A 144,179-nucleotide genomic window follows, 5' to 3' on the forward strand; every position below is an offset into this window, starting at 1 on the left:
TCCATGCCAAAAAGCAGCCAAAATTGTCTGGTTTTCACTGTGTGTTTACTCCTTTGGCTGGTTTATTGTTGCAGTTTGTATGAATCCTATTCCCTATACTGGTACCGTATAACACAGTAGATTTGCTATTGGTGATTCAGCTGGAAGTTAAGCTTCTACATATATGTCACATGTCACCCTGGCATGATGTGGATTCACACTCAGAGAAAGCTGGATTGTATGTTGCTTTTACAGGGTCATGCGTATACAGTCTATAAAAGGGAGCGCTAATTGTGAAAAACGTCTCTAATAAAGTGGCCATTCAATGTATATGAGCTGCTGAGAATATGACTGAAAATGGAGCTTACTATAGAGATAAAAAGATATTTCTGACTGGTAAGAAATGTGAAAATGCCCATAAACGAACATTTCCCAAAGTAAACCCTGTAATTCCTGTACAGTCCCTGGAGAGTACGGGCAGATGTCAACTATAAATGAACCACGCTAATTCTGTGTGGGGTGAGATGCCTTGAGAACGGGCCGAGGATTCAGTGAAACCAACACACCATTGACAGACTCTGCTGGGATAGATAGTGGATTCTCACTTTTTGATGAACCGACCTCTGTTGCGGATCTCCTTTTTGGGTTATAGGGGGAACTCAATTTTAATAACACATATGGAGATGAAGGTTATTGAACCTGGACACCCATGGTGAATACAGCGCCCCAATACTATGCTTGTATGACAGGTGCTTTTGGGATTTGCAATATGTAATATAGGAAGTGGAAAATAATGTGTGAGGTTCCAGGCCCCATGAGTCAGCCAGATGTGCCTCCATAGTGCTGATGATTTCTGCAGACCCCCGTACATAATAGCATTCGCACGTCTGTCATCTTCAATGAGCAGGGACCTCAGAAATCTGTAGTTTACTTCTTCAGGTAGTGGTCTGGCTATCTATAGTTTACTTCTATAAGTACTCCTAAAAGGGTGCTCAAAAATTTGCAAGATGTCCTAATATTTGCAATACAGTCGTCTCTAACTGGAGGTGAAACTACAACTCCCAGCATTCCATCACAACCACACTGGAACTACGCTACTGTATCACCCCAGGTGGAGACACACAGTTTTCACAAATATAATGGAACTTAAGAAGGAAATGTGAACAACGCCTAACTCGCAACACCTGTTGATGGACTGACATGTTTGCTATAAGGGTATATTCACACATTGTAGATTAGTTGTGGCAATTTCTTCGAGTTTCCAATTACCCTAGCTGGGGCTTTCAGAAATCCACCAGCTCAGAGCCAGATGAATAGAGCTGATTTACGGCCACCTGCGAATATAGCCATAGGCTAGAGCTACACAGCGACTTTATGCATGAGTTCTGTTGCAAGATCAAAGATCGCCATGTTTCCCAGCTACTCGACCAATGTGAGTGAAGGGAGTCGCATTGCACATAAAGACTGAGGACTGCTGCATTTTATTGTGACTGGAAGTCATAGACACATCACCCTCGGGGGGGTTGCATGCGAATCCATTCACTTACATCGATGGAGGAGTCGTAGGACGACAAAATGATCTTTGATGCACTGTATAGCCCCAGTCTAAAAGATACCACCAATGTTCCCTCTAAGGCTGGGTTCACACCTGCACTAGAGTCTTCGTTGGAGACTCCTTTACAGAAACCGCCAGAAATCGTCAGAGAAAAGTCCCACAGGCCAATTTTCTCTCCGCAGGTTTCAGTTTTGAAATGGCAGACCACATTATAGTCTAGAGCAGGGGTGCCCAATACGTCGATCGCGATCTACTGGTAGATCGCAAAGGACGTATGGGTCGATCGCGGGATGCAGGGATCCCCGGTGTCTGCTTGTTCACAGTGCAGGCTGAGAGTCATCTCCAGACATTGGCAGGTGGGGCTGCCGCAGCACCAGCCTGGCAGTGTCCAGAGATAACTCTCAGCCTGCGCTGTGAACAGACAGACATCGGGGATCCCTGGGCAGCCACAGAACGCCGCTCTCTCCTGCTCTCACGATCCGCCCGGCCCCGTGCACACGCCAGCCCCGCCCACAACCCCACCCATAGGCCCGTCCTGACCCCACCCACAGGCTCGCCCCGGCCCCGCCCTAGTAGATCTTTTGCCTTGGTCAGCTAATAAAGTAGCTCACACACTGAACAAGTGTGAGCACCCCTGGTCTAGAGGGTCTGCCGCTGTCCATGTGTAACTGCTGCTGTAGTGGTCTGGCTATCTGAGGTATCAAGTTCCCCAGTGGACCTAAGCTATTGTGAACCTACTGTAAACTGGTCAATCTGGAAAGGAAAGAGTTTAGACTACCTAACAATGAGATCAGCGAGCTGAATTACACATACTCCTGGCTACAGGGTGTTGTATTTTTTAACTGTATTATTTCCAGAGTGCACAGCGCTATACGCTGCTGTATGTTGCTGTAATCTGGGAATGAGATCAGGGATGCCTGAGTGTCCGCTGCTGATGAGCACCAGATAAGTAGCTGCAGATACATTCCTGCCCTGTAAATAAAACCCTCCCTACTACTTTGCTGGCCTCCCTCTGACTGAGAGGCTTGGCTAACTGGAGCTGTATTCATTTGGCTGCCACCCATCCTATAATCCACTGACGTGACGCTGTATACTCCCTCTTTACTTGGAATTTACAGTATAATCTGTTTATTGCCAGCATTCAACATGGCGCACAAAAGTCAGATATGCCTCAAAAGTGACCAAAAATGCGTCTCAACTTGGCGCATTTCTTCTATACTGTGGCACATCTCAGCCCCTGCACCCTGCTCACCTCTTTTTTAATTCAGAAAAGTTTTATTTGGAAAAATTTTTTGTAAAATTACAGCAAGGTAACATCTAATTACAACAACAGTCTTGAATAACAGAATGAATGATCAAGTAGTTTCAGCCAATGAGAAACATGTAACATAACAGTGTTTGACATCCAATCAATACAGATGAGTAACCGTGAAGCTCAGAATTGGATAAGCGCAATCTAATCTACAGGTTGGCAAAATGCTGTTCCAATATCTGCATTGTCAGAGAACCGAGGGTGGTCATAAGAAAGGGGAGAGGGGAGGATTTGGAGAGGGGTACGGGGAGGAGGGGGGGGAGAGGGGGATGAAACAAGAGGATAAAAAGACGTTTAGAAAGAGATGAGTAAGTAAAAAGTCGGAAGAAAGTAAGAATCATATGGCGTAGGGACTTGAAACTATATGGCTCACGTCTGGTCCCGTCGGTCACCTATCGCTTGGCACGATCAAGCCAAGGAGACCATGTCTGAAGGAACTTATCATGTGTTCGGGGTGTCCAACTCAGCAGCTCCTCAAGGCGGGCAATCTGATCAACTTTGTTTTCCCAGTGAGCGACCAAAGGCGGGCTAGTTTGAAGCCAGTGAAGTGGGATCAGCGGCCTAGCTGCTGCCAGTAAGTAGGAGATAAGTGTATGCTTAGAAGGTTTGTATTCTGCGGTGGGTGCTGAGAGAAAGATCATGGCCGGAGTGATGTCAAATTGTGGGTACCCCAAGGATCTGATAGCGTCTCTAATTCCAAGCCAGAAGGGCTGAATAAGTGGACATTCCCACCAGATGTGCTTGTAAGAGCCTACTGATTGGGAACATCTCCAACATAAATCCGATTGGGCCAGTCCACGTTTGTGGAGCCATTCGGGGGTGTGGTACCATCTAGAGAAAAGTTTATAGTGAGATTCTTGGAGTCTAACGCATCTAGATGGGCCATGTGACAAACTGGCTATTGAGTCAACTTCTGCTTCTGAGAACGTGATGTCCTGCTCACCTCTTTTTTATGCAGTGGGTGGAGTGGGTGTTAATGTAGGTGGGCCTGGGAGCGTCCCAATTCCCCAGATTTACTATAACTCATGCCAGAAAACTGCCATGAGTTATACCAGAAATCTACACCAGTCGCTGGCATAGATCTCTGACCAGAGGCAACTACATGCACTAGAATTATTAAGCGACTGGAACCACTTAGTAATTCTAGCAAGTTGGGTGGCTGGTGGGGAATGAAATAAGACTGACATAAGAATCACAAGTCTTAATAAATTCCCCACCATCACTTTACAATCGAATCAATCTGCTGGGCATTGTGGTGCATAAGTATGGCAGCACCTGCACAAACAGAAGTAATACAGACCCACCTATTGTCAGCCTATTGTCAGTGATAGTGATGTATAGGTGAAGGATAACAAGAGCTACAATAAGGTGATAGGAGGTAGATTAAAGCTGGCTGTTAACATAAGATATTTATCTGCACACCTTTGGTGTAGATAAATCTTTCAGATTTCTGTCTGTTTCTGGCCAACAAAAATCTACTGTTTATGGCTGATTTTAGGCAATGGGCCTCAAGTCTAATGCCAATAGCAACCCCTACCCTATCCCAATAATGGTACAGAAGAGTGACCAGTCCATATAGGAGAACTGAGTAGAGTGAACCATTTCTGGCTGTTAGAGCATCCATTCTGCCATGGCTGGCATGTCACTCAGTGTGTCACCATTGCAGCATCCTAGAGTGCTACTGCTTTAAGTGTTTGTCTTTTGTGCCTCTAGGTTGTGTTGGTATGTCCCATCCTCTATGTTCTATGTCATTTTATATATATATATATATATATATATATATATATATATATATATATATACACTGTATATATTGTTTTGCAGCTTTCACTTGTTATTTTTCCCCAAACCTTCCCTTTGGTACAGCCCTGGCCAATCACAGACCACTGGGCAGGGTTGTTGGAGACCTTAGTCTCTTTGGCGACCATTGAGAGCTCAGTCTAGAGTGAGCCAGACTGTGAGCAGTTGAGTTCCTGCCTTGTGCAGAGGTACTTGTCAGCACTGACACTGGGCGTCAATAGCAGTACATACAGCTAGGAAGAGAGATTGTTGTCCTAGGCTCATCCAGAGACAGCCCTCAGAAGGGAGTTCGGTTTTCATGACTTTTGGATTCCGTGCCAGGAGGACCAGTGGAGGACACTGGCAGGAAGTGTTGACTCGTGCCTATACAAACGTAACCAGATCCCTGTCAGGACTCCTTGTACTATTGTCCCCAGTATCCTTAGCTGGGAGTGGTGCAAGAGGAGTTGTAGTTGGAGGAGAAGTCTGCCATAGAGCCTGCATCATCCCTGGACACCCTCTTAAGACCAAGGCTGGGGGAATTGAACACTGAAGTACTACTGCCTTCATTATCGAAAGCTGCTGTTTGTATCTGATTCCAGTTGCTGAATAAAAACTTATCCTGTTCAACTACATATTCTGGCTGCCTGAGTCATGCCTGCTTCACCATCTGGGCCCGTCTGAACACCATCACACTGGCTCAGAGAGGAGAGGTCCCCTCTCCAACTGGAAGCGCCTTGGGGAAAACTACTACCATCACCATCCAGGTAGTGCTGTAGTACCCTCCTCAATGGTGTCCGGCCCAGGAGCAGGGCTGGGGTGTGTGGCTGAGTGTGCTTGGCCTAGCAGGTGGTACATCATCCGCCACTACTATTCCCATCCTCCGGTTTTCTCCGTCTGCGTTGCAGCACCAGTGCTGGCAGTGCCAAGTAGGATGTCAAGGCGAAACAGATATGGTGACAGTGAGGACGTCATGACTAGTCACCACTTCAGGACCGCCCACATGACGAGTGGTGAGTGGCGTATGCTGGTTTATAATTTGTCCTTCTCACTCCATAAAATGAGTTATTTCAGGGCCATGTTTACCCAGGTATTTACAAGTACTATAGCATTACGTCAGTGGTTTATAGCCAGACCTCTGGTGACAGAGAGGAACTTAAAGGGAAATTCGATAAAACTTGACCACCCCATTATGGTGCAATCCAGGATAGAAGGACACCCGTTTGCTTACAATGCAAAGTGGACTTTGCACAGGTTCTTGCCACCCAGTAAAATAGGGTATATGACGAACAAGGGCAAGACCTCTCTTACCAAGGGCTCCATAGTAGACCCAAGATCTTCTTCTATGGTATAAGGGGGTGCAAAAACGTCTAAACATCCCGCTGCCACATAAGAACTCATTATTGTAAATGGCACAATAAAGGTATTGGCCCATTTATAATTGGGCCAGGAGCTTTAACTTACACCCTTGTATGCACCCCCTTGTAGATATATCTGAAATTGAAAGTTACCCAAAGTATAACTTCACCTTTACGTCCTGTGGATTAGCTTACTGCCTCGCACTACCTAGAGCTACCGATAGTCATCTCTATAGTTTATAGAAAGATATTGTCAGTGTTTGCACGGAAGTGTTACACTCGTGGTTACATACAATAGGGCGATTACGTATTATTGTCCGACATCACTCTATAGTCAGGGAGGCAGCCACGGCCATAACCTGTCTGGCAGAGAATAAATGGGCAGGTTATTTGGCCGCTCCCAGTTCACGGCAGGATTTTGTTATATGAAGATAAACAGTGTGGAAGAGACGACCAGTTTCTCAGGAGACGCAACAGAGGGCTGACACCTCGGGACATGAGTAAGTGAAATTATTATACATTTTATGACTGGCTGGGCTGGTTTTAGGATATTACAATCTGGATCCCTTAGGGGGTCCTGAATTTACTGTTGACCCCTTCACTACCCTAGACCTCCAGGGACTATATAAGTAACCTGTTTGCTGTTTTAATTTACCCAAGCACTTACTATTATGTTAAAGCCAAGGTGAACATCCCTCCCAAATCGGCGGCCTGTGCAGCTACGAAAGGGTCCATTGGGTAAGGGGCAAATTGGAGGTAGGAGCTATCAAACATCTATTAGACTGAATCACTGGAGCTAGGGAGTTCACCCGGGCGCCCACAGGATGGTGAGCAAGGGGGCCCTTCGTTGCCCAGGGCCCAGTTTTACATGAAACCAATGCGGAATGAATTTTAACCTTTAACATTGCAAAAGTATGTTACAAGTAATACATAGCAGAGGTCTTCAAGCTGTAACAACTCATCTGTCACTACAACCCTCACCATCCTCTGGAGGTTGGAGATTTCTGTGCTAGATGGTAGGTAGCATTGTGTTTGTTATTTTATTCTGGTTACGTATGTAATTGTCATACTGTGTCACTCCTTATGTCACAACAGCATGCCATTACTCACACTATTATTAATAACTCTTTACGTCACAATTACAACAGACCTGACACCATTCCTGATAGATCTGCTTTAATATTTCATCATATTCCCTATAATATACATCTATTCTAAAGCACTGTGTTGTTCCTCTGTTATTCCTGTTGAAAACTTCTGAACACATTGACAGGTGGGTGTTACTACTGTCTCAGTGGCGTAACTAGGAATGGCGGGGCCCCGTGGCGAACTTTTGACATGGGACCCCTCCCCAACCCCCCATTCCTGCGCGCTCTATTATGCCCCATCGTCGCCCCTGCACACAGTATTATGCCCCATAGTGGCCCCTGCACACAGTATTATGCCCCATAGTGGCCCTTACACACTGTATTATGCCCAATAGTGGCCCCTACAGACTGTATTATGCCCCACTGTGGACACCCATGAACAATTATTATACTCTGGGATCTTTTCAGACCCCAGAGTATAATAATCGGAGACTGAGAGGGGAAACCAAAATAAAAAACACTGTTACTTACCTATCCCTGGCTCTGCTACACTCCTTGGTGGTGTCAGCCATCTTCAATGACGTCCAGGACGTCACATGACCCGGGCTGCAGGGCCTGGTCTTGTGACGTCAGGGACGTTACAGTAGTAGGCCCGAAGCCTGTCTGGAGCCCAGAGAGGTAATTAACAGTGTTTTTTTTATGTTCCCTTACCTCTCCTGGGCCTCTGATCATTATACTCGGGGGTCTGAAATAGTGTTTGTGGGGCCTGCGGCGTCACTTACTGATCCCGGCTCCTGCCAGGATCGGTAAGTAAATTGGGCCCGCTACCAGCTGGCGTTACTCCAGCCGGTAATGGCCTATTAAGAAAAAAAAATGCAATGGTAGTGGCGGTCACCGGGCCCCTAATGTCCGGGGCCCTGTGGCAGCTCCTACCACTGATACCACAGTAGTTACGCCCCTGTACTGTCCACTCAGTTCTTACAGCACTACCAATTGTAGACACACACACCCATTTGACAAGGGGCATTGTATTACATATTCATACATTTCCAGGAAGAATAACAGGAGAATTGCATAATGCAGAGTTTTAAGCAAAGTTGCTGTAGAATTGATAAGGTAATACTGGACTGGTGACTGTGGTCACCGTGAATGTAATCCATGGTAACACTGAGTGCAATAAAGAGATAGCTGAGGCCTCGTGAATCAGCTGACTAGTGGCGGTTCTGGGTATCGAATCTCTAGCGATCACATACGGAGGACCTATCCTAAGAAGAGGCCTTCATTATATACTGAGAACTGAACTGAAGGTCCTGCATCCTCAATGCATTCATAGAGAATGTATGGAAAGTGTGGATAAACGCTGAATTGTTAAAATCAAGGTCAACATATCTGCCAGGAACACCCTGCACCTTCAGGTTCTGTGAGTGCACTCCTTACTTACTTGTATTACAGCAAAGTTCATGCCAGATGCATACCATGTAGTGTTATGCAAGCCTCTGCAATGACTCTTTTATTTTGCGGTTAGTTAACCAGTCTATTACACAATGTGCAGTATTTATATGTGTCCATACACAGCTAGTGTTGTAATACAGCTCTAATGACATGATCCTGTCAGGTAGAAGCAATACTTTAGATTAGGACCCTTTCAATTAGTTTATGGGGTCCAATTACATTCAATACAGGTCTCCTTCCCTTTCTTAAACAATAGCCTAAGGCAGTGGAGTAACTAGGAATGGCGGGGCCCCGTGGCGAACTTTTGACATGGGGCCCCCCCGACACCGAAGATCTCGACCGAGTCCCTCCTACGCATTCCTGCGCGCTCTATTATGTTCCATAGTGGCCCCTGCACACAGTATTATACCCAATAGTGGCCCCTGCACACAGTATTATACCCAATAGTGGCCCCTGCACACAGTATTATGTCCCATAGTGGCCCCTGCACACAGTATTATACCCAATAGTGGCCCCTGCACACAGTATTATACCCAATAGTGGCCCCTGCACACAGTATTATACCCAATAGTGGCCCCTGCACACAGTATTATGTCCCATAGTGGCCCCTGCACACAGTATTATACCCCATAGTGGCCCCTGCACACAGTATTATACCCAATAGTGGCCCCTGCACACAGTATTATACCCAATAGTGGCCCCTGCACACAGTATTATACCCAATAGTGGCCCCTGCACACAGTATTATCCCCCATAGTGGCCCCTGCACACAGTATTATACCCAATAGTGGCCCCTGCACACAGTATTATATCCAATAGTGGCCACTGCACACAGTATTATGTCCCTTAGTGGCCCCTACAGGACTAAATACTGTCACGTCACCCGCTGACCGCTATACCAGGACAAATTGTGGATAAAAAAATCTGGTCATGTGCATTACAATTTAGTAACTCCATGTGCCTCATATTAATAGCAGTTAACCCCATCATCTCCCTCACATTAACCCCTGTAAGCCTCACCATAAGAGTTACTGATATGTGAGAGACATGGAGGTAATAATAAAGTATCTTCATTACTATTACCCCCATATGTCTCACATATCAGTAACTCTTATGGTGAGGCAAACAGGGGTTAATGTGAGGGAGATGATGGGGTTAACTGCTATTAATATGAGGCACATGGAGTTACTAAAACACAAGTAATCCCCCCATATGCCTGACATTAATAAGTAACCCCAGTACGTACCTGTGTAGCTTTAGTTTCATTTTCCTTCTTCCTTTCTTACTCCAGTGCAGGACGGCAGGGATAAGCCCCGCCTCCTCCTCTCATTGGTGGGCAGAGGACAGGCAGAGAAAGGGAGGGGGGAGAGAGGGGGAGCATCCTGAAGCGCTGACAGGAGCCAGACCTGCAGCTCCTGTGTCTCAGCCGTTGGAGCAGCTTCGGGGCCCCCTGTTGGTGGAAAGTATTCCACCAACAGGGGGCCCCGATCATTATACTCGGGGGTCCGAAAAGACCTCCGAGAATAATGATAGCAGCGGTAGCAGCTGTCACCGGGCCCCTAATGTCCCGGGCCCTGTGGCAGCTGCTACCGCTGCTATGGTGGTAGTTACGCCACTGGCCTAAGGCAGTGATGGTGCACCTTTCAGAGACCGAGTGCCCAAACTGCAACCCAAAACCCACTAATTTATCACAAAGTGCCAACATGGCAATTTAAAATTAATATTGTATGGATCCACAATTGTAGGACGTTATGGACCCACAAAATACGGTCGTGTGAATGGGGCTTTACAGAGATTTTAATGATACAAACAACTTTGTACTGCATTTGGTATAATTTTTAACAATTATTGTTCACTATCTACATTGTACAGATCTGTTTTATAGTGACCGTGCAATGTTATTATGACCTGTAATAATATCACGTCTGTTATAAAACAGATACTGTGTGATATAAATAGTGAAAGTGCCCCGACACAGTCCAATCTGTTCCACAATGGACCCAATACAGTACAATATGCTCCACAGTGGCCCACACACAGTATAATCTGTTCCACAGATGGGTGCCCACAGTGGAAATTCAACTAGTGGAAAAAAAAGCTAGCAGAACCCATTGAAATCAATAGGAGGCGTTTTATTCAGCGCTGAAAATTCAGCGCCAAATAAAGCTCCATTTTCCTTCGTGTGAATGGACCGAGGCTTCTTAGGTTGTGTTCACATGGGGTTTTTTGGTTCGGATTTTGATGCAGAATCCGGCTCAAAAAACTGCCTCCCATTGACGTCAATGGGAGCCGCTGTCTTTTCTTGCCGCGGATTCCATGGCTGAATCAGCCGCAGACGTCCGTGCCGTGATTCTCTCCCGACTAGGCCCATTCATTTGGGCCTAATCCGGAGCAGAATGCCACAACTGTCAGAATGCCACGACAGTCGAGCTAGCCGAGGGAAGCGTTTTTTTGGACCGGATTCTGAGGTGGCAAAATCTGGTCCAAAAAAGCCCCGTGTGAAACCCAGCCTAAAGGAGACTGGTGATCACCTGGTCAAGACCAAGATGGTGGCTGATGTGCAGAAATATGCTTGGGGGTCTGAAAATCACTAGTGATCCTGCAGATTAGACATATTTGCACACATTTCTCTCTCCCACCGTTCGAGCATATTTACACATGAATTCTAGCATAATTTGGTGAAAACTTGTGCACATTTGACACCTCATTTATTAATTGTTTTACACATGTTCTTCTGCTTAGAGAACATGTGAGGGTGGCTTAATTGGAAAAGGGGTTGGGTCTATAATAAAAAAAAATGCCAGGTTTAAAGGGGTTGTCCAGAACCAAATAGATTTTTCATTCTGATGATATATCCACAGGAGAGGTCATCTGTATGTGATCCTTTACCTTGCACAGCTGTTCCAGAAGCTTCAGTGTCAGAAGATGCTGGTGAGAGGAGAGCACATGCAGCACCTCTTGTATACAAGTAATGCAGACTGTGCAGCTGCCTCATCCAATTCATGCTCATGGTTCTGGGGAAGTGCTGCACTGATCCTATTACTTGAATAGAGGTGGTGCTGCACATATTTTCCATTCACTAGCAGCTACTGGCCCCAGAAGACTATTGAAACAGCTGGTTTGTGTGAGGTCCCGGTCTCAAACCCCAACAGATCACCTATTCTGTGGGTAGCTCATCCATATAAAAAAAAATCAATTTGGGCCTGACAACCCTTTTAATATGTGACACTGTGCGCCAAATAAATGTGACAAAAGTGTAAGCCAACTATAATATAAGTGGTGCAAAGTTAGCGGAGAGAGTCTGAATATAAACCAGATTTATCCATCAGCATTAGACATTTTGATAATCTGTCTAGTCTAGATCTGCACAGTAAATCTGCCTTACTCACTTTTAGTTCTTCTTGGGCCTCTGGGCTAGGAATTTTTAAAGTGTGAGATGAAGGGTTTGGCCGTGACTCACAGTAGGATACTGCTTTTATGTGGTATGTCCGCATGCACTTTCCCATTTGTCTCCTCGCCCTCCTGCAAACCCTGTGCCTTCTCCTTCAGGAGGGTCATCTTGATATCAGTTGCAGAAAACGGACCATAGATAGTAGTACAGTGTCCATATTAGGACATCCTCAGATATCAGAGTCAAACATCAGATTAATGCTAGTTTACAGCTCTGATACCTGACTTCTGACATCTGATTTGTCTGACACCTGACTCTGACACCTGATACCTGACTCTGACTACTGACACCTGACTCTGATACCTGATGTTTGACTCTGATATCTGAGAATGTCGTAATATGGACACTGCCAGTGGCGAACCTACCCCTTTCGCCGACCGAGGCGAACGACAGAAAGGAGGAGGGGGCAGAGCGGAGGGGGTGGGGCGGAGTGTAGCAAAGGGGGCGGGGATTATCGGCGTTCGCAGGCAGAGAGCAGGCACGGAGAGGACCTGCTCTCTGCCTGAGCGTGAGGGGAGGCCGCTGGAGCAGCGCTGCTTCAGCGGCCTCCCCAATCCACCGCTCAGTGCTAAGCCAGTCCAGGACAGCTTGTCCTGGACTGGCTTAGGTAAGCAAAAATGCCGCCCTCCCTGGGGCCCTGAAATAGCGCCTCTTGAAGCAGTCGCTTCAGGTCGCCTCATGGGAGGTGCGGCGCTGGACACTGTATAGTAGACCCCAATGCAATATCTTTACTGGGGTTTTCACGTGACAGGTAGAATTCATAATACTGGTGTCTTCTTATGTGGCATAGGGACCCCCTTGGCCACCAGGGTCATTTACTAATGCTACAGTGTTGTGCTAAAGTTTTAGGCAGGTGTAGAAAAATGCTTCAAAGTAAGAAAGCTTTCAGAAATAGAAGGGTTAATAGTTTGGTATAATGGATGAAGAAAAGACAAATGTAAATCCTATCAATATTCGGTGTGACTTTTGCCTTCCATCAAAGGTCTCGGTACTTGCAGACAGTTTTTGGCAGCATGGAGGCTGTTCCCACCACCATCTTGGAGCCCAAATCTTTTGTGGATGTAGGCTTCCTCTAATCCTAGTTCTGTCTCTTCAAGTCATCCCAGACAGACTGGCTGATGCTGAGATCAAAGATGTATCTTTGGGGACTCATCAACCCTTCCAGGACTCCTCCTCCAAAGGGGAAAGGTCACAGCAAATGTTGATGGGAGTTACATTTTTCTTTTCTACATTCACTTCATTTTCTTAATTAACAAAAATAAACCATTAACCCTTCTATATATGAAATCATTCTTACGTTGCGGCATTTTTCAAAACCTGTCTGAAACGTTTGCACACAGCTGTACCTCTGCTCCTCCTATAGCTAGGCCTCTGCAGGGGTTCTTCTTCTAGTAGCCAGGGCTTGTCAAAAGCTGCCCATACAATTTATATAGGCTTGTTTGAGCTCCAACTATTCCTCCCAATAAACCCATATACATAGATGCTAGACATTGCTGAACTTGCATTTGTTCGTAATGGGGAGAGGGGATTATTCCTCTGGTAGCAATGTATCTCCCATACCAATACAAGGATTGGACATATTGATATCCAATTACCCGATCCTTCTTTCCCCTAACATTCACTATCTATTGCAGCGGTTTATTTCCATATATTTGCACCAATATTTCTTCTAGATTGCCTTGAGTTTAGTCATATTGGAAAAAATATGTGTGCATCTAGAGATGGCTGGAGTGATAAGAATTTCATGGGAATGTCAGGGCAAAGATAAGGCGATAATGCTTGGAATCTGCAGATTATGGGAGCCGTCAGAGGTTTTGCAGCTCCAAGGGGCAATCTGATAAATTTGCGAGGGGAAATCACTGCTCGGCATTTCAGAAACTGAATATGGTCTCGTTCCTGTACCTTCCCTCTGAATTCACTGAAAACCCCTAAAACTTCCTGTGCCCCCCCTTATAAGCGCTGGAGTCATTGTATCCTTGTAAATCGCCCACAACACGCTATTAATGAGGTAACATAATAAACACAAGCTCTTAATGGAGACATTAATACATAGGAAAAAAGAGAATGCCAGAATCCAGGGAGGGGGAGATCCACAATGAACCTCTGGAACGGCTCTTAACATCCTATATAGACAAGAGACCCCTTGTTTCATGGATGGAGGGGGCTCTATTTAGAAACAAAGGGACATATGTATTACTCAGAACAGCCAAACTATAAAGGGTCACTCAGGAAAAACACAAAATGTGACTCCTATTTAATCTCCTATAGGGCCATTAAGTTACAATAGTGCAGGAGCTTTATAAGAGGAGCGGCTGATATCAATTACATATATGGATATAAACGTCTAAGGAGGGTCCGAGTCCTGAAGATATGAGACATAAGGTAGTAATTATGGGTCCATATTCAGCCTGAAATGACTGATAAGAGGATGCAACAGGGTGCATTAAAAGCAAATACATATGGTGCCTTGACATGGGCTCACAAATCTACTTCGTGTGCCTCTCATTGGGAACAATATCATAAACTCCTCTTACGTTGGAAATATACCCCACTGAGACTCTAAAAAATTTACCCAACTTCTTCACCCTATTGCTGGAGAGGTTGTAGCCAAATTGGCTCCCTTTTACATATGTTTTGGAGCTGTCCACGCATTGCTCCATTCTGGCACTCCACCATCAATGCACTCAGCGGCTACACACACTGCAACATCATGTCTTCTGCCTCTTTGGCTCTCCTTTTACTTGGTATCCATATCATCTCCCCTCCATCTCGTACAATCACCTGCCATTTCCTCCATGCAGCCCGGCCACTAATTGTTCGCCGCTGGAAATCCTCTCATATCCCGAACCTTGCTGAACTTTTATCTCTACTAAGTGTGTGTAAGGACATATGATTGCTTGTCAGAAAGGCAAGCTCAAAGACTTTTATTTCCTTTAGTCTTCCTCGCTGCCACGTAATCCACTTCCTAGTTCCTAACGAAATGGTTCTGCATCCTTGGGCTTACGCCATTCATCCACTCTTATTATCTGTGTCCCCCCACTCACTTTTCCCAACACTTGTGTCACATTCCTCTGTAGGTTGGCCCCTTCCCTTTTTTTTCCTCCTCTCTTTTCATTTTGTTGTTCTTACTGTGTTATATATGCTATGTCATAGTGGCGTTCAACGGAACGCTTTTACTGCTTTTATAGATGTGTCAGATTTATTGTACGGTTTTCTTTTTTACTGTATATGTTTTTACCATACTTGTTTGTATGCTTTCTTTAGTGAAAATTCAATAAAAATCTATTTAATATATATATATATATATATATATATATATATATATATATATATGTATATATACAGTCCTATGAAAAAGTTTGGGCACCCCTATTAATCTTAATCATTTTTAGTTGTAAATATTTTGGTGTTTGCAACAGTCTTTTCAGTTTGATATATCTAATAACTGATGGACACAGTAATATTTCAGGATTGAAATGAGGTTTATTGTACTAACAGAAAATGTGCAATGTGCATTAAACCAAAATTTCACTGGTGCAAAAGTATGGGCACCTCAACAGAAAAGTGACATTAATATTTAGTAGATCCTCCTTTTGCCTCTAGTCGCTTCCTGTAGCTTTTCATCAGTTCCTGGATCCTGGATGAAGGGATTTTGGACCATTCCTCTTTACAAAACAATTCAAGTTCAGTTAAGTTTGATGGTCGCCGAGCATGGACAGCCCGCTTCAAATCATCCCACAGATGTTCAATGATATTCAGGTCTGGGGACTGGGATGGCCATTCCAGAACATTGTAATTGTTCCTCTGCATGAATGCCTGAGGATTTGGAGCGGTGTTTTGGATCATTGTCTTGCTGAAATATCCATCCCCGACGTAACTTCAACTTCGTCACTGATTCTTGAACATTATTCTCAAGAATCTGCTGATATTGAGTGGAATCCATGCGACCCTAACCTTTAACAAGATTCCCGGTGTAGGCATTGGCCACACAGCCCCAAAGCATGATGGAACCTCCACCAAATTTTACAGTGGGTAGCAAGTGTTTTTCTTGGAATGCTGTTTTTTTTTGGACGCCATGCATAACGCCTTTTTGTATGACCAAACAACTCAATCTTTGTTTCATCAGTTCACAGGACCTTCTTCCAAAATGAAGTTGGCTTGTCCAAATGTGCTTTTGCATACCTCAGGCGACTCTGTTTGTGGCGTGCTTGCAGAAACGGCTTCTTTCTCATCACTCTCCCATACAGCTTCTCCTTGTGCAAAGTGCGCTGTATTGTTGACCGATGCACAGTGACACCATCTGCAGCAAGATGATGCTGCAGCTCTTTGGAGGTGGTCTGTGGATTGTCCTTGACTCTTCTCACCATTCTTCTTCTCTGCCTTTCTGATGTTTTTCTTGGCCTGCCACTTCTGGGCTTAACAAGAACTGTCCCTGTGGTCTTCCATTTCCTTACTATGTTCCTCACAGTGGAAACTGACAGGTTAAATCTCTGAGACAACTTTTTGTATCCTTCCCCTGAACAACTATGTTGAACAATCTTTGTTTTCAGATCATTTGAGAGTTGTTTTGAGTAGCCCATGATGCCACTCTTCAGAGGAGATTCAAATAGGAGAACAACTTGCAATTGGCCACCTTAAATACCCTTTCTCATTATTGGATACACCTGGCTATGAAGTTTAAAGCTCAGTGAGGTTACAAAACCAATTTTGTGCTTCAGTAAGTCAGTAAAAAGTAGTTAGGAGTATTCAAATCAATAAAATGATAAGGGTACCAAAATCTTTGCACCGGTCAAATTTTGGTTTAATGCATATTGCACATTTTCTGTTAGTACAATAAACCTCATTTCAATCTAGAAATATTACTGTGTCCATCAGTTATTAGATATATCAAACTGAAATGGCTGCTGCAAACACCAAAATATTTAGAACTAAAAATGATTAAGATTAATAGGGGTGCCCAAACTTTTTCATAGGACTGTAGATAGATAGATAGATAGATAGATAGATAGATAGATAGATAGATAGATATGAAATAGTGGAGACTGTCAGCATGTCCTCCTCCTTATTCACTGTAGTAGTAATTCCATTGGACAGGACTCTATGTCTATGGGGGAAGTCTCACCAATGTGAGATGGCGCCTCCTGCCCCTCCTTTCTTATATACATACGCAAATGTGTCCATGTGTCTATAGGTCCCCATGCATTAAAGCTTTTGGGCCCCAATTTACTGTCATCTTCTAATGTTGTAGAGAGACCCTCAGGCCCCCTGCACCATCTGTAACTATGCCCCTAGGCTAGACATGGGTTGGCATAACTTTTTTTTTACTGTGTAATAAAGCATAGTCTACTGTCATTTCATTCATTTACAATGGGAGTCAGTGACCTGTATACTGTATGTAGGCAGTTATTACTCCAAATATATATAACTAATGCAGTAAGATATATGTTCAAGTAAGAATATTGCAGTTCTATTTCCTAGGAGATGTTGGATGGTGGGCCCCCTGAATTTTATGTGGTGAACACACCAACACCGATCCCACTCTTTAGACTTATATATTACCCAACTTCAGGGTTTACCATGGTGCGTGGAAGCACTTGGAGCTTTGGTGATAGCAGAGCCAATACTTGTGCCTTTCTTGCAGCATCTGTTTGTGAGAGATAAAGCAAGCATAGGGCCTCTCGCCTTCTTGCAGCCTGCATTTTTTTTAAAAAAGGGTGGTAAGAAAGGGGTTAAATATTTCTTATCTGAGTAAAATCCCACATGGTGGCTGCGCACAGCACAAGGTATGGCTAAACTCTCACAGTGCAGCGACTGAGGAGAGTGGGAGGGGAAGAGGAGAACTTAAATAGAGCTTTAGAGAAGTGGCCCCTCACTTGTCTCAGCCTCCTCAGCATCTCAGGAAGGAGCTTACTTGGGGCTGCTCCAAGTCCAGGTATGTTGTAATGAGATCCACAAATACTCCTTGTTTGCTTACTGAGCACCTGAGCTAGGATTTCGTTCTGCTATTACAGCTTATTTTCTCAGGAATGCAATGGAGGAAAATTAATTTGGCTTCAATATTATCTGCTCCCTCCAGAATAGTATTGTAGTGGGGGTCCCGTCTTATAGGACTGGAAAAGCCATAATTTAAGGTGAATTCTACTACTTTCTCATATGGCATCAGTATCCTATAATATATCGTTACTCACAAAGGTCGCTGTACCAAAGAGCTTGCAATCTAATTTTCTTGCCTCAGTCACACCAACTGTTGTATTCTACCTTAAATTCAACATGTCATTGTGCAAGGTTAGAAAACCCACAAAAAGAACATAAAAATACCATAGAGAACATAAAAATACCATAGAGAACATAAAAATACCATATAGAGCATACAAATACCATATAGAACATACAAATACTACATAGAAGTAGAACATACAAATATCATATAGATTTCAGAATGGTTGGATTAGAACATTACTATATATGTCTCTTCTCCTCATAGCTGTACAGACTTTCTCTTGCTACACAGAATCCAGATACCACAGAGCCTATTTCTGACTGTGCCCAGTAATTCTGGGGTCCCAAAGGAACTGCCTCCCCCTCCCGATCCTACTAATTGAAAGCTTTTTAGTTTTATTGATTTTCTGATACATCTGGCTTTATGTGATACAGTGTTATATGTTGTGCTAGTAAATATTGTCACAATGAGATTTACAGGTGTTTGGATTCCCACAGTCTGTAACAATGTAATATGATATTGAGACTCCAGTCCTGTGTATACCAGCTGTATATATAGCATTATATACAGGAGATACCCAAGTTATATCAGCATGGGCCATATCATTATATACAAGAAGATGTATAACATATACCAGCTGTACATATAGAATTCTTTACAGGAGATACCCAGGTTATACCAGGATGGTCCATATCACTATATACAAGAAGATGTATAACTTATACCAGCTGTACATATATAATTATATACAAGAGATACCGAGGTTATACCTGCATGGTCCATATCACTATATAAGGAAGTGTTAAAGTTAAAGTAATACTCTATAAGAGGTAGTCATGGTAGATATTATATTAGCATTTAAAAAGGCAGAACTCCTCTAATAATAGATGACATGGAGGGTTATAATTAATTTAATAAACAATTAATGATGTATAATTGAGAAGGTTGAACCAGATGGATCTGAGTCCTTTCCACCCTAAGTGATTATTATGTGTATGTTGGGATAGTATCACTTATTGGATGGGAACTGGATACTTTAGCAGCTACATAGTCACAACTCCCATCCTCCTGGGCAAACAACACAGCCTAGGACAGAAGTCACACTCTTACCTTAAATATGCAGCTGTCACTTCATCATGTAATATGGACATCCCACATAAAAAGCGGTTACACACAGAAACTCGCGGACCCCATAGACTATAATTTTTCAAGTTCAGTCAGGGATGGAGTCCCTGAACAGTCACACAACGCAAGTGTAACCACAGCCTAATGTAACTAATATATTATAAGATATTATAATTCATACGGTGTGCCTCTCTTATTGTTCCTGCCAATTGTGTGACTACTGTATATTGGTAGTGGCGTAACCAAAGTCTTATGGGCCAGATCCCATTGTCAGATACCAAAGTCTTATGGGCCCTGGTGTAATCTTTTGTCTGGTCTCCCTACCTCATCCCTGCAGCAAATTCTGGATAGTGATGAAGGAGTTTAATGAACCTTAGTGTGGTTAGGGGAATCTGTGGATCTCCTTGGTTTATGGACCAGATAGAAGCTGCAATCTCAATACTGATGCTAGTGCTTATGGGTTCCCTAAGGTTGCTGGGCCCCAGTGCGACTGCACCCTCCACGCTCCTCTAGATTGGCAATTTTGTTTATTAAAGAGGTGCCTGAAACTGTCAGCACTGATTGGACGATGTCAGTCTGCATAGGGGCAAGCCTCCAACTGGAGACACTCAGCTTACAATTTATTACTAGGAGGAATAACAGAGGAACAGCAGAACACTTCAGTTCTAACATAATGCTTCAGAATTATTATTTCATAGATAATATCAGTATTTACTAAAAAACAGACATATCAGGATTGCTGATGAGTCTTTTAGAGAACCATGAACTGTAATGGCTGTCATATCTATATTTGCAATGATTTAGGACCTATCCTTAGGATAGGTCTTCAATTGAAGGTTGCTGGGAGTCTGAGGTCCAGGCACCACACTGATCAGATGTTTGAAGAGACCACAGCCTCAGCTACTTATTAAGTACAGCACCGTACATTATATAGTGGTTGTGCTTGGTATTGCAGCTCAGCCTACTCCCTTCTGAGCCCCAAACAGTTCTTGTGACCATTGAACATGACATCACATGGCCTGTGAAGCAGAATGCTGCTACAACCAGCTAATCCATTGGGGTCCTGAGTGTCGGAACCACTTACAGGTCATCAATTACTAAGGCTGGATTGACACTAGCGCTTGGTCTCAGTTGGGGATTCCGTTCCCCATTCCGCTTGAAAAATGTAAGCAGGACATTTCGCTCTGCATTTTTTGGTTGGAAACCCGGTGAACCCAATTATAGTCTATGGGGTCTGTGGGTAATTGCTTTTTAAGCGGATTGGGTTTTCATTTTTTGGGTCCCCAAGCGGACGCAAAGAACAGAAACCCAAGTGCAGGTGTGAACCTACCGTAAGTCCCAGAAAACCCTGTTCATACAAACCTATGTATCTCCCCCTAACAGGTATTATAGTCTTGACACCTGCTTGCAAAAACTCCTTAATTCTTTTATCTCCACTTGCAAATAATCTCTGCCCTGGGTGGACATACTACTCTGATATTTACATGGCTGGTTTCTGAATTGCTCCGTTAATCTCATTTCCTTATGTAAAGTCTTCACAATCTGCTGTGAATCAGGAAACCAAATGGCGAAAGGATAATTTTAGGGGTTTTTTTCAGTCTCAGCAAATAAAATGCATTTATTGTATTATGAAGAGTCCATATTCAGCTAATGCCTCCTCCCCCATCTGAGGATAGCCCAGGAGGGCGATCACACATAATAGGGCACAGGCATCAGCTCAGCACTTCTGCTCCTTCCTTTTAGTGATTGGTGCGGGGTCTCTGTGCCTGGACCTCCCCAGTCAGAAGTGTCGAAAGTTTTATTAAAAGGCACAAATGGTATTTCTGTTTACCTGGCCTTACACAAATGAAGCTAGTCTTTCTTACTGGCTTTAATGGCCTAACTTATGTGATTCCCCCCATTTGGGATCCTCTCCTTTTAGCTGGTCTTGTTCTGGAGGACCCAGAACATCTGTGCATCATATGTACAGGTCATTCATTGATTTTTATAGGAAGTGTGTAATACTTTATTTACCCTGTGGCGGCGCTGCGGGGATACTGAACAATTGTTTATGGGCTGCCTCGTGGATTTCAGCTAAACTTTGGGGATTTGTCATGAACTCATAGACTAGATGTGCTAAGACTCACCTTGATGAATGGATCCCATATGAAGACATAAAGTAAGGTTTTGGGGCCATATTTCAGCTTCTTATAATAAACATCTGGAGTTTAATGGATACGTATAATACACAGCCCAGCTGCTGAATATCTCCAGGTCTATGACTTCACAGACAATGCAAGGACTGGGACAAATCAGAGAAATGTAGAAATTGTAAAGGGAATCCCTATACTACAGTAAGTATAACAGGGTGCACTCACATCTGCAATGTTTCAGCTGTTCTTCTGGTCTGACTTATAACCAGAAGAATAGATTAAACAGTAAAGACGGACAACAATGGGTCCTGGATTTACTATAATGGGGTCTGGTGGTGTCTGTTGTTTTTTTCTAGACATTGCGGGACATAGAAGGCCTGCTTGTAGGATTCTGCACTAGATGGACCTGTATAAGTATGACTAATATTATAGCCATTGTAACAATATCTCATCTCCTACCTTTATCTCATGCAGGATGGGTACAGAATCTAAGCAGAAGGTTCTCTTGGTGCTGCTGATCGTGTCAATCATATCGGTAATCATCGCCCTTATTTTGTCCCTGGTGAGAAGTGGTGAGGTCCCCATCCCACCTGGAACCAAGGTAATCAAGAGTTAATGCCATTAACCCTTACAAACCATTGAATCAACAGTAACACCAAAATAAGTTGATAGTGTTTTTGCGGGTAGTGTTAAAGGGGATGCTTAAGATTAGAAACATAAAAGGTATGAATATGTAAGAAGAATGCCGCTCTGAAGGTCAATAAAGGCTGTAAAACAGGTTCAGTACACATAAGTAATATCTAAATGTGGAAACACCCTTTAAACATCTGCATACTACATGGTCTATAGTCAGTCAATGCATATGATAGAATTGAAGGTGAGTCAGGACAGTCATTATATGAAGGACCATAACATGGGGGCACAGTCTCAATAACCCTGAGTATTCCCATAACTTGTATAGCAAACTGAATTTTTTTTTGCCTAACTTCTTTATGTAATAAAGTTTAGAAGTGTTCCTTTATCTACATCTGAATGGTCAGCAATGAACTCTGCAAGGACCCATCTATACGTCCCTGCAGAGTTAACAGCTACGGTTATCAATGATCGCCAGATATCGAATGGGATCTGCCAAGTACTGGGAGCTGCAGGACCCGCTGAGTCCTAGAGGACTACTACCCTCACATCCATGTCCTAGCCCTGCTTCTGGGGACACAACACTATGTGCCACTAACACAGAGAAAGAAAACTATTTTATTCCAGGGCCCCATGGGACAGAAACGACGAGGGAACGATCACAGTATTTTACAGTCAGGGCAAAGTGGATGGCATTCTATCGAATCCAATGTCCATATTGTGGTAAAAACCACAGTGCAGACACGCCGCAATTTCTAAAACCAGCACAGCTTTGGAAATCGCAGCATGTCAATTATAACTATGGAAACACCGGCAGTTTCCCCAGCACTTTTTTTGCTGTAGGACACCCCATGAGGCCTTAGCCTTAGACTGAGCCCCACTTTGCTAAAAAGCAGCTTTTTTCATTGCATATTTTGTCGCGGATTTTTGAGCCAAAGCTCGGAGTGGATTGAGCAGAAGGGAGAAGTATCCGAACTCCCTATATATTTCCCATTCCTTTTGTAGCTATTCTCGGCTTTGGCTCATAAAACCGCAGCAAAATCTGCAATAAAAAAACAGGTGTTTCGGCCTCAGCCTTAAAAAAAGCTGTGTGGGGCCTCAGCCTTAAAAGTTTTTAGTAGTACACTGTGTTATTCCAAAAAAAAGTGTAAAAAATGTGAAAAACAATCACATTCTCCTCAGCTTTATTACATTTATCTGGGTATTAAAAACAAACCAAATAATCCCTGCGAAAATAAAAATTATATAAAAATAAAGCCCTGCGTATCGCCAACCAAAAGCAAAAATGTTTGGAATAATCCAAATGAAACATGGTTATAGCCTTCATAACAGCCTGCTCATGAAGGGCTTAATTTTGGTTCTGTTTCAGTTTCCGCCTGTATACCCATACGTAGGGAGATGTCACCCAGCTCCCACCTTCTTACATGCCCGCATGATGATGGATTATTGCCGTGGGAACTGGGCAAGTGCTCACAAAATGGTGTTTTTTTTTTCGAGGGCATAGAACATTGAGCTAATATTTAGAAAGTTTTATGAGCTTGTTCCACAGAATGGCGATGTACTTTTTGCTTCCTGTTTATTTAGGTTTTATAGCCTTTGTTACTATGATTTACGTTAGATCCACTTCCCACCAAGAACATATAAGCTACAGTTAAAGGGGTAGTCTGTGACTTTAACGTCATTGCCCTATCCTGGCAGAGGTTACATCAGATCTAGTGTAACATACTCAGTGTTATATTGGTTTTTGTCACTTCTTTATAATTTAGCATACCTGCTGGTTGTTTCCAGAGGAAAGGAGTATTACTGGCCAGGGCTACACGTTATTGTGTAATCATGCTGGATGACCACTGCCTGCCCTAAAGCCTTATTCACATGACAATGCTGATAGCCTCTGTTCCATTCTGGTTTTTCCTTTTTAATGGCTAAGTGTTATTAGTTTTGCTTTCATTTTTAATAAGCCTTTAAAAAAACGGATACATTTCATTGGTCTTTCCTTTTTGAACCAACCCGATAATCTGTGGGGGCAACCTGGAGAGTGACATGAAAATTAGGGGACAACTTGGAAAGGGGCGTTATGGGGCCACTAGGAAGACATTAGCCACTAAGGATGTTATATTATGTGGGGACCATCGAGGGGCCATTGGAATTTGTGCAGGTCAGGTCTTTCTAGGTGGTGGTGATGGGAGGGAAAACTTATGAAACCCTTGCACAGGGCCCACCATTGTGTAAAAACGGCCCTGGGTTGATATGCCAGGTTCTGGTGACATTATATAATACAGTATGTGGCATTATAGAATCCCAGCTGAATACTATAATAGTGACTTTGGTGTCAATGGTCTGGTGGAGATGATGATAAATACATTGCTTGTGTGGTTTTTCAGTATGGGATGGTGTTTGATGCCGGGTCATCCCACACATCGCTTTTCATCTACCAGTGGCCAACAGACAAAGAGAATGACACCGGGGTTGTGAGCCAGACTCACGTGTGCGATGTGGACGGTATGTATGATGGATCTGAATTTGTATAAATTTTGCATATTTGTCTATGATAGTACCCTATAGATAAACCTATAGGGTATTATAGTATAAGAGGTATGTCTGCTCGGTAAGAAATGTCAAGGGGTTTTCTGAAATTTTTCTTGCTGTCAGTGAATAAGAACATTATTGTTCACTACATAGCTAGTCCTACTTTCAGATGGGGATCCAACACATTATATCCAGCTCAATATATCACCAGTAGCAAAAATATCACTGGCAGTTTGCTGCAGTGAATCAGTCTGTAGTCCAAAGCATTGCCAAAAAACATCTTACTGCATGATAACTATTTTACACCAGTGCTGAAACCCCATACCTGAAGGACATTTAAGTCATATCTCCAGGAAATTTCTATGGTCTGGCAGTTGTCAGGAACCCAGCCATGACTTCCTTATTGTGGACAGGTTGTCAGGCAGGGACACTACATGTATGAGAAGATAATCCGGACTCAAAAAGGAATCATGGCTGGGTTTCTGACAAAGTCCAGACCATAGAGAGTCCTTGCATTCACTAAAAAAGTTATAGAAAGTCTTTAAAACAAAATTTTTACTTGTTTATATTTGCAAAAAATGTAAACTTTTAATTGTCTACAAATATACATATAGTTATATTTATGGGAGACCCCTGTAAGAAGAAGCGATTGCACTGAATCCTGAGAAGTAGTCGCTGTGTCCTCCCTGTCCTGTGATAATCTTCGTCACGTCTGTACACAAAGCTCTACTCTTGATAGAAAGCAATCTTTTCTCTGCTTTTTTAGCCCATGCGTCACTGACTAAATTCCGAAATCTGTCTCCTGTCCATCTGCTCTTTGTGAGTGGTTGGGGTGTATTTATTCCCATAACTCTCCAAACCTTCTACCCTTATTCTGCCTTACAGTTTTCCATACACATCTGGATTTTCTAGGGACAATGCTCGGCAGTCTAGTAATACAATGAATAGACTTCCGCCCAAGAGAAACTACATTGACTGGTGTAATAAACTCCATATGACAGCTCCATATTCAACCCTCAACCTGCCTCATGTCTGTTCTTCATATGTCTCTAATTTCTTTGTGTAAAGGGATTGCCTTGTATAGATAAACACTTTAAAATGCCCTATTATTAAAGGAGAAGTTTTTCTTGTGTAATGGCGGCCATTCTTAGGACACTGACTACAAAGTTTCTAATCACTGCTTTATAGCAGCACCTGTCCAACTGGATCCTAGACTACCTGACAAACCGCCCTCAGTATGTGAGAGCCCAGGACTGTGTGTCTGACACTGTGATCTGTAGTACGGGGGCACCTCAAGGTACAGTTCTTGCCCCATTCCTCTTCACACTGTACACTGCTGACTTCAGGCACAACTCATCCAGCTGTTACTTACAGAAGTACTCCGATGACTCTGCTATAGTCGGCCTTATCACTGATGGCGATGATAGGGAATACAGAGACTTAAACCGGGATTTTGTTGAATGGTGCCAGCAGAACCAGCTCAGGATTAATGCTGGGAAGACCAAGGAGATGGTGGTGGACTTTAGTAAACGGAGAGGTGCTCCGACCCCGGTGGAGATCCAAGGAACATGTATTGAGATAGTCAGGACCTATAAGTACCTGGGCGTGCTCCTCAATAATAAACTAGACTGGGCTGATCACCTGGAGGCGCTGCACAGAAAGGGCCACAGCAGACTCTACCTGCTCAGGAGGCTGAGGGCCTTCGGAGTCCAGGGGACACTTCTTAGGTCCTTCTTCAACTCTGTGGTTGCCTCAGCCATCTTTTTCGGTGTGGCCTGCTGGGGAAGCAGTATATCAACCAGGGACAGAAATAGACTTGACAGGCTGATCAGGAGGGCCAGCTCTGTCCTGGGGAGCCCCTTGGACCCAGTACAGGTGGTGGGTGACAGAAGGATACTGTCTGTGGTGACCTCCATGCGGGGGAACAAATCCCACCCCATGTATGGGACCCTGATGGGACTTGGCAGCACTGTAAGCGACCGTCTGCTTCACCCCAAGTGTGAGAAGGAGCGCTATCGCAGGTCCTTCCTTCCAACCGCGACCAGGCTGTATAATCTACATCAGACCAAACGAAGAGCTCTCCGCACAGAGAACTAATGATTATGAGGATGATCATGAGGTCTTCCTCTTTCTCTTCTGTTTTTCCTTAGCTGCCATGGACTCCTAGTATATCTTCTCTTCTCAGCTTATCTGTGTCTACGTCTGTAACATATTACTCTGTATTATCCTGTATCTGTATTACTATGCTGCTGTAACACGCTGAAATTTCCCCAAGGTGGGACTATTAAAGGATTATCTTTATAAATCTTAAAACATACATGTCCTATTTCTGTCCCTTGTCCCAGATCCCTGAATAGACTCAGGGTTCAGTGGAAATGGGTCCAGACAGATGCAAAGGGGCTGTGAAAAAATGGACCGCTTTGTCTGTTTTTATGGTTATTTTTATCTACGGTCCTCTGAATATAGCCTTGATAGCTGACGGATATGGCTGATGGCTATTGAACTCAATGGCTGGTCCTGAGTAATATCAATTTTATATTATAGTTCCTTCAGCTGATCAAGTGGGGTCCTAACTGTGAGACCCCTATACCCAATCTCTCACAAAGACCCTAAGGCTATGTTCACACATCCAGTTCAGGATTCTGCAGAATCTATTATCTGACTTAGATACAAGGTGACACATGGTAAATCATACTAAATTCCAGTTGTATCACTTTACAGGTCCTGGTATCTCCAGTTATGCCAATGACCCTCCTGGCGCTGGTAAATCTCTGGTTCACTGCCTGGATGAAGCCATGTCTATTATACCTGCCGAGGCGCAGAAGGCCACCCCCGCTTATCTGGGAGCCACAGCTGGGATGAGACTACTTGAGTAAGGGAGACTTACTGTACATTATATTGCATGCCCCCCTGAACTCCGCTCCTGGGGTTAATACCATGCCAACCATACATGTGAGTGCATTTCTGTGGTTGCCACTTTCAGTTCCACTTACGGTATTGAAGGGAAATGATTCATTTTCAAATATAACTTTGCAAAGGATCATGGACCTGAATTTCGACACCATAAAAGTGCATTTTCTGCATATTATGTGGGTGGAATAGCACTTCACTATGTTTCTATAGTAAGTAGGAGCAGAAGTTCCTCCTTCATACCGACCTTTAAGATCTTCCCCGTGCTTTTTAATTAAATTGAGGAAATAAAAATACCCATTTGGACGGAGGCCACGAGCGAGGCTGGCCCGAGTCCCTGTACACCTCTCTGAGGCCAGGGATAGACGGCAAGTCTGTGGGAATACAAGTTACACTGCGGTGCCAGATTACAGGAAATCCTAAACACTTTTAACCCCTTTGTAACTCATTTACCACATTTTAGGTTGCCAAGCACAACACGCGGGTGTAATAAGTCTGTGGTTTATGTGATTTTCTACCTGAGGACATTCGATTAAACAATGTGGCGCTTGTTCTGACCTTTAGGCTAGATTTCATTGTGTCCGGGTCTTTTTGCCTTTACTTAGTCATATCAAATTTTATATGTTGGTTAATACCTTGTAACTATATACTCGCTGGGAACAATAGAGCTATTTACCTTAGATGAATTCAGCCACGTCTAGACCAAAGCAAAAAGAGCCAATACAGATGTCTGTTGCATAGGTGACCGTACATATTAGACTAAAGTTGATGTAAAATGGGTGATTTCAGACATTGCCTGGAAAGAAGGATCCCCCACCCAGCCTCCATAGTACCTGCTATGGCTTCTACATCTAGTCTCCCATGCTGTCTATTGCCTGCAGTTATACATAGGCAGACAAGAGACTATGGTGCAACCACCCCGTACAGTGCTGTACTTACTATGTAGGCAGATCACATAGCTGCTATGGGGCTCCTAGTCGCTAATCTTCTGCTTTGCCACAGAGATTCACTGCATTTACAGTATAAGGAGAATTTAACAGCTTCCACTGGGCTAAATGGTAAATGTATTCATTTCTATGCACTGAGCTCCCCCTAGTGGTGGCCAAAGGCAGCAAGTTTTGCCAGAGCGCTATAGAAAATATCAGATATGCTTGGGTCTGACACCTGGGACCCCCATAGATCACCTGTACTGAAACAGTGCAGCTTATAGTAATGTTTACTGTGGGCTGTTTCTCACTCGCTGTACAAACTATAGTGGTGAGTGTAGGTACTGCACATAGACTACAATAAGATAGCGCTGCAGCACCTGTTTAATGTATTTATACCAGATTTAAACACTATAAGAATATGGGGGTTGATTTGTACATGACATGTCAAAAGTAGCGGTGTGTGCACATAAAATTGCAGCTTTTTCCCCTTTTACGCCTTGCTTGCCACTTTTCTTTAAAGTGGGGTTCACAGCCCAACAAATTTATTGTTCAAGATCTTTGCAAGCCCTATTTTTGGCACTTTCACTCCAGGACATCTGTGTATTAAGACTGACTTTCTATGCATCAGTCTTACCAAATTCTCCCATGATGTTTGGAATGAGCGTCATATTGATAAAGCGCCTGGGTGATCCTGAGGGTGAATTATCTGTTATTAAAAAAATTCCTTGACTTTCTAAAAACATTTGGGGATCTCTTATTACATTATGCTATGGTGCCCAGTGGTATGTCATGTCTGATCTCCCACTAAATGGTATATGTGTGTATGTGTGTGTGTGTGTGTGTGTGTGTATATGTATGTATGTATGTATGTATGTATGTGTGTATACATATATACATACACACTGCAGGGCACAAGGGATATTTTCTTTTCTCCTCTCTTCTGTTTTCGTTCCAAATTATGATTTCATGAACTGACTGAAAATTAGACTAATACTAATGTATATGTATAAAACTGTGCTAGAAATATCAGTAGGCACTGAAAACTTATGCAGAGGTGTAACTTGTAGATCTTGGGCCCCAGTGCAAAATCCTTAATGGAGACCCTAGCCACCTTATGCCATTTAGAATAGCGGTATATTTTATCTGGCAGAGGGATCATTGGGGCCCCCTTAGACGAGATGCTAGAATAGAGTAGGTAAAATCAGGTGCTGCCTGTTATGCTGTGGATCCAGTAGATGGCGCTACCTCCTGTGACTGTTAATATGACGCACCCCACTTGCTGTATCCATGTCAAACCAGGCGGGTTAGGATTGTATATAGCAGAGGCATAGTTTGCCTATACTTTGCAACACCAGATAATGCCAAGGCTCTATGTGTGTTAACTGTGATTGGAAGAGCACATAGCTATCACTCCCAGATTCAGCGCCACCTACTGGATCTATGACACCTGATTTAAACTGGCCCCTCATGGTCCAGGCCCCACTAGCAATTGCTACTGCTGCACCCACTATAACAATGTCCTTGAACATACTTAGGAAAGACATGTCTAGGAGAAGGGGCAACAACTTTCACAAGTATATTAAAAACAAGGCTAGGAACATTATTCCAGGAGAAGGAAGTCCAGCCTATCACTCCATAGCAAGGCCCTTCTTACTTTGGATGGTGTTGTAAGCATTACTGTCTATTGGTGTATGTTATACAAATAACCTTACCATATACTAAGGCGCCTAGATAACAATGCTATATATGACTACTGACTGAAATTCTGTATATTATTCTGTATTGCTCCTAACTAGCAGTGCCGCACAATACCAAAGGAAATAATGCTATTTGGTTCCCAAAGAATACCGGCATATAGTAGTCAGATAAAAGCTATATACATTGCCATTCAGACATGTTAGTAACTGGGCTAGGACAACTTCAAATTTTAAAAGGATGTGCAAATAGTAAACCTGCAATAATAAGGAAGGTAAATTGTGGGGTGGAGTCCCCCTTTAAATATCATATGCCTGCATTATTAATATCACAAAATAGAAAAGAAAACTAACCATGGTTAGAACATCCTGCCCATATATTTACTATACTGGCAATGACATTTGTATTGTGTCTAAAGTCTAGAGAACAGGACTGCATCAAACCAGGTGCTTGCTGAGGTATCCAGGACCATAAGCCAGTACCCTATCGATTTCCGTGGGGCTTTGATCATCAGCGGACAAGAAGAGGGCTCCTATGGCTGGATCACTATTAATTACCTCTTGGAATCCTTCATGAAAGTAAGCTTCATTTATTGCACTAAATGTGGGGCTTTGACAACTCTACTGGATTTTGACTAAATGTCCCCACAGATTATAGCTAGAAAATGCCAAGTGGAGTTGAATGTTTTAGCGACCCCTTATACTGGTGCTGGTAGATTCCAAAGCATAAATGACCTAACAAGTTGTCAAATAAGACCCACTCCTGCAAAGGGTTAAGACCGAGCTGCAAAACCCTTTGTTTGGGAGCCTTCACACGGAGTTTACGCTCCGCTCATTCTGAACGTAAACTCGTTCAGAGTGAGCGGCGTAAAAACAGATCCCATTGACTTGAATGGGTGCCGGCATACGTGCGCTACCCATTGAAATCAATGGGAGGCTTTTTTACCTACTGCTTTTAATGTGATACGCCATTGGTATGAGATTGCAGAGAGCAGATCCTGCCGAACTCATGAAAATGGCATCTAGTCTTCCAAATCATTTTTTTTTTATTGTAGTTTTTATTGAAAATTTTATGAGGTATACAACAACCAACCGGGGATAATTAACCAAGTAGAAGGAGGAGTAGGAAGGGGACAGCTGAATGCCCAAGTAACGGAGAGAGTGCTCCCATCACTGAAAGTCAAAGACCCAAGCAGCTGTAGTGTAGAGCTAGGGATGTTTAGGGGTTTCTAAATGATTTTTATATGGTCATTATCCTTTTTTGTGTGTTTTTTCCTATTAACATATTAAAATAAATGCTGAACATTATTTATTGCAGTATTCATTCAGTGGGCATTGGATAAGACCCTTCTCTTCTAAAATATATGGTGCTCTCGATCTTGGCGGTGCCTCCACGCAGATCAGCTTTATCCCTAAAGTGAATATTGAAGACCCAAAAGAAAAAGCCGAATTCAAGCTCTATGGCTTCCCCTACACCATCTACACCCACAGCTTCTTGTGCTATGGGCAGAACCAGGCTCTGAAACAAATGCTGGTACAGGCCACAAAGGTCAGCAACAGAAAACAGTATTCACAAATAAGGATGGATAGATAGGTAGATAGATAGAAAGATACCATATTTTTAGGCCGCACTTTTTTTTCCCCAAAATTTGGGAGGAAAATTAGGGTGCATCTTATAGTCCGAATGTGGACTGGGGGCAAAGGAGCGGAATTGCAGCATTGCCATGCTCCTGCTGCCGCTGGCTTGCTGCAGCGGCAAAAGCATGGCGATGCTGCAGGGCCCGGCACCTGTGCCGCCGGATAAAACCCTCCCTGGCATCCGCCGTTCTATGATAGTGGATGCTGGGTCTGTAAGGATAATGGCGTCCGCGCTTCTGCAGAGCGGTTGCCATAACAATCAGGTCTCCGCTGTAACTGTTACAGCGGAAACACCGGAGCTAATGCCTGCAATCTCAGATCGCAGGCATCAAAGTCCCCCCCCTTCCCAAAGTTTAAAATTAGCCCCGGGGCCGATCCCCACACCTTTAAAGTTGCAGGCCGGCTCCTGCGCGGTGAGGTCGCAGGAGCCGACCTGTTTCTATGACAGCCGGGAGCCAACTGAAGGCTCCCAGGCCTGTCATAGCAATAGTAATATACAGGATCTCCCATAGACGGCAATACACTTGTATCCCTGTATCTGAAAATGCCCGGTCTACTAATATTTTTCCTGTATGGTGAACTTCAAAATCAAAAGTGCCAAACCGCCGGGTTTTTTTCACCGTTTTGCCTCTGATTTAAATAAAAGGTGATCTAAGCAATAGACATTTCCCAAAATGGTAGAACTAAAAAGTTCATCTGGCCTCGAAAAAAAATGCTCTATGCATCCCCGTACAGCTGCAGGGTCACCTGTTAATGTGGCCTTGCAGCCGTTGCAAAACAACAACTCCCATATATTAAATATTTTACCATTTTTTGCTTCGACATTTTTTTTTCCCTATTTTCTTCCTCTAAAACCTAGGTGCATCTTATAGTCCGAAAAATACGGTAGATAGATGTTAGATATGAGATAGATAGATAGATAGATAGATAGATAGATAGATAGATAAAAATATAAAATTGTAAAACTTAGATTTTATTTTTTTGTCTAGGGAAAGGACCTGACCAGTCCTGTTAGCATCCCTTGCTATCCTAAAGGCTACCAGGAGACGATGACCCTGAAGTCTCTCTATGACAGTCCTTGCACAGTGAAGTTGGCTCCATCGACCCCACTAACACAAACATTCAGCGTAATTGGTTCCGGCAATGCTAACCAGTGCTATGAAACTCTTAAAAACATCTTTAATACCACTTCCTGTTTGGGTAAACCGTCCTGCTCCTTTGATGGGGTCTATCAGCCGCCTGTTGTTGGAAACTTTTTTGTAAGTAACCCTACAATGGATTGCAGCTGGGTATATACAGTATATTAGAGATGAGCGAACGGCGTTCGATCGAATTGGTATTCGATCGAATATCAGGCTGTTCGAGGTATTCGATTCCAATCAAATACCACGCGACAAACGCACTAAAAATTCCACAGCAGTCTCCATTGTGGTCCGATTTCAGATGTAGCAGAGTTCAGCCGTGCGCTGAACTCGACTACATCTGAGATGTAGCAGAGCTGGCCGTGCGCTGAACTCGACTACATCTGAGATGTAGCAGAGCTGACTGTGCGCTCTGCCAGCTCTGCTACATCTCAAATGTAGTCGAGTTCAGCGCACAGCCAGCTCTGCTACATCTCAGATGTAGTAGAGTTCAGCGCACAGCTGAACTCTGCTACATCTGAAATCGGACCACAATGGAGACTGCTGTGGACTGATCTTAGACTCCGCTTCCTCCGGCAGAACTAGCGTTGATTGGCCGAATACTGTACACTGTATGGCATTCGGCCAATCAACGCTGGTCAATGCATTCCTATGGGAAAAAGTCACCTCCCGCATAATTAGTGGCATAATACAGTGACTTGGGCATGTTAGATGCCCCCAGACATGCTTCCCCTGCTGTCCAAGTTGCATTCCAGAGGTGTTGTCATCATTTTCTGAGGTGTCATAGTGGACTTGGTGACTCTCCTGAGTCGAATAGTGGTTTCCCCTAAAATGAAGCTTTTTTTCCCCATAGACTATACTGGGATTCGATATTCGTTTGAATAGTCGAATATTGAGGGGCTATTCGAAACGAATATCGAATATTTCACTGTTTGCTCATCTCTAATATTTATATATATATATATATATATATATATATATATATATATATATACCTACCTGTCCTGTGAGATGATGTGATCTAATGGGAATATCTCTGTATTTCCTCTCACCCAGGCTTTCTCAGCTTTCTTCTACACATTTGATTTTCTCAACCTAACGTCAGGACAGAATTTGTCTACGGTTAAAAGTACAGTGGAGACCTACTGTGCCCAAGACTGGACAGAGGTAACCATTGTCAGAGACCCTTCATCTCAGCTGTTGGACCCCCCACCACATATTACACGTGTTAATTCTGACACTATTTTTTGTACACAGCTTCAGTCAGTTTTCCCGAAAGAAAGAAAAGACCGTCTTAGAGATTATTGTGCTAGTGCCAACTATATCCTCTCTCTGCTGCTCTACGCCTACAAATTCAATGACGAATCCTGGAACTCTATCAGCTTTATGAAACAGGTGACCTCAACATACCACCCATCTGCTTGTGCACTACAAAGCTCTTTTTTGACCACTCCACTATTTAAGTCAAATGTGACTGTGAGTGGGGGCCTCAGAGTAGTGTTTCTTTGTAGCACTAGGGTCCTGGGTTCAAATCCCACCAAGGGCAACTTCTGAATCGAGTTTGTCTCCACATGTTTGCGTGGGTTTCTAGCACTCCACATAAGCCTCCTATGATAGTGTTTGTGCCATGAATTGTGTTTTCTGGGCTTTTAAGTTAGGTCATCAATTGCAGATCAGTGGAAGAATCCACATGAATCCACTGTTTGATATTCATTGCTCACATGGCCTGATCACAACTCAGTCCCATTCAAGTGAATAGGCTGAACTATCATACCAAACATAGCCACTATACAAATGTATGGAGCTGTGCTTGGATTTCTAACAAAAGGCAATAGCGTTCATCTGAATCCTATAGTCTCTTGAAACAGCTGATCGGCAGGGGTCCTAGGTATAAGACCCACACCAATTTTCAAATTATCTAATCTAAAGATAACTCATCAGTTAAAGGTGTTATGTCACTGGAATAGAGTGGGCAGTCCTTTCCCCTGCTGCGCATTCATGCTGACCACAGATAGGCTGAATGTGGGTGTGACTGGTTGTGGATGGTGTTCCTATTGACTTCATACATTTAGCTATTCCGGTTCATCAACAGTTATGACCACATTCAGCCTGGTTGCTGTCAGGCTGAATGCACAGCAAGGGGGGGATCTATTACAATAAGTCATTCATATAAGATAGTTGGGGGCGGTTATTCTCTGAGTATTGTATGGAGCCAGATGCAAATGGCTCCGTGCACTGTGCAGTGACCAGGCCTGCATTGAGCCATTTACTTCTGGTTCTACCCATTATGCGGAACAGTATTTGATGCTCTCCACCGTTTCCAGTATTCACGGGTAGACTTGGGACCGATTAACCACGGACACTGGAGTGTAGATCAATTAAGTAATTAAATTAATCAATTAATTATTTAGGTAATTAATTTAATTTAATTAATTTAATTAATTGATATATGGTGTCCGGAAAGTAAGTATACAAAATGAAAGGGTGGACTTTAGTTATATGAAGCGGTTTTTATTAATGAACATGTGACTGGAAATGCACCGTTGTGGTGCTGCAGGTAGACCGAGATGTCGTTTTTCTATTCTTCACTGCGCCATGTGAAAAGAGAAATGCGCTCTAATTGGAAATCATTTTAATCACTGTAACTTATTCACAAGAATTGCTCGAAGTGTTGGTCGCCTGCCTCGATGCAAGCAGTGCAACGCCAGGAGATGCATTGACACACCTGTTCAGACTCCTGGTATGGCCCTCACTGCGATGAACGCAGCCTGGATGCGGTTCACGAGCGCTTCGCGAGTTAGCACAGGCGTTGCATACACAACGGACTTGACATGTCCCCATAAGAAAAATCAAGTGGGGTCAAATCTGACGAGCGAGGGGCCACAGCACAGGTCTGACGCATCTGATCCACTGATTTGGCCATCGGTTGTTGATGTGTTCTCGGACAATGCAGCCAAAATGGGGAGGTGCTCCATCCTGCTTGAGCCACATCCTTGACCTCATGCTCCAAGGCATGTCTTTGAGCAACACTGGCAAATCATCCTGCAGAAATGCCAGGTAGTTGTTGGCATTGAGTCTCGGTGTGAGGAAAAAGGGTCCTAAGATGTTGTGTCCCAGAATTCCAGCCCAGATATTTGCAGAGAACTGATCCTGGTTCTGGTGAATAAAGTGGGGTTTAGGGTTCACGTACTCCAAGATGTGGCTGTTGTGGTTGTTGAAGAATCCGTCCCTGGTAAAACAGGTTTCATCCATCCACATGACAATCCCTGCAAAGACGGGATCCTGCACATTCTGCTGGAGGTATCACCTATAGAAATTGACGCAAAGCCTGGTAGTGAGTTGGCTTCAGACCCTGAACCTTTCAGAAGCGGAATGGGTACAGGCCCTTGTCATACAATACCTCCCACACAACAGACTTGTTTGTCTTAAATCATAAACCGTGTGCTTGTGTAAAGATTGACTGCCGGTGTCAATTGTGAAAACAAGTCACTTGCTAACTTTTACTTTCCCATGTTGCATTGCCAAAAGCACGCATGATGGTGCTTGGGTTCTCTCCAAACCTCTGCAGGACATCCTCCTCAAACTCCGGAGACCGCACAGAGTGAGGACGGCCCATGCGATCAGATGCTTAAAACGCTCCGCGCTCCCAAAGCTGGCGGTCAGTAGTGACGAATGTACGTAGATTCAGCAGACGACGATTAGGGAACCTCTCTGTGTAAATTCTCCTTGCTGCGTTATCGTTTCCATCTGCGGCACCGTAGGCCAGATGCATGTCTGCTCGCTCCATCCATGTGAATCGATGCATGGCTTATGTCAACAAAATGCATGAAAGCGAATACGCTTACACTCACTGAGTCGGTCTACCTGCAGCGCCGCCAAGTTGCATTTCCGGTCACATGTTCATTAATAAAAAAAACAAAAACGCTTCATATACGGCAAAGTCCACCTTTTTATTTTGTGTACTTACTTTCCGGATACCCTGTATATATATATATATATATATATATATATATATATATATATATACTGTATAGACACCAACAGATTGAGAAAGTCTTATCCCAGGAAAAGATCTACTATACTTATTACATGATTGGCTATGCAGCTATTCACTAATGCAGTGTTATTACAAATTGTATTTCTAGTACTTGCTAGTGTCCCTCATGTCTAACTTTCTCTTTTTATAGGCTGCAAACACAGACATTGGCTGGACATTGGGCTACATGCTGAACCTGACCAACATGATCCCATCAGAGGCCCCATCCACCATGAGAGCACATCCCTACGGGGTCTGGGTGGCCGCGGTTTTCTTTATTGTCTTCAGTCTTGCCCTTGGATTGTTTATGCTGTTTTTTTACATTCAATAGCTGAAATCTTCCATACAATTACTGGAATATGAAGGATGAACCGAAATAAATAAAACCGTAAACCTCACGGACTAATGGATATTCGGCTACAGGTTGTAAGACTGACATGGCCATTATATGACTGATATCGGAAGAAACCTGGGTGTAGATGAATGTCCTTAGTCTAGATAAACCAAAATTGATGGCAAAACCTCATTTTTCCTTACTATGGACTAGGGCATGGGATCCATACATTACAATATATCTGTCATGCTCAGTACAGATACAAGGCAGACACCAAACCTTCCTCTTCTCCCTTTGGAGCCTTTTAAGCAACATGGAAAATATCTTACTTCATATGAGCTAAGATGAAGCTTTCCTCCGAGCTTGGGTGAACCAAGGAGTTCTCAGTCAGTGTCAGGACTTCTGGCTCTCATGGAGTCATTCCTGGATCATTAGATGACATGAATTGATGTCTTTCCAAGGACAAAGGCTCCAGATTTCTGGATCATCATCTTCGTGTGTAAGCAAACTGGAAATAAACAAGAAACAGAGATGGACAAGGAAGTCAATGTACTCAGGAGTCAATGAAACAAAGCGATACTACTAGGAATGATTATTGTAGGGTTACACACAGATGAGAGGGGCCTCTGAATCCTTGTGATGGAGGGACTATCCCCATATCTGTGCTCTGTTGTCAGAGGTCATGGTGATGCCCGTCCCTCCTATTCCATGAAGTAGAGAAACACCAGGTCCCTCCTCCTGTGTTGACTACCTGTATGGATTTCTGCACAAGGGAGTGGGACATGAAAGAAGGGAATGTGATAAATCTGAACTGGACATGTCCTCTTGATTCCCTGTGTTAATGGAGCTGTGGTCACACTATTGCTGTATTCCAAGTCTGTGAGACTGCTGAAGATATCTGAGCACTGTACTGAGCTATCTCCATCAGTCCCATAGACAGTAACCGGTGCACATCACTGACCACTGCTCCATTCAAACAGGGAACTTGCCCCCCTATCAGTGCGGTCTCAAAAGCCAGACCTCCCCCCAATATCACCAGTTAACTCTATGTCTACGTACTGTAGCTCTGTACACCTGTCAGTCCAACACGTCAGTAAGAGTTGTCCAAAAAGTTTCATTAAATTACTTTGTAATAACTTTTAGGGATTTGTTACAAATTATACTCTTAACAACTCCCTTGCCTCTGTTTTCTTCCGTGCCTCAGTTTGCGCTATACATCACTAGATTGCTTGTTAGTTACTTTTATGTTTTTAGCTAGTTTTATCAATTGAAACATTTTAAGGAAAGCGTTACTTGAATGTGCACAATGACTTATCCTATCACGTGAAAGCAGATGTTTACAATGAACTCTTTTATGTTTGCACATGAATAAATAACTATTCACTGTTTTCTACTTATATGGCTGCCTCTGAGATTCTTACATATGAGATGGGTGGGAAAAAAGATTCCAGGATCATGTCATCCAGAGCAAATATCATTACTTTACGTAAGTTTATAGAATAGAAAAAATATCGTAACAATTTTATATATCTGATGACATCTATGTGTCATGTGATGTGAGCTCGGTGATCCCTTCACTGTTTTCATCACATGCTGTCAGTTTTATAGCTGCGTGTGTTGTAATACCAGCCTCGCCCCATAGAAGTGAATGGCACAGCAGCTATTAAACAGAGGGTGTCTGATGTAAATGGTGAAAGGACAAGTGTTGCGACCCCTTTAGCTGATCAGTGGAGGTATGAGGACAGCATAACTCCTTTAATGGACAGAAATGTGTTTATAGACTAAAACAGCTTCTATGAAGAGATGACCCTATAGTCCCTCTCCCAGAGACCAAGATCAGGGCAGCTGTATACGCAGCATTATGTGTATATACTTTCGCCTATCATGCATTAGCTAGGCCTCTTCCAGCAGGATGTGATCTGCCATTTAATAATAATTGACAGATTCTGTCTGGATAAGGAAGTAATCTGTAGTTTTCTGATGATGTTTTCCCTTTAAGGGACACTAAACCTGAAGACAAACTTGTACCTCTGAAGATATATGACATCTTGGTGACAGGGAATTTGTTGTCACATCCCATTGAACATCACTACAGTTATCTGCTACCCAGCTGATATCAGGGAGCAAAAGAAAGTGAATGCATATAAGGTTTTGTGTTTCTTTAGATATGACAATGACATAAAATGTTCTTTTTTGCCTACTAAGTTGCCTTTTGCATGCTTGGGTTGTGAAGTATTGTCTTGGCACCTGCAGAACATATCTGGCTCTTGTTCCAGTCCTTCACTTACATTACAGCATTGATATCCTGGTGAAGTCACTTTATTGGCAGCTGCTAGATCAGAGGTCGAATGTTGTAAGATCACATCATCTGCAATGTGTTGTACAATCTGTTTTGTTTTACAACACTTGTAAACATTTAACACAAGTGCAGGTCCTTCGAGTCCACGGATATTCCTGGGAATGAGGTGGAACCCGGTTTTATGGGAACAGAATAGGAATTCCTGCAAATATTTACTGTAAGATGGATTTCTGCCATATACGACATAGAGATTCCCTGACCCACAAGCCCAAGGGTAAGTTATAAGGCATTGCTGCCTGTTAAGTTGCAAATATCTGCAGCGGGTAACTGGGCACCAACATTTTAATCCATAGTAATTAAATCAGGACAATCCCTTTAAGAATATGAATATTGACTAGGTCATGTGAGCCTTTATCTTAAAGGGATTCTCCCATGAACATAACCACATGTAAACTTGTAGACAACTAAAAGTTAAACATTTTTGCAAATATACATAATTAAAAACGAGATTTCCTCTCTCCATCTTAACGTATAACAGCCTGTTGTTTTGGTTGCCAATGGATATGACCATAAATATAGGAAGTATATGTGGTCTTGTCAGAAACCCAGCCAGTACCGTATTTTTCGCACTATAAGACACACTGGGCTATAAGACGCACCTAGGTTTTAGAGGAGGAAAATAGGGAAAAAAAAATTTGAAGCAAAAAATGGTAAAATATTTAATATATGGGAGTTGTAGTTTTGCAACAGCTGCAAGACCACATTGACAGGTGACCCTGCAGCTGTACGGGGACACAGGAGTGTTTTTTTTTGCGGGGCCAGATGTACTTTTTAGTTATACCATTTTGGGGAATATCTATTGCTTAGATCACCTTGTATTGAAAAAAAAAACGGTGGTTTATGATATATGATTTTCTACTTTTATATATATATTCTAGGGACAGGAGGTGATTTAGAACTTTTATTTATTTCATATTTTTATTATATATTTTTAAAGCTTTTTTTTTTTTTTTACTATTTTATTCCCCCCCCGGGGGCTTGAACCTGCGGTCACTTGATTGCAAGTCCCATAGACGGCAATACAAGTGTATTGCCATCTATGGAACATTCTGTCTATTAGTATTACGGCTGGTCATAGACCCAGCCGCAATACTAATATAGCAGTGACAGGCCCGGGAGCCTCATTAGGCTCCCGGCTGTCACCCAAACAGGTCGGCTCCTGCGATATCGCCGCGCAGGAGCCGACCTGCAACTTCACAGGTATGGGGCCGGTGGGGACCGGGGCCGGGGGAGAAGGGGCCACCGATACTGACCCGGCATCCGCTGTACTAGAGAGGCGGATGCCGGTGAGGGATAGACGCCGGCACAGGTGCCGGGGCCTGAGACATGGCTGCGCTCCTCTGCCCTGCATGAAGCCAGCGGCGGGGGGACGGAGGAGCAGAATAGCATCACTCCTCCCGCTGCTGGCTTCATGCAGGGCAGAGGAGCGCAGCGATGTCTCAGGCCCCGGCACCTGCATCTATCCCTTACCGGCATCCGCCTCTCTATTACGGCGGGTGCCAGGCGAAATTCGGACATTCGGACTATAAGACGCACCCTTCTTTTCCCCCAAAATTTTGGGGAAAAAAAGTGCGTCTTATAGTCCGAAAAATACAGTAATTCCTTATTCCTTACACAGAAATGTATTGGGACAATGCATACACGAGAAGACGACCCAACCACAATCAGGAAACCAATCATTACTGGGCTTCCGAACTTAGAAATTTCCTGCATTTCTGGTTGTAATCATTCATGGTTGACAAAAGACTGTTGCCAAAATAGAGAAAATCTTTAAAACTCTGCAAAATTTTTATAGGTGCAAAAAAGTTTAACATTTAATTGAATGCAAACTTACATATGGTTATTTCCCCTTTAAGTTGGGGCCCTATGTAAAATAAAGGCCACAGTGTTTCATAGTCTCTGCAAAGATGATGGGATTCTAGCAAATCCACACATTGCAGAGAAATATGCACAACAGAAATGCTGCGATTTTCCAAACCTGTTGCGTTTTTGGAAATCCCAGCTGGTTAATTATACGTACGGAAACGCCGGTGGTTTCCCTATAGGTATAACTGAAGCAGAAAGTCCACAGAGGAGACCTCTGCAGACTTTCTATGAAAAGCGCTGCCGGAATAAACTTGTTCACTGCGGCCTCCTTCATGTGTCCTTAGCCTCAAGCATTGCAGATTTTAGGCTGCTGTGGAAACGAAAATGAAGCATGTTAATTTCAGCTGTGAATCGGAAGCGTTCTCTCTTTATAATAAATAGGGGAAGGAAAAACTCAATGTATAACTCTGCTGAAAAAAATGCAATGCAGCTTTTTTTAGCTGTGTTTCACTACACGGGACTTTAGCCCTAAAGAGGAACTTTCATGTCCTCTACAATATGACATATTATATACTGCTGCAAAGCTGACAATTTGCAGTTCACTTGTACTGGGTGTGTGGGGCAGGGGGTGGGCGCCGCGTTCCTCATCACCCAGTGATGATGCAAAAGAAACTAATGGCACCAATATATCTCTGGTACCAGGGCACTCACCTGCAAAACTTAATCGAATTGTCTGCATTGCCGTATATAGTATGTCACATGGTAGAGGATATGAAAGGTCCTCTTTACGATAAATTCACTTTGCATGAGATGGTCCAAATTTGTCTATCAGGATAGTTACTATTAAAGAATAGTGTAGACACTCTTGTGTATTCCTGTTGTATTTAATGTGCTATTTATGGGTTGTCAGCTATCTTAGTTCCTTTTTCCCATCTGATATGGCTCCCCTAATGCAGTCCACATTTCCCAGGATTCCCTGATTTTACAAACCCTGGAGGATATTTTAAAATGTTGATCTGGTCTACCAATTTAACTACTGTATATCATTTTGATTTTAAATAAATCTGTAGTAATGATAAATGCTCAGTAGGTGGCACTGTAGTCCCAGCATGTTTGCAGTGTAATATTATTGAATTGCAAAAATAAGGCATAAACATCTGAATCCAGGGGGAGCATTGGTGCGACCTGCGTTGCTGCAGTAGGCCAGTAGGCCCTCACACCTTATCCATGTCTTTCTACTGTCCATTTGATTGCAGATAAAATGCGTGAATGTGAATTTCACGGCTCACATTTGGATTGTGTGAGAGATGTAAGTAGGACGGCTGTATGTGAGATACAGCAAAACAAGAAGCCCATAACTGTTCTTGTACAGGGGTCCACCCTGTTCTGAGGTCACAAATTCCCTCTAGTTTCGAAGCATTTGGAGAGTGATTACATTAACATGTAGAACCTGCCATATAAAACGGGCACCACTAAATAAAGGGATGTAAAACTTTTTTCTTACGCCAGTCTTAATTCATTCCTGGTCAGGTAAAACACGTCCCAGAATTACTAAGACTCCGGCCTCTTCATAATTGTTGTACATGCAGGTATGTCTGAAAAAAATCTACGTCAGTCAGGAACCTGTCAGAGATTCCTTGTATAACTCACACCAGTTTCTAGTTTTCCAGTAAATCTAATGGCTCCAGAGATGCGCCATTCTGTGCCACATTGAGCTGGATTTTTGCCCTCTTTCTAGGTGCAGCCCAGACAGTAAAACTGAGCAAATGTACCACACAAGAGGGGAAAAAAGGTAATGTGTATATGAAGACCGCACTAAAATTACAAAAATATACGTAGAAACTTTATTAGTACAAAGGAAGATCATTAACAAAATCCCCTGAAGAAAAATAATACTTGTCCTAGTAATTAGGCACAAATAAACTGATGCAACACAATACCCATATCAATGGAAAAGTATACAGCAGGACATAAAAACTGTGACATCAGCGGTGAGAGAATTACCAATAAAAGAACCAGCCATGATGGTGTCCAAACCACCCATCCATCTTGCAGGCGGTTTCCCTATAGGTATAATGGAAGCAGAAAGTCCACAGAGAAATACTCTGCTTCCTGTGAAAAGTGCTGCGGGAAGCACTGCGTTTCTGCTGTGTTTTTACCTGCAGCGCTTTTTGGCTGCGGCCCGCTACCAAGGGCCTTAGCCTTAAAATTAATTTTAAAAAAAATGATCTGAATGGAGGCTAAATTATATCAATGTCATATACAGGATGAAAGTTGAACACATATTGCCATACAAAGAGGTTTTGTCAGGTGTCTACACCCTGCCATAGACATGCTTGAATCAATACAGGATCATTGGAGATTCCCGAACTCCTACATGATTAACAAGGAAGTTGAACTTGAAACAAACGAGCATGTGAATTCCATGGAAGTGATGGAGGATTGGTGGCTGCTAGATATCTTTATGCTTTATATATATATATATATATATATATATATATATATATATATATATACACAGTGGCGTAACTAGGAATGGCGGGGCCCCGTGGCAAACTTTTGACATGGGGCCCCCCCGACACCGAAGATCTCGACCGAGTCCCTCCTACGCATTCCTGCGCGCTCTATTATGTTCCATAGTGGCCCCTGCACACAGTATTATACCCAATAGTGGCCCCTGCACACAGTATTATGTCCCATAGTGGCCCCTGCACACAGTATTATACCCAATAGTGGCCCCTGCACACAGTATTATGTCCCATAGTGGCCCCTGCACACAGTATTATACCCAATAGTGGCCCCTGCACACAGTATTAAGTCCCATAGTGGCCCCTACAGGACTAAATACTGTCACGTCACCCGCTGACCACTATACCAGGACAAATTGTGGATAAAAAATCTGGTCATGTGCATTACAATTTAGTAACTCCATGTGCCTCATATTAATAGCAGTTAACCCTATCATCTCCCTCACATTAACCCCTGTGTGCCTCACCATAAGAGTTACTGATATGTGAGAGACATGGAGGTAATAATAAAGTATCTTCATTACTATTACCCCCATATGTCTCACATATCAGTAACTTATGGTGAGGCAAACAGGGGTTAATGTGAGGGAGATGATGGGGTTAACTGCTATTAATATGAGGCACATGGAGTTACTAAAACACAAGTAATCCCCCCATATGCCTGACATTAATAAGTAACCCCAGTACGTACCTGTGTAGCTTTAGTTTCATTTTCCTTCTTCCTTTCTTCCTCCAGTGCAGGACGGCAGGGATAAGCCCCGCCTCCTCCTCTCATTGGTGGGCAGAGGACAGGCAGAGAAAGGGAGGGGGGAGAGAGGGGGAGCGTCCTGAAGCGCTGACAGGAGCCAGACCTGCATGCAGCTCCTGTGTCTCAGCCGTTGCTGCAGCTTCGGGGCCCCCTGTTGGTGGAAAGTATTCCACCAACAGGGGGCCCCGATCATTATACTCGGGGGTCCGAAAAGACCTCCGAGAATAATGATAGCAGCGGTAGCAGCTGTCACCGGGCCCCTAATGTCCCGGGCCCTGTGGCAGCTGCTACCGCTGCTATGGTGGTAGTTACGCCACTGTATATATATATATATATATATATATATATATATATATATATATATATATATATATATATATATATATATATATGCAACATATTCGATTTGCTGCACCCTTAACATGAGCCGTTGAATTTATAAGGATCCGGCCACCCCATAACATACTGCTGGTGGATCCCTTGGCAAATGTCCATCATACAGAGATGACATTTCATATGTAAAGAGGATGGACCCATTTATTAATAACCTCCTCAGATGAGTCAGCCTGGAGACGAACATAAAGTTTCTGCAGTGAAATGTAATAGGAGACGTAGTAAATTTGTTTGCACCATAATAAGGTTGTGACAATTCTGCCATTGTCTGTGCTCTGTGTACACCAGGAGAGCTAGAAATTAAGTTACTTAACCCCTTAGCAGAGAGGATGCCTAGTTTACAATAACATAAGAATACCATGGTGATGAAGGCCTGGCAGACTACATATAAGGGCTAGTTCACACGGGGACATGGAGGCTGATTTTGACAGCTGATTTCGCTTCAAAATCAGCCCCTTTACAATGGAGCCCTATGTGAACAGCTAGCTTTTTTTTTCTGCTAGCTTTTTTTATTGCTAGCTTTTTTTGCTAGCAGAAAAGGAAGCAACATGACCTTTCTTCAGGCGTTTTCAGCCTGAAGAAATCAATGGGAGTCTATGGGGCGCTGAAAAAAAAAGCCTCACTGATTTTCGTCACTTTTTTTGCTGCTGTTTTGGCAAAAAAAAGCGACTGAAACAGTGAGGATTTTTTATGTCATATTTTATGAAGTCACATCCCAGAGGAGTGGTCCTGGGTCTTGGCTTCTTCCTGCAGCCATTTTGTGAAAAAGAACATCAGATTCCATGCCATTTTTTTTTATTTTTTGATATTAAAAAGCAGTCAGCTCTGAAAGACAGCTGTCAGCTCTGCTCTGTCCGAGTTGTGAGCTAAAATGGCGCCTAGAGGCAAAAAGGGGTGGGTTTTGGCCATGCCCAGTGGGCTGGCTAGTTAAAAAATGGGCTGGTTAAAAAAAAAGCTTCAAAAAATAAGTAACTGAAACAGCGTCAAAAACAGCGTCCAATGCAAAAAACAGCATAAACAAAAAGCGACACTGAATTTTCAGTGCCAAAATAAGCTAGGCTTTGCACCAATACAGATTTATATCTCCCTTCCTACCATCCTAGATACCCCCAACACACTTCAGCCCCCTCCAGTGGCGTAACTACCGCCATAGCAGCAGGGGCAGCTGCCACAGAGCCCGGGACATTAGGGTCCCGGGTCTCCGATTATTGTACTCTGGGGTCTGAAAAGACCCCAGAGTATAATAATTGTTTTTGGGTGTCCACAGTGGGACATAATACTGTGTGCAGGGGCCACTATGGGGGATAATACTGTGTGTAGGGGCCACTATGGGGGATAATACTGTGTGTAGGGGCCACTATGGGGGATAATACTGTGTGCAGGGGCCACTGAGGAACATAATACTGTGTGTAGGGGCCACTATGGGGGATAATACTGTGTGCAGGGGCCACTGAGGAACATAATACTGTGTGTAGGGGCCACTATGGGGGATAACACTGTGTGTAGGGGCCACTATGGGGGATAACACTGTGTGAAGGGGCCACTATGGGGCATAATAGAACACGCAGGAATGCGTAGGAGGGGGTCGGTCATTCCTAGTTACGCCACTGGCCCCCTCTTATCACTTTCTTCCTACCTTAATACATTTATTACCAGTACATTGCTTTCCTCAGACTTCCGGATGACCATGCATATCACATTAATGTCAGATGGACCCACTGATTTCTGCAGGACTGGCCAACCATTTAATGTGTTTTGGGGTGTCCTGACTTTCCCACAACACCTGCCATCAGAAAGATTGGACTGCTGTTTTTCAGAAGAGATACCACTCCAGCAATGTCTGGCAGCAGCTTATTCCCAGCTTTTCATTCAGAATATATACGTGTACAGTCGGTAATATAGATTATCCACATTAATAGTGAACAAGGGAGGGTAAACCATGGACCTATCAGACATAGGAGCTGCTAGATGGCAACAACAACTAAGGATACCATTTTCCCTGAGACCTAGGGTGTGATTAGTGATAACTATGAATATACACAGAAAACTGAAGGCACCTTCATTACTTTACAGGGACATCATAAAACCTGAATATGACATTATTATAGTTACTTTCTTCATATGCTGTGATGTCACAGTGTACACACAGAGATCTTTTTGTGCACGCATTATTCCTGTGCTATGATATCATAGTGGTCATTATCCCTGTACTGTGACATCACTGTGTGTATTATCCCTGTACTGTGACATCACTGTGTGTATTATCCCTGTACTGTGACATCACTGTGTGGATTATCCCTGTACTGTGACATCACTGTGTGGATTATCCCTGTACTGTGACATCACTGTGTGTATTATCCCTGTACTGTGACATGACTGTGTGTATTATCCCTGTACTGTGACATCACTGTGTGTATTATCCCTGTACTGTGACATCACTGTGTGTATTATCCCTGTACTGTGACATCACTGTGTGTATTATCCCTGTACTGTGACATCACTGTGTGTATTATCCCTGTACTGTGACATCACTGTGTGTATTATCCCTGTACTGTGACATCACTGTGTGTATTATCTCTGTACTGTGACATCACTGTGTGTATTATCCCTGTACTGTGACATCACTGTGTGTATTATCTCTGTACTGTGACATCACTGTGTGTATTATCCTGTACTGTGACATCACTGTGTGTATTATCTCAGTACTGTGACATCACTGTGTGTATTATCCCTGTACTGTGACATCGCTGTGTGTATTATCCCTGTACTGTGACATCACTGTGTGTATTATCCCTGTACTGTGACATCGCTGTGTGTATTATCCCTGTACTGTGACATCGCTGTGTGTATTATCCCTGTACTGTGACATGACTGTGTGTATTATCCCTGTACTGTGACATCGCTGTGTGTATTATCCCTGTACTGTGACATCGCTGTGTGTATTATCCCTGTACTGTGACATGACTGTGTGTATTATCCCTGTACTGTGACATCGCTGTGTGTATTATCCCTGTACTGTGACATCACTGTGTGTATTATCTCTGTACTGTGACATCACTGTGTGTATTATCTCTGTACTGTGACATCACTGTGTGTATTATCTCTGTACTGTGACATCACTGTGTGTATTATCTCTGTACTGTGACATCACTGTGTGTATTATCTCAGTACTGTGACATCACTGTGTGTATTATCTCTGTACTGTGACATCACTGTGTGTATTATCCCTGTACTGTGACATCACTGTGTGTATTATCCCTGTACTGTGACATCACTGTGTGTATTATCCTGTACTGTGACATCACTGTGTGTATTATCCCTGTACTGTGACATCACTGTGTGTATTATCTCTGTACTGTGACATCACTGTGTGTATTATCTCTGTACTGTGACATCACTGTGTGTATTATCTCTGTACTGTGACATCACTGTGTGTATTATCCTGTACTGTGACATGACTGTGTGTATTATCCCTGTACTGTGACATCACTGTGTGTATTATCCCTGTACTGTGACATCACTGTGTGTATTATCCCTGTACTGTGACATCCCTGTGTGTATTATCTCTGTACTGTGACATCACTGTGTGTATTATCCCTGTACTGTGACATCACTGTGTGTATTATCCCTGTACTGTGACATCACTGTGTGTATTATCCCTGTACTGTGACATCACTGTGTGTATTATCTCTGTACTGTGACATCACTGTGTGTATTATCCCTGTACTGTGACATCACTGTGTGTATTATCCCTGTACTGTGACATCACTGTGTGTATTATCTCTGTACTGTGACATCACTGTGTGCATTATACCTGTACTGTGACATTGGTGTGTCTATTATCCCTGTACTGTGACATCACTGTGTGCATTATACCTGTACTGTGACATTACTATGTGTGTTAACCCTGTGGTTAAAGAAGACCACAAATTAATTATAAACTTCAAGATTTGAACTTATTGCTTAAGTTGGTGCCCCATTACAAATTTTGCTATGGTACCCTTTGATATTGTTCTACAGAAGGTTAAAGTCTGATCACGTATTGGACATCTTCTAATCAAGAAAGGGGTACATGATGGTTGTAGTATTGGAAGAGGATGATACCACAGGGTTATGTATTGGAGGGGTCACCAGTGGAGTACCACAAGGACCTCTTCTTTTTAATATTTTCTTCAATGCGACCTGCTCAGTAATACGGTATATACCAATATAAGCTACTGCTGAGCCACTGTACCTAATCCTATTATATGTGATTCTGCATGCCAAACCGCTGTCCCTAATCCTATTATATTCATCATTGCCAAGGGCCTTCGTTGGACCGCCCCTTGTATTATAACAGCCACTGAAGCCACACCATGCCTGAGGAAGGGCAAATTAGTCTGAAAAGTTGCTTCATAACCGTTGTTTCGTGCAGGCTGTGGCTCCGTTTTTCTGCGAATCTCAGTATTATCTCCATAATAAATTGATTAGCAAGTACTGTACTGTACAAAAAAAAAAAAAAAACTTGTGCTGCTCTCCTATTCTTCTAAAAGCCAATGTCTATTTGGGGATCCAGCCAATCCCCAAAGGAAATTGTACCCATGATGCTGCCTGCCCATTGAATAGATTCCTGAATTTTCAGAGACACTCCTGGCAAATTTAGTCCTGCCCTGGGCCCCAAAAAATATGCATGTGTGATACTGTTTGCTGTGCTGCTGTATCTTATTGTGATACTGTATGCTAAATTAATGTGGCCAAGCCTATCATGTGCGATACTATATGCTGAATGAATGTGGCTAAGCCTATCATGTGTGATACCGTCTGCTGAATGAATGTGGCTAAGCCTATCATGTGTGATACTGTCTGCTGAATGAATGTAGCTAAGCCTATCATGTGTAATACTGTCTGCTGAGCTGATGGCATGTAAGACTATTGTGAGTGATACTGTCTGCTGAACTAGTATATAGGTAAGCTCATCATGTTTGATCCCATGCAGCCGAGCCAGTGTATCTAAGCTTATTATATGTGATACTGACTGCTCTTTTTGCTCCTTCTGCCTTTTTCGTGCTCTGAGACTGAAGCGTCATTCTGTAATTTAAATCCCTATCTTATGGCATTTGGCGGCATGTAGAATGAGATTGTAATTGTGTCTAACAGCTTCTTTTGGCAAGTCAATGTTTTGGATCCTGGTGCCAGGTGAAAAAAAAAAAATTGGCAGCGATCCTACAGCAGGTGATTGGATTGCTACTTGGAGGGAGGGGTGGTGAACCTGCCGCATCACACATACAATGACACCATACACATTGCACCTTGACCCAAGAGAAGAGAAGAGGTGGGGAGATCTCTCCGGACTGTAGCTGACACTAACAAGGACAGGTATGTTCCCTTCTCTTTCTTTTTTGCCAAGTTCTTCTGGCTTTTCCAATCGCAACTCTACGCATTTAAGTTTCCTGAATAGTTGTGGTTGTCACTGTCAGATGATATTGGTTTGTTTACTGTCATGTTCCCTTTTAAGAATGCATTTGGTAATGAGGACCCCTCTAATGTCACTCCAGCCCAGTTCTTGGCACTGCAAGATCCCAAAGTTGCCCACTGTAAACCCTGGACTGCAAGAGCAGCTCCACCATGACTGCCATGTACAGTTTTCCCTTTTCTGTTGTGCTTGTTACATTGTTTAGTCATGTATAGTCATACTGTATCTTTTTCAGTGTTTGCTTACATACAATGTATCCCAACTCAGCACCCTGCATGCTATAGATATTAAACCCACATCTGTTGTTTTGCAGGTCAATGCAGTGCAGAAACCGTAAGGGTTTGGCAGTGGGATGTCTGATATGCATCTCCATTGTGTCTGGGATCATCGCTCTTATACTAAGTGTAGTGGGTACCAGAGATATATATCAGCCACATCCGAACAAGGTAAAAAAAACGGCATGGCGAGTTATTTTCTTTCTAAAATGAGAAAAGTCCCCTATATAAAAAGAAATTATTAATTGCCAACTAGGCGACAACCCCAAAGGGGATGTTACCCAGCGCTTCCAGAACAATAGTTGTCTTATGGTACTGGGGAAAGGATTAGTCATTGGTTTGTCAGGCATTGATCCCTAAACTGCAGTAGGTGTAATGCTGGCCATACTAGTTGTCACCCTGCTTTCCTAGGAAGACAACGCTCACATCTGCGTCAGAGTCTGTCCATGAAAGAATCTGCCTGAAATCGCAAATGAAAAAGTCAGGCAGGTGTGATTTTTTTTTTCCATCCAGTATTGCTTGGGAAAGCCTAACAAATACCCAATGGGCCCCTCTATAGTCATCATTAAACAATGCAGATGTGAATGCCCCCTAAGACAAACCTGCACCAAATAATATGGATTGGGGGGGGGGGGGGAGCAGATTTTATTAATATTTTTAGAAAGAAAGAAAACTCATCTATTTACTTAATTTTAATGTGGATTTTTTTCTTCCCCACTGAGGATATTTTGAATTATATATATATTTTTTTTAACTTTCAAACTGCAGATACAATCTACAACAATTCTGTCCTGTGTTAATATTGGGCTTATATTTCAAGAATACTCCAAAACTCCTGACAAATCAGGCTAGGGCTTATTTTCGGGGTAGGTCTTTCAGAGAAACACAGTAGCACCAAACATGCTACCCTGACAGGTCTACTTCTGATACTTAGCTTGGCTGAGCAGAGCATGTATAAAAGATACTGCCGGAGATTAAAAAGGTACCCGGGAATAAAAGTAGCAGCTGGAATCCAATAGCTGAATCTTATGTCCCACATTGACTCAGGAAGATAGTTGGGAGGACCTCCATACATGTGGATTGGTTGCTTAAGAAATTGGTGTCCAGTTTTCAATGTATAAACTGGTGGAGTAGATCTGGTATCTATAATGATTGTCTAGTCATCCTGTACACTCAGCTTTTTTTTTATTATTTCCAAAGTAGCCCTCCAAAGTACCAATGGTGGGCCCAGATTCTTACACAATACCATGACCCTAATACAAATGGGTCCCAACATTCTTTCAGGCGATTCATCATCACATGTACATTCTTAGTGATGTGTTGTAGGTCTGCAATCATAGTTAATGATATAACATAAGGTGACAAGTTATGTATAGATGAGGTTGGGCATTTCATCTGATGGTAACCGAGATATTCCCATCCAAACAGTGGAAGCATTATATGATGCCTACTGAAATCAATAGGCCAGATCTTCTGGAGAGATTTATTAAACTGTAAAGAAAGATTGTCTTGTACAAAGGTCCCATGATGCGGAAAAGCTGGGGGGGGGGAGGGAGGGGGGGTGTTCCGTTGCAGAATTTGCCCTGTTTTATTGATCAAAAGCCTTAACAGAAGGGAAAAGTATAAGTGTTTCCCATTCCTTTTTAAGGCTGGGACCCCACGGGCCGGAAATGCTGTGATTTGCCCATGGCTGGAAAAATCGCATCGTTTTACTGTACTTGCAAAGTGGATGGAATTCATGCGAATCCCATCCCCACTTTGCAGAAAAAAATCGCAGCATGTCAATTATACCTACGGAAACGCTGGCGGCTTCCCTGTAGATATACACTCACCGGCCACTTTATTAGGTACACCTGTCCAACTGCTCGTTAACACTTAATTTCTAATCAGCCAATCACATGGCGGCAACTCAGTGCATTTAGGCATGTAGACATGGTCAAGACAATCTCCTGCAGTTCAAACCGAGCATCAGTATGGGGAAGAAAGGTGATTTGAGTGCCTTTGAACGTGGCATGGTTGTTGGTGCCAGAAGGGCTGGTCTGAGTATTTCAGAAACTGCTGATCTACTGGGATTTTCACGCACAACCATCTCTAGGGTTTACAGAGAATGGTCCGAAAAAGAAAAAACATCCAGTGAGTGGCAGTTCTGTGGGCGAAAATGCGTTGTTGATGCCAGAGGTCAGAGGAGAATGGCCAGACTGGTTTGAGCTGATAGAAAGGTAACAGTGACTCAAATAGCCACCCGTTACAACCATGGTAGCCAGAAGAGCATCTCTGAACGCACAGTACGTCGAACTTTGAGGCAGATGGGCTACAGCAGCAGAAGACCACACCGGGTGCCACTCCTTTCAGCTAAGAACAGGAAACTGAGGCTACAATTTGCACAAGCTCATCGAAATTGGACAATTGAAGATTGGAAAAACGTTGCCTGGTCTGATGAGTCTCGATTTCTGCTGCGACATTCGGATGGTAGGGTCAGAATTTGGCGTCAACAACATGAAAGCATGGATCCATCCTGCCTTGTATCAACAGTTCAGGCTGGTGGTGGTGGTGTCATGGTGTGGGGAATATTTTCTTGGCACTCTTTGGGCCCCTTGGTACCAATTGAGCATCATTGCAACGCCAAAGCCTACCTGAGTATTGTTGCTGACCATGTCCATCCCTTTATGACCACAATGTACCCAACATCTGATGGCTACTTTCAGCAGGATAATGCGCCATGTCATAAAGCTGGAATCATCTCAGACTGGTTTCTTGAACATGACAATGAGTTCACTGTACTCCAATGGCCTCCACAGTCACCAGATCTCAATCCAATAGAGCATCTTTGGGATGTGGTGGAACGGGAGATTCGCATCATGGATGTGCAGCCGACAAATCTGCGGCAACTGTGTGATGCCATCATGTCAATATGGACCAAAATCTCTGAGGAATGCTTCCAGCACCTTGTTGAATCTATGCCATGAAGAATTGAGGCAGTTCTGAAGGCAAAAGGGGGTCCAACCCGTTACTAGCATGGTGTACCTAATAAAGTGGCCGGTGAGTGTAATTGTAACAGAAAGTCCGCGGAGGAAAACTCTGAACTTTTTGTTCAAAGTGCTGCAGGAAGAACCGCGATGCGTTCACCCCCAGTGATCAGGAGAACAGGGAACTTATATCTCCCCCTTCTGAATGGTGCAGTGGTCAGGCAGTCAGGCATCTCTACATTCACTTTGATGGGAACACATGAGACAGCGGAGCGTTGTACTACAACTATCTCCAGTGGTCCCTGCACTACAGCGCAGGTTTCATTTCTTCAAGCGGTCTTGTAAAATGAGAGCTGTGCTGTGATTGGTTGCTATGGACAAAAAAAACTGGTTTTCTTTTAGACAGTTTTATTATATTTGAAAGTGAATGTCTCTATTTATTCTTAATTATATCTCATCTTAATTAATAAAGGCTGCAGCTTAAACACTTCTTCATTGGATTCTGGTCACACGCCCTCGCTGCTTGTTTGCACATATTATATAGAACAGGATACAAGCATTTACAAGGCTTTACACGCCCTGTGGTATCATATACTCTTCATAGTAATGTACAATATAAACAAAGACTAAGTGACTAGCACTACATATTGTCTCAATCATTTGCTACCTGGTGTTCTCATAGGCCATGTGCACTTCTGTGTCATATGCTCCGTCATAGAAAACGCCACAGAATCAGTTAAAAGTCCTGCATTCAGGTCTTTTTCATCTGGCAGAATGATGGACAATAAAACAAGAGCCGAACATACGCTATTATAGACAATGGGATCTTTTGGGCTCCCTTGGTGTCCATCTTTTTAAAGATCTTTCGCTTTTGATATAGGAGCAGAACAATGGAATCAAACACCAATGTGAAAAGAGTCTTAGGTCGTGCCCAGCCACAGTTTGGCTACTTAGTGTTTTACAGTCCCTGGCAAATCCCAGCTACACATTGCAGAAAAATATGTGTTGTCGCAACATGTCAATTATATCTGAGGAAACGCCGGTTGGTTTCCCTATTGGTTGAAGTAGAAAGAAAAGTATCCTTGTACATAGGAGGAAGTTTTATGGTAGTTGGTGATCTAAGTCTGGTGGTGCTAAAACAGAAGCCGCAACAAAATAGTTCTTCAGTCGCACAAATGCCCGTTCAGCCTCAGGAGCCCAATTGGTCTGATTGCCACCTTACTTCATGAGAAAGGTGCCAATGGTAGACTATGGTAGAGAAATTTGTAAAAAATTTTCAATGATAATTGGAAAACCCCAAGAAACATTGAAGGGCCTTAAGGTTGGAGGGGTGCTCCCAGTTATTAATAACCGTGACCTTGAGTGAATCCATACAAAAAGAGTCAGGAGTAATGACTTAACCAAGGGAGGTGACTCTTTGGACTCCGAACAGACATTTGGACAGTTTGGAAAAGAGACAGTTTTGACGCCAAAGTAGCAAGACACTCCTAACATGTTCAATGTATGGGGCCCACTCAGGAGAGAAAACCAGAATGTCGCCCAGTTACACAACCACATAACGGCCAAGCAAATCTCTAAAAATATAATTGACAAAGTCTTGAAAAACTGCAGGTGCATTACACAACCCGAAAGACATTACCAAATATTCAAAGTGACCTTCTGGGGTGTTAAAGGCAGTCTTCCATTCGTCACCTTCTTTTAATCCGAATCAGATTGTAGGCCTGGCGGAGATCAATTTTAGAAAACCAGTGGACACCCACTTTCTGATTAAAAAGATCAGGGATAAGAGGAAGAGGGGACTGATTGTTGAGTTTTATTTCATTCCTGATAGCCATGGCTGAAATCGACCACCTTACTGGCCAGGAGGAATGTCAATCAAAATCTACTTAGTTAACTCCAAAATGACCAAAGGAACTGGAGCACTGGCTAGACTGACACACAGCACAGTATATAGAACTACATCATTATATAGCATTGTCTCTACTGTACCATTTCTTAGGTGGTCTCACCCACTCCTACACTCTCCAGTGTTTGTCTATCTCTGTATGACAACGCGTTTCTTTTTGTTTTACAGTACGGCTTGGTGTTCGACGCCGGTTCATCTCATACTTCCCTCTATGTATATCAGTGGCCAGCACACAAAGAGAATGACACAGGGGTTGTATCTCAGATCGGAGTGTGCGAGGTTCAAGGTACATATAGTCCTCTATTTTTAGATAAATCGCTACTTTCCCTTACATAATACCAGGAACAGATTTAACCCTCTATTTAACCATATGCACATGGCTGTTTTTAGGACTCCCATTTAAGTACATAATGGTCTCTATTGACTTCAGATGTTACAGAAAAAAGCATGGCACCCTCTGTCAAATGTAAATATCAATGCTGTGAGCTGCAGCGTGACCCCATTTATGCCTTGTTCACATTAATGTTGCAATGTTCGTTGTTCTGGTTCAAAAGAGGACCAGAACAACGGACATGTAGACTGCTAAAGCTAAGTTTTATACCTGTGCTTGGTCTCCGTTTGGGGTTTCCTTCCCCAAATAGTCTTAAAAAATAAGCAATAGGTAAAAAAGCCTCCCGTTGATTTCAATGGGGAGCGCGCGTATGCCGGCACCCATTCAAGTCAATGGGATCTGCTTTTTACGCTGCTCACTCTGAACGAGTTTTACGTTCAGAATGAGTGAGTGAAAACTCTGTGTGCAGGTTCCCTAATAATAAATTACTTCATGAGATGCTGGTTCCTAAACATATTTCTGGACATATATACAGGATAGGGAGGCTTTTAGAGCCCACAGAGCTGCAGTGATGATTGAGCCAAGTTCAGACTATTAATCAATAATGTTTAAAGGTCTCAGAAAGTCAAATATTGACAGGGCAATTGAAGCCTGAAAAGCAGCCAAAGCCATTGCATGTGCTGGGCGGCCTCTGTTCTAGTCAGGGAATTCCTGTAATGGTTTGTTCTTAAAGGAGCTCTCCATGATTAAAGCAGACACTCAGTGTGTTCTAATACCTATGTATAATGCTTACCTGGTACTGTGTAGACCATTACAGCGTATCTATATGTGACTCTTACCCAGCTGCATTGTCTATTGAGAGTCAAAGGGTCAATGCACATGGAGTATTTGGACGCGGAATCAGTGCGTAAAAAAAACCTCCCATTGACTTCAATGGGTTCCTTCTTCTGCTCTCAGAAAAAGGAACCCATTGAAATCAATGGGAGGCTATTTTTCAACGCGGATTCCAAATCAGAATCTGGCCCCAAATAATCCATGTGCATTGACCCTAAAGTAGTCTAAAATCCTCTTCCTGCCTCATCACACATTTAAACGGCAGATCTGTCCCCCATGCTTTACACTGCAGCTATAAGCTCACTATAAGTGAGTGCATGAAAATCTGATTACAATGAATAGCTGCTGTTTTCTTATTACTGTAGACAATCTCTTTATTACATATTTAAATCATATTATATTATATTTTTGCATCCTCAGGTTCAGGGCTTTCTTCTTATGCTGATGATCCCGCCAAGGCTGGGGAGGTTCTAAAACCCTGCATGGATGAGGTTCTCAAAATGATCCCTTCCAACCAGCACAGAGAGACCAGAACACTAGTGGGAGCTACAGCCGGGATGAGACTACTCAAGTAAAGTATTGAGATCTATATGAAGAATACTAATATATATATATATATATACATACACATATATATATATATATATATGTGTGTGTGTGTGTGTGTGTGTGTGTGTGTGTGTGTGTGTGTGAGCTCAGAATTACGTTCCTGAATATACTGTAATAAAGTGATGTGTCACTTTAAGTGGATTATAATACATGAATTGTTATAATAAATGGGATATGCAATTCTATCCTTATCAGAATCAACCCCTGATATCATTTACCAAACACCGTCATAAAATACTTTATGGATTATGAGTAATTAGCAAATAGCGGTGAAAGCGTCCTTATCAATGTCAACAGTGGGTGTCACAGGCTCAGGTATGTTCCAGCCAGGAATAGCATTTCTACAATATATACAGAATTGCCTGTAATATAACACAGGTCACTGTTATGGTCATAGACGATCACTTCCTGGACGTGACTTCACTGTGTCCCAAGTATAGAGCCGGGGACTGCAGAAAAGTCTTCTGATTGTCAGAATTTCTCTTTAAAGGGAGTCTGTCACCAGAATGTATAGCATATCACCCCAGCCCGCAGATAGATAGGTTAGTGTAACCCGAATCATATGGTGTTTCCCTCCATTGAATCGCCACCTCTGAGCTTCTGCTGCTTACCTCTTTAGAGCAATGGCAACACCCTTGTTGTTCCAAAGAACTCATTTGCACTTTGACAAAAACAACATCTTGATAACAGAGGCAGTGATTTACAAGGTGAAAAAACGGTTTGATTCAGGTGATCCTAAAGTATCTAACTGTGGGGCTGGGTTGATAGATTAGGATCACTAGAATCCAGCATATCAACTGTGTCTTGCAGATAGATAAGTTAGGATCATCACAACCCAGCATATCTATCTGCGTAACTTGGTTGATTTGTTGGGTTCTGGTGATCCTGGCCTATCCATCTGCAGGAATCGGTTGATAAGTTGGTTTCTGCTGACACACTCCCTTTAAGGCTAAGGCCCCATGTTGCAAATTGTAACTATAAAACTCTACAAACGATATTGCTCCACCTCTTTGACTGGTGCTACCGCAGGGACGATAAGCAGTGAGCCTCTATTGAGGCCGATCTGCTCTTGACTCCCCTCTCCTCGCTGCCATGGATTCCGGCTCATTTCCATTTGGGATCCACCGGGCATTCTCTCCTCTCCTTGCATTTTTTTAAAACCTGGGATTTGTTGTGCTCCAGTGGGAGGGTGGCCAGAGTTCCTGGTCCCTCTCTGGTAATTCCATGTTCTCCCCAGACTGCTCTGTGGACAGGTTCCTTTGTTGGCGCAGGGGCGACGATGTCTGGCTTCATCAGGTCACCGGGGAGCCACTTCTCCCTCCACTAGCTTAATTGCATCCAGACCTTCACTTATTTTGGCTGGTGTATGGCCAACTCACGTCCTTCTTGCGGAAATTCTCTTTCCCACCCCTTCTCTCCTCATCCTTTCTCATGCTGACTCTCCCCGCTGACTCCATTCTTTTTAGCATTCTACTTCGAAACGCCACACCTGCGCGCCTGGGAGTCCGACTTCGGCAGTGTTTTTTTCAGCAGTGTGAGATGAGATAAAATATGATCTCATTCACTTTGCTGAGGCTGTAAAATGCTGCATTTTATCTGATGTTTCCTCTAAGGCCTAAAGCAGTACATTTCTGCCATTTACTCTAAGATTATGTACGTGTCACGTTTCCACAAATTTGCAGTTGATACATTGCAGATCTGCCAGTGCACTAGTTGCCTTGCATTAGTAACTTACAGCAGAAGCTACTTGAATTAGTAATAATTTTGATGCATATTTAAAACCAGGGCAGAAAAACTGCAAAGTAAAAAAGCAATTCAGGCTAAGGCCCCACACGGCTAAAATTTGTTTTTTTCCTGCAGTGTTTTGCACAGAAAGTTTGTAGACTTTCTGCTTCAATTACATCTATAAGGAAACTGCCAGTGTTTCTATAGATATAATTAAAATGCTGCAATTTCCAAAACGCAACAGTCTTGGAAATCGTCGCATGTCCATGTATTCTCCTGCAAAGTGGGGATGGGATTTGCTAGAATCGGTGCAGTGCTCAGATTTTATGACTTTACATTCTTCTTATGTTACCAGACATCCCCTTTAAGGTGTGAATCAACTCATAAAAACAGAGAGTAGCAGCAGAGTGGTTGTAACCACTTTATCATGATACATTTGTGACATTGTTGCAGTTTATCTACCCCCTGATGATATCACTAATGGGTTAATCAATGGGTCACTTCTGATCCCTACAGTTCTTAACAGTATACTGACAGGGTTTTTATTACAGCGATTGTATTTGACCGCAGATAAGCATTTTTTTTTTCAAGATTTGTAAGCAAAATGAATTATCTTGTACCAAAAGACGTCTCAGAAATCAATTTCTCAAGTGTTTTTATTTAGCATAACGAACAAAGGTCAAATCAATAATGAAAAATTGTGGTCACAGGCATAAAAGTAGAGAAGGAATTATTGGTCAGGTAGTGTCCCTTTAAGAGCTATCAGGGGCGACCATATTGGTTGTGAAATCAGTTTTTCCTTGTAATTGTTGCATGGCCTGATGCATTGTATTACTCTTATTATGTTTATAGCTTGCAGAATGAAACAAAGACGCAACAAATCTTTGATGAAGTTTCCAAAACTCTCCGCCAGTACCCAGTGAACTTCCTAGGGGCTCGAATATTAGATGGAAGAGAGGAAGGTTCGCTAGCCTGGGTCACCGTCAACTACCTTCTGGGAACCTTCATACGGGTCAGTAATAAAATCTATTTTGTCACATCCCCTCATTTCTGGAGACATGCACTGACTTAGTTGTCTTTTCATTTGGTCCAGTACTCCTTTACAAAGAGGTGGATCCACCCCAGACATACTGAGACGTATGGTGCCATGGATCTAGGAGGTGCCTCCACCCAAATGACCTTCCAACCTTTAGGGAATATTGAGGACAAAAGCACAGAGATGATTTTCAGACTGTATGGCTACAACTACACCATCTATACTCACAGCTACCTCTGCTATGGTCAAGACCAGGCGCTGAAGAGGCTGCTGGTGCATCTCTTCAAGGTAACATTTATATAACTTATACAGCTGAAGATTTGTTCCAATGTATTGTCTTAATTTACTTTGGGCATACAGTCCAACTGTTTACCCTTTTAACACCAGATAGCATTTAGGACCCAAAATGATAATGTACTCATTATCATTAAAGGGGTTTCCCAGACTTGGGAGAGGTCACCAGTATGTGATCAGGAGGGGTCCAATACCCAGGACCCCTGCCTCAGCTGTTTTAAGAGGCAACAGTACTCACAAGTGTTGCAGCCTCTTCACTGTGCTGGTGATGTCACATTCATCACGTTGTACAGCAGCAGATCAGTCCTCTTCAAGTAAATGGGGCCGAACAAGCACAGTCCCTACGACATGTACTGCACTTGGTATTCAGCAAGAAGCTGCTCACACGAATTTCAACCACCTGACACTAGGAGAGGTCATCAAATAATAAATCCACGCCAAACCGTGCAACACGCCACAAAACAACACAACACCCCGCACCACTTTTTCCTTTTCCCTCTCTTCTTCCTCTTCTCTCTCTTTCTTTTCCCTTCTTCCTGTCCTCCCAAATATATATAAAAAAACGACTAAACAATTTGTTGAATGTAATATATACATGAAGTGCTTATCATAAACATGTTTTGTATCCCATATGATATTCCTACTCTGTACTGGATGCAATGTATGTGCTTCTTGTTCAATAAACTGTGACAAAAAAAAAAAAAAAAAAAAAACACAACACAGCATATGACAATTTAACTACGTTTTATGAGGATTATAGACCTTTGATCCGGAAATCCTCATTATACTGCAATCTGGAATAATAATAACTACATAACCTGCCTTTCCCTGTTACCTCTAGGAAGTGAGTTAGGTATATTAAATGTGTCTAAGGATAATATATGTGTCTCCAGTATCATCTCTACTACGTGCGCAGTGCAGTCCTGCACCATTATGTCACTAAGCCTTGAAGTGATACGGTATACCTCCTGCGTGATATAAGGAGTCTCAGAAGATGTCTTTACTGGTGGCATATGACCACCATGAATGCTAGAAGTAGTACTATACCCCTTTAGGTCCCAGCACTGTGTGCAGCAAAGTGGTCACATCACCTGCTGAAGCCTGGGCAGCCCAACACTTCTTCTTCAGCCATTTCCACCATCTTTCTGTGCAGCCTCCTGCTTTGGCTGTACAGTAGGTCAATGCTCTAAAATAAAGTTCTATTTTGTGGCCATGCCTCCCTGAATACTACTCCAGGTACTCGTAGTCCTACTCCTGGATATTTACTGCTTAGTCCTTTGGATACTACATCTGGTGTTTTTAGTATTACTCTGATCCTGACTCCTGGCTACTTCCAGACTATCCTTTTGCCAAGACCTTTGGATACCATTCCAAAATTTTTAGGATGACCCTGTGCCTACTAAGTGCCATTTATACAATGTCTACCAATAAGTATTTGGACACCCATGCAAATGAAGATATCTGCGGTTGTGTGTCGTTAAATAGGAAACAGCATTGGCGTTAGTCGCATGCAAGATGCCACGAAGTGAAGAGTTGTCTGATTTTGAGAAATGGGTAATTCTCGGGTACCACAGAAATGGTCGATCCTTAAAGGACAAAGAAAGCGAACTGAATTACCCAAAATCAACAGTGGCCTATGTGATTACGAAGTAGAAGGTGAACGGTGATTGTCGGAATGTGCCCCGAGTTGGCAGATGCCTGAAACTAAGAGATAGAGAGCGACAAGGGCCAGCCAGAGAAACCGCACCTAACCGATGGCTCACATACACCAGGAGTTTCAACAGGCATCCGGGGGTATTGTGTCGTTCAATACCATCTGTAAGGAAGCATCGGCTGGGTTCTACCAACTATTGAATATGAATAACTGTTATTTTTCTATTATACCGCAGGTGTCCAAATACTTATTGGTAGACAGAGTATACTGGTGACATCTTATGTAGTAGAGGGGTTCTTGGGCCGCTCAAGCATGATTGCTATATTTAATCCCTCTATAACTATGTCTGGTAATTTTTATGTACTATCCTAATAATAGTATAATATATATATATATATATATATATATATATATATATATATATATATATACACTATGTATCCTCTATGTTCTCTTTAGAAACACGGATCAGGTAACGTCCAGCATCCATGTTATCCAAAAGGTTACACCGCCAATGTCTCTCTGTCTACAGTCTACAATAGTCCCTGCATCACGACAGCCCCGGAAAACATAGAAGCCACTGTCACTGTGGAGGGCACCGGAGACTCTTACAAGTGCCAGCGCTTGGTCAGAGAGATCTTCAACTTCTCGGCCTGCACCAACCCATCCTGTTCCTTTAATGGCGTCTACCAGCCGCCGGTGTATGGACAGTTCTATGTGAGTACTGCAGAACCTGTAGTGTCCTGGTAATTATGAAATCATCCTTACAGTAGTGGTGATAATGCTGCCATACCCTCACCTATCATTGTAGGCCTTCTCTGCCTTTTACTACACATTCAACTTCCTCAATCTGACCTGTGGACAATCCTTCAGCGAGGTCAATAGCACAGTCTGGCAGTACTGCTCTCGGGAATGGACCGAGGTACGGAAACTTCCGGGAACAATATTGGGTGGTGAATGTCAATGAAGGGTATGACATGGGATCAGTTATCTAAATGACAACATACTTGCTATTACAGATTGCAGATATTGTCATATATACTAGGCAGACATTGTCACATATGGTAGACTTAGATACACAGGTTCTGCCAACAGTATAACAGCATTCAATTTTCTGCTAATTCAGTAGACAATATCATGAATAATAGGATTATATACAGAGCTCAGAAAACAGTATCACACATGATAGAATTAAAGATTGGCTCAGCAGACAGTATCACACATAAACTTACATACAATGCTCAGCCAACAGTATTATACGTGATAGGTTTAGATACACGAGCTGTATAGCACTGTGCCCCCTCTCCTATTAACTAACTCACTTTTCTCCTATATTAAGCTCAGCACCAGTTTCCCATCAGAGAACAGGCGCCGCCTGCTGGAATACTGCAGCTCTGCCATGTATATCCTGACGCTGCTTCTGGATGGCTACAAGTTCGACAATGAATCATGGAATAACATACATTTTGCTAAGCAGGTGTGTACTGTGTGTATATACAATACAGAGAGATGACTAAATCTGTGCCTAGATAAGATGTGTGTAGTTTCTTCTCTGTGCATCTACAGGTTTACACGCCATCATTGATCCAGCCTGGAATCTGCTTTAGGGCTAGTTCACACGGGGACAATGAGGCGGATTTTGACTGCGGATTTCGCCTCAAAATCCGCCTCCATACAATGGTGGTCTAGGGAGACCGCTAGCGTTCGTTTTTCCGCTAGCGTTTTTTTGCCACTAACGGAAAAAGGAAGCGACATGACCTTTCTTGAGGCGGAATCCACCTGAGGAAAGCAATAGAAGTGAATGGGAGGCGGAAACCGCGATGAGTTTTTTTTGCAAAAAAAGGTGTCGTTTTTTTTGCGTGTTTTTTTTGCAAAAAATGCGCCCAAAAACCGCAACGCATTTTTTTACAATCCATACACTTTAGGGGAGGGGAAAACAGTCTGGCGTTTTCTGAAGTGGTTTTTAACAAAAACCGCTCCAGAAAACGCTCTAAAAAAACGTGTCAATGTCCAAAAAATGCTTCCTAATTAGGAAGCTTTTTTTTTTCCAGACCAAATTAAGCCACACGTGAACTAGCCCTAAGATGACTGTAAACCTGGTTGACACAGTGCACAACACTTGGGGTGTGTTTACACTTTGAAGTTTTCAGATGCAATGCAACTTGCTCATCGGTGGGGGGTCCACCGATCATGATAATTGTCGTGTTTTTTACCCCAGTTTTGAAAGGAGTGGCTGGCCAGACACTTGCACTACTTCACTCATTTTTTTTTTTTTTTCTTTAATGTAGATTTTTTCCCTATCAGTATGTCTTTGGAATATGGGATGGAAATCTATGCAAACACAGGGAGAACATACAAACTCCTTGCAGATGGTTTTTTTTTGCCCTTGGCAGGATTTGAACACCAGGACCCCAGTGCTGCAAGGCTGAAGTGCTAACCACTGAGCCACGGTGTGGCCCCCTCTACTTCACTCATTTGAATGGGGCTGCTGTAGGTTGCAAAACACTGTACTTGCTATTTCCAGCAGCTACATTGAAATTAATGGAGCCCAAGCAGCAAAACACCCGAATTCTCATTATCAGTGGAGGTCCAAGTTTGTAAACCACCTTTACACCTGCCACGTGTCCTAGTGTGAAGCAGCGACTAACATTTCTCTCCTCCTTTTAGGCCGGCAATGCTGATGTAGGGTGGACTCTGGGATACATGCTAAACCTGACCAATATGATTCCTTCAGAGGAGTCTTCTCTATTATTGGCCCATGAATACAACATCTGGGTGGCTGCGATATTCTTCATCGTGCTGAGTGTGCTGGCGGGCATGGTGGCTGCTCCACTCCATTGCTACTGCCGGAATGCATGTGCAGAACAGGCCTGGTGGACATGAGACCGTGGCCAATGTGACTATTACTTATCCCAGTGACTGTGTATTCAATATATAATTTATATGGCCTCATACACTCACAGCGATGACTCCTTATGTTAGCTCCATTGTTATACATGAGAAATATACTGTGTATAGCCTTATACAGTGCAATAGGGTATAACAGTACAAGGCAGATATGCTGTGATCTGAACTGAAACCAGGACTCCAAAACTATAACATATACTGTAGCATTCACAAATGGAGGAACTGTATATACGTTATGTATGTGTATATATATAATAACTATAAGCCCCCGCCAAGGGTATACCAAGCAAAGCACTTATCATATGAGGGGTATATAATTTATAACTGGTTTTCTGCAATAAAAATAGATGATAATTACTAGAAATTGTTATTCCAATTGGTAATGTCTTATCATTTATACAACACCACTTGCAGTGCCTCACCACATTATCTTTTCATTGACATACATGCAACACAGTTGTTCGCAAAAGTTATTTTTGCAACTGAATAACTTACATATAAGGGAGACATTTAAGGATATGGCTCAATTTGTTACAGAAAGACACCATATTAGTGAAACACATGTTGCATTGCACTCCAAAGAACCCTATCAGTAAGCTAAAGTGGAGATGAAAAAAAAACAAACAGTGAATAAGCAGGAGACCCACCATGACTATGCTTGATCTCTGCACAGCTCAACAGTGGGGATAAGAATAGTAAATATCACCCCCTAGTGGCTATTCAAGGTTATGTGAAAAATCATGACCCCAGGTAGACTGCAGGAAGATTAAAATGCCCAAGGGTAGTCATACGTAAGTGATATACACCACACTGGAGACAACAATTCATGGACATTCATGTTTAGTAGTTATAGGTAGAGATGAGCGAATAGTGAAATATTCGACATGCGATACTCGATTCAAATAGTCCCTCAATATTCGACTATTCGATCAAATGCCATTATAGTCTATGGAGAAGAACTGTTTGTTTAAGGGGAAACCAATATTCGACTTAGGGCTAGTTCACACGTGGGCAAAGGGGAGGTTTTTGACAGCGGAATTCGCTTCAAACACCTCTCCTTTAACATGGTGGTCTATGTAGACCACTAGCTTTTTTTTTCCTCCTAGCGTTTTCCGCCTGAAGAAGCGACATGACCTTTCTTCAGGCGGAAAACGCCTGAAGAATTGCATAGAAGTGAATGGGAGGCGAAAACCACGCGGTAAAAAACCGCGCGGTTTTTTGCACACAAAACCGCGCGGTTTTTTGCAAAAAACCGCGCGGTTTTCGCCTGCAGTTTCTATAGCACATATAGGAAAAAAAAACCCTAGCGAAAACCGCTAGCGAAAACCGCGTCAAAAACCCAGTCAAAAACCGCGTGGAATGCAAAAAACAGCGTCAAAAAAACTCCTCGAGGTTTTTTACCTCGCACAAATAAGCTAGGCGGTTTTCACGTGTGAACTGACCCTAAGGAAAGTCACCAAGTCCACAATGAAACCTCATGAAATTATGCCAACACCTCTGGAATGCAACTGGGACAGCAGAGGAAGCATGTCTGGGGGCATCTAACACGCCAAAGTCCCAGTATTACCCCACTATCACAGTCTATCAACTAGACACTCCAAACTCAATATGGAAAGTGGAAAAATACTTGGAAAACTTCTTTCCTCTACATTAGTATGGACAGAAATACAAATTTTAAGCTAAAGAAACATTAGCATACACCCCTTTAAATCACGTTGCCCATGACCACCACAGATGGCATAGGCAAGGGCGAAATCAAACAGCACCCACCCTTAAAGGGGCATTCCCATAACTCTTGCTCTGCAGCCTTCAGGCTCTGTGCTCTCTTCACTTCCTGAATTTCTCTGCACATTGGTGGGCATAAGCCCAGTGTCCATAGAAATGCAGTGTCAACAATAAAAATCCACATAAATAGAGATGAGCGAACACTAAAATGTTCGAGGTTCGAAATTCGATTCGAACAGCCGCTCAATGTTCGTGTGTTCGAACGGGTTTCGAACCCCATTATAGTCTATGGGGAACAGATACTCGTTAAGGGGGAAACCCAAATCCGTGTCTGGAGGGTCACCAAGTCCACTATGACACCCCAGGAAATGATGCCAACACCTCTGGAATGACACTGGGACAGCAGGGGAAGCATGTCTGGGGGCATCTAACACACCAAAGACCCTCTATTACCCCAACATCACAGCCTAACAACTACACACTTTACACACTCAATACCACCTCTCTGACAGTAGGAAAACACCTTGAAACATGTGTATTTGGCACTTGCAGTGAGGAGAGCTTGTCACCAGCAGTGAATTTGGCCCTTGTAGTAAGTTGAGGTTGGCACCAACATTTGTTTTGAAAATCAGGGTGGATTGAGCCTCTAACCAGCAGAGTTTGGGCAAATTCATGGTGGAGGGAGCCTCTAAACACCCCAGTTTGGGCAAATTCATGGTGGAGGGAGCCTCTAAAAACCCCAGTTTGGACCAATTCATGGTGGAGGGAGCCTCTAACCAGCCCAGTTTGGGCAAATTCATGGTGGAGGGAGCCTCTAAAAAACCCAGTTTGGACCAATTCATGGTGGAGGGAGCCTCTAACCAGCCCAGTTTGGGCAAATTCATGGTGGAGGGAGCCTCTAACCAGCCCAGTTTGGACCAATTAATGGTGGAGGGAGCCTCTAACCAGCCCAGTTTGGACCAATTAATGGTGGAGGGAGCCTCTAACCAGCCCAGTTTGGACCAATTCATGGTGGAGGGAGCCTCTAAACAGCCCAGTTTGGGCAAATTCATGGTGGAGGGAGCCTCTAAAAAACCCAGTTTGGACCAATTCATGGTGGAGGGAGCCTCTAACCAGCCCAGTTTGGACCAATTAATGGTGGAGGGAGCCTCTAACCAGCCCAGTTTGGACCAATTCATGGTGGAGGGAGCCTCTAAACAGCCAAGTTTTGGGAAATTCATGGTGGAGGGAGCCTCTAACCAGCCCAGTTTGGACCAATTCATGGTGGAGGGAGCCTCTAAACAGCCAAGTTTTGGGAAATTCATGGTGGAGGGAGCCTCTAACCAGCCCAGTTTGGACCAATTCATGGTGGAGGGAGCCTCTAAAAAACCCAGTTTGGACCAATTCATGGTGGAGGGAGCCTCTAAACAGCCCAGTTTGGACCAATTAATGGTGGAGGGAGCCTCTAAACAGCCCAGTTTGGACCAATTAATGGTGGAGGGAGCCTCTAACCAGCTCAGTTTGGACCAATTAATGGTGGAGGGAGCCTCTAACCAGCCCAGTTTGGACCAATTAATGGTGGAGGGAGCCTCTAACCACCCCAGTTTGGACCAATTAATGGTGGAGGGAGCCTCTAACCAGCCCAGTTTGGACCAATTCATGGTGGAGGGAGCCTCTAAAAAACCCAGTTTGGACCAATTCATGGTGGAGGGAGCCTCTAAACAGCCCAGTTTGGGCAAATTCATGGTGGAGGGAGCCTCTAAACAGCCCAGTTTGGGCAAATTCATGGTGGAGGGAGCCTCTAACCAGCCCAGTTTGGACCAATTAATGGTGGAGGGAGCCTCTAACCAGCCCAGTTTGGACCAATTCATGGTGGAGGGAGCCTCTAAACAGCCAAGTTTGGACCAATTCATGGTGGAGGGAGCCTCTAAACAGCCCAGTTTGGGCAAATTCATGGTGGAGGGAGCCTCTAAACAGCCCAGTTTGGGCAAATTCATGGTGGAGGGAGCCTCTAACCAGCCCAGTTTGGACCAATTAATGGTGGAGGGAGCCTCTAACCAGCCCAGTTTGGACCAATTCATGGTGGAGGGAGCCTCTAAACAGCCAAGTTTGGACCAATTCATGGTGGAGGGAGCCTCTAAAAAACCCAGTTTGGACCAATTCATGGTGGAGGGAGCCTCTAACCAGCCCAGTTTGGACCAATTAATGGTGGAGGGAGCCTCTAACCAGCCCAGTTTGGACCAATTAATGGTGGAGGGAGCCTCTAACCAGCCCAGTTTGGACCAATTCATGGTGGAGGGAGCCTCTAAACAGCCCAGTTTGGGCAAATTCATGGTGGAGGGAGCCTCTAACCAGCCCAGTTTGGACCAATTCATGGTGGAGGGAGCCTCTAAAAAACCCAGTTTGGACCAATTCATGGTGGAGGGAGCCTCTAAACAGCCCAGTTTGGGCAAATTCATGGTGGAGGGAGCCTCTAAACAGCCCAGTTTGGGCAAATTCATGGTGGAGGGAGCCTCTAACCAGCAGAGTTGGTGGAAATCAGGGTGGAGGGAGCCTCTAACCAGCAGAGTTGGGGGAAATCAGGGTGGAGGGAGCCTAGTATTAGCAGAATTGTGCAACGCTTATGGTGGATGAGTATGAGGATGCGGAGGAATTGGAGAGGTTGAGTACAGACATGGAGTTTCATGTTGGGGTGCTTTACACAGGTGGGCACAAAAATGACGGCTCTACCCAGTGGTGGTTCATTTTTATCAAAGTGAGCCGGTCGGCACTCTCAGCTGACAGACGGGTGCGCTTGTCAGTGATGATGCCACCGGCTGCACTGAACACCCTCTCAGATAGGACGCTGGCGGCAGGACAGGACAGCACCTCCAAGGCATATAGGGCAAGTTCAAGCCACAGGTCCAACTTCGACACCCAATACGTGTAGGGCGCAGAGGGGTTGGAGAGGACAGGGCTGTGGTCGGAAAGGTATTCCCGCAACATGCGCCTATACTTCTCACGCCTGGTGACACTAGGACCCTCCGTGGCGGCACTTTGGCGAGGGGGTGCCATCAAGGTGTCCCAGACCTTAGACAGTGTGCCCCTCGTTTGTGTGGACCGGTGAGAACTTGGTTGCCTACTGGAGGAACTGCCCTCCCTGCCGCCAACGTCACATGCTGGAAACATCTCCATCATATTCTGCACCAATTGCCTGTGGCAAGCATTGATGCGATTGGCCCTCCCCTCTACCGGAATAAAAGACGAGATGTTGTTTTTATACCGGGGGTCAAGGATAGCAAAGATCCAGTACTGGTTGTCCTCCATGATTTTGACAATACGCTTGTCGGTTGTAAAGCACCCCAACATGAACTCAGCCATGTCTGCCACAGTGTTAGTTGGCATGACTCCTCTGGCCCCACCGGAAAGTTCAATCTCCATTTCCTCCTCATCCTCCATGTCTACCCATCCGCGCTGCAACAATGGGACGATTCGAAGTTGCCCGGAAGCCTCCTGTATCACCATCACATCATCGGACAACTCTTCTTCCTCCTCCTCCTCCTCCTCCTCCTCCATTAAACGCAGTGAAGCGGACAGATGTGTGGACCTACTCTCCAGCTGTGACGGATCGGATGCTATCCCTAACTCCTCTGTGTGATCTGAGTTATCCCTGATGTCAATCAGGGATTCTCTCAGAACACACAAGAGCGGGATTGTAAGGCTCACCATCGCATCCTCAGAGCTCACCCTCCTTGTGGACTCCTCAAAGACCCGTAGGATGTCACAAAGGTCTCTCATCCATGGCCACTCATGGATGTGAAACTGAGGCAGCTGACTTTGTGGCACCCTAGGGTTTTGTAGCTGGTATTCCATCAAAGGTCTCTGCTGCTCAACCACTCTATTCAACATCTGAAACGTTGAGTTCCAGCGTGTGGGGACGTCGCACAAAAGCCGGTGTTGTGGCACATGCAGGCGTTGCTGGAGAGATTTTAAGCTAGCAGCGGCTACTGTCGACTTGCGAAAGTGGGCGCACATGCGCCGCACTTTCACCAGTAGCTCTGGAACATTGGGGTAGCTCTTTAGGAAACGTTGCACCACTAGGTTGAAGACGTGGGCCAGGCATGGAACATGTTGGAGTCCGGCAAGCTCCAGAGCTGCTACCAGGTTCCGGCCGTTATCACAAACGACCATGCCTGGGCCCAGGTGCAGCGGCTCAAACCATATTGCCGTCTCATCGAGGAGGGCATCCCTCACCTCGGAGGCAGTGTGCTGTCTGTCCCCCAAGCTGATCAGCTTCAGCACAGCCTGCTGACGTCTACCAACGCCAGTGCTGCAACGTTTCCAACTCGTAGCTGGGGTCAATCTAACAGCGGAGGAGGAGGCGGTGGCGGAGGAGGAGGCGGTGGCGGAGGAGGAGGCGGTAGAGGAGGAGGGGGGTGTTCTTCTCGTGTCCCTGCCAGGAATGTTAGGCGGGGAGACGAGGTACACCGGGCCAGTTTGGGAAGCAGTCCCAGCCTCAACTACATTCACCCAGTGTGCCGTCAGTGAAATGTAGCGTCCCTGTCCGCATGCACTTGTCCACGCGTCGGTGGTCAAGTGGACCTTTGCGCAAAGCGCGGAACTAAGGGCCCGCCTGATGTTGAGTGACACGTGCTGGTGCAAGGCGGGGACGGCACACCGGGAGAAGTAGTGACGGCTAGGGACGGCATAGCGAGGTGCCGCAGTTGCCATCAGGTCCAGGAAGGCGGGAGTTTCAACAAGCCGGAACGCCAACATCTCCTGGGCCAGCAGTTTAGCGATGTTGGCGTTCAAGGCTTGCGCGTGTGGGTGGTTAGCAGTGTATTTCTGCCGCCGCTCCAATGTCTGAGAGATGGTGGGTTGTTGTAAAGAAACGCCTGATGGTGCCTTTGATGGTGCAGGAGAAGGAGATAAGACAGGACCAGGGGAGGATGAGGTAGAAGTCAACAAAGTGGCGGAGGCAGATGAAGTGGTGTCCTGGCTCGTCCTCTGGAGTGCATCGCCAGCACAGTCAGCAGTGGCAGTGGCAGAGGCAGTGGCAGAGGCAGTGGCAGTGGCGTGAACGGCAGGCGGCCTTTGTCCTGCCGTTGCTGCCTGCCACTGATTCCAGTGCTTGGATTCCAAATGACGGCGCATTGAAGTGGTGGACAGGTTGCTCTTCTCAGAGCCCCTAATCAATTTCGAGAGGCAAATTGTGCAGACACTCTATATCTGTCCTCGGCGCATTCCTTGAAAAAACTCCACACCTTCGAGAAACGTGCCCTCGAGGTGGGAGTTTTTCGGGGCTGGGTACGAACTGGAACATCTTGGGAGATTCCGGGTGTGGCCTGGCTTCGCCTAAGCTGCTGACCTCTGCCTCTGCCTCTAGCTACCCTTTTTGGTGCTGCACCTGCCTCAACATCCACACTACTTTCCCCGCTTGACATCCCCCCTGTCCAGGTCGGGTCAGTGTCCTCATCATCCACCACTTCCTCTTCCAACTCCTGTCTCATCTCCTCCTCCCGCACAATGCGCCGGTCAACTGGATGCCCTGACGGCAACTGCGTCACATCATCGTCGATGAGGGTGGGTTGCTGGTCATCCACCACCAAATCGAACGGAGATGGAGGAGACTCTAGTGTTTGAGCATCTGGACACAGATGCTCCTCTGTTAGGTTCGTGGAATCGTGACGTGGAGAGGCAGGTTGAGGGACAATGAAAGGAGCGGAGAACAGCTCTGGGGAGCAGGGACAGTTTGGGTTATTGTTCTGTAAAGCTTCGGAATTTTGGGAGGAAGGAAGACAAGACTGTTGGGTAATAGGAGGAGAGGAGGCAGAGTCTGACTGGCTGCTGGACAATGTGCTGTAAGCGTTCTCTGACAGCCATTGCAAGACCTGTTCCTGGTTCTCGGGCCTACTAAGGTTTGTACCCTGCAGTTTAGTTAATGTGGCAAGCAACCCTGGCACTGTGGAGTGGCGCAATGCTTGCTGCCCCACAGGAGTAGGCACGGGACGCCCTGTGGCTTCACTGCTACCTTGCTCCCCAGAACCATTCCCCCGACCTCGCCCACGGCCTCGTCCACGTCCCTTTCCGGGAGCCTTGCGTATTTTGAATTCCTAGTTAGAAATTGGCACTGTATACCAGTAGTAAAAATTGTGGGTGCACGTAACCCCAATATATTCTTTGAATTCCCAGTCAGACACTGGCACTATATGGCAGTAGCAAGAAATGAGGGTATTTGTATTCCCAATATATTCTTTGAATTCCCAGTCAGACAATGGCACTGTATACCAGTAGTAAAAATTGTGGGTGCACGTAACCCCAATATATTCTTTGAATTACCAGTCAGAAACTGGCACTATATGGCAGTAGCAAGAAATGAGGGTATTTGTATTCCCAATATACTCTTTGAATTCCCAGTCAGACAATGGCACTGTATACCAGTAGTAAAAATTGTGGGTGCACGTAACCCCAATATATTCTTTGAATTACCAGTCAGAAACTGGCACTATATGGCAGTAGCAAGAAATGAGGGTATTTGTATTCCCAATATACTCTTTGAATTCCCAGTCAGACAATGGCACTGTATACCAGTAGTAAAAATTGTGGGTGCACGTAACCCCAATATATTCTTTGAATTACCAGTCAGAAACTGGCACTATATGGCAGTAGCAAGAAATGAGGGTATTTGTATTCCCAATATACTCTTTGAATTCCCAGTCAGACAATGGCACTGTATACCAGTAGTAAAAATTGTGGGTGCACGTAACCCCAATATATTCTTTGAATTACCAGTCAGAAACTGGCACTATATGGCAGTAGCAAGAAATGAGGGTATTTGTATTCCCAATATACTCTTTGAATTCCCAGTCAGACAATGGCACTGTATACCAGTAGTAAAAATTGTGGGTGCACGTAACCCCAATATATTCTTTGAATTACCAGTCAGACACTGGCACTATATGGCAGTAGCAAGAAATGAGGGTATTTGTATTCCCAATATACTCTTTGAATTCCCAGTCAGACAATGGCACTGTATACCAGTAGTAAAAATTGTGGGTGCACGTAACCCCAATATATTCTTTGAATTACCAGTCAGAAACTGGCACTATATGGCAGTAGCAAGAAATGAGGGTATTTGTATTCCCAATATACTCTTTGAATTCCCAGTCAGACAATGGCACTGTATACCAGTAGTAAAAATTGTGGGTGCACGTAACCCCAATATATTCTTTGAATTCCCAGTCAGACAATGGCACTGTATACCAGTAGTAAAAATTGTGGGTGCACGTAACCCCAATATATTCTTTGAATTCCCAGTCAGAAACTGGCACTATATGGCAGCAGCAAGAAATGAGGGTATTTGTATTCCCAATATACTCTTTGAATTCCCAGTCAGACAATGGCACTGTATACCAGTAGTAAAAATTGTGGGTGCACGTAACCCCAATATATTCTTTGAATTCCCAGTCAGAAACTGGCACTATATGGCAGTAGCAAGAAATGAGGGTATTTGTATTCCCAATATACTCTTTGAATTCCCAGTCAGACAATGGCACTGTATACCAGTAGTAAAAATTGTGGGTGCACGTAACCCCAATATATTCTTTGAATTACCAGTCAGAAACTGGCACTATATGGCAGTAGCAAGAAATGAGGGTATTTATAACCCCAATATATTCTTTGAATTCCCAGTCAGACAATGGCACTGTATACCAGTAGTAAAAATTGTGGGTGCACGTAACCCCAATATATTCTTTGAATTACCAGTCAGAAACTGGCACTATATGGCAGTAGCAAGAAATGAGGGTATTTGTATTCCCAATATACTCTTTGAATTCCCAGTCAGACAATGGCACTGTATACCAGTAGTAAAAATTGTGGGTGCACGTAACCCCAATATATTCTTTGAATTACCAGTCAGACACTGGCACTATATGGCAGTAGCAAGAAATGAGGGTATTTGTATTCCCAATATACTCTTTGAATTCCCAGTCAGACAATGGCACTGTATACCAGTAGTAAAAATTGTGGGTGCACGTAACCCCAATATATTCTTTGAATTCCCAGTCAGACAATGGCACTGTATACCAGTAGTAAAAATTGTGGGTGCACGTAACCCCAATATATTCTTTGAATTCCCAGTCAGAAACTGGCACTATATGGCAGTAGCAAGAAATGAGGGTATTTGTATTCCCAATATACTCTTTGAATTCCCAGTCAGACAATGGCACTGTATACCAGTAGTAAAAATTGTGGGTGCACGTAACCCCAATATATTCTTTGAATTACCAGTCAGAAACTGGCACTATATGGCAGTAGCAAGAAATGAGGGTATTTGTATTCCCAATATACTCTTTGAATTCCCAGTCAGACAATGGCACTGTATACCAGTAGTAAAAATTGTGGGTGCACGTAACCCCAATATATTCTTTGAATTACCAGTCAGAAACTGGCACTATATGGCAGTAGCAAGAAATGAGGGTATTTATAACCCCAATATATTCTTTGAATTCCCAGTCAGACAATGGCACTGTATACCAGTAGTAAAAATTGTGGGTGCACGTAACCCCAATATATTCTTTGAATTACCAGTCAGAAACTGGCACTATATGGCAGTAGCAAGAAATGAGGGTATTTATAACCCCAATATATTCTTTGAATTCCCAGTCAGACAATGGCACTGTATACCAGTAGTAAAAATTGTGGGTGCACGTAACCCCAATATATTCTTTGAATTACCAGTCAGAAACTGGCACTATATGGCAGTAGCAAGAAATGAGGGTATTTATAACCCCAATATATTCTTTGAATTCCCAGTCAGACAATGGCACTGTATACCAGTAGTAAAAATTGTGGGTGCACGTAACCCCAATATATTCTTTGAATTACCAGTCAGAAACTGGCACTATATGGCAGTAGCAAGAAATGAGGGTATTTGTATTCCCAATATACTCTTTGAATTCCCAGTCAGACAATGGCACTGTATACCAGTAGTAAAAATTGTGGGTGCACGTAACCCCAATATATTCTTTGAATTCCCAGTCAGAAACTGGCACTATATGGCAGTAGCAAGAAATGAGGGTATTTATAACCCCAATATATTCTTTGAATTACCAGTCAGAAACTGGCACTATATGGCAGTAGCAAGAAATGAGGGTATTTGTATTCCCAATATACTCTTTGAATTCCCAGTCAGACAATGGCACTGTATACCAGTAGTAAAAATTGTGGGTGCACGTAACCCCAATATATTCTTTGAATTACCAGTCAGACACTGGCACTATATGGCAGTAGCAAGAAATGAGGGTATTTGTATTCCCAATATACTCTTTGAATTCCCAGTCAGACAATGGCACTGTATACCAGTAGTAAAAATTGTGGGTGCACGTAACCCCAATATATTCTTTGAATTACCAGTCAGAAACTGGCACTATATGGCAGTAGCAAGAAATGAGGGTATTTGTATTCCCAATATACTCTTTGAATTCCCAGTCAGACAATGGCACTGTATACCAGTAGTAAAAATTGTGGGTGCACGTAACCCCAATATATTCTTTGAATTCCCAGTCAGACAATGGCACTGTATACCAGTAGTAAAAATTGTGGGTGCACGTAACCCCAATATATTCTTTGAATTCCCAGTCAGAAACTGGCACTATATGGCAGTAGCAAGAAATGAGGGTATTTGTATTCCCAATATACTCTTTGAATTCCCAGTCAGACAATGGCACTGTATACCAGTAGTAAAAATTGTGGGTGCACGTAACCCCAATATATTCTTTGAATTCCCAGTCAGAAACTGGCACTATATGGCAGTAGCAAGAAATGAGGGTATTTGTATTCCCAATATACTCTTTGAATTCCCAGTCAGACAATGGCACTGTATACCAGTAGTAAAAATTGTGGGTGCACGTAACCCCAATATATTCTTTGAATTACCAGTCAGAAACTGGCACTATATGGCAGTAGCAAGAAATGAGGGTATTTATAACCCCAATATATTCTTTGAATTCCCAGTCAGACAATGGCACTGTATACCAGTAGTAAAAATTGTGGGTGCACGTAACCCCAATATATTCTTTGAATTACCAGTCAGAAACTGGCACTATATGGCAGTAGCAAGAAATGAGGGTATTTGTATTCCCAATATACTCTTTGAATTCCCAGTCAGACAATGGCACTGTATACCAGTAGTAAAAATTGTGGGTGCACGTAACCCCAATATATTCTTTGAATTACCAGTCAGACACTGGCACTATATGGCAGTAGCAAGAAATGAGGGTATTTGTATTCCCAATATACTCTTTGAATTCCCAGTCAGACAATGGCACTGTATACCAGTAGTAAAAATTGTGGGTGCACGTAACCCCAATATATTCTTTGAATTCCCAGTCAGACAATGGCACTGTATACCAGTAGTAAAAATTGTGGGTGCACGTAACCCCAATATATTCTTTGAATTCCCAGTCAGAAACTGGCACTATATGGCAGTAGCAAGAAATGAGGGTATTTGTATTCCCAATATACTCTTTGAATTCCCAGTCAGACAATGGCACTGTATACCAGTAGTAAAAATTGTGGGTGCACGTAACCCCAATATATTCTTTGAATTACCAGTCAGAAACTGGCACTATATGGCAGTAGCAAGAAATGAGGGTATTTGTATTCCCAATATACTCTTTGAATTCCCAGTCAGACAATGGCACTGTATACCAGTAGTAAAAATTGTGGGTGCACGTAACCCCAATATATTCTTTGAATTACCAGTCAGAAACTGGCACTATATGGCAGTAGCAAGAAATGAGGGTATTTATAACCCCAATATATTCTTTGAATTCCCAGTCAGACAATGGCACTGTATACCAGTAGTAAAAATTGTGGGTGCACGTAACCCCAATATATTCTTTGAATTACCAGTCAGAAACTGGCACTATATGGCAGTAGCAAGAAATGAGGGTATTTATAACCCCAATATATTCTTTGAATTCCCAGTCAGACAATGGCACTGTATACCAGTAGTAAAAATTGTGGGTGCACGTAACCCCAATATATTCTTTGAATTACCAGTCAGACACTGGCACTATATGGCAGTAGCAAGAAATGAGGGTATTTGTATTCCCAATATACTCTTTGAATTCCCAGTCAGACAATGGCACTGTATACCAGTAGTAAAAATTGTGGGTGCACGTAACCCCAATATATTCTTTGAATTCCCAGTCAGACAATGGCACTGTATACCAGTAGTAAAAATTGTGGGTGCACGTAACCCCAATATATTCTTTGAATTCCCAGTCAGAAACTGGCACTATATGGCAGTAGCAAGAAATGAGGGTATTTGTATTCCCAATATACTCTTTGAATTCCCAGTCAGACAATGGCACTGTATACCAGTAGTAAAAATTGTGGGTGCACGTAACCCCAATATATTCTTTGAATTCCCAGTCAGAAACTGGCACTATATGGCAGTAGCAAGAAATGAGGGTATTTGTATTCCCAATATACTCTTTGAATTCCCAGTCAGACAATGGCACTGTATACCAGTAGTAAAAATTGTGGGTGCACGTAACCCCAATATATTCTTTGAATTACCAGTCAGAAACTGGCACTATATGGCAGTAGCAAGAAATGAGGGTATTTATAACCCCAATATACTCTTTGAATTCCCAGTCAGACAATGGCACTGTATACCAGTAGTAAAAATTGTGGGTGCACGTAACCCCAATATATTCTTTGAATTACCAGTCAGACAATGGCACTGTATACCAGTAGTAAAAATTGTGGGTGCACGTAACCCCAATATATTCTTTGAATTCCCAGTCAGAAACTGGCACTATATGGCAGTAGCAAGAAATGAGGGTATTTGTATTCCCAATATACTCTTTGAATTCCCAGTCAGACAATGGCACTGTATACCAGTAGTAAAAATTGTGGGTGCACGTAACCCCAATATATTCTTTGAATTCCCAGTCAGAAACTGGCACTATATGGCAGTAGCAAGAAATGAGGGTATTTGTATTCCCAATATACTCTTTGAATTCCCAGTCAGACAATGGCACTGTATACCAGTAGTAAAAATTGTGGGTGCACGTAACCCCAATATATTCTTTGAATTACCAGTCAGAAACTGGCACTATATGGCAGTAGCAAGAAATGAGGGTATTTATAACCCCAATATATTCTTTGAATTCCCAGTCAGACAATGGCACTGTATACCAGTAGTAAAAATTGTGGGTGCACGTAACCCCAATATATTCTTTGAATTACCAGTCAGAAACTGGCACTATATGGCAGTAGCAAGAAATGAGGGTATTTATAACCCCAATATATTCTTTGAATTCCCAGTCAGACAATGGCACTGTATACCAGTAGTAAAAATTGTGGGTGCACGTAACCCCAATATATTCTTTGAATTACCAGTCAGAAACTGGCACTATATGGCAGTAGCAAGAAATGAGGGTATTTATAACCCCAATATATTCTTTGAATTCCCAGTCAGACAATGGCACTGTATACCAGTAGTAAAAATTGTGGGTGCACGTAACCCCAATATATTCTTTGAATTCCCAGTCAGACACTGGCACTATATGGCAGTAGCAAGAAATGAGGGTATTTGTATTCCCAATATATTCTTTGAATTCCCAGTCAGACAATGGCACTGTATACCAGTAGTAAAAATTGTGGGTGCACGTAACCCCAATATATTCTTTGAATTCCCAGTCAGACACTGGCACTATATGGCAGTAGCAAGAAATGAGGGTATTTGTATTCCCAATATATTCTTTGAATTCCCAGTCAGACAATGGCACTGTATACCAGTAGTAAAAATTGTGGGTGTATATAGCCCCAATTCTATTGCTAGGGGACTTGCAGGGTATTTCTGGGGTGAAGGTGGGGGGGCACACCGTTGGAACGGGTATCGGGGTATATATCGGGTATACGGGAATACACTGACAGTGTATTCCATTCAGGATCCTGGGAAAGCTGGGTTGCGGCGATTGAGCCCGTCAGTGCCACGTTACACTGACAAGCTTCTCCCTGGAATTTAGCTCTTATAAGAGCTGTTGGTTGTCTTCTCCTTCCTATCCTAGCCTGTCCCTGCCTACCCAGAATCTAAGCCCTAGCTAGCTGGACGGAAACCTCCGTCCTCGGTGAATTGCAAGCTCAGAATGACGCGAAGCTGGGCGTCGCTGTTCTTTTAAATTAGAGGTCACATGTTTTCGGCAGCCAATGGGTTTTGCCTACTTTTTTCAACGTCACCGGTGTCGTAGTTCCTGTCCCACCTACCCTGCGCTGTTATTGGAGCAAAAAAGGCGCCAGGGAAGGTGGGAGGGGAATCGAGTAATGGCGCACTTTACCACGCGGTGTTCGATTCGATTCGAACATGCCGAACAGCCTAATATCCGATCGAACATGAGTTCGATAGAACACTGTTCGCTCATCTCTACACATAAACTAGCAGTATAGCCTGTGAGGCAGGGTTAAGGGAGGAAGAGGTGGCAGGAGAGTAGAGTTGGACATGGAGGCCGCAGGGAGAATGGTCTTGGAGCCCTTGGCAGAGTCCATCTGGAAAGCTGCTGCTGCAGAGGACAGCAGTGGTGGCTCAGGAGTAAATGAGCCTGCAGTCGGAGGAGACACTGGTGGAAGCTGCTCAGGAGCATTGCAGCCGCCATCTTGTAGAGGCAGGGGCGATGAGCATGGTACCAGGCGAGGCTGTGGCACCAATCCCGAGTCTGTTGGCAGCAGTAGGAGCGGGGAAGGCCCAGGCAGCGCTGATGCAGGAGGCAGAGAGGTCCGGGGAGCGCCGGGCAAGGCAGTGACAACAGCGGAGTTGCGTGCTGGCACCATGTTGGATCTGGCCAGCAGCACAGGAGGAGAGGCTGCAGACAGCAAAAAACGGGCTATCTGTGGGTCGCCCAGGGAGGAGGAGGTAGCTTTTCTACCCAGGCAGCGAACCATCATGGAAGGGAGGAGCGAGAGAGCAGCGGAACCTCCAAATATCGGCTGAAACTACTCGCGGTCTGGGAGCTGAGGAAAGATGCGTCTTCAAGCGGCCATTGCTAGGATACGGCCCCATAATGAACTATTTCATAATTCTATTCTATCTATCTACTAATATTATAAATCTGTATATCTACTAAATGTAAAAGTTTGTATGTTTGTTACTCTTTCACGCAAAAACGGCTAAATGGATTTGGATGAAATTTGGCCCATAGATAGTTTGTAACCTCGATTAACACATAGGCTTCTTTTCATGCCGGTAAATGACATGGCTTCATGTTCACATAAAACTGCTCTTGGCAGCAGCATTATTTCAGTTAATTGGAGATTGCTAAAAAAGCCAGGTCTGTTATCTCTTTATGTAAAAGCACCACTAACCCGGAGTCCATTGAGTACATGCATTTGCATATTATCTGATCTGCTCCAGGTAGTGCTGAGACAGTAGATGGAAAAACACCTTTAACCCCTTCCTGACATCTGCCGTGCTATTCTATAAACACCACCTCTTCATCAGATCTGAAAGAGACACATGATAGTCGCTTTCATGACTATCATCTGTCCCTTTCAGATCTGATGAAGAGGTGGTGTTTATAGAACATCTATACCTCGAAACGCGATATATTTTATTAATAAATCTCCATTTGATGACATTCCTGTGTACTGAACTTTATGTCCACCGAGTGAGCGTGCAGCCTGGTTTCAAGTTTTGGATATTTGTTCCCTAAAACCATAACCGGAAAAAGAAAATCAAATTTTTCGCAAAATTCTAAAACAATGACGATGCTCTCCGCTCACTCAATGACCTAACACTTACATCCTCTATTATCAGAACCTCCCATGCTCGTATACAAGACTTCTCCCGAGCTGCACCACTTCTCTGGAATGCTCTACCCCGGACAATCAGATTAACTCCCAACTTCTACAGTTTCAAACGCAAACTAAAGACGCATCTTTTCAGACAAGCCTATCACAATTCCTAATGCACAAAATTGTCTGAACACTGTATAAGCAATGCCGCCCCTGCTACCTCTTGTGTCACCCTCTCTACCTCATAGATTGTAAGCTCTTTTGAGCAGGGCCCTCAGTCCCATTGTGTGAAATGACGTTCTTTGTTATGTATGTCTGTATCTGAACCCTATAAATTGTACAGCGCTGCGGAATATGTTGGCGCTATATAAATAAAATGTATTATTATATTAATGTATTAATGGATCATTGACACCAACAACACACTCGTTATATGGCATCCCAGTGAGCTGCTGACATTCCTGAACAATCACAGGCACGGTGCGAGGAACAAGTTCAGCATCAGAACAGCTTGACAGCTGCCAAAACGATGGAGCAGGCGGATCATTAACGCCAACAACACGCTCATTATATGGCGTCCCAACCAGCTGCTGAGATCCCGGAACAACCACAGGCACGACGTGAGGAACAAGTTCATCAGCAGGACAGCTTGAGAGCTGCCAAAACGCCAGAGCAGGTAAACTATCGACAGCAGCAATTTGTTAAATATAGGCGGATCATCGACGTCAACAACATGCAGATGAAATCGCGGGCAGCGGCTAGTACTGAATATACTATTACCGGGAAAAACAATAAAAACACAACTATAGTCATCCGCCCATATGTTTAGCTCTGTTCCCTGTATGTTAGGAAGAGGGAGATATGCTGAAGTACAATGGTCTGGCAGCAGCCTATCCAGAAGGGTAATACAGCATGATGAAATCAAACATGGTAAACATTTGGTTCCTCTGACATCTGCAGGACATTGTTTAGTGTGTCCAGCTCAAGCCACTCCATTTATCAGACCCCCAATCACCTGGGGCTAATAAATGAATGAAAACTGCCTTGGAAAGCCAAACTCCAGTACCACAGTTTCATGGTGGCCCTCCTCCCCCTCCAGCTGTACCAGGAGGCCAAGTACCATAGTCCTCTCCTGCCCCTGGTGGTCGTGGAGCTCTGCTGGACCAGATCAGACGGGATCCAACTGAGAAAGGGAAGTTGTCAACAGGTCACAATCCTATCCTATCCTATTATTATTATTATTAATATTATAAATGTGAAAGTTTGTGGGTTTGTGAGTTTGGATGTTCGGATGTTTGTTCCTCAATCACGCAAAACCCGCTCGACCGATTTGGCTGAATTTTTCCACAAACATAGTCACTACACCCGATTGCGCAATAGGCTACTTTTCGTCACAATAGCGCACATACGTTTGTGCCAGGACCCCCACAAAACCCAAACTCACGCCACCATCTCTGCAATCTCACACACTTTGGACCATAGCAAGTCCCAAAATTCATATTGCCCTCTGCAGCCTCGCCCCTAACCCCACACAATCTCATATACATATACTTTACCACTTTGCCCCTCACCTTAACGATACTCCAGGAGGCTCTCTTTAACGCTCCGGAGCAGCCATGTTTGCCGACCCCCACCGCTCTGACAATCCGCGACACCGCCCACCCATGTCAATACCCCTAGGCCGTCTAATAAATGCAAAAAAAAAAGTTTAAAAAAAGTAAAAAAATATATAAAAACAAATAAAAAGGATTAAAAATTCAAATCACCCCCTTTTCCCTAGAACACATATAAAAGTAGTTAAAAACTGTGAAACATATACATGTTAGGTATCCCCGCGTCCGAAATCGCCAGCTCTACAAAGCTATACAAATATTTTTCCTGTTCGGTAAACGCCGTAGCGGGAAAAATGGTCAAAAGTGCCAAACCGCCGTTTTTTCACTGTTTTGATTCTGATAAAAATTTGAATTAAAAGTGATCAAAGCAATAACATTTCCCGAAAATGGTAGAACTACAAATTACACCCGGTCCCTCAAAAAAAGACGCCCTATACATCCCCGTACACGCACGTATAAAAAAGTTACGGCTGTCGGAATATGGTGACTTTTCAAAAAAAAATTTTTTAACACAGTTTTGGATTTTTTTAAAGGGGTCAAAATGTCAATAAAACCATATAAATTTGGTATCCCCGGAGTCGTAACGAAACACAGAATACAGGGGACAGGTCATTTTGGTTGCACAGTGAATGCCGTAAAACCAAAGCCCGTAAGAATGTCGCAGAAATGCATTTTTTCTTCAAATCCACCCCATTCTGAATTTTTTCCCTGCTTCCCAGTACATTATATAGACTAAATAATGGAAGCATCATGAAGAAAAATTTGTCCCGCAAAAATTAAAACCTCATATGGCTCTGGGAGCGGAGAAATAAAAAAATTATGGGGTTTAAAAAGAGAGGAGTCAAGAATGAAAAACGAAAATCAAACAATGCCATCGGCGGGAAAGGGTTAACTTCAAATCCCTCTGTCTTAGGGCTAGTTCACACGGGGACATGGACGCTGATTTTGACAGCGGATTTCGCGGCCAAATCAGCGTCCATACAATGTATCCCTATGTGAACTGCTCGCTTTTTTTTTTCTGCTAGCGAGCTAGCAGAAAAAGAAGCGACATGACCTATCTTTCGGGCGGAAGCCGCTCGCGATGAGCCGCGGCTTCCGCCCAGCCGCAGCGCCCTCCATGTCGGCTCATTCATTTGAGCCGACAGCGGAGGTGAATGCCGCGACCACGATGGTCGCAGCGGGAGCAGTTCACATAGTGTGGACATTGTATGGACGCTGATTTGGCCGCAAAATCTGCTGTCAAAATCAGCGTCCATGTCCCCGTGTGAACTAGCCCTTAAAGTCACTATGTAAAGTTTCTCACAACACCGTATAGCAGCTCTAATACATAGTAACTTCAACACAACAGTCTCACGTATTCTCTGAATTACAGCAAAAACAAGATACAAAGTTACATTTCATATCCCATACCTTATACACAGTACGAAAACCTTACCCACGCCTGTATATACCCACTTCTACAATCACCGCAGACGAAGTCGCGGGTACCAGCTAGTAAAATATAACCTCAACATGATCAGAAATAAGTCTATAACATTCTATACATAGAAATCTACAATTTCTCGTGTGACCTAACATGAGACATGATCATAACACAATTCTACTACAATCTATAAGATAGAACACTACAACCCCCAACATGACCCAGTTCTTCATGCTTAATGATGACTATCTATTCCAGAACTGTTCTATTAACGCTAATAAAGCCTTAACCAGTATTCCTAGCTCATAAGATGAGAGTTTATCACTGGGATACATCATATATTTCTAATCACTGAGGATCTGACCTCTCTGAGAATGAAGTATACCTTTTCTAGTGGTGCTCTCAGCCACCTGAGGTGCAGAAGAGGTACGGCGCCCCTCCATTCAAAAACATAGGGACGGGGCAAGTCACTGCACAGATGGGTGGTCAGTGACATCACTGCACAGGGAAAATGATCATTGTCAGGATCAGTGGAGGTCTTAGAAGTCAGACCCCACTGATTCATAAAGCTCTGGCATATTCTAGTAACGTGTTATCAGTGTATGAGATGAAAATTCTGATTTTAATGATCTTGCCTTGTTTTTAGGTGACAGAACAGGCTGAAGTACCTGCTTCCCCTCAGTCTGGTGCCTGCTCCGAGCGGTTAGTGGGAGCTCTCATGGATGTCATGCAAAACAGAAGCAAAGTGATTCATTCCTCAGGTAACCCTCACCATCCTGACAACCATACTGCATGCTTTTATGCATCTAGGGTATATATCTCTCATATTTGGTAGGGATGGAGACGGAGCATTAATGTTTGATAGCACGCTCATCATCCCCACAATTACCAGTAATACTCACAGCGCTTTTTGTATCAGTAGATGAGGATGAAGATGATGACGGTGAGGATGAGGATGATGATGATGACAAGTGGGATGACTGAGCTGACATCGCTCCACAGGATCCTCTCCCGTTCTCCATAGCCAGCTCTTTATTTTCCAGAAATGTTTGTTGTCTGCTACATTCAATCTCTGGATTTTATTTTTCTTATCCTAAAAAAATAAGACAGAAATAATTGATGAGGCAGACATGATTGTCATTGTCACACCATACACATTGATGTCTTCACAGCCACAAAACAATAAAAATATGGATTATCCTTGTCATATTCCTGCTGGTTACTGAATGAGATTAATATGATCTTCTCATAGATGGCGCCAGAAATCTAAGCACAATATTGCTGTGCAGTGGAATACAGTCTATTGCTCCCTGTTATCAGTCATTTCAGGGAGCGGCTGACAGTGGAGTTCTGGAGATTGTGTGTCATTCACTTCAATAGAGATGAGCTTCAATCCCAGACACAACCTGTGGACAGGTGTGGTGCTATTTCTGGACAAAAAAAAAAAACAACAAAACAAAAAAAAAACATTTTGGCTGTGATGAATAAAAACCTCACTAGTATCTGTGATCAAAGAAAATCAAAGGCTGTACATTCTGGGAATATATATATAGGGGGTGACATATATAATGGTGTATTACATGAGGACTTGCTGCAAATAATAACTAAGACACTGTATCTAAAAGTCAGGACATTGTATATATTATAATACTAATGCCCCCATTCAGTAATAATGCTCCTCTTGCGCTCCCATTCAGTAAGGCCCAGTTCACATCTGCGTTCAGTATTCCATTTGGGGAGTCCACATGGGGACCCCCGAACGGAATACTGAATGTATTGACATGCGGTGAGCAATGAAAACACACAGACCCCATAGACTATAATGGGATCCGTGTGTTTTCCGCGTGCTGTCCGCACGAGTCACGAGGAGAGGAAAGTAGTACATGAAGTACTTTTCTCTCTACATGACTCGTGCGGAGACTGCACGGAAAACACACGGACCCCATTACAGTCTATGGGGTCCGTGTACCGCTTGTCAATGCGTTCGGTATTCCGTTCAGGGGTCCCCATGCGGACACCCCGAACGGAATACCGAACACAGATGTGAACCAGGCCTAACATGACTACTTTTGCGTCTGAAATAATTCCCTCATTGATATTTTACTCAGTAATGTCCCATCAAGTGCCCCAGTCTCTATTAATGCCCCCCAAGTGTCCCTCCTTTCACATAATGCTTCTCACGTCACTTCTGTATACTCCCTATGTTTCCACGCTCAGTCTTCTTCCTCGGTGTCCGACATAGGCACCAGGATACAGTGAGGTCATGAATAAATGGTGGGGTAGGATTTCTAGGTTCTGACGCCAGCCATCAATCCCTGACTGCTTATGGAAATGGTGTAAGGATCAAAGACAAAAATAAAATATTCTGATGATCTTGGGCAGGAAGACCAGACTTGTCAGACCCTGCTCCATGGGGGGCACTGAGGGCAGTTCTGCGTAACATATATGGGGGGCAGCATAGGGAGCCAGGGATTTAACTTGACAAGATGGCAGATTTTATGACCGACGAATACAGTGCATAGCCTGTAAACATGGGGCGTGAGCTGCGCGATCTGAACATTTGGATTAGGGACAGCCCCCAGATCTATCCAATCCGCCCCTGCACATTAGCCATTGTGTATAACGCTAGTGCAGATATACAGTACTGGGGCTCTCTCTAGCCAATTAGTTTGCAGCTTTCGTTATTGCAGTACAGGAAAAAGTAGTGATCTGATTGGTTGCTATGGCCAGCTATGACATGTACTGTCTCTAGACACGAGTCCCGCCCTCCATTCTATATTAACCGTTAGACTCCATATTACATACCGTGTTTCCCCGAAAATAGGACGCACCCCAAAAGTAAGGCATGGCAGACATTTTGCTGCCCTGCCTAATATAAGGCGCTCCCCCGAAAATAAGACGTAGTGAATAGAAATGAATGGAAGTAGCCGGCAAGCGGGGGGTTAATCGGCGTGCCAGGCGCTTCCATTCATTTCTATGGGAGCGTGTGTGGGCACCGACCGGCGGCTTTAGCGCTGGATGTCTGCTGACACCAGCAGACACCAGGCGGCTATGGCGGCCGCCCGACTCCCGGGTGACCGGCATAGTTAAACACCCGGCATCCTGCCGGGTGTTTAACTATGCCGGCCACCCGGGAGTCGGGCGGCCGCCATAGCCACCTAGTGTCTGCTGTCCTGCCGGGTGTTTAACTATGCCGGCCACCTGGGAGTCGGGCGGACGCCATAGCCTCCTGGTGTCTGCTGGTGTCAGCAGACATCCAGCGCTAATGCCTCCGGTCGGTGCCCACACCGACCGTGGGCATTAACCCTTCTGGCGCCGGTGATCGCTGGCACCTGGAGCATGCTCCAGGGCCGACGTCACGTTGGCATGACAACCTTGTAAAGGCTCCCCGGCCTGTCTGCAGTGCTTTTCCCCCTACGCCCAACAGCAGCACAACTGGGGATAATCCTGCCCCTATGAGCTGTTAGGACAGGTGGAATATTTAATTACCTAACAGCAATCAACCCCTATAAGAGGTCAGAGGACCAACTCCCCTTTGTGTTTTTTTCTGTCCTGTGGGACAGGACAGGTGGATGGGGGAGAGGTGCTCTGGCCTCTTACAGGGGTCCCCTCTCCCCCCCCTAAGTTTTTTACCTTGCTGCGTGGTCCGGATGAGTCTCTCCCCCTGCTCCGGTCCGGGTCCCCGCTGGAGCGTGTGCGGCGGCATCGCGGACGTCGGATACTGCAGGTGCCGGCAGGTAGGAACTTTCGTCGGCCGGCAGGGCCTGGGAACTAGTTTTTTGGTTCCCAGGTTCCGCCCGAGCCAGGGACCATTTCCGGGGAAACCACGCATGCGCAGACCGTGCGGCCAGAGTTACATGCCGCGGCTGTCGGATGACAGTGAAGATCAGCAGGTAAGCCACTGCTGGTGAATAACTTTAAGTCTAATAGGAGGAAGTGGCTCGGACCCAGGTGGTGGGGGCGTGGCTCCGCCCACTGTCCCTCCCCCAGCCGGCCTATTTAAACCCCCCTCCACCACAAGATGGTACCTGTCGCTCCGGTTACAGGTACTTCTGAAGCATTGCTGCCTCAGGATTCAAAGCTCAAGAGCTGGAACTGCTAGTTCGTGCTATCAAGGTTGGTGGAGGGGAGAGTGGGCTGGGGCTGTAACTGTGGTCCGGATTTTTTATATAGTGCTCCTTGGGTTCTTGTCTCTTTCCTTCCTCCCTTTAGTATGTCCTCCTCATCATCCTCGACCCTCCCTCGGAGGAAGACCACGGCGAAGAGGAGACATTTGTCTTGTGCCCAATGTAAAATCCCCCTCCCTGATGCCTGTGAATACAGGTACTGCCAGGGATGCAGAGTGCCTCCCTCTGAGGCTACCCCGATCAGAGAGATGGTCTCCTGGGTTAAGGACTTCGTTTCCCAGTCCATGAGAAAGGTGGACAAGACCATTTCCCACCTCGCCAAGAGGCCCCGGCTGGAGGCTTCGGAGCCCTCCCTCCCGCCTCTTGAGAGGCTTCACATCGGGGAGGTTGAGTCCTCTGAGGAGGACCCTGTGGAGGTGGAGAAGGAGGTGTTTCCCCTCGACAAGATGGGCAGACTTTTCAGAGTCCTCAGATCATGTGATCGGGAGGCAGGGGAAGGGCCAAGCAGGAGGGCTAAGTCCTTTAAGGCTAATACTGACCTGGTCCAGGTAATGGAGGGCGAGTGGAAGCGACCCGAGAAAGCATTTACACCTTCCGCTAGATTCAGGGCACTCTTCCCTATGTCAGAGTCCCAGCAGGGTGTCTGGGGACCACCGCCTAAAGTTGACGTGGCAGTTGCCAAACTATCCCGCCGGACAGTCCTGCCAGCCGAGGACGGCTCAAGCCTGCAGGACCCGTTGGACCGCCGCGTAGAGGGGTCCCTGAGGCGGGCATACTCTGTCGCCTCGTCACAGGCCTCCGTGGCCATATCGGCTAATGAGGTGGTCTCTGCCCTACAGGCCGAACTATCTTCCCTTGCTAGGGACATAGACACGGGGGTCCACCGGGACGACCTCCTATCGGCTATGACCGATATTAATTTACTGGTGGACCACTTGGCTGAATCCTCCAGGTCGCAACTAAAACTCGCCTCCAAATCTATGGCCCTCACCACTGTGGCCAGGCGACCGTTGTGGGTTAAACCATGGAGGGTGGACAACGCCTCCAGACTAGGGCTTTGTACCCTGCCCTTTGAGCCAGGTAGGCTTTTTGGTAAAGCCCTGGACAAAATCATGGAGGATCTGGCGGACACTAAAACCAAAAATCTGCCGCAGCCGCCTGAAAGGAGAAGAACTGCCTTTCGGGGCCGAGGATCCTCCACCAGAGGCTTCAGGGGGCGTGGACGCTCCACTCCCCAGGGCAGAGGTAGAGGACGCGGCACTTTCCGCGATCGTAAGAAGGATCCCTGACCCATCAGTGGTCTGCCATCCTGGGAGAAATCGGGCCCGTCCATCTAGGGCCCCGACGCAAAGGTCCCAGGGTCATTTGCTACATCAAGGCTCCACCGGCCGAGAGAACATCTTGCACTTTTTAGGGCCCCAAACAACTTCATCTTTGAATACCCGTCCAGAAGGATCTCTCTCTAGACTTCTTGGTTTCCAGAATCCTGGGCGAAGGACTCAGGTTCATCTTCGACCTAGACCGCTCCCGCCACGGGATGCGGTTTCCTTAAGGGACCTTCAGGCCAGGTATACTCGCAGGTTCTCTCATAGCTCGGCCCAGGACCTTAGATCAAAGGGACGAACACCCAGATGGAAAACCTTGTCCTCAAATTTCCACCCTCCCAGACGGCAGAACTTCAGCCCCCCCTATTTCCAGGGGAGTAGTATCCACGGGTCTTCCCCCAGCCCCCTAGTAAGGCTGGGGAGCCCTTTAATGGGACAGAGGGCTTCTCTAAGCCAGGATCAAGGAAGACCCGTTAGGATTTTTTACGATTCCATCAAATCTAATCCAGTTCCGAGGATTCACCAGGGACTCTACTACCTGGAGGCACCTTCTCTATGTCAAGAAGCTGCGAGTCCGGAATCGCTGTCCCTAGGGACTAAAAAAGCCTATCCAGTGAACCATCAGTGCCCGGCCATGATTGGCCCGGCAGACCCATCTTCGCGATGGAAGGTCCTCGGTCAGGTTTACCTAGACCCTGTTGACCACAGATGCCTCCCTGTCCAGGGGAGCTCATCTGGGGGAGACCCTGGTACAGAGCACCTGGCGTTACCTGAAGAGAACGCGCTTACCCAGCTGGCGAGAGATTACCAGAGCTCAAGTGAAGCTTCTGACGTGGACTGTACAGTTTCGGGCGTAAAGGACCAGGACGGACAGCCTGATCATAGCCAATTACGGTCATTCCAGACGGAAGATGAGAGCCCTCTCCACGTTACCAGATGCCAGGATCCTCATCTATTCGGATCTATGAATCTCCCAGCGGCCAGCGGTTCAGATTCCAGGTTACAGTCTGCGGGACTGACTCACCAGAATGTGGATGACCTTAGCCAGGTCATCCCCCGACCAGGGTGCCCTCCACTTTCCTACCAAAGGATGAGGTCTCCCCGAGGTGGATCTGATGGCCACCTCAAACAGCGCCGCAATAGAGGAACGTTGCTCCCCAGTTCGGGAAGACAATCCTCCGGCGCTGTATGCCCTGTCAATACCGGGGAGGTTCAGACGGAAGTGCGTCTACCCTCATCAACTGAGGATTCGGAAGGTATTGACAAAACGCAGGCAGAACCAGAGCTTGGCAAGGAGCTCGCCATTCTGGTTAGAAAGGGCATGGTTCACCGTCTTCACTCTCATGAGACGGAGGAACACCTGGAGGTTTCCACCAGTGTAAACTCTGGTAATCCGGAACAGTCGGCCCTATCAAGGCCTGAACAGATGCAACCTCACTGCCTGGAGGGTAGCCAGCCTTTAGCTGGCAAAAGAGGATTATCCCAGGGAGTGCTAAGAACTTTGGCGCACTCAAGAGCGGAGTCAACTAACCAGAGCTACCGGAGGGTCGCCCGAATCTTTCAGAACTGGTGTTCGAGTAACCAGCGCGACCCTGATAGGAATGCAGTCTTGGAGTTCCTACAAGACGGCCTGGAGAAGGGGCTAGCACCTGCTACCTTGAAAGTCCAAGTCTCAGCTCTGTCCGCTCTCCTGGAGACCCGGCTAGCACTAGATCCTCTGATTAAACAATTTCTAAGAGGGGCTAGTAGACTTCGTCCTCAGGTGCAGTCTCCGGTCCCAAACTGGGACCTAGCCGCAGTTCTGCAGGGGCTCTGTGCGCCCCCCTTCGAGCCCCTAGCTGAAGTGGATTTGAAGTACCTAGCATACAAGATAACTTTCCTGTTGGCAATAACCTCCGCCAAGAGGGTCGGTGAACTACAAGCCCTAGCGGCTTCTGAGCCATTTATAACCTTCTTTCCAGACAGAGTGCAACTAAGGTTCGTCCCAGGATTCTTGCCAAAGGTACCCACACCTCAGAACATTAACCAGGCAATCGTCTTACCAGCATTTTTCCCCTCTCCCACCTCTGAGTGGGAAGAAAGAATGCACAAGTTGGACTTGGTGAGAGCGTTGCAGATCTATCTTGAGCGGACTGCGTCCTTTCGGAAGTCGGAGAATTTGCTGATCAATGTGTTTGGCCACACCAAGGGGACCAAAGCATCCAAACCAACTCTATCAAGATGGATTAGAGAAGCCATTATCTGCTCCCTACGTGCTCAGGACCTCCCGGTACCAGACCTTATCCGTGCCCATGCCACCCGAGCAGTGGCGACATCATGGGCCGAGAGACGTTTTCTTTCCTTGGAACAGATATGTGCAGCGGCTTCTTGGAGTTCTCAGCTAACTTTCGCCAAACATTATAGACTTGAGTGGCGAACAAGGGAGTCCACAGCATTTGGACATTCAGTATTGGCATCAGCTTGCCAGGATCACCCGCCCTAGGGTAAAGCGATACTTGCTAAATCCCCAGTTGTGCTGCTGTTGGGCGTAGGGGGAACGAAAGATTGTGAATGACAATCTGTTTTCCCTTAGCCCAAACAGCAGCACAAGGCTCCCTCCCTATGCTGTATTTGTACTATTTGTTTGTACTATGTCATATTACTCCTGTTAAATAGATGTCTAAAACCTTTTACTTGCTACTAACACAAAGGGGAGTTGGTCCTCTGACCTCTTATAGGGGTTGATTGCTGTTAGGTAATTAAATATTCCACCTGTCCTAACAGCTCATAGGGGCAGGATTATCCCCAGTTGTGCTGCTGTTTGGGCTAAGGGAAAACAGATTGTCATTCACAATCTTTCGTTCTTTTGCAGCCTGCAAAAGAAATGACAATTTTTTTGCAATGCAATGCAATTGCAAAGGTCTGATCACTAATGCAATGCATTGCATTAGTGATCAGACCTTTGCAAATGCAATGCATAAAATCGTCATTTCTTTTGAAGGCAGGTTGCCTGTCTGTAATGTATTACAGGGGGTTAATAAATGCAAAAAAAGAAGAAAAAACATATATATATATATATATATATATATATATATATATATATATATATATATATATGTATTAAAAATTCAAATCAACCCATTTCTCTAGAACACATATAAAAGTATGTAAATACTGTGAAACACATACCGTACATGTTAGGTATCCCTGTGTCCAAAATCGCCTGCTCTACAAATCTATAAAAATATTTTTTATACTGTACAGTATTCAATAAATGTTAATTTTTATATTTAGCAATATATGTGAATTCTTCTTTGAAAAAAATAAGACACTCCCTGAAAATAAGACATGACGCATCTTTGGGAGCAAAAATTAATATAAGACACCATCTTATTTTCGGGGAAACAGGGTAATTTCCAGCTACCGTCTGTTGTAACCTGCACCTGTATGATGTAAGGAGGAAAACATGGAGCACAAAGCCTGACAACATGAAGGTGAGCTCGGATCTGACACTGGAGTTTCCTTCAGGGTGGCCAAGTACAAAAGGGGAGGGGCTAAAAGTGGGAGGAGACAAGGTGACTAGCAGTGTACCTGCTAAATATCATCACCAAGGCTTGTTGGGTACCCATCATCCGGGGGACAGGACCAGCACTCCCCCCCCCCCCCTTCCCAATATCTATGCCCCCTCCAAAGTATGCCCAATTCTGGTTATTTTACCAATATTCTGAAGCCAACAGGACAGTCATAGGGCTGATTAGACAATATATAGAACTGAGTGGTCAGTGTTGCACTGGTTGTCATGGTAGCGGCAGCCATATTGATAGAGGGGATCAGTGTACACCTTAGGGCGGGTTCACACCTGCGCCCGGTCTCTGCTTTTGGGTTTCCGTATTCTGCTGAAAGAAACTGGACAGGAGACAGAAACCCGGCGGTCAGTATTCAAACCCATTCACTTGAATGGGTTTGCAAAGTGACCGCCCGTGAGCGTCGTATGTCCCTCCGCGGCGAAACCATTTTTTTTTAACTGGACACAAAGTCCTGCATGTGCGACTATGTGGGCGGTTAAAAAAAAAAAATGGTTTCGCCGCAGAGAGACATAAGACGCTCACGGGCGGTCACTTTGCAAACCCATTCAAGTGAATTTCAGTGGAATGGGCCCTAACCTATCTATCTGTGGGGCCCAGCTGATATAGTGGGTTCTGGGACACAATCCTTTTAAATGTAGGAGAAATGAGAGGTCACCACTCAGGATAGGCCTGGTAATGTTATGTGTGCATTTCTTTGTGCTGTACAATGAAGTACTTGCTGGGCTTTGTAGTCCGCCTGCGCTAATAATGAGGCCGGAGACTTTATGGTGATGTTTTTCCTTTCTGTTTCATTGACAGATCATGAAGTGAGAATGGAGCAATAGCACGATCCATGAGAAGAAAGCTGCACGTACCAAGGAGATCCACACCTCACCAGAGACCTGCAAACATAGCGCTAATCCTGATAGAGAAGAACTCTACCTCCACACAGCTGCAGCCCTGATCATCCGCCGTGCACCAGACTTGGCCACTAAAGACCTACCTGCAAACATGGCGCTGATCCTGATAAAGAACAACTCTACTTCCGCACAGCTGCAGCCCTGATCGTCCACCCTGCACCAGATTTGGCCTCCGACCACAGGAAGAACTCACATGTCTCCTGGTGTTTAGCTCTACGGTATCAGCTGGCATTAGATTCTGTACATTATTGCTACATGTGCACCTGACTTGTCTGACAACACTTCTAAGCAACCTCATTCCCCATACGTCCAACACAGCAGCACAACAGATGGGGTATTCCTGCCCCTGCGTGCAATCAGGACAGGTGGAACTTTTACTCAATCAAAGAACCTCCCCTATAAGAGGTCACCAGACCTCCCCCTCCTCGTGTTTTTTTCTGTCCTGCGGACAGGGACAGGTGGTGAGGAGGCCTGTGGCCTCCTCCGGGATCGGAAGAAGGTGGCTGTTAGCTCCTTCTTCTTTCCCTTTCTTTCCTTCTCTTTCTTTCCTTCTGAGAGAAAGATTTAGGTTTTGTCTTACCTGCTTTGCAGGGTGTCTGATGGTTCAGCTGTGCACAGCTCATTCACTGCCCAATAAGGTAAGCTGAGTCCTAGCTTTCCTCTGTGTTTACTGAAAACTAAAAGCACTGATACTTTTTGCTATGGGCACTCTATTATGTCTATGGTATGTCTATTGCAATGGCCTGTATGTACCTGTCTGTGTTAGTCAGGCATGGAATTTGTGTGGGAGCCTTGCTTCCCTTCATGCTTAGTGCATAGTGTGAGCACTCATTTCTATTGCAATGGCCTGTCTGTGTTACAGTCTGGCATGGAATTTGTGTGGAGCCTTGCTTCCCTTCATGCTTAGTGCATAGTGTAGCACTTATGTCTATTGCAGTAGCCTGTATGTACCTGTCTGTGTTACAGTCTGGCATGGAATTTGTGTGGAAGCCTTGCTTCCCTTCATGCTTAGTGCATAGTGTGAGCACTCATTTCTATTGCAATGGCCTGTCTGTGTTACAGTCAGGCATGGAATTTGTGTGGAGCCTTTGCTCCCTTCATGCTTAGTGCATAGTGTGAGCACTTATGTCTATTACTGTGGCCTGTAGGTGCCTGGCTGTGTTACAGTTCACAGGCATGGAATTTGTGTGTCAGCTTCTGCTCCCTTTATGCTTAGTGCATAGTTGTGCATGTCTATTGCGATGCCCTGTGCGATTGTTATGGCTTTACCGCACCTATCTGGCCGGGTCTTCCCGCTGCCCTAAAGCGCAGCTAATGGGAACTGCAGCCTATGAGATGGCAGTGAGTTATCCAGCAACTCCCACAGCTCTGGTGAGGTAAGCTAAGGTGCACCAAGACTACTTTTGTGAGTGAACAAGTCCCTTTAAAAAAAAAAAAAAAAAAAAAGGGGGAGTTTTTTTCGTGTTGCTGTCTGTAAGGAAACAGACTTTTATGTTAAGTGCACCGGGTCTAGAGTTCTATACTGTTCGTACTCTACCCGAAGGCTAGATCTGCCTTCTCCATCTGTGCCATCTGCCTGTGGGCTGCCTGACTAACGCCTACTGTGTCGGCGTCACTACAAATTTGATCATTGGGGTCGTCCCCCAAGAGTCGATATGGCTGTCTCTAAATTATCGAGGCGCACGTTAGTGCCATCAGAAGATGGCTCAAATCTCCAGGAGGCGATATACAGGCGTGCAGAGGGTTCCCTGCACCGAATTTATACTGCAGCATCTGCGCAGGCCTCCGTGGGAGTTCAACAGGAGAAGTCGTTCAGTTCCTGCGAGGTAATAGATCTACTCTGTGTAGAGATATCTATACAGGTGTTCCCTGTGATGATCTTCTGGCGTTCCTATCCTCCACCTCCGTAGCAGTGGATTATTTGGCAGAAGCAGGTTTGTATCAAGTGAAGATTGCGGCGAAGGCTATCTCATTAGCCACGGCCGCAAAACGCCCCCTGTGGATGAAGCCCTGGAGGGCAGATAGTACTTCCAAATACAACTTGTGCGCACTTCCGTTTGAGCCGGGCAGGCTCTTTTGGAAAGAGCTGGATACCATTATGGAGGTATAAATTGACACACCATCTGAGAGCCTGAGAAGGAGAAAACTACCTTCTGACGTCTACTCCCCCCTCCCCTTGTATCCGCTTTGCCAGTGGAAGGTCGACTTTCCCACTTCTCGGCGGCATGGAGCCGTCACATTCAGGACCCATGGGGCCTCCAGCTCGTGTATTCGAGCTACAAAATAAAGTTCACATCTCACCCACCCGACAAATTTGTGTAAACCCGCGTTTTGTGTTCAAAAGCAGATCCTTCTGGAGAACGCTGTTCAGGGATACCTGGACAAAGGCGCTCTAGAGCCAGTGCCTGGCAGAGCAATCGACCGGATTTTACTCTCCAGTGTTTTTGGGACCCAAAACATCGGGAGTCAGAGAATGGTGGTCGATTTAAGATTTCTCAACCAATACGTCCTCAAGACCCGTTTCCGGAAGGGAACTATCAGGTCAGTGACACCTTTTCTGCACCGAGGAGACAGGTTTGTCACCCTAGATTTAAGGGACGCATATTTACACGTCCCGATATTTCCGCCACACAGAAGGTTCTTGAGGATCGGGGTTGTGCTGAACGGTACTCTGTGTCATCTGCAGTTCACAGCTCTTCCGTTCGGAATATCCTCGCCCCCCCCACACCTTTACAAAGGTCGTGGCCCCGGTCGTTGCAGCTCTTCGGCTCCAAGGTATATTCATCATACCGTACCTAGACGATTGGCTGTTAAAGGCCCACTCAACAGAGGTTCTCGCGGCCCACCTAAGGATCACTATCGCCTTCCTAGAAGAGTTAGGCGGGCTGATCAATGGTCAAAACTCGGCAGTCGTCCCCACCACCAGAATCCAGTTCTTGGGTTCATTGTGGACTCTCAGAGGATGGAGATATCTCTCCCTCACAGTCAGAAGGAGTAGATTTGTCGGGCGTTGCAACATCTGGCGGATACGCGGGAGGTTCGGGTAAGAACCTCAATGAAGGTCCTAGGTTTAATGTCAGCAGCTGCAGATGCAGTTCCATGGGCACTAGAGCATATGCGTCCACTACAGAGCGAGATCCTCAAGGTTTGGAGCCGCAGCCCCTCAGGGCTGAAGAAGCCTATCCAGTTGTCCATCAGTACCCGTCGATCACTGCAATGGTGGTCCCTATTGAAGGACGGGATGTCCACGGTCCAGCCCGACTGGACCCTGTTGACAACAGATGCCTCCTTCCATGGCTGGGGAGCGCATCAGGGGGAGACCCTGGCACAAGGGACATGGAGCCGACTGGAGACTGCTCAGTCATCGAATTGGCGCGAGTCTGCGCAGTGTATTGAACCCTGCTATACTTCACCCAGGATCTACGCGGCAAGGCGGTCAGAGTCAGGACGGACAACGTCACGGTGGTCCTCTACCTGAACAAGCAGGGAGGGATGAGGTCCCCTCCCTCTTCAAGCTAACAGATCAGATTTTCTTTTTTCCTGGGCTGAGGAAAATCTAAGCCACCTCAGTGCGGTGCACATAAGGGGACATCTGAATGTGCTGGCAGACCAGCTCAGCAGGGGAGAAGCAGTGTCGGGCAAGTGGTCCCTCAACCAGGAGGTCTTTCGTCAGTTGACTCGGATGAGGGGTCTCCCCGAGGTGGATCTGATGGCCACCCAGTACAATGCCAAGGTGGAGAGGGTCTGTTCCCTCTACCAGGAGGACAACCCCTTGGCAGTAGATGCCCTATCAATACCTTGGAGGTTCAGGCTGGCATACATCTTCCCTCCACTTCCCATGGTTTCGAAGGTATTGGCCAAGATCAGTCAAGACCAGATATGGGTGATTGCCATCATACCGTTCTGGCCAAAAAGGGCATGATTTACCCACCTCATACAGATGAGTCGAGGGAATTACTGGAGGCTTCCACTTCTTCACAACCTGGTAACCCGAAACAAGTGGCTATGCCAGGACCTGAAGAGGTTCAACCTGACAGCCTGGAGGTTGACCGCACCCTATACGGACATGGGGGATTGTCACAGGCCATGCGGACAACACTGGCCTGCTCAAGGGCAGATTCTATGAATAGAAGCTACATGAGGATTGCCAGAATTTACCAGCAATGGTGCACAGAGAATCAACGTGCAATACCAGTTATGGAGACGGTATTGGAGTTTTGGTAAAGCGGGCTGGAGAAAGCCCTCACCCCGGTGACATTAAAAGTGCATGTAGCTGCCCTTTCAGCCGTATTAGGGATAAGATTGTCTCAAGATTCGTTGGTAAGTTAATCCTTAAGAGGGGCCGGTGGCTCCAACCCGCAATCCAAGTCCTAATCCCCCAATGGGATTTAGCTATGGTACTGCAGGGGCTCTGTGGGCCCCCCTTTGAACCACTACAAGACATAGGACTAAAGTTCCTCTTCTGCAAAGTGGAATTCCTCTTAGCCGTCACAGCAGCTAAGCGTACTGGAGAACTGCAGGCTTTAGCAGCCTCTGAGCCGTATTTACTATTCTTCCAGACAGGGTACAATTAAGATATCTCCCGGGATTTATTCCAAAAAGTCCCGTCGACCCAGAAAACCTTTCTGGTAAGTCTTTTCAGAAAATACAAGGGGTGTAGAGCCTTGAAGGCAACATTGGCGAGATGGATCAAGGAGGCCATCTCTCAAGCATTCAGTACTCAGGGCCTACTTCCGCCTGAGTTTTAAGGGCACATTCTAGTTGTGCAGTTGCCACGACATGTGGGGAGAGATATTCCATCTCCCTGGACCAGATTTGTGCGGCAGCGACCTGGAGTTCTCACTTAACTTTTGTGAGACATGATAGGTTGGACGATTTTAGCGCAGAGGCGGCTGCCTTCGGTCGCTCGGTATTGACATCAGTTTGTCAGGAAGTCCCACCCTAGGGGGGGTTTCTTGCTACCTCCCCATCTGTTGTGCTGCTGTGTTGGACGTATGGGGAATGGAGGATTATGTATATAATCTGTTTTCCCATAGTCCAAACAGCAGCACAAAGCTCCCTCCCTGTATGTTTGGCTTGTTAATTTTCTGAAGGGTTTGGAAATCTCTACTTTAGAACTAACACGAGGAGGGGGAGGTCTGGTGACCTCTTATAGGGGAGGTTCTTTGATTGAGTAAAAGTTCCACCTGTCCTGATTGCACGCAGGGGCAGGAATACCCCATCTGTTGTGCTGCTGTTTGGACTATGGGAAAACAGATTATCTACATAATCCTCCATTGTTGGTGGAAAATGTTGTCATGGGTTTAAAGGGAACCTGTCCCCTGTATTATGCATTGTATGCGCCCAACCCCGGTTAGAGAGCTCTTAAAGGGAATGTGTCATCACAAGAATTCTTTTATTCTTTCATCTAAATTCATCTTTACTATTTATGTAGATTGAGGATTTTTTGGTATTTTATTTAATCTTTTACATTTCAGGAACTAAACATATAATATCATTTTTTCCTGTTTCCCACTAGACGAAGCCTCATGTCTGTTTTTGTGTTATATGGGATGTCTCAGAGGCCATGTGTATTGGACACTGATGAGCAGTACATAGGATAGGACATCAATATCTGATCGAGGGGTCTGACACAGAGACCCCGCACCAATCAGCTGACTCGGCTGCCCCTGGACACAGGGAGCTGTATACATGGTATACAGGTTGGAGCAGCTCTACCTCTATTCAAGTGAATGTGTGAATGCAGAGCTGCAGTTCAGTCCAGCGCCACCACTAAAGTGCATCGTTCAGTACCAGTAATCCCAGGGAACTGCAGCTCTGCTCCCACTCACTTTTACAGGAGCCGGGCTGCTACTGGCCACATACCATGTATACAACTGCATCAGCTGATCAGAGTGGGGTCCCAGTGTCAGTTTCCTCACCTATACTGATGACCTTTCCTGTAGCTAAGCTGTGTATGTGTTGTGCGGACAGTTAAGTTGTGTTTGCAGACAACAGAAGCACACACAGCTCAATCTGCTAGACCAGGTTTAGGCAACCATTTTTGTTCGGCATGCCAATTAAAATTAAAAAATCAAAGATGTGGTCCTCGGAGTGCCGAGCAATAATTGGTGGGACTATAAAGGATTATCTTATCTTATCTTAAGGCTGATGACCCGTATACTAAAGTTATATAGTACAAACCGTAACACAGAGGTGCTGAATCTAGTCCCCAGCCACCAGTACCTTCACTTTTCTGTAAGTGAAACTTAGATTAATTTCAGCTACATTTAATTCCTTGCAGTGTGGTAACAGGAATTAATGGGTGTTACACTTACACCAAAGTGTCAGCTCTGTTGCCTGGGGACTAGATTTGGCTATAGCTGCACCTGGGTACACGGTGTGTCACCACCTGAAAAGAGACACCCTAAGACTAAGGCCTTACGGGCTGGAAACGCAGCGCTAAAGCGCTGCAGGAACAACCGTGGCATGAATGCATCACGGTTCTTCCCGCAGAGATTTCAACAGAAAGTTCACAGAGTTTTCCTCCACCGACTTTCTGTTACAATTATATCTACGGGGAAGCCGCCAGCGTTTCCATAGATATAACTGACATGATGCGATTTTCAAAACATGACGGTTTTGGAAATCTTATCGTGTCCGCGCCACGATTTTTTCCACAAAGTGGGGATGGGATTCGCATGAATCCCATCCACTTTGCAAGTGCTGTAAAATGCTGCGATTTTTCGCGGCGTTTCCAGCCTGTGGGGCCCCAAGTTGTGGAAACGCAGCTTCTTTTGCTGCAGATTTTATTGTGATTTTTTGAGCCAAAACCAGGAGTGGATTCAGCAGAAGAGAGAAGTATAAGAACGTCTTGTATATTTCCCATTCCCTGTGTAGCCATTTTTGGCTTTGGTTCAAAAAACCGTAGCAAAATCTGCAACAAAAGAAGCTGCGTTTCCACAATGTGGGGACATTGTAGAAACGCAGCTTTTTTGTTGCAGATTCTGCTGCGTTCTTTACAACCAATGCAAGGAGTGAACTGGGCAGAAGGGAGACATATAAGAAGGTTTCTAAATATTTCCCATTCCTTTTGTAGCCATTTTTGACTTTGGCTAAAAGAATTGCAGCAAAATCTGCAAGAAAACGCTCCCCTTAGGGGAGCAGCACATGCCCAGTGACATACTGTCCCCATACTGTAATTGATACGGGCAGAACGTCACTGGGAGGCAGGGACTCCTAGTATCATAGAAGACTATACGGCTAGAAGTCGATCACGTTCAAGCCAGTAAATCAGGCTGACATCTGGACCAGATTTCACATGTGAAACACGGTCATATGCTGCTCCCCTTACATCTTCGGCACGGCACGGAAAAACGGCACGGATGTGGTTTTCACTGACTTATACATTAAAAATGAATTGACAGGGCTACAAATGGAAACACGTAAAGGACCTGCTCCATAATTTGCAGCTTTTCATTTTTGGCCCAGACACACGGCCGCAAAAACAACAGCTGTGTGTACGGGACCATTTAAATATAATAGTCCACAATATTATACCCAATTGTAGATAAAAGGTACGGTCATGTGCATTACAGCTTAGTAACTCCATGTGCCTCATATTAATTGCAGTTAACCCCATCATGTCCCTCACATTAACCCCTGTGTGCCTCACATCAGAGTTACTGATATGTGAGAGACATGGAAGTAATAATTAAGTAACTTCATTAATAGTCGCTCCATAAATCTCACATATTAGTAACTCTTATATGGGGCACACTGGTTAATATGAGAGACATGATGGGGTTAACTGCTATTAATGTGAGGCACATGGAGTTACTAAAACTAAATTAATAACCCCAAATATCTGACATTAATAGGCATACCCCAGCATCTACCTGGTATTTTCTTTTTTTACTTTCACTTTTGCTCGCAGCTCCCCTCTCCTCCTTCTATTGTGTGCAGGATACAGACGGAAGCCGGCAGGGTCCATGTGCTGTATAATGTTAGCTCCGCCTCCTGGGCTCTCCTCTCCTCTCATTGGTGGACAGAGGGCAGCAAGAGAAGGGGGAGTGTCCTGAGAGCAGTGAAGGGACGCTGCCTCACAACTCCTGCAGGTCTTGTCGTTCCAGCGAGATATACCATGCATGCCAGGGGAAGCCGACCCCTGTGCTAGACACATGATGTCAGCAGCATGCCTAAACCAACTAGAAATCGTGTGTACTGTGTAGTAGTCCATTGACACTGCACACGTGGTGCTTCCCTTTAGTGGCCGACAATGGAAAATATTAACACAAAAATGCCCAAACTCCTAAAAGTAATAATATGCGCTTCATTTTATTGTTATTTTGGTGACACATCCTCTTTAATACCTCCTTAGTAATGCTATTACCCACTTTTATTTATTATACAAATGCTCCATTTCGTCTTTGGGGCGGGGCTGCAGCATCACAGTTTTAATCCCGTCCAGTATTGTATGACTGACATGGCACAGAAGGTCTCACTTCAGAGGCGCAGCATCCGAAATCTCCCACTAGTACACCTGACTTCACTGCGTATGGGCAAGAATTCGGATGTTGCGCCTTCTCTGCCATGTCACAATGAGTGTGGTTCAAGCTCTGACTGGAGATGGTGCATCTATTCATGAGGACGGGACAGGTGATTTTTTTTTTTTTTTTTTTATAGTAATAACACTCTTCCCTGACCTCAGTATATTATAATTTAGGGACTGAGGCCTTGTTCACATCTGTGTTCGGTATTCCGTTCAGGGAGTTTGCTTGGGGACCCCCAAACGAAATACCGACCATAATGGGATCTGTGTGTTTTCCGCGTGGTGTCCGCACGAATCATGCAGAGAGGAAAGTACTGCAAGCAACACTTTTCTCTCCGCATGATTCGTGCGGACACCGCATGGAAAACGCACAGACCCCATTATAGTCTATGGGGTCCATGTGGTTTCTCTGCTAACCGCTTTTTAATGTGCTCAGTATTTCGTTTGGGGGATGGGGATCCCCAAGTGGACTTCCCGAACGGAATACCGATCGTAGATGTAAAACAGGCCTCAGGAGTCCAGAGAATATAATAAATAACTTCTCAGGGAACATTTCATTTAGACCAGAGTTATTTATTTGGCCCAAAACAAACTTTTTACTTAAGTTGAGAAACTCTACAGACCAAATCGTATGATATTCGCTCATGTCTAGCTCTGACGCCATGACTGTTTGATGCTGTGGACTCGCCCCAATGGGGTATTTACCATATTCAATACAAGTAATTTTTTGGCTAATCCTTTACTACTTGACTTAGACAATGACATAATTAGGAAGTTACAAAAGAGCAGTCTAGCCCAGTGGTGGGATTTATTACAGAGAATACAGGGGACAGGTTCCCATTAAAAGGAGCTCTATCAGCTTTCACGTTCTGTGCCCCCGGTGAAGAGCTATCGGTGCTCTTATGACAGTCTGTCAGGAACGCCCCTCCTCACAGTAGTGTCTATTGCGCTGTACTGTGAGAGGGGAAGCTTTCCTTAACGCCCGGCAATGACGCTGAGCGGGTGAGGACGAATACTAGTCTATGGACGAATACTATCAGGAGTAGGGGAGGCGCTCCTCTCAATCAGCGTCATCGCTGGGCGGTAAGGAACGCTACCCCTCACAGTACAGTGCAATAGATGCTACTGTGAGGAGGGACGTTCCTGACAGACTGTCAGAAACGCCCTTCTGACAGTGAAGAGCTATGGCCATCGGCTCTCTAGTGGAGTATTACACCGCATTTGCCTGAGTACGTGAAAGGTCTGTTTTAAGTGATGTGGGGATTACTAATCCCAATAGATGTGTGCAATCATGTAGCTTTCATCTACAGTTCTAAGGACGATTTCCATTAATGTTACTGCAGGAAGTTTATAATGCCCAAGGCTAGTCGTATGAAAGTGATATAATGCCACTGAAACCATACTGGACACAACAATTCATGGACATTCATGTTTAGTAGCTATAGGATTCTCTAACATTCTTTTTTTTACAGTATATCTTAAAAATTACAAAATAGTTTTTGAAAATACAGGATGAGGACAACCGTCTGAGGCTTTGGCTCGACTACCCCTTTCTTTGAGTGACCCCTCAATGTTTTGGAAATGGGTGGAGGACACTGTCTTCATGAGAATGGGTCCCCTGAGGTGCTTCATATGCAGTTTGGACTCTTCCACGACTTGAAAGTCTAGAGGAATGGTGATTTCCCTGACCCTAGACCTGGTGAGGACTCTGTGCTTTAGCATCTCATGGGCGAACTGTATTTAGGAGTTTAGATTGTAAGCCCTAATGAGGATAGGAATTGATGGGACTCATGGCAATGTACAATGCTGCAGAATGGGCTGTATGTGCTAGCACTTTACAGCAATTTGCATTTAAGTCCAAAATTTTTAACTTGAGTTAACCCTGCCAAAAAAAAATTTAGATTGTTTAAAATTTAATTTTTTTTTCTGATTTAAGGAAATATTAAAAATTAAAAAATACAGGATGAGGACAACCATCTGAGGCTTCGGCTCGACTACCCCTTTCTTTGAGTGCCCCCTCAAAGTTTTGGAAATGGGTGGAGGACATTTGTCTTCATTAGAATGGGTCCCCTGAGGTGCTTCATAAGCAGTTTGGACTCTTCCACGACTTGAAGGTCTAGAGGAATGGTGATTTCCTTGACCCTAGACCCGGTGAGGACTCTGTGCTTTAGCATCTCATGGGCGAACTGTATTTAGGAGTTTAGATTGTGAGCCCTAATGAGGATAGGAATTGATGTGACTGATGGCAATGTACAATGCTACAGAATGGGCTATATGTGCTAGCACTTTACAGCAATTGATGTGACGGATAACAATTTACAGTGCTGCAGAATATGTTTGGCGAAATAAATGTTTTTTTTCTGTGTGTGAGTGAACAAGGTTTGGACCTTGATTGTTATAGACTTGCAATGTAAATGTGATGTATTCTCAAATAAAACTCAGTTTAAATCACAATTTCTTGTATCTGAGCCAAATGTGGTTTGAAGTAACAATACACTCATTTTATACTTATATGATTTAATACGACTTAGATGCATTGATCACTAATGAATGTAACATCTGAGGAGTTAAACTGCTGGGAATTAGAGTTACCGATCCCCTGGCAGTCACAGCAGGAACCTGGCTATATGTACCAACCAAGTACACTGACATTGCTCACATGATCTGTGTGACATCATAGAGCACTACCTGACACTGGCTCATGATGGAAATATCCATCATGTAGCATTAAGGCGTCAATGAGTCATACAATTGATCAATTTTGTGACATAATACTTGGAAATAGCCTTTTCTACAAATCTCCAACATTTCATGTGAAGGCTTCTAAACTAGAGGTACAAATAATGGGATACCTCTGGTCAGGAGGCAATTCTGCCAAAATAGCAGGGATTGTATAATGAACTGTTTCTTTTTTTAATATAAATTCTTTATTTATATAAAAAAATAACAATAAAACTTAACAAAATAAAACATCATACAATGACGCAGGAGGGCCCAAGGAGCTATAAAGGAACCGCATGCGAAGCAGTACAGAGTGGGAAACACAAAAACAGGGCAGCTCAAATACAATTAACCCCTTAACGACCGGCCCATAGGGAATCTACGTCGGCACTTGCAGGTCCTTCCTGACTGCCCTATAGGAAAACTATGTCGGGCAGTCAGGGAAGGATTCCCTGTAAGTGCCGACATAATTGGATGGGATTTTAGCTGTATCTAACAGCTAAGACCCCATTCCATAACCCCCCATCGGAGGGGTCTCCGATCGGGGGGTTTTAACCCCTTCAGTTCCGTGATCAAACATGATCACGGAACTGAAGCGGTTCCGTGACGGTGCCGGCTGAATCGGCACCCCCCGCGGCGAGATCGAGGGGTGCCGATGTCTCTAACATGGAGCCTGGGGTCTGGCCAGTGACCCCAAGCTCCAAGAGACCCCCAATACCTGGTTGATCCTGCCCGGGGAAGAGGAAGTCAGACGCAGGCAGCCCCTGCGTCTGACTTCCTCCAGACGCTGCAAGACACTGACAGCTGTGTCCTGCAGCGTCTAATAGAGAATTAGTGATGCTTTTATCAAAGCATCACTAATTCAAGTGTCCTAAAGGGACACATGAAAAAGTAAGAGAAAAAAAGTGAAAAATAAATAAAGTGTCTGATAAAAATGAATAAACTTATAAAGCCCCAAAATTCCCTTTTTTCTATAGAAAATGAATTATATTAAAAAAAACCCTAAAAGTTAATAAAAACAATACATATTTGGTATCGTCGCGTCCGTAACAATCTGAACAATAAAACTGCAACAATATTTAATGTATACGGTGAACGTCGGAAAAAAAAAAAACGGAAAAAACCCGCCGGAAATAGTGATTTTTCGCCATCTCACCTTACAAAATATGCTATAAAAAGTGATAAAAAAGTCATAATCACCGCACAACAGTACCAATAAAAAGCGCACATTGTCCCGCAAAAAATAAGCCCTCAACCAACACTGTCAACCAAAAAATAAAAATGTTACGCCTCTCAGAAGATGGCGATACAAAAAACATTGATTTATGTCCCTAAATGTGTTTTTATTCTACAGAATTAGTATCGCATTAAAAAATAACATAAATGAGGTATCGCCGTAACCGTACCGACCCGCAGAATAAAGGACACATGTTACTTATACTGTAGGAGCTACTAGGACATAGTAGGGAATTTGGTGTTTGCAATGTTCTCCGCACCGCTTACATATTCCCTCTTCGCCATCCGCTGTGCAGTCACGTCTGGGATACTAATACTCACTACACCCCCTGAGAAATTCTTTGAGGGGTGCAGTTTTCAAAAGGGGTGACTCCTTTGGGGAATCCAATTTTCTGGTACCTTACAGGCTCTACAAACATGACATGGCAGCCAGATACCAAACATCTGAATCTGTACTCCAAAAGCCGCATCGCACTCCTTCCCTTCTGCGCCCTGCTGTGCGCCCAAACTGCAGATTATGCCCCATGTATGACACTGGTGTACCCAGGATAACGTACATAATGTCATATGTGGGTATAAACTGATATTAGGGCACAGCCGGACACAGAAGGGAAGAACGGTTATTGGGTTTTTGGAGCACAGACGGTTTGGTTTTTGGATGCCATGACACTTTTGCAGAGCTGAAGCGCCAGTAAAGTGGAATCCCCTGATATGTGACCTTATTTTGGAAACTACACCCCTGAAGGATTTATCCAGGGGTACAGACAGCATTTTTAACCCCCAAATGTTGCTATAACTTATTATCCATAAATGAATACGAAGCTGATTGTGAGAGGTGAAAATGACCATTTTTCCAGGAATCTGTCATTTCAGTGCGTAATATGTTGTGCCCGCCTTGTATCAGAGATGAACGCTCTAAAAGCTGTTGTGCCCGGGATACCCGCTTACCAGTGTTTGGAGTGTCTCTGCTGACATAAGTCGGGCACAACATATCAGGCACTGAAATGGCAAATCTCTGGAAAACTTCATTTTTAACTTCTCATTATCAGCCGCAATTTCATTTCTGGAAACCAAATAAATGCAACCCTCAAGGGTTAAAAACGCTCGCTACACCACTTGATAAATCCCATCAGTGGGGTAGTGTCCAAAATGGCGTGACATGTCTGCGGATTCCACTTTATTGGCAATTCAGGGGCTTTGCAAAAGTGACGTCCAGAAACCAAACTGTGCTCCAAAAACCAAAATAGCGCTCCTTCCCTTCTGTGCCCGGCTGTGTCCAAACAGCCTTTCTACCCACATATGGCATTAAGTCCGTTATCCGGGGTACACCAGTGTCATACATGTGGCCATACACCGCCATTTGGGTACACAGCAGGGCGCAGATGTGAAGGAGCGCTATGTGCTTTTGGAGTGCAGATTTAGATTGTTGGTGTTTGGACACCATGTCATATTTGCTGAGACCCTAAAATTTCCCCTACAAAATGGGGTCACTTCTTGGCGAATTCCAGTTTACTGGCACCTCCAGGGCTCTGCAAAAACAACATGGCGCCCCAAAAGTCCCTCTAACTCTGTACCCCAATAGCTAAAAAGCGCAGTGCTCCTTCCCTTCTGCGCCCTGCTGTGTGCCCAAGCAGCAGTTTACACCCACATATATAATTTTCTGCCCCTCGGGATGGCCCCTTAATAGTTTTAGGAGTGTAGGTTTCTGACAACACAAAGTGGGTGCAACGTATTGGGCACCGAGATGGCAGATTTCTTTAAAAATTTCAATTTTCATTTTGTACATTAATTTTTGGGAAGCATTTTTAGGCTCAAAACGATAGTACCCCTTGATACATTCCTTGATGGGTGTAGTTTTTAAAATGGGGTCACATCTGAGGACTTTCCATTGTATTGGTACTTTAGGGGTTCAGCTAATGCGACATGGCACCTGAAAACTATTCCAGCCACATCTGCCCTCCAAAAGCCAAATAGTGCTCTTCCCATTCTAAGCCCCACCATGTCCCCATACAGCAGATTATGGCCACATATGGGGTATTGCCGTGTTCAGGAGAAATTGTGTAACAAACTGTGGGGGGCTTTTTCTCTTTTAACCCCTTGTGAAAATGAAAACTTTGGGGATAAAGGGACATTTTAGTAATTTTTAACCTACATATCCCAAGGTTAGTAAAATCTGTGAAACGGCTATAGGGTCAAAGCTCACTATACCCCTCAATGAATACCTTAAGGGGTCTAGTTTATAAAATGAGGTCATTTATGGGGGTTTTCAATTGTTTTGGTAACTCAAATCTTGTTTGAATGTGCAATGGGCCTGAAATATCTGCAAGCAAAATTTGTGTCTTGAAATCCAGTTGGTGCTCCCATCTTTTTGGGCCCTACCGTGCATCCGTACATAGGATTAAGGCCACAAAGTGTACATTTTTGAACACGGGAGAAATGGGGCCATCTATTTTGGGGTGTTTTTCTTCATTTTCATGTGTTATGTGCAAAAAAACTGCCTTTAAAATGACTCTTGTGTAAAAAAATATTAGAATTTTTTGTTTGACGCAAATTCTTTTAAAACCTATGGGGTCAAAATACTCACTATACCCCTCAATGAATACCTCAAGGGGTCTAGTTTATAAAATGGGGTCATTTATGGGGGTTTTCAATTATTTTGGTAGCTCAAATCTTGTTTAAATGTGCAATGGGCCTGAAACATTTAGAAGCAAAAATTGTGTCTTGAAATCCAGTTGGTGCTCCCTTCTTTTTGAGCCCTACCGTGCATCCGTACATAGGATTAAGGCCACAAAGTGTACGTTTTTGAACACAGGAGAAATGGTCATCTATTTTGGGGTGTTTCTTCATTTTCATGTGTTATGTGCAAAAAAACTGCCTATAAAATGACACTTGTGTAAAAAATATGATTTTTTTTTTTTTTGTTTGACGCACATTTTCTCAAAACTTATGGGGTCAAAGTACTCACTATACCCCTCAATGAATACCCTAAGGGGTCTAGTTTATAAAATGGGGTCATTTATGGGGGGTTTTCAATTGCTTTGGTAACTCAAATCTTGTTTGAATGTGCAATGGGCCTAAAATATCTGCAAGCAAAATTTGTGCTTTGAAATCCATTTGGCCCTCCTTACCTCTTAGGCCCTAGTATATGTGCGTATATAGGACTAAGGCCACAAAATGGACATATTTTAACACGGGAGAAGTGGGGTGATATATTTTGGGGTGTGTTTCTTCTTTTTGATGTGTTGTGTGCAAAAAAACTGGCTTTAAAATGACATATATTTGAAGAAAATGAAAATGTCATTTTTTTCATCATTTGTAATAATTCTTGCAAAACAATATTTATTTGATCAAAATACTCACTAAACCCCTCAAAGAATACCTGAAGGGGTCTAGTTTTCCAAATTGGGTCATTTAATGGGAGGTTCTGTTAAATATTATATATTTACAATATTCTCTAGCAGACATGGGGTTAACACTCTACTGACATATCTGTTGTATTTTGGGTACATGGGTGCGGTTAGAGTACACCATTTTAGAAATCTCCTTACATAGCTACAAGATGGAAGGTAACCCCCACTCTCATGAACATAAATGAGTGACACACATGTTGTCGTCGTCATCCATGAGGGGAATCCATGGGGAATCTATGGCAGGTCTGTCTGCCATCCCTCTCTGTCATCCTGGACAAGATGTCGTGAATATCCCAGATGACAAGCATGAACCAAGCTGTAACTACAAGATATCCAGATGATGTAACTTCTCTGAAGATGTAAGCTATTGACAATTGACTGATATTTGTGTTATTTGGACATTTTCCCTGTTCCTGTGTTTTCCTTCAAGATATTAATAAACCTCTACACTGATTTATAACAAGCTGACTTCTTCCTATCGTGGATAAGGCCTACAACACGTGACATAAGTCTATCCCACAATTTCAAGGCCAGGTACGGATATTTAACAGTGGACACAAGTCTCACCGGCAAATACAAGATATTTAACAGGTTCCGTCATTATTCCACCAATTCCTGTCTGCAAACAGAGCTTGGTACAGGAAAAAATGACAAACTCAAAATTTCCAAAATTTGCTTATAAACTTGATAAACTTGTAAATGGTCTAAGTTACTCAAATATGCTAAAATTATTTCAAATATGCTTGAAACACAAAAGGAACATTTGGAAGTATATAACTACTAACTTTTTTGCCCTGTATTATTGTGTATATGTGAGATATCGCAGCTAAAAATGGAAACATTGAAAAATTTTCAAAATTTTCGGCATTTGCGAGTTTTTAAATAAATTTACGCAAGTTATATCAGTCTAATTTTACCTTCTCAGTAAAGTACAACATCTCACGAAAAAACAATATCAGAATCGCTTGGATGCGCTATACTGTTACAGAATTATTCACTGATAAAGTCACACAGGGCAAATTTCCAAAATTTGGCTTGGTCATTAAGGTCCAAAATAGGCTGGTCACTAAGGGGTTAAAGGGGTATTCCCATGTACATAATCATATCTATATATGTAGTGTCAGGGTCTGGGGTTGCTAGGTGGGGTGGCATAGACACACAAGTCCAGTTTTTTTAGTCCAAAACAAAAGTAGAGTTTATTTTCACTCAAAAATGTAGTGCAGCAACAAAAAGAAGCAATACAAAAAATAAATACCTGCCCGGCTAGGCTCTAACTAAACACAGAATAGGTTACCTCACCTAGAATAAAAGAAATCCAAAAGCCAGTAGAATCATTCAGGGCACAGCTCCAAAAATATTACCTCTGTCAGCTCTCCAGCCAAGCTCTGCCACAGTCTGCTGCTGGAGCAACTTCTTAAGCCTCCTTGACGAGGAGACTCTCTGCAGCTGAGTCGCTGCCAGAACCTCCTCAAAGTGTAGACTGGAGGGGGGTGGAATGACAGATCCCACTACCAACCTACCTGGCATTCCTAAAAATCCAGCCCAATACTGAGCATTTACCTAAATGCTCAGCAGATAAGAGTTGTCTGCTAAGAACAAACATTTCTGAAGTTTTATCATCTCACCCAGCATATATAAGTAATTAAAAATTCTGCAAAGTTTTAAAGATTTTCTCTAAGTTTCTTAGTGGTGACAGTCTGTGATCTTGATCGGTTGCCAATGGTTATGACCACCAATGTAGAAACTTTCTATGATCTGGGTTTTGTCAGGAACCCAGCTATGATTTTCTTATTGTAGCTGGGTTATCAGACAGGGACACTACATGTATGAGAAGATATTGCGGCCACAATACGGAAATCATGGCTGATTTTCTGACCTTAGAAAGTTCTTGCATTCTTGGTCGTATCCTCTGGCAACCAATCAAGACCACAAGACTGTGACCACAAGATATTTAGAGAAAACCTTTAAAACTCTGCAAAATGTTTAATTACTTATATTTGCAAAAATGTTTAAAGGGGTTGTCCCACGTCGCATACTCACCAGTCTTCGTTGTTGCAAAATCTTCTGTCTTCCGGCTTTGTTGCATCTTTCCTCACAGCTCAGCATCATCGCTGGGTGGTAAGGAGGTAAGGTGTTAAGGAACCCTCTGACAGTACAGCACTATGGACGAGTATTCTGCTTTCTCGCAGTATATAAAACTTTAAGTGCCTGAGGTCCTCTTTAAATCATCGAAACATTATTTATAAAAGTTATACCAGCTGTAGATATATAACTATAAACAGTATATACCAACATGGTCCATATCACTAAATACAAGAAGATGTACTGTATAACCTGTACCAGCTGTACATACTTAAGGTCATTATGATCTCATACAAGAACTTTCATGAAGCCAATAAGAATATAAACATTTTTATGATTATATAATAAAACAGAAATTATATGAACATTGCACAATATTTCCCCCCCCCCCCCCCTTCCCTATACACTGCATATACTTTCCATTCTTCTTCACTTTCATTAATAATATAAATCTGTACAATGTATCAGGAACAAGAGATTGCACAGATTCTGGACCTATATGAATGTGACCTCCAATGGCCAGTGGCTCCCCCCTCATTATATATATATATATATATATACACACACACACACACACACACACACACACACACACACAGTATCACAGATATACCCCCTATGCCTCAAATAATTGTATCAGAACCCATATGGGCAAGGGAGAGGATTATCTGTATTTGTGCTTAGTACAAAGTGGTTTCTTCTGTATACAGATGAGATCAGATCGCGCTTATCTTCCCTTATGACGGCTCTGGCTCACTGACTTTGGTCGCAAAACATCTTGGAAATATTCCGATGCTCCCACTGCAGTGACCCTCCAGCCAGTCTTCATTCACTGAGGGAGGAGAAAAACACAAAAGAAAAGTTCAACCAGAGAGGACACAAGACCAACCTTACCTCCGCTAGGCATTGATAGTCAGTGTCAGTAATGGTGGTTTACAGAGCTGTCCATGACACAACTGTACTCTCTGCCATGTGTATATTGGCCATACTCCACCCCCTCGTGCCTGGAATACTAATCACACTCCTACCCATTGTGTCTGGTATACTGATCGTGCTCCATTCCCTTGTATCTAATATACTGATCATGCTCCTCCCATTTGTGCCTGGTATACTGGTCATGCACCACCCCCTTGTACCCAATATAAACATCATGCTCCACTCCCTTGTGCCTGGTATACTGATCATGCCTCACCCCTTTGAGCCTGGTATACTGGTCTTGCTCCAGATCCTAATGCATTTATGGGGCTGAGCTGTAATACCATCACAACGGTGATGCAGCCATTTTTGCATTACAGGCCTTTTAAGGAATCACCAAAGCTACTGAAATTCTTGCAAGAAGTAGTTACCTTCTGAGAAGATATCGATGATGTCACCCTGTTTAAAGGGCAGATCTTCTGGTCCTTCTGCTGTGTATGTATAGATGGCTTTCATGCGGAATAGGATGGGCCTCCCCACACAATGATAGGAATCCTGCAAACAGGAGCGGTCAGTGAGCACTGTCATACTAGCAAGATTTGGGTCAAGCTTAAGGCTAAGGCCCCACATAGCAGCAAAAAAGTGCTGCGAAAAGAAAACACACCGGCAACGCATTGTGGTTTTTCCTGCAGCGCTTTTAACAGAAAGTCCTCATAAGTTTCCTCTGTGGACTTTCTGCTTTCAATATACCTATAGGAAAACTGGATATAATTAACATGTTACACTTTCCAAAACTGCAACTGTTTTGGAAACTGCAGCATGTGCACTGCTCGTATTTTTCTGAAATGTATGGATGGAATCTGCACCGCGGTTTTGGCGCCTACGCCACGTGTGGCCCAGGTCTAAAGGATTTTCCAGGATTACATTTTTCCATAGACAGCACCACAAGTGTCCACAGGTTGTATCAGGGATTGCAGTTCTATCTATTAAGTGAGTAGAGCTTAACCGTAATACCACATACAACCTGTACACAGGAGTGGTGCTGTTTTTGTAAATAAAAAAAAGCCTAGTCTAGAATTTTTTTTTACCTTACAACAAAGCATCAGTCTTTTGGTTTTGGCTTGCTTCCACATGCCCTGGAGGTCGCCGTCATCCTTCACCGATGTTAACTGTTTACCCTCAGCATCCCTGTAACTGATCAGTACATTCTCAGTTATGTACAGCCTTAGGCAATATGGAACAAAACTCTACTAACATGTACATTGTCACGCATTGCACCCCTGTAGATATTTGCACTGGATAAATTAGACTAGTGTTAATAGCCAGAGCTGTATTCATAGTTCAGCAGGCTTGTTCAGTGTCTACATAGAGCTTGCTATTGTTATTTGCAGTTTGAAAAGTTATTACATGACATGTACAAAATCACTGTCTAATAGGAGCTCAGCTAAAATGTCAGGAGTGTGTGTCAACAAGTTTGTTGATTGTTTCCACCAGCAACCGGAGATAAATACAGATTGTAATTAAATTAAAATAATGAGCGCAGCTCTGGAGTACAATACAGGATGTAACTCAGGATCAGTACAGGCTAAGTAATGTAATGTATGTACACAGTGACTGCACCAGCAGAATAGTGAGTGCAGCTCTGGAGTATAATACAGGATGTAACTCAGGATCAGTACAGGATAAGTAATGTATGTACACAGTGACTGCACCAGCAGAATAGTGAGTACAGCTCTGGAGTATAATACAGGATGCAACTCAGGATCAGTACAGGATAAGTAATGTAATGTATGTACACAGTGACTGTACCAGCAGAATAGTGAGTGCAGCTCTGGAGTATAATACAGGATGTAACTCAGGATCAGTACAGGATAAGTAATGTATGTACACAGTGACTGCACCAGCAGAATAGTGAGTACAGCTCTGGAGTATAATACAGGATGTAACTCAGGATCAGTACAGGATAAGTAATGTAATGTATGTACACAGTGACTGCACCAGCAGAATAGTGAGTGCAGCTCTGGAGTATAATACAGGATGTAACTCAGGATCAGTACAGGATAAGTAATGTATGTACACAGTGACTGCACCAGCAGAATAGTGAGTACAGCTCTGGAGTATAATACAGGATGCAACTCAGGATCAGTACAGGATAAGTAATGTAATGTATGTACACAGTGACTGTACCAGCAGAATAGTGAGTGCAGCTCTGGAGTATAATACAGGATGTAACTCAGGATCAGTACAGGATAAGTAATGTATGTACACAGTGACTGCACCAGCAGAATAGTGAGTACAGCTCTGGAGTATAATACAGGATGTAACTCAGGATCAGTACAGGATAAGTAATGTAATGTATGTACACAGTGACTGCACCAGCAGAATAGTGAGTGCAGCTCTGGAGTATAATACAGGATGTAACTCAGGATCAGTACAGGATAAGTAATGTAATGTATGTACACAGTGACTGCACCAGCAGAATAGTGAGTGCAGCTCTGGAGTATAATACAGGATTTAACTCAGGATCAGGGCTCGATTACATCTGCACCCCGATCTCCGTTTTGAAGGTTTCCGTTTCCTGCCTGAGAAACTGGACAGGAGATGGAAACCTGCAGTCAGTTTTCAAACCCATTCATTTGAATGGGTTTGGAAAGTGTCCGGTCGTGAGTGACGGTGAGCGTTTTGTACTCTCCGTGGCAAAACTGTTTTTTTTTTTTTTAACCGGACACAAAGTTAGACATGCAGGACATTGTGTCCGGTTAAATAAAAAAAAAACCCAAAAAAACGGTTTCGACGCTGAGAGCACAAAACTGGCACTCATGGCCGGACACGGTCTGTCAGGTTTCCGTCTTCTGTCGGCAGAAGATGGAAACTTAAAAACGTAGATCGGGCGCTGGTGTGAACCCAGCGTAAGTAATGTAATATATGTACACAGTGACTGTACTAGCAGAATAGTGAGTACAGCTCTGGAGTATAATACAGGATATAATTCAGGATCAGTACAGGAAAAGTAATGTCATATACATATACAGTGAGTAAATTAAACATAACACTGGATATTTAATGATGTACCTAAGATTGACGTTCATCTCTTCCCCTTGCTGTTTAATTTTATTCCTTAGGAGGCGCCGTAACTCCTGGTAGGTGATGTTCTTGTTCACGGACATATCTACAGTGAACTCAGTATGCACCTGTAGATTGATCACATCTTCCTCCAGGGGTAACGCCACTTCATATACATTTTCTTTGTCTGTCTGTATCAGGAATAAAATGTTACAGTGGATTCAGGATGTAAATGGATTAGAAACAGGGTCTGACTTTATTTTCTAAGAAACAGCACCATCCGTGTCCATAGGCTGCTAATGGTATTGTAGTTCAGGCCTATCTAGGTGTTTGCTTTTACCATCTACATGTATACCTGGATGCATCCCTGCTCTACTGTTATAGGACCTGTAGATGTTGAATATGTTTCCTAGCAGTAAATAATATAAGCTGAGATGACTCTTCACCTTTGTGACTTCCTGATGGACGGGTGCACAGCTCTGCAGTGTGACAGCCATTTCTACTCTCTGGAGAGGTCTTTGCGGATCAGCAGTCTTGATCAGTATAGGTTCGGTCGTCACAATTTGTCCAGCATGGACAGACACATCCACTAACTGGTTTTCTCTGGGATGGACACTCTGTGATATCTCTGCTTTGTTTTCATCATGGACAGTTATGGCCATCACTTGGTCTTCTTTCAGAGGTGCTCCTGGATCTTCTCTTTTTGGGTACTAAGTAAGGAGGACAAGTTTTAACAAGATACAAGATCCCATAGTAGCATCATATTTCCTCCAGGACCTATAAATACCTCATAGCGACTTTTTGGGTCAGCCATAGGCCGTGGTGGTACGTGCTGCGATGGTAGTGGATTACCTACAATAGACATATTATATAATACATGAGATCACTGGTTGTTGTTTTTGCTCTTCTACAGACACTTGGGCAAATATTAGGACACCCCCCCTCCATCTCCCAAACTAGGGAATTTTTCCAGGATATGAAATGTGTTTGCCATAACAAAGGGGGAATTTGCGCTCATTAAATAGACCCCATAGTGCTATTTGGGGGATTCTGCCAAAAGATAGCATGCATACTGCTTGTGCCACCTCTTGGAATAGTGAGAGGGACTAGATTTCCCGAGGCTTATTCACAGAACCTTAGATTTCAAATGAATTTAAGAGGCAGGATACAAGCCATGACACTAGTTCTGACTGCAGTGCGGTCTACTAGCCACCCACCCCAAATCATCAACATATCAAGTGGGTTCTCTATGATGCTCAGATGCACCCACCGTGATGTAGAAGTGTACCCCAAAAGCCCATATAGTCATTTAAAATCTAAATATTGGCTCAGTTCTGGACTTCTTAACTTTCCCCAGAAAATTCTGCCCTGTGATTACCTGCAGTTTTTGCATTGGGTCTAGTAGGCGGCAACTTCATGGGAGGCAGAGGAATCCCATTATTAATTTTCTGTTAAAAAAATATAATAAATAAAATATCTGAAATGGACTCCTTCAAGTTATTAGAAGTATGGCTGACTTCTTCCAAAAACAGCGCCACATCAGTCCATGGGTTGTGTTTAGTATTGCAACTTCTGAAGTAAATGGGGCTCAACTGCAATGCCACCCACAATCTGTGCCCAGTTGCTGCACCATTTTTGGAAGAAAGCAGTCATGTTTTTCAAATCGTGACAACCCCTTGTTGTCAGGGAGAATGCGACGTGATGTAATTACCTTCATATCCACCTTAGGTGCGTCGACTGGTTCCAAAATATTGGTTGGAATGAGAATTTTCTATGGAAAAGATACAAAGATTGTTATAAAGCTTCATAAAGATGGGTTGTCACTACCCCGCCCACTACATGAACAATATATTTTCATGTATTTGTCACCTACTTGCCCGTCGTGTATCGCTGTCGCCCAATCGCCATGTTTGCTCAACATGAACAAGATGCTGTTGGCCTTCACCGTCACTTCCCCTGAGTTTTCGGGGTAATAATGGACCATGACACGGTAGTATCCAGTATCCCGACCTCTGTGAAGGTCACAGAACATCAATGGCCATAGGTTAGATCTCTACTGTCTGAAAAATCTTAATTCTAAGTGCTAAGGAACAAATCATGAAGAACTTACATCATGGCCTCCAGGCATGGTTGGTAAAATCCCGGTTTCTGCAGAGAAGAGATTAACAAAAAGCTGTCTACTTTATAACAATAGAAGTCTAATAATCCAGCGGTCAGATTTTCTGGATTAGCAGATGATGTATTTGAGTGAATTATGTTCAGCGTTTTAAGTCTTAGGTTATATATAGGTTCTTGGGTCGAAGACATACCTGAGGGCGGAGGGGCTCGAATCCGCTGTACTGGTCATTGGGAACCACAGATGAGATGACCTGGAAGGAAATTATGGAAATTTATGGTAATGGAAATGTAATACACAGATGGGTTGGATCTCACAGTGACTAAGGGGACAAACAAAGAGATTTCACTTTATGAAACGGTCCTGAAAGCTTTGGACGTTCCACACGCCACCTCGGTACCCACAGCATTGGCCTGGCTTGTCTTCGTAGTCAATCTCCACAATGGGTAGACTGATCATTTGGGCATAAGAGGTCATTGCCAGTTCGATTGAAGATTTTAGTAAAGGGGTATTCCTAAAACAGGCATTTACGACATTGGAGTCTCATGTCCCAATTTGCCTTCAAGCCTTGGTGGAAACCAACTGTAATGTGCAGAAGAGATGGAGGCAAGTGGATGCCGCTTGGGTGCTCTCTGTGATCCAAAATATTACAGTTTTGACTATCTTGGCTCTAGGGGTTGGTAAGGGGTCCATGAACTATAATGCCCAAAATCCCAGACCACTCTAAGCCCACCGAAGAACAAGGTTTAACATCTTCTCTGAGTGGAGTTAGACTTTACTGCCTTCTTTTTGCAGTCATGGCATATAAATTTATAAGTGTATACAACACATTTAGACCTACTGACTAAGAGAACCTAGCTTCCAGGATGCGTGGGTTGGCCTCAGATATTTATAGACTTGGGTTGAGTCATTTCAGATGTCACAACCTTTACTCACCTTAGGTTTGCCCAGAAAATCTTTGGAGATCAGCTGCTCCACTTCCTGCTTTCGAGGCCTGAAAATCTCCCCATCCGGTAAGTGGATTGGCTGTAGCAGATGTTGGCTCTGCAGGAAGAACACACAATCCGAGGTGGGGTCATCTCCAGGATATCGATTGTATAACGTATATTAGTCCTAGGATCTATGCACAAGAAACAGTGTAGGGTGCGACATGGACTTTTCGTGCCTTCACAATCTTTATATATGACCACCCTCCTGCTTCCATGCCTAATAGGGTAGTACAGAGATTTAAAGGGACTCGGTAAGGCCTCTGTTTCAGGGCAGCATAAGATAGCAGGGTTTGAATGGTGGAAGAGCAGAAGCCATAGACTTTCCCTATGATTGGGGGGGGGGGGGGGAGAGCAGGACTCACAGGCTTTCCCTATGAGTGAGGGGGGAGCAGGACTCACAGGCTTTCCCTATGAGTGAGGGGGGAGCAGGACTCACAGGCTTTCCCTATGAGTGAGGGGGGAGCAGGACTCACAGGCTTTCCCTATGAGTGAGGGGGGAGCAGGACTCACAGGCTTTCCCTATGAGTGAGGGGGGAGCAGGACTCACAGGCTTTCCCTATGAGTGAGGGGGGAGCAGGACTCACAGGCTTTCCCTATGAGTGAGGGGGGAGCAGGACTCACAGGCTTTCCCCATGAGTGAGGGGGGAGCAGGACTCACAGGCTTTCCCCATGAGTGAGGGGGGAGCAGGACTCACAGGCTTTCCCCATGAGTGAGGGGGGGAGCAGGACTCACAGGCTTTCCCCATGAGTGAGGGGGGAGCAGGACTCACAGGCTTTCCCCATGAGTGAGGGGGGAGCAGGACTCACAGGTTCTCTCTATGACTAGGGGGGTGAGCAGTACCTGCAGGATTTCTCTAGGAGTATGGGGCGAGAGCTGGACTCACAAGGGTTGTGAATTATTAGAGAAGTATTTCTGAGTTTTCATAAAACAGCACTACCCCTGTCCAGAGGTTGTATGTGGTATTGCAGCTCAACCTATTCACATCCATGGAGCTCAGTTGCAATACCACATACAACCCATGAACAGGTGTGGTGCTGTTGCTAGAAAATAAAAGCAGTCAGTTTTTTTCAAATCCTGCTCAGCATAATGCAAAAAAAATCATAAACTCCACTTACCTGTATCTGAGCCTGGGCACCTATTAACTTGGCACTTCTGGTTTCCCCTGGCATCCATTGGATGGCCTCACTGATCTTCCGCTCGGCAGTCTCCCAATCACCCAGATAACAGAGTATAACTGCTGTGTTATATAGCACCTGCACAAAAAACAACAGGGTTATCGGCAAAGGCCATGTCATAGTAAAGGGGTAGGCAACCTTCGGTGCTCCAGCTGTGGTAAAACGACAACTCCCAGCATGCATACTTGCTCTGCAGTTCTTGGAACTCCCATGGAAGTGACCTGAGCATGTTGGGGGTTGTAGTTTCACAGCAGCTGGAGTGCCGAAGGTTGCTGATCCCTATCATAGAACATTGGCCACAGCCTCAGTGCTGACCCCTAAAGGTCAGTCTGGGTATTTCTAAATAAATGTAATCTATTGAGATGCCACATACCTCCCAGGCGTGAAGCAGGTGCTGTAGACCCAGCTGTTTGTAGTCTATGACGCTGTTGTTCCTAAGCTGGGCCATCGCCAAGTGGCAGTCACCCAAGGCCTTATCATACCTGGCAGAGGAGAGAATATGGGATATGTCAGTGAACCTAGCAGAAGCCTACATCAGTACTGAGTTGGTGGACACTAACTGCACCAACATTAGCACAAGTGACCCCATTGTATGGCCTAGAGTCCAGTAATAATTTACCATATTAGACCATTACTAATAGTGCAAATCCTTGCAATTTCTTCTCAAATACTCGCAAATTGGAAGTGCTTACTAAAGTAATACATGTACTGACCTCTCCAGCTTAAAATACACATAGCTTCTTTGGAAGAAACCAATAGCCAAGCATTGGTCCTTGGTAACAGACTGGTTGTATGCCTGCAGGGGAGACATAGGGGTTAAATACGCCAGAGTTCATGTATAGAATTCTACCTATCTTTAGACCAAAAAAAAAAAACATCAACCTGCACTTTTACCAGAAATCAGCACCATTTTGGGAAAAATCTCTTTAATGGGGTTGTGCCAGATCGAAGAATTAAATGTAGTCAGGAGGGGAAGGCTAGAAAATAAGCTAGGATTCATACTTACCTGCATCCTCCTCTGTGGTCCTGCACTGGACCAGCAGTCATCCTACCCCCTCTGTATACTGCTAAATACTTCAACAGTGACTTCACATTGACATGGCCGCTGCAGCCAAACTCCCCTCTAAGCAGTATACATGTAAGAGCCGTGTTGGGCTGCTGCAAGAGGTGTAACATGAAGCTCTAATACAAACTCTGTAATGGGCCCCACCTATCTTCTGCCATTTACAATTGTTGTTAGTTTTATGCGACAAAGGGACGCTTGGGGGCCCCTCTGGGTCTAGGGCCTGGTAGCAGCTGCTACCTCTGCACCCTCTATAACTAATTTGTCTTGTCTTTTTTGTAACTCTGCACTGTGCATTTCCTCTGTTATTCTTCCTGGAAACGTATGACTTAATTGACAACTAGATGTCACATTCCCGTTATTAAAGGGGGGTCTTACACAATCTTAAACTTCTTAGCCAGCACTGACACTGTGTAGGGATATGCCTTATTGGCAAATAAACGGTTAACTTACCCATATATTTCCAGGAGGAATAACAGAGGATGCAAAGTTCTAAGAAAATATGTATCAGAATTGCAATTTTATTAGAATACAAGTAGATGTATAGACCCATGAATGTCTATGGGAGAATGCACAGAACCTTGTGTCTCTGAAGGTGGAGCCCCCTTGAACTCTTGCCAGACCTAATGTCTCTGATTGAGAACAGGGTCTCTAGTAGAACTTGTACTGTACGTCACGTACACAGCTCATTCCATATCATTATATCTCCAGGATCAGTTTATATAGGAACTGTTTAGAAGTGTTTCACTGGGACAGACATGAGTGTGAGATATTCCGTTCACTTCCTTGTCTCAGGGCGACACATTCATCTGTCCCTTATAACAAGCAGGTCCCGTAGTCAATATTAACATAGCAATCCGCCTGACTCACTGAACAACTAGTTTCGTGTACATTCTGCCATTTCCTAATATACTTTATTTTTCAATCCACCACATTTTCAAGAGTTTTGCTTGCTGTTAGGGAAAGGAAACTTTACCAAAACTACAAAAGTTAATATTTGTGATTTTTATCATGCTTATAAACTTTATTTTTGCTTTTTATGTGCAGTCCTCTGGGAGACTTGCTTGTAAAATACACCTTGCTCCTTCTGTATATTGGGGGACAGAGGGAGTCTCCTGTCTAACTGCAGAATGTTAGGGGTTAAAAGGTTTGTCTGGGATTACAAAAAATGACCTGTAGTCAGAAGGGGAGGGCTAGAAAGTAGATATATATTCATATATTCATACCCTTTGTTCCTGCGCTGGGCCGGCCATCACCTCCGCCAATCTGTATACAGTAGTAACATCACAATGTCAGGACCACTGTGGCCAAGCACCCCTCTGCGCTGAATACTGGAGCTGTCCCATCAATGTGATGTAACCACTGCAGCCGCTCTATATACAAGCAGAGCTGATGGCCGGCCCAGTGCAGGAACAGATGGGAGGATGGAGGCAAGTATGAATACATATCTACGGTACTTTCTAGCCCTCCTGACTACATGTGATTTTATTTATTTTTTTTACTTACTGAATAGGCAGACACTTGTATCTTTCACAATTTACAATTTGCAATTTCTTAACTCATCAACATAATCCAGGAATGGATTGCTTCTTGCTGTTTTTTTTTTTTACATTAAGAATTTTATTTAGGTTTTTTTTTTTTAAGAACAAAAAACAAATTAAACATAGTACTTACAGAAGCGGTACATAAAGTGGGACAAGGGAATGGAGGGGAGGGTTGGGAAGAACAAGGATCATCAAGCAGGCAGTAGGGGGAATCAAAAAGGGGAGGAGGGTAATAATAGCTCTGACGCAGTAGAGTCAAATACTAACACCAAAACCGAAAACAAAGGCAAATATGCATAAATAAGAGAAAGACGAAAAAGTGAGAGTAGGAAGAGGGAGACTAAAGGTCAAGAGCACTTGACAACTGTGTGCAGGGGCCACTATGGGACAGAATACTGTGTGCAGGGGCCACTATGGGGGATAATACTGTGTGCAGGGGCCACTATGGGGGATAATACTGTGTGCAGGGGCCACTATGGGGGATAATACTGTGTGCAGGGGCCACTATGGGGGATAATACTGTGTGCAGGGGCCACTATGGGGGATAATACTGTGTGCAGGGGCCACTATGGGGGATAATACTGTGTGCAGGGGCCACTATGGGGGATAATACTGTGTGCAGGGGCCACTATGGGGGATAATACTGTGTGCAGGGGCCACTATGGGGGATAATACTGTGTGCAGGGGCCACTATGGGGGATAATACTGTGTGCAGGGGCCACTATGGGGGATAATACTGTGTGCAGGGGCCACTATGGGGGATAATACTGTGTGCAGGGGCCACTATGGGGGATAATACTGTGTGCAGGGGCCACTATGGGGGATAATACTGTGTGCAGGGGCCACTATGGGGGATAATACTGTGTGCAGGGGCCACTATGGGGGATAATACTGTGTGCAGGGGCCACTATGGGGGATAATACTGTGTGCAGGGGCCACTATGGGGGATAATACTGTGTGCAGGGGCCACTATGGGGGATAATACTGTGTGCAGGGGCCACTATGGGGGATAATACTGTGTGCAGGGGCCACTATGGGGGATAATACTGTGTGCAGGGGCCACTATGGGGGATAATACTGTGTGCAGGGGCCACTATGGGGGATAATACTGTGTGCAGGGGCCACTATGGGGGATAATACTGTGTGCAGGGGCCACTATGGGGGATAATACTGTGTGCAGGGGCCACTATGGGGCATAATACTGTGTGCAGGGGCCACTATGGGGCATAATACTGTGTGCAGGGGCCACTATGGGGCATAATACTGTGTGCAGGGGCCACTATGGGGCATAATACTGTGTGCAGGGGCCACTATGGGGCATAATACTGTGTGCAGGGGCCACTATGGGGCATAATACTGTGTGCAGGGGCCACTATGGGGCATAATACTGTGTGCAGGGGCCACTATGGGGCATAATACTGTGTGCAGGGGCCACTATGGGGCATAATACTGTGTGCAGGGGCCACTATGGGGCATAATACTGTGTGCAGGGGCCACTATGGGGCATAATACTGTGTGCAGGGGCCACTATGGGGGATAATACTGTGTGCAGGGGCCACTATGGGGGATAATACTGTGTGCAGGGGCCACTATGGGGGATAATAGAGCACACAGGAATGCGTAGGAGGGGGGTCGGTCGAGGTCTTCGGAGTCAGTCTGGGGGGGGGGGGGGGGGTGGCATGTCAAAATGTCGTCACGGGGCCCCGCCATTCCTAGTTACGCCACTGGTATACAGGCATGTCAAATGTCAGGATGGGGTTAATTAATCATAATCATTGTTTGCAACCTCTGAATATTCACTGACAACAAGCAGAGATCTTAAACATGTAAGTAATCAAGGCATAAAGTCTATGAGAAAGTTGCTGAATTTTTGATTGCTTACTTATTATAAGAGTTTCCCATTAATAACAGGATAGGGTTAGGTATCTGATCTCTGGGGTCTGATTACTGGGACCTCAAAAAATTACGAGTGTCCCATGTGAATGTAGCAGTGCTGTGTATGACCTGCCACTGCTTTATGCACATCTACTTGCAGAATAGTGCTCACTGCCAATCTCATAGTAGTCAATGGAGCAATGGTCGACCATGTATACCACCCCTCTATTCACATAGGATACCCCAATCTCATAATCAGTGGTGGTCCTAGCAGTCAGACCCCCAGCAATGATATACTTAACCATATCCCATGGATAGGGGATAAGTGGTATTAGCGGGAAATCCCTTTAAGCTTCGTTTTCACAGTGGAGAGCCCCCTTACAAGAGACATCTTTCTCCAGAATGACTTTTTTGGGCGCCAGACATAAGATTTGTGAGTCCATACCTGAAGAGCGTTCTGGAAATCTTCTCTTAGGAGATGAATGCAACCAATGTTGAACCAGATCTTTGAAGGAGGATCTTCAATGCTGGTGAAATTGTTTAAGGCAGAGTCCAAGTCTTTCTTCTCTGCAGCTAGGACGCCTTCATGCCAGCATTTCACCAGATCTTTGTAATGCATCTTGATCTAGGACAGCACAACCTGGGGAAACCACAGAAGATATAGGGTCAGGTAGACACAGGACAAGGCAGGTGCAGGTAGGAGACGTGAGCTGTCTATCAGGAAGTTGGTGTGGTGTCCCTCCCTCAGATTCCTGCCCTCTTTCTGAGCAGACATAATGACAGAGCAGTCTCTTACATTCCTGATTTGCATCATTGTGAAGCAATAGGCACCTGCTTGTTTACCTAGAAAGACGTCTTTGTGTCCACGCTTCTTCCTCCAAACCTTCCCTGTAGATAATAATCTTATAGTAGAGCCATGTTGTAAAACTTGTAGAAGAACAATTCTCTGTATCTTCACAATTTCAAAGACAGGCTGCTCAATTTAAAGGGAGTATCTGGATTAGAAAACCCATTGTGTTTATAGAAGAGAGGGTCAACCCTTTACATGCTCCGTCAAAACTTGGGGCATAAAGGGGTACAAAGAACTTATCTGTTAGGGAATAGCAGATGATAATTCCCCAGAAGCTGCTGGTGAACCCTGGAGGGAGGGGCACAAGGGACAGTGAGCCCTAAACTGAAGCCCCCCACTTTCCCTTCCTATTGCCAGACCCTATCCTAGGTGATAGGCGACAACCACGAGGACAAACCCTCCCTGAATACGTGAAACACAAAACGCAGACAAGACGCACAACAACAAAGGGAGGTCAGCTAGCCAGGGTTCAGTAACAAGAGAGCGATGCAGTGCCAAATCGGAGTCAAGAGAATAGTCAGTAGGAAGCCAGAGGTCAAGGATAAGCATACAAGTAAATAACAGCAAGCGATACCAGAAAGCAAGGGCAATAACCAGCACCAGTGTGACTGTGAGCCAAGACTAAATAGGGAAGGAAGAACCCGCCCAGAACCTGACAGGAAGAAAAGCTGTCAATCACAGGCAAGACAGATTAACCACTTAATGAACAGAGGTAACCTTGGCAGAAGACGGGTGTGGTGCAAATCCAATTAAGGACAGAGCCGTGTTCACACAGTGCAACTAAAAACCTTAAGCAAATTGTCAAACTGCACACGCCTCCGGCGCCGCAGCATGCGAGCAGAGGGTGGCGCAGAGGCCCGAACAGGCAGAGATGTTACATTATCACTGTATTATCTCTGTGTACGATGACATCACTGTGTGTATTATCCCTGCATACCTCCCAACTTTCAATAGATAAAAAGAGGGACAGAATGCACGGCGCGCTATGCAGATTTAACCACCCCCACTTCTATGTTGACTCCTCCCCTTTGCATCCATTTTTCCATGTGCCCCAACACAGTTTAACTCTCCTACAGTCACCCTAACATTATATGCCCCCACATTAGAATGCTCCTCTTCAATTGCCCCACAGTACGAAGTCCCTCTCCTAGTGTCCCGGTTTAAACTGGGGAAAACTAGAGGGGGACATTAAACTGGAGCAGAAAACGTATAAGAATGAGCAGTCTATATACAGATGTGTATCAGTACAGGGCAAGGACCAGTGTAAGGGGCAGGTAACCCTGAGTAAAAGGCGGCCATACACCTTAGATGGCAATCAGTAAAACCACAAAACTTCTTGACTTTTCCATACACATGCATACTGGGCTCATGCTAGAGTGTATCTGTTGTCAATGACCTTACCAGCAACATTAGTAATACAGATTACACTATAGGGATTAGTAATACGTTTTTGCCCTTTGGGGCTTTTTCTCTATCTGCTACATTCTTGTATTTTTTTTTTAGGTTAGGGGTTTTGGTCTCACTTACCATTGACTGATGGATTTTGATGGACATCTACTGTGACAGTGTGTGTACTCCAGTTGCCACCAGCAGACAGTATCAGGGAGTAATTCCCAGAGTCGTTCAGTTGCAGGTTGTGCAGTAACAATGAGGCATTCAGAGGATAGAACTGCACTCGGCCTGTATACTTGGGGTATATCGTGAGATCTCCTGTGGACCAGGTAGGAAATCCTTGAGGATTGATGGAGCAGTTGTTAACCCTGTAATATATGATGGCCCAGTCCTCTATTCTCCATCTTATTGTATAGAAGGAGATGCTGGGTCTTATAGTATACGACGTCTCCAAGAATAAAGACTGACCAACCTCGCCATTCACCTGGTCACCAACAGTATAAATTGCCATTCCTGATGAAGAATCTGCAACAAGAAAATATCCAGGAAATGTTCTATCTATCTATGTAGTGACCAGCTGATTTTTTTTCCTCTTTTTGATACTTACTAGACAGAATGAGGACGATGGTGATGATGCAGGTAAAACCTTTCATATTCATGGTGAACGAAGTACCTATGCACTCTCCACAGCGGTCAATAGTAGGTCGAAAATGCAGCGTGTCAGCCTCATCTCAGAGTTCAGAGTGGTCAGGAAATCTAACTATTTTTGTATAGTTGAGAAAAGAAGCCCCTCCACCACATCCTAAAGTGACATGACCGGGGTGACAGAAAGAACACACAACATCTCCGACTGTACTACAGACAGAAGGTCCACATGGCGAACTCACTTATACTAAACAGTCCATCCCCACTGCCTTATTTTTACAACAATTTTGCCTTCCTTGTGTCAAAATTCAAGGTCTAAAAAGACCATGGACATCTAGTGTTGTTTGGGGTTTATGTTAACCCCTAATTGCGCAAAGTCTTCATCCTCTATGGAACTTTCTCGTCATGTACAGGAGAAGACATAGATATAACTTCTCCAGTGTACCATATGAAAGGGTTATACAGGGGGACAGTTCATGTAGCAATACTTGAACAACACATAAAAAGGTTGGCCTACACCTCCATGGTAGTGCAATGGTACACCCATCTATTGTATGTGAATACATTCATTATTTGTCAAGATGAACTGTAAGCTTTTACATTGGGAGATTATCTGGGGTTCCTGGATTAACCAAAGACATGGACCCTCGCTTCATAACTCCGATAAGTAGTCCACAAGAATTGATTGATGTCACCAGTTCTAGCCAGTTCGGTGAGGCAGTGATCTCACTAGTCCCTGTCTCTTGTGAACCAGTGATGTCACCAGTTCTAACCTCCTGGAAAATAGTGACATCACCAGTTCTAGCCACCCATGAGGCAGCGATGACACCAGTCCCAGTCTTCTGTAAAGCCGTGATGTCACCAGTTCTAGCTTCCCATGTGGTAGTGATATCACCAGTTCTAGTTTCCCATGAGGCAGTGATGTCACCAGTTCTAGTTTCCCATGAGGCAGTGATGTCACCAGTCCCAATCTTCTGTAAAACAGCGATGTCCCCAGTTCTAGCTTCCCATGGGGTAGTGATATCATCCATACCAGCCTCATCCTTTTCTAACACTATGGGTTCATGAGGGGGCTCAGTACTGGTGGGTTGGGAAGGGGGGGGGGCTTGTTGGTTTTTATTTTGCTAATAACATCAAACAAAGTGCAAAATCAAATACACAATAAAAAAAACACAAATGTATATTTCACATGGGCTCTAAAAGGACAGTGACTGCCCCTAAAAGCCCTTACTACACAAGGACTGCTCAGAAAACAAAACTCAAAAATTTGCCAGGAAATAATAATAATAATAATAATAATAATTTAATTTATATAGCGCCAACATATTCCACAGCATTTTACAAATCATAGGGGACATGTAGAGACAATATAAGAAAATTATGAACATGTCAAGAAATAGTAGTGAGGTCCTACGCTCACAAGAGCTTACAATCTATGAGGAGATAGGGGGATAAGAGCTCAGAGGACTTGTTTGGTACAATGCTGCCATTTGGTAATAAATAAGGTGAAGCTGTATGAGCTGTCACCAGCCAATGAAAAAGGGGAATTTGCTCCTAGCGCCTCCTATTGGATGGAGCTGCCTATTGATAATACCTGGTTGTCAAATAATCCTAAGGGCATCATCTGGTATAGGGAGTTACCTTCCAATAGGCTATGGTGCTGGGAGCAAATTCCTGTCAGTGCATCGCTGATGCCATAACCTATTGAACTGTATAAGAACTGCAAAGAATTATGTGAGGAATCAAAAGTTTGGAAAATCAAGTCCCCTAGTGGGACTAAGAAGTATTGCAAAATTGGTTCCCTGAAAGTCCCCCCATCATTATTTTTATTTATTATTTTTTTAATAAAAGAACCCAAAAGAGACAAGGTAGCATGGCAAAGACACATAGAGGCACTACAGTGTTACATAAACACGACATTAACAGACAACAGAAGAGGGAAGGGGGGAGGGCGATGGGTAGGCCCAAATAAATCCATATGAACTAGATCAAGCAAGTGTATGTGTGGTACTAAAAGGGAATTGTAGAGGCAATAGGCCTATGGAAACCAAATGTATTAGTACCAATGTTTCCAGGTAGACAGGAGATTGGAACGAAATGGGAGTCCTCAACTGCAGAGCTCCTCAAATCTGTAAAACTGATCGACCTTTTCCTTCCACTGGGGAATGGAAGGGGGGTCGGTCTCACGCCACCGAAGAGGGATCAGTAGCTTAGCTGCTTAGATTGACCAGGTGATAAGGCACGATCGTCTGGGAGAAAAGTTGGGAGAGGACGCATAAAGTACGATGGTTTCAGATCGTAGCTTCTATTTAACATGACAAATGGACTTAATCTCTCTCTTGATCGCCTCCCAGAAGGGACTTATTTTGGGACATGTGACTCCCCCTTTCCCCCATGACACTGAGAGATTATGCTAGGCAGACTTTTATGCCTGGAGGGAACATCCCCCCATTACACAGATATATGTCTGGATGGGAGCAGGGGCGTAATGATCGTGGTCACAGGGATGCGACTGCAACCACGCCTGGAAAGCATGTAATACTGTCCTAGTATTGTTTACATGCCGGGCGCTGCTCAGTCACCATATTCTTGATAACTGCAGTTGTGGATACTAAATCTGTACCCCTTTCAAGTATCTGAGATATCGCTTCAGCGCCTGTAATTGCCACTATCAAGAATTCGCTCTAGGAGGGGGTAGGGGACAAAAGTCTGCACATGGGCCCACAAGAATTTAGCTATGCCACTGAATGGGAGCAAGCCTTGGGCTATATATACAGTACAGACCAAAAGTTTGGCACACCTTCTCATTCAAAGAGTTTTCTGTATTTTAATGACTATGAAAATTGTAGATTCACACTGAAGGCATCAAAACTATGAATTATCACGTGTGGAATTATATACTTAACAAAAAAGTGTGAAACAACTGAAAATCTGTCTTATATTCTTGGTTCTTCAAAGTAGCCAGCTTTTGCTTTGATTACTGCTTTGCACACTCTTGGCATTCTCTTGATGAGCTTCAGGAGGTAGTCACCGGACATGGTTTTCACTTCACAGGTGTGCCCTGTCAGGTTTAATAAGTGGGATTTCTTGCCTTATAAATGGGGTTGGGACCATCAGTTGTGTTGTGCAGAAGTCAGGTGGATACACAGCTGATAGTTCTACTGAATAGACTGTTAGAATTTGTATTATGGCAAGAAAAAAGCAGCTAAGTAAAGAAAAATGAGTGGTCATCATTACTTTAAGAAATGAAGGTTAGTCACTCCGAAAAGTTGGGAAAACTTTGAAAGTGTCCCCAAGTGCAGTTGCAAAAACCATCAAGCGCTACAAAGAAACTGGCTCACATGAGGACGACCCCAGGAAAGGAAGACCAAGAGTCACCTCTGCTGCGGAGGATAAGTTCATCCGAATCACCAGCCTCAAAAATCGCAGGTTAACAGCAGCTCAGATTAGAGACCAGGTCAATGCCACACAGAGTTCTAGCAGCAGACACATCTCTACAACAACTGTTAAGAGGAGACTTTGTGCAGCAGGCCTTCATGGTAAAATAGCTGCTAGAAAACCACTGCTAAGGACAGGCAACAAGCAGAAGAGACTTGTTTGGGCTAAAGAACACAAGGAATGGACATTAGACCAGTGGAAATCTGTGCTTTGGTCTGATGAGTCCAAATTTGAGATCTTTGGTTCCAACCACCGTGTCTTTGTGTGACGCATAAAAGGTGAACGGATGGACTGTACATGCCTGGTTCCCACCGTGAAGCATGGAGGAGGAGGTGTGATGGTGTGGGGGTGCTTTGCTGATTGCACTGTTGGGGATTTATTCAAAATTGAAGGCATACTGAACCAGCATGGCTACCACAACATCTTGCAGCAGCATGCTATTCCATCCGGTGTGCGTTTAGTTGGACCATCATTTATTTTTCAACAGGACAATGACCCCAAACACCTCCAGGCTGTGTAAGGGCTATTTGACCAAGAAGGAGAGTGATGGAGTGCTACGCCCGATGACCTGGCCTCCACAGTCACCAGTCCTGAGCACAATCGAGATGGTTTGGGGTGAGCTGGACCGCAGAGTGAAGGCAAAAGGGGCAACAAGTGCTAAGCATCTCTGGGAACTCCTTCAAGACTGTTGGAAGACCATTTCAGGTGACTACCGCTTGAAGCTCATCAAGAGAATGCCAAGAGTGTGCAAAGTAGGAATCAAAGCAATATAAGACATACAGTCCTATGAAAAAGTTTGGGCACCCCTATTAATCTTAATCATTTTTAGTTCTAAATATTTTGGTGTTTGCAGCAGCCATGTCAGTTTGATATATCTAATAACTGATGGACACAGTAATATTTCAGGATTGAAATGAGGTTTATTGTACTAACAGAAAATGTGCAATATGCATTAAACCAAAATTTGACCGGTGCAAAAGTATGGGCACCTCAACAGAAAAGTGACATTAATATTTAGTAGATCCTCCTTTTGCAAAGATAACAGCCTCTAGTCGCTTCCTGTAGCTTTTAATCAGTTCCTGGATCCTGGATAAAGGAATTTTGGACAAACAATTCAAGTTCAGTTAAGTTAGATGGTCGCCGAGCATGGACAGCCCGCTTCAAATCATCCCACAGATGTTCAATGATATTCAGGTCTGGGGACTGGGATGGCCATTCCAGAACATTGTAATTGTTCCTCTGCATGAATGCCTGAGGATTTGGAGCGGTGTTTTGGATCATTGTCTTGCTGAAATATCCATCCCCGACGTAACTTCAACTTCGTCACTGATTCTTGAACATTATTCTCAAGAATCTGCTGATACTGAGTGGAATCCATGCGACTCTCAACTTTAACAAGATTCCCGATGCCGGCATTGGCCACACAGCCCCAAAGCATGATGGAACTTCCACCAAATTTTACAGTGGGTAGCATGTGTTTTTCTTGGAATGTTGTTTCTTTTTGGACGCCATGCATAACGCCTTTTTTTATAACCAAACAACTCAATTTTTGTTTCCAAAATGAAGCTGCCTTGTCCAAATGTGCTTTTTCATACCTCAGGCAACTCTATTTGTGCGTCCGTGCAGAAACGGCTTCTTTCTCATCACTCTCCCATACAGCTTCTATTTGTGCAAAGTGCGCTGTATAGTTGACCGATGCACAGTGACACCATCTGCAGCAAGATGATGCTGCAGCTCTTTGGAGGTGGTCTGTGGATTGTCCTTGACTGTTCTCACCATTCTTCTTCTCTGCCTTTCTGATATTTTTCTTGGCCTGCCACTTCTGGGCTTAACAAGAACTGTCCCTGTGGTCTTCTATTTCCTTACTATGTTCCTCACAGTGGAAACTGACAGGTTAAATCTCTGAGACAACTTTTTGTATCCTTCCCCTGAACAACTATGTTGAACAATCTTTGTTTTCAGATCATTTGAGAGTTGTTTTGAGTAGCCCATGATGCCACTCTTCAGAGGAGATTCAAATAGGAGATGAACTTGCAATTGGCCACCTTAAATACCTTTTCTTATGATTGGATACATCTGGCTATGAAGTTCAAAGCTCACTGAGGTTACAAAACCAATTTTGTGCTTTAGTAAGTCAGTAAAAAGTAGTTAGGGGAATTCAAATCAATAAAATGATAAGGGTGCCCATACTTTTGCACCGGTCAAATTTTGGTTTAATGCATATTGCACATTTTCTGTTAGTACAATAAACCTCATTTCAATCCTAAAATATTACTGTGTCCATCAGTTATTAGATATATCAAACTGAAATGGCTGTTGCAAACACTAAAATATTTAGAACAAAAAATGATTAAGATTAATAGGGGTGCCCAAACTTTTTCATAGGACTGTATTTTCAGTTGTTTCGCACTTTTTTGTTAACTGTGAATCTACAATTTTCATAGTCATGAAAATACAGAAAACTCTTTGAATGAGAAGGTGTGTCCAAACTTTTGGCCTGTACTGTATATATATGGACTATATATATATATATATATATATATATATATATATATATATATATACATCTGAAGAGCCTGATAATGGTGAACCCCCACTGCCAGTTCTATCAGGTACAGAACGACCCAACACATATTTCAGAAGCCTTCATTGGGGGGAGATTTCATTGCTGTATGCTCAAGCCACCATGATAATAAACATCTAGCGATGAGGTGGAAACAAGAGATAGCTGTTGGGCATATGCTTGCTTGTCTGACAGTCCCTCCGCATATTAGATGATCTGCTGATCCCCCCCAATTCAGGAGATTGACACAAAATACCTCTAGTGCGTGTGACTGGAGGTATAGTGGAAGTCCTATAAGTATGGTGCAGTGAACCAGTGCACCAACCTGGTGTTCGTCTTCTATCTGCTTACACTTCCTTCCAGCCCTGACACTAACCAGACTTTCTGTATTACCTTGCTGCAAATTACAGTATAACAGAATTTTACGGTACACACCTTGTTAAAGGGACATAACAATGTATTGATGTGGGCCCCACTGACGGTTAATGGAGGGAATTCACAGTGACGCCGTCGCTCCAACCAGTCACGCGATATGTCAGCAGAGGCCGGAGAATGGGGCTGTAAAGTCAAAGCAAGGACAAAGTCTATGGGGGCAAAAATGCCAGAAATAACTAAAAAAATCATATGTTTCTAGAAATATCCAGAGAGCTAGAATAATTTCCTCTCGCTAGCTCCACTTGGGTTTACTGTATTGTGGAAAAGTTTTTCAATGCTTCCAGAAATAGAAAGGTTAATATTTTATTTTTAGCAATGAAGTAAATAGAGATGTAAGTCCCATCAATATTCGGAGTGAGCGCTCTCCGGAGAGGGAGTTCTGTACTGCACTTGTAGTGGAATAAATCTATGTGTATAAAACTATGGACATATCTCTGGTTAATATACATGGAATGAACAAGATTTACAATGAACATTAAAACCTAATATTATCTAGGCCCCTAACATCTCATCTAAATGAGAACCCGCCGACTACCAGATGTTAACTCTAATAGCACCAAGCACAAATGTAAACTAGTGAACTGATGTGGGTGTAATACATGGGTGCACAAGGGACCCCCTTTGGCGTCCATGTACTCTATGCAGGTCTGCAAATAAAGGCCAGACATGTCTGCTCTCCTGGGAGATTCCTGATGCAGGAACTATTTTCCTTTTATTGACTTCAATGGTAATCTATTTACAGTGAGCTCCCTCTAGTGGTGGTAGACAGATATATTCAATACAGGGAGTCACTCTTTATACAGTCATGGCCAAAAGTTTTGAGAATGACACAAATCTTATATTGTCACATGATCTGCTGCCCTCTGGTTTTTATGTGTGTTTGTCAGATGTTTTTATCACATACAGAAATAGAATTGCAATCATATTATGAGTAACAAAAGCTTATATTGACAGTTAGGGGGCGTTCACACTACCGTCGGTGTCCGACATGTAGTGTCCGCTCCTAGTGTCCGCTCAAAATCTGTCACGGACACTAGGAGCGGACACTAGATGTGTCCGTGACACCTGTCATTCACTTGAATGGGCATCGGGTGCGTTCTTTTGCACTCCGTGCCCGTCCTTCCCTGTCCGCAAGAGAAGATGTCCGACTTCTCAAGCGGACAGAAAAAACCTGCATGCAATGTGTTTTGGGGGATAAAGTTCATTTTCTAGGCAAATATTGACTTTGCAAGTAATTGCTGTTAAGCTGATCACTCTTTATAACATTCTGGAGTATATGCAAATTGCCATTAGGAAAACTGAAGCAGTAGACTTTGTAAAAATTAATATTTGTATCATTCTCAAAACTTTTGGCCATGACTGTACTCAGACTAGCAGGAGGACCCAGCTTTGCATGGATATATTTAATTTTTTGTTTGTGTAGTGGCCCTATAAGAATTGCCCAGTTTTGCACTCGTGTATTTTGTATGTCGTTTGTGTTTGTCTCTGCCCACGACTTCGTCTGAGTGTTGTTGACGTCGATCATCCACCTATATTCAGTAAATTGCTGCCGTTGATGGTTTGCCTGCTCCGGCATTTCGACAGCTCTTAAGCTGTCCTGCTGCTGAACTTGTTCCTCACACTGTGCCTGTGATTGTTCCGGCATCTTAGCAGCTCACTGGGACTCTATACAATGAGCTTGTTGTTGGCGGCTGCACATTAATGCCGGCGGGGAGCTGGGGGTTAGAATGCAGAATTGAAACGCCATTCACTCCATACAATAGACTATCTAATCTGCTAAACTGACAGGATAGAAAGGCTCCCAACCTTGATCCTATATTAGACTATCTGGATTACAAACAGACAGGGATAGTTATGTTTTTGATCTGGATCCTGCCTCTGATGAGATGTCCCGATACAGATGGGACATTGAAATGTGTTTGGTGGAATCTCTAATAGGTAGTTTAGTTATCCTAGTCCAGGGGTGGATACTAACCTATAGGATTTTGGCTGACTAGTGGAAAGAAAGTAACAGAGGTCAGCACCTTGGGGCTATATTTGCTCTTTGACCGCCGATGAATTGTTCATCACTGTGACGCTCCATAAAGATTTAAATGAATCTGGGAGGCACAGCAATAGTGGTCTAATCTACCTCTTCGGACTTCTTTTTGGCAGTTGTGCCGTTTTTTAGATCACTCTACCTCTGACAAATAGGAGTGTGATCTCATTTTGTGTACACTATCATTGTGGGGGTGTTGGTTTAGGTTTTGTTTTCTTTTTTCAACGGGGGGACAATTTTAAATGAGATATTTAATAAAAAATTTTTTAATAGACATACTAGTGGCTCAGTTGTTTTAGAATTTCGCAACACATTAGATTTTCTTTGTTTAAAAGTAGCAAATTGCCAATTTGGATTAAAGGTGTTTTCCCATGTCAATGTGTCAACACTGCCTGGAGCAGATCAGATAATATGCAATACTGTGTGTTTACACAGAGAGATAACAAAGCTGGGACCTGAGATAAGCTGCTGCCAAGACCAGTTTAATATAATATGTGAACATAAATTCATAACAGTTGTGAAGCCATGTCATTTACTGGGGTAAAAAGTAGCCTATGTTTAATCGAGGTTACAATCTATCTATGTGCCAAATTTCATTCAGTGCAGCCGTATGTGTCAAATTTAGTTTGTGTTTAAAATACTTTTTATCCCTTATTAAACTTTTTTTTTTTTTTTTTAAAGGAAAGTGTTTAAAGGGACTCTATCATTAAAATCACATTTTTTCTCCCTAACACGTAGGACTACCCTTAAGAAAAGCTATTCTTCTCCTACCTTTAGATGTCTTTTCCGTGCCGCTGTTCAGTAGAAATTCTTCAGTATGCAAATGAGTTTTCTTGCAGCACTCAAACAAGCAAAAATAAAATAGTTTTAACTGTATTTTTATTAAAGAGTTGTCAATAAACAAAATGAAAGGAATATACAGAGTACAGCAAAGCAATAAGACGAATCAATAAACCCAGATCCACAGAATAATATCTGGGATCCAAGATTCCAAATGAAAGTTCTGAACTACACAATTTTATTGGATTTACAAAAAAAAAAAAAAAAATCACAGGGCAGGAAAAGATTTTTTTTTTTTTTAAAAAACTTTTCAGAAAGGACACATTTTGAGACATTTTCTCTAGTATCTTCCCTCCACCTAAACCAGTAGGACCCCTTGTAAAATTCACAATAAAAACCTAAGGAACTTAAATTCCCCCTCCCTTGCCCATAAAACGGTCCAGATTCTCTGCATGATTAAAACCATAGATTGCCCTGTGAAATAGATCTCTCTCCACCTTTCAGTAATCACCAGTTAGTGAATACCCACCCCTCCAGGATCTGCGTTGAGAGATCTGAGCACTGAAATATTGTACTTTCTCATCTGTTAGTACAGGAATGACAGTGAAGAAGTACGCTTTCCATGTCAGGTAAGAATACTGGGTGGTCCATAATGATGTGTTTAGAGAGCAGACTCTCCTTTATGTGGGTCTTCCAGGGGACCCCAACTAAGGAGAGCTGGACCACTAAAGTAGTGGTTACACATGGACCCCGTACTGGAAAAAAACGTATGCAATAGCTTGTTATAAGGTATCAGTCTGGAGTCTGGGCAGTGTAGATTACAGAAGATTACTACTGAGATTTGTAACCACTGAATAAACTCTAGGATATAATAGGAAGAGTTTATTTTATTATTCATTTGTAAATGTCACAAGAAGGAAAACTGTCCCATTGACCAGAGGGACAAAATATACAGAGACTCCTGGCAGTACTTTTGCCTCCTTGATATACTGCAGTCTGACAAGTTGACCCCTCTACAATATATAGGGTAATAGTCCATAATGTAATGTCAGCAGGTGAAGCGGGTCCCTCCATGTCGAATCCATCATCACACAGAGGTGCAGCTACAATGCCAGCGCAGGATTATATACAGCAGGGCAGCAATGGGGAGGAAGCACAAAGCCATCCGGACAGAGAAAACGACAGAATCATGAGTGGCCTCTGCGACACAAGAGACAAAGAAAACGTATATGAATGAGCAGTCTATATACAGTACAGGCAAGGACCAGTGTAGGGGCCAGGTAATATCTAGAGATGGGGTCAGGTTTGTTATAAATTTCCCAAAATTTAGCATTTCACTGAATTGTTTGGGGTTTGCCTGCGAACCTCACAAATATTTGCAACACAAACCTTGAAGGATTCATTCATCCCTACTAGTACATTGAGTAAAGGAGGCCGGATACCTTAGATAGCTGTCAGTAAAACAGAAATGAATCATGATTGTTCTATACACATGCATGCTGGGTTCAAATGAGAGTGCATGTGCTTTCAATTGCCTTACCAGCAACATCTGATGATTTGTATTTTATTTTCTGTATTTTTTTTAGTTTTTTTTGGTTAGTGAGTCTACTGTGAACAACACTCAAGCTGTGGGTTGGCATTATGAGTATTCTGTCCCACACTGCCCTCTGTAGGAAGGACACGAGTTCACAAACACCTTTATATGTGCATAGAAATTAGGGCTCAGTTTTAGACTTACTGATGATTAACAGATTTTGATGGACATCTACTCTGATAGTCCGTGTAAACCGTTTGTTATCCACAGACAGTATCAGGGAGTAATTCCCGGAGTCGTTCACTTGCAGGTTGTGCAGTAACAATGAAGCATTCAGGGGATAGAACTGCAGTCGGCCTGTATACTTGGGGTATATCGTGAGATCTCCTGTGGTCCACGTAGGAGATCCCTGAGGATCGATGGAGCAGTTGTTAACTCTGTAATGTATGATGGCCCGGTCCTCTATTCTCCATCTTATTGCATAGAAGGAGATGCTGGGTCTTATAGTATACGACGTCTCCAGGTATAAAGACTGACCAACCTCGCCATTCACCCGATCACCGACAGTATAAACTGCACTTCCTGATGAAGAATCTGCAACAAGAAAATAACCAAGAAATATCATATCTATCTAACATCTATTTATCTCATATCTATCTATGTATCTATCTCATATCTATCTATCTCCTATCTATCTCATATATATCATCTATCTCCTATCTATCTCCCTCCTATCTATCTATCTCCCTCCTATCTATCTATCTTTCTCATATCAATCTATCTCATATCTATTTATCTCATATCTATCTATCTATCTATCTATCTATCTATCTATCTATCTATCTATCTATCTATCTATCTATCTATCTATCTCCCTCCTATCTATCTATGTCATATCTATCTATCTCCCATCTATCTATCTATCTATCTATCTATCTATCTATCTATCTATCTATCTATCTATCTCATATCTATCTCCTATCTATCTATCTATCTATCTATCTATCTATCTATCTATCTCCCTACTATCTATCTATCTATCTATCTCATATCTATCTATCTGACACAAACAAATAATAAATAGACACGAGATACACAACAAAAAAAGGTTAAGACTTCACATCCCAGTGTGAACAGATGCTCAGTGCCAAGTAATATACACTGCTCAAAAAAAGAAAGGGAACACTCAAATAACGTATTCTAGATCTGAATGAGTTAAATCTCATTGAATACTTTGTTCAGTACAAAGTTGAATGTGATGACAACAAAATCACACAAAAATCATCAATGAAAATCAAATGTATTAACCAATGGAGGCCTGGATTTGGAGTCACCCCAAAATTAAAGAGGAAAAACTCACTACAGGCTGATCCAACTTTGATATAATGTCCTTAAAACATGTCACAATGAGGCTCAGTATTGTCTGTGGTCTCCACGTGCCTGTATGACCTCCCTACAATGCCTGGGCATGCTCCTGATGAGGTTGGGGATGGTCTCCTTAGGGCTCGTTCACAAAGGGCAAGAGGGGGCGGATTTTGACGCTGAATCCACCTCAAAATCCGCTCCTCACGATAGAAGTCTATGTAGACGCTAGCATTCCTTTTTCCGTGAGCGGTGTGTTCCCGCTGCCGAAAAAAGAAGTGAGCTGCCTTTTCTTCAGTCAGATTCCGCGGCTGACTCAGCCGCGGCGTCCGCCTCGTGACAGCGTCCTCTGGACTGAGACCATTCATTTGGGCCTACTCTAGAGCGGGAAGTCGCAATTGTCAGAAGCCGCAACAGTTGTGGCAGGCGCATTTTGATCCTATTCCGACGTGGCTTCCCGTGCTAAAATAAGGAACAAAATACGCGGTTACTAGCCCCGTGTGAACTAACCCTAAGGGATCTCCTCCTAGACCTGGACTATAGCATCTGCCAACTCCTGGACAGTCTGTATGTTATTTGAGTGTTCCCTTTATTTCTTTGAGTAGTGTATATATATGAGATACATGGATATGATAGATTGATAGATAGATAGGAGATAGGATAGTAGACAGATAGGATAGTAGATAGATAGATAGATAGATAGATAGATAGATAGGAGGGAGGGAGATAGATAGATACTACTTCGTAGTGAGCACCTGTTCACACTGGGATGTGCAGTCTTAACTTTTTTTTGTTGAGTATCTATCTGTTATATATGTATCTCATTTCTATCTATCTGTGTCATATCTATCTGATATATACTGTATGTATCTCATATCTATCTATCTATCTATCTATCTAATATCTATCTATCTATCTATCTATCTATCTATCTATCTATCTAATATCTATCTATCTATCTATCTATCTATCTATCAATCTATCTATCAATCTATCTAATATCTATCTATCAATCATCTATCTATCATCTATCTATCTAATATCTATCAATCATCTATCTATCATCTATCTATCATCTATCTCCTATCTATCTATCTATCTATCTATCTATCTATCTATCTATCTATCTATCTATCTAATTTTCCATCTATCTACATTGCTGCTACACATGGCCTAATAAACACAGATTGTTCAATTTGCTCTATCTATCCTCCATATATATCTATCTCTCTACATAATACTTATCTACCAGTATTCATAAGTTATCTTTTTCGTTTCTCGATACTTACCAGACAGAAACAGGATGGCATTGATGATGCAGGCAAAACCTTCTGTGTTCATCATGAACAAAAGTTATCTGTGCTGTCTCCAAGGTGGTCAGTAACAGGGAGGAAATGCAGCGTGTCTCTTACCTCATCAGTGGTCAGGAAATCTAACTATATTTGAGCAATAACAAAAGCCTCCAACTGCATGTAAAATTACACTCTGAATCGTGACACTATGGAGTGGATATTCCCCAAAGGTGGCAGAAAGCACATCATCTGCTGTACTGAGGAAGAGAAGCGATGACCATTGTGTATAGTGGAACTACATGGAGGAGCCACATTGACTGAACAGTCCAATGACAGAGGGAGCGATTGCAGGGAATTTCGTATCCTATCAGCTGGTCTTACCTATGATCTGGGTTTCTGGAATATATGAGACGACTTACAATAATACTATACGCAATATAGAAGTGGATTATACCAATGTATATTCAAATGTTTTTCTAATATTTTACTAATGGAGTTGTTGAAGTTGTTCCTAAAGTGATTTTTGTGTTTGCAGTAATCTTGGTCCAAAAAGGCCACAGACATCTACTGTGTTTCAGGTTTCTGTTAACACTGAAAGGGGTCTCCCATCTACATAATTATTTTTTAATTTGTAGATGATTAAAAGTTAAACATTTTTGCATATATAAGTAGTGTAGTGTCACTGTCTGATAACCCAGGAACAATAAGAAAATCATAGCTGGGTTTCTGACAAGTCCCAGATCATAGAAAGTTTCTGCATTAGTGGTCGTATCCATGGCAAACGATCAAGATAAAAGACTGTCACTAAGAAAGTTAGAGAAAATCTTTAAAACGCTGCAGAATTTTTAATTACTTATATTTGCAAAAATGTTTAACTTTTAATTATCTACAAATATAGATGTGATTATGTACATCGGAATACCCCTTTAAACAACCTGCAAAATCAAATATACAACAACAGTCACAAATGTATATTTCACATGAGCTCTAAAGGGACAGTGAATGCCCACAGACAACTTTACCACACAAGGACTGCTCAGAAACCAAAGCTTGCCATTATATTTTCCATTCTGGGTACTGCCTTAGGTTTCGTTTCCCGTCCAGGCCTTCACACTCACATACTGCTCACCCTATGACGGAAATACTGACACTGGTCAACCACACAAGAACCAAGGATTAAAGAATGTAGCCCCTCACTAAGAACTGTAAGTCTCTTAAAGGGAAGTATCATCAGAAAATGACCTACTCTTTAAAGAAAAAATATATGTTTGTATCATATTAGCCAGTGCATATGAAATATAAAAATTGAGAGTCTTCAGTAGTTGATACCTTTTTAATGGCTAACAAAAATGATGACAGATTGTAAGCTTTTGAGACTACTCAGGTCTCTTCATCAGGCATGGTATAACACAATTTTTGAAGGGGTGCATATTTATATACAAAAGGACACAAGAATAAAGTGTTCGGTGCGACAGGTGATGGAAAGCAGTACACACAAATAAACAGAAAAGTTAAAAAACAAATGATCAGTTCAAAGGATGGCCCTCTGAGTTTTGACTAGTGATGTGATGCCTAGCTCTTGTAGAAGGACATAAATCCATGGGACAGATTTAACCCCCTCTGGAATGTGTTAAAAAGGGTCATGAGTTTATATTCCCATATTCTCCTGTCTCTCTTAGATTTGAAATTCCCCCTTAAAACCAAAATCTTCATTTAATTGATGATCATCAATTTTTATATTTCAGTACTCTTTAAATACATTTTTCGTGTTTTCTAACTTTCCACATCATTATCTATTTAAAGAGGACCTTTCATGGTTTGGGGCACAGGCAGTTCTATATACTGCTGGAAAGCCAACAGTGCACTGAATTCAGCGGATGTTCCTGATAGGAGTGTCATAAACGCCCTTCTGACTGTGAAGCAGTGGCGTAACTAGGAATGGCGGGGCCCCGTGGCGAACTTTTGACATGCCCCCCTACACCGAAGACCTCGACCGACCCCTCCTACGCATTCCTGCGCGCTCTATTATGCCCCATAGTGGCCCCTGCACACAGTATTATCCCCCATAGTGGCCCCTGCACACAGTATTATTCCCCATAGTGGCCCCTGCACACAGTATTATCCCCCATAGTGGCTCCTGCACACAGTATTATGTCCACTGTGGACACCCATAAACAATTATTATACTCTGGGGTCTTTTCAGACCCCAGAGTATAATAATCGGAAACCCGGAGGAATAAAAACATAAAAAACTACTGTTTCTTACCTGTCCCCCGGCTCCTACGCTGTCGGCCTCCGCTGCCGTCCTTCTTGAATGACGTCGGACGTCACATGACCCGGGACGCAGGCCGGGTTCATGTGACGTCAGACAACTAGGAAGCAGGCCTGGCCAGGACCATGGAGAGGTAAGTAACAGTGTTTTTTATGTTTCTTACCTCTCCCGGTCCGCCAATCATTATACTCGGGGTTATAAAAGACCCCCGAGTATAATGATAGCAGCGGTAGCGGCTGTCACCGGGCCCCTAATGTCCTGGGCCCTGTGGCAGCTGCCTCTTCTGCTATGGCGGTAGTTA

General features: G+C 43.8%; 3 protein-coding genes across 4 annotated transcripts; 2 read left to right on the top strand and 1 right to left on the bottom strand.

Moving 5' to 3' along the window:
- Positions 1 to 6,463: 6,463 nt before the first annotated feature.
- On the top strand, positions 6,464 to 38,291 carry LOC142184830 (ectonucleoside triphosphate diphosphohydrolase 8-like). Its single transcript, XM_075259929.1, has 10 exons — positions 6,464 to 6,483; positions 21,926 to 22,052; positions 24,466 to 24,583; positions 27,332 to 27,482; positions 30,563 to 30,722; positions 31,462 to 31,692; positions 32,771 to 33,040; positions 33,980 to 34,090; positions 34,181 to 34,318; positions 37,111 to 38,291. Exons 2-10 carry the CDS (start codon positions 21,927 to 21,929, stop codon positions 37,288 to 37,290), a joined length of 1,485 nt encoding a protein of 494 aa, XP_075116030.1. The 5' UTR covers positions 6,464 to 6,483; position 21,926; the 3' UTR covers positions 37,291 to 38,291.
- Positions 38,292 to 50,438: 12,147 nt separating this feature from the next.
- On the top strand, positions 50,439 to 65,445 carry ENTPD8 (ectonucleoside triphosphate diphosphohydrolase 8). Of its 2 annotated transcripts, XM_075260336.1 has the most exons (10): positions 50,439 to 50,482; positions 50,893 to 51,025; positions 55,895 to 56,012; positions 57,312 to 57,462; positions 60,078 to 60,237; positions 60,319 to 60,549; positions 62,669 to 62,926; positions 63,021 to 63,131; positions 63,549 to 63,686; positions 64,877 to 65,445. In XM_075260336.1, the coding sequence occupies exons 2-10, from the start codon at positions 50,897 to 50,899 to the stop codon at positions 65,090 to 65,092; spliced, it is 1,512 nt and encodes a 503-aa protein (XP_075116437.1). In that variant the 5' UTR covers positions 50,439 to 50,482; positions 50,893 to 50,896; the 3' UTR covers positions 65,093 to 65,445. The 2 variants fall into 2 exon arrangements, with proteins under 2 accessions (XP_075116437.1, XP_075116438.1); XM_075260337.1 differs by lacking the exon at positions 63,021 to 63,131.
- Positions 65,446 to 113,154: 47,709 nt separating this feature from the next.
- On the bottom strand, positions 113,155 to 125,982 carry NOXA1 (NADPH oxidase activator 1). The gene is made up of 16 exons (XM_075260648.1): positions 125,723 to 125,982; positions 121,509 to 121,591; positions 121,169 to 121,277; positions 120,736 to 120,873; positions 119,567 to 119,674; positions 118,824 to 118,883; positions 118,625 to 118,662; positions 118,388 to 118,526; positions 118,226 to 118,285; positions 117,893 to 117,962; positions 117,302 to 117,366; positions 116,961 to 117,224; positions 116,524 to 116,705; positions 114,540 to 114,645; positions 113,883 to 114,006; positions 113,155 to 113,368 (listed from the first exon to the last, which is right to left on the bottom strand). The coding sequence occupies exons 1-16, from the start codon at positions 125,894 to 125,896 to the stop codon at positions 113,274 to 113,276; spliced, it is 1,815 nt and encodes a 604-aa protein (XP_075116749.1). The 5' UTR covers positions 125,897 to 125,982; the 3' UTR covers positions 113,155 to 113,273.
- Between the last annotated feature and the right edge of the window lie 18,197 nt (positions 125,983 to 144,179).

This window comes from Leptodactylus fuscus, chromosome 11, assembly GCF_031893055.1.
Source record: "Leptodactylus fuscus isolate aLepFus1 chromosome 11, aLepFus1.hap2, whole genome shotgun sequence".
Lineage (NCBI taxonomy): Eukaryota > Metazoa > Chordata > Amphibia > Anura > Leptodactylidae > Leptodactylus > Leptodactylus fuscus.

Bases quoted from the DNA above. Each gene is read 5' to 3' on its own strand.
- LOC142184830 (XM_075259929.1), top strand. From the start codon at position 21,927: ATGGGTACAGAATCTAAGCAGAAGGTTCTCTTGGTGCTGCTGATCGTG. The intron at 30,723-31,461 runs GTAAGCTTCATT...TATTTATTGCAG, and splicing joins TCTTGGAATCCTTCATGAAA to TATTCATTCAGTGGGCATTG. The intron at 34,091-34,180 runs GTAACCATTGTC...TTTTGTACACAG, and splicing joins GTGCCCAAGACTGGACAGAG to CTTCAGTCAGTTTTCCCGAA.
- ENTPD8 (XM_075260336.1), top strand. From the start codon at position 50,897: ATGCAGTGCAGAAACCGTAAGGGTTTGGCAGTGGGATGTCTGATATGC. The intron at 51,026-55,894 runs GTAAAAAAAACG...TTTGTTTTACAG, and splicing joins ATCAGCCACATCCGAACAAG to TACGGCTTGGTGTTCGACGC. The intron at 56,013-57,311 runs GTACATATAGTC...TTGCATCCTCAG, and splicing joins CGGAGTGTGCGAGGTTCAAG to GTTCAGGGCTTTCTTCTTAT.
- NOXA1 (XM_075260648.1), bottom strand. From the start codon at position 125,896: ATGCATTACAAAGATCTGGTGAAATGCTGGCATGAAGGCGTCCTAGCT. The intron at 118,663-118,823 runs GTATGTCTTCGA...TCTTCTCTGCAG, and splicing joins TCGAGCCCCTCCGCCCTCAG to AAACCGGGATTTTACCAACC. The intron at 117,963-118,225 runs GTAATTACATCA...TTTTTTTAACAG, and splicing joins CACCTAAGGTGGATATGAAG to AAAATTAATAATGGGATTCC.